The sequence below is a fragment of the Oncorhynchus kisutch genome, linkage group LG27, assembly GCF_002021735.2.
Source record: "Oncorhynchus kisutch isolate 150728-3 linkage group LG27, Okis_V2, whole genome shotgun sequence".
NCBI classification, from domain to species: domain Eukaryota; kingdom Metazoa; phylum Chordata; class Actinopteri; order Salmoniformes; family Salmonidae; genus Oncorhynchus; species Oncorhynchus kisutch.
This window is the reverse complement of record NC_034200.2, coordinates 24,504,717-24,648,591: the sequence shown is the minus strand read 5'-3', so window position 1 is coordinate 24,648,591 and position 143,875 is coordinate 24,504,717. Positions and strand designations below refer to the sequence as shown.

The window sequence follows — 143,875 nt, the reverse complement described above, 5'->3', positions numbered from 1 at the left end:
TGTCAGCAACAGGTGGGCTGCAGGCCTAAACTAGTTCGCCACAGGGTGTGTTCAATGGTATTGATCTGGTTCCATGATCAATGCATTATAACATTTGGCTCCTTATGTAGTGCACTACCTTTGACCAGAGCCCAATAGGCCTATATAAGGAATATGGTGCCATTTCTGACACAGACATTGTCAAGCCCACACAGGCTGTAATGTAAGGTCAGCCTGTTATTTCCATGTTGCCTTCCATCAGCCCATTGAGCATAATCTAAAATCTAAACCAATTTTGTGTGCTCAGTCAGTGTACAGAAATATTTCTTAGAGGATCATTTGGACTAAATCTAAGTAAATTACATTGACTCTTCGCTTCATTCAAATAGCAATTTGGGATGTATTAATGCGACAGAAGTGGGTCATTGACGATGAGCACACTTGGACTACACACTTGCACACACAGTCAGTCGTTTGGTGCACATTCCAGCACACAAGTGTCACAAGCCATCAGTAAATTAGGAAAATGCAATAAAAGACTGTTAGAAATGCCTATCCTGCTTTACCAATGGTAGCAGCCAGGGCTGAGCAGATAACATCTGGATGGTCCTATGCTTTCTGTCTATTAGGAGTGACTCATTTCTTCTAGATACATCCAGTCTTCTGGATATTCTATGATATCACCATTAATTCACAAGAGAAGTGTTTGCTAATTCCGCTATGGGTTGTGAGTCATAGGATGTGTCCCAAATGTCACCCTATTCCCCTTTTTTAATTCCCTATATAGTGCGTATGATCCCTGGTCAAAAGTAGTACACTACAACAGGAATAGGGTACTGTTTGGGACGTACCATAGCTGTCCACTGAAGACTGAGCAGGGACGCCAGCATCTTGGACCAGGGTTGATAGCCATTAAAGTGCCTTTTTTTTAGGTCTGACTTTTGTCTTGGCTGGCATTGCTAAGTGTGTACCCTTACTATAGGGGAGAGGGGCTAGGGGACATAGGCAGGGGAGTGTATCTCAAATGGCACCCTTTCACCTAAACATGTGCTCTACTTTTGACAAGGGACCATACAGCTCTGGTCAAAAGTAGTGCACCGAATAGGGTGCCATTTGGGATATCCCCAGGTAGTGGGAGTGGGCCAGGGGACGTCGGCAGGCCAGGGCTGAGCCCTGATTCAATTTGACCTGAGGGATCAGCCTGATAATGGCTGGCTCCAGCTCTCATCCGACATCTCGTTGAATTGATTATTTTAGTCTGCTACCTCCCTGGTCGCACCAGTATCAGATCAATGTGCAGGGCTACAAGGTATTTGTTTATTTATTTTTATTTCACCTTTATTTTACCAGGTAGGCTAGTTGAGAACCAGTTCTCATTCACAACTGTGACCTGGCCAAGATAAAGCAAATCAGTGCGACACAGACAACAACACAGAGTTACACATGGAATACACAAACGTATAGTCAATAACACAATAGAAAAAAATATGTACATAAAGGCAGGGTAAAGTGGCTAGGCATCAGGATGGATAATAATAGTAAGAATAAAGAACAGAGCAGGGGCGAGTTGACTTTGTTGTTCCTTTTTGTAATTTACAGTTTAGGAATTGACTTGCGTGACAATGGAAAAACCACAGTATTTAATTTGGTTTTGTTTATTAGGATATTTTAGCCCACCAAGGGCTAGTTTTCAAGAGTAATTGAAAAAGTAAGAACATTTTCATTGTTTTAGCCTACCCAATGTGGTGGTGTTGGGCTGTGTGTGTTAGTCTATTTTGGTCCATATGTCTTTTGTCTCCCAGACAGCGAAGAGGTTACAGGATAAACAACAGCTGCAAACATACGTAGCTACAGAAAAATGAAGGCTCCTAATCTACATGTACACTAAAGATTTAATACCTAGTGTATATGTCTGATGGGAGGGCTTCAGCCCTGTTACCGTGAGGTTTTATACAGGCTTAGACCTGTCTCTGTACAGGCTTAGACATCCTCCAACAGTCGAACTGACTAAGAGGGTCCACGTCATGTCAGTCTGCATGCGTGGTATCTCTACATCCTCAATAAGGCTATTCTGAACTCTGTACGCAGGAAAGCAATCAGGCCTATGTGATCAGAAATATTTTGATTTTATATTATTCCTATATTTGGTAGTGCTGGCCAGCCTTGATACTCTTGTCAAAGCACTTGACTCTCCAGGGAGGATGATGGTGATGAAGAGAGCAGTTACATCTGATTATGACATCATGGCGTTGATCTGATGTGGCCCCATTCTCAGCTCCCAGGAGGGTGGTGACCTCACAAAAAGCATGCTGGGACAGATTGTTCCATCACCGCTCGAGGCAGGCACACTCTTGATGAATTAACAGTGATGAAGCCTACCACAAAATGCTAACACCCCAGCATCTTCTCCTTCCAATCCAATGCTAATGAAATTAGAGCCAAGTGCCTCAAAGTAAAACCATTTAAAAACAATTTCAGCAGAGAGAAGAAAACAGTTCAGAGATCAACTGAGCCATTTAAAGAATGAACCGTTGGATTGATCACTGCTTCCTAGCGGGATTATCCTCCTGATCAAAACACAAACCACTGTTCTGCTTTTGGGAGAATCAATTGTCATGTAGTGTGTTATTTTCAACCATAAAATAATTACAATTGTTTTAATCGTGTTGTGCACCTTTTTGTAGGCCGTGCAGCATGCCTAAAACATTGATACTATTAAAAAAAAAAATTAAGGACATTTTTATACTTAGGAGGAGCGAGAGTCTTACGCCTACTTTCCCTCACGTGTTATGGACCTGTGGAAATTGGAAGACTAATGTGCTGGCCACACCGGTTGCGTTACGTGCGCGAGCGTTGCAAAAGAAATGTACACGTGTTATTCAATCATTGCATCCACACTGCTCGAGTGTGTCAACGAGCATCTGCATAGCTAGGCGCTTCTGTTTGGACGCTTGATGCGCTGCAAGTCCCGCCTCTCCCTTCTCCTGATTTAGTTTTTTAGGAGTGTATACCCATGTGGGTTATTGAAAGATGAACTGAGGTCCAGTTGCACCTTAAAGATGGTTGCCAACTGCAATATAAATTCCAAAGAAGAAGCTTGAAGAAGAGATTACAAGACACAAACTCAGTTTACCCTTTTATCTGTGGATTAATTGTCGGAATAGAGAACATTGTGCATTTTAGGTAAAAATAACAACCCAATGTTTATATCCCTGGTCAAATTAGCTAGCAACAGCAAGCTAGCTAGCTAAATTGCCATACATGTTTTTAATGCTTTCGACCTGTCCCCAAATGAATATAGTTCAGAGTTTGTTTTGATATTTCAACCTGTGTGTCCTGATCGTGTCTGGTGTGAGTGAATCGAATCGATATGCATGAGATCCGCTCGCCCGGTGTAGTCAGCATGTAAGGCATCATAAAGATCCATTTCCTCCATTGCATTTCGAGGAGTAAGAAGATGTCACTAAATCTCTGCAAATGTGTTAACATTTGCCAATAAAAGCTGCATCGTCTACAACCCACGATCGGATTCTGGCCTATGGTTACTCCTACGTTATCAGACCATTTTTAAAGGGCTTTTGCCATTTTTCTTATGTGAAAAGTATTATAAGTTGGAAGACCTTGCTCCAAATCACTATAGTCAAAGGCCATAGTGTGCTATTTTACTCAATGGTGGAAATGGCTGAATGGCCAACATTCTGAAATGATTTGTAACTTCTGAATGCATTGAGCTGCTACCTTGTAATGGAATGAGGATGTAGGCTCTGTCCATGCATTTAGAGCAAGCAGCCAGTCAAATAGCAGGCTGTTTTACAATGGCCTGCGTCCCAAACGGCACTCTATTCCCTGTGTGGAGCACTACTTTTGACCAGGACCTATAGGGCTCTGTTTATTGAGAGTCATGTGTGACCATGCCTCTGTTGTATTGTACTACCATTACCTTTAGGAGGGCATCTCTTGTTGTCTCTTCATCAGGATCAGAGGCTGTTTCACAGGGTAGGCTATATAGCGTTCTATTACATAATATTATATTCTCCCAAACACCTGCTCTGACTTTAAACTCAAAGCTACTTTTCAAGCTACTTTTCTCAGCACCACGGAAAGTGCTACAGTCTAAATGGGACAGTGGCTGATGTCTTCAATATTCTCACTGTTATCTAATGCCTACAGTACAGCTTTACATTTATACCCAATCAGTTGAAGCTTTACAGTGAGCATGTCTTGTAATTAATTACCCATCAATGTGAGCAAGGAAACATGTTTCCCTGCATGGTTTAACATGAACATGTTGATTGCCATAATCACTGCGTCTCAAGATGATTGTATGATCTGTTTCGTTTCATGAGAGCTTTGATAAGCTCTCTCTCTCATATATTTAACTGATCAAGTGATTAGCCCTAATGATTCCTTCCTGTATAAATTTGCTAAGCATGCATACATGAAAGAAGTAGATTGAGACTCCTCCTGCTCCCACGCCTCCTCTTTCCTTCCTCCTCTTTCCTTCCTCCTCTCTCTGCTCCTCCTACTCCCTCCTCCCTCTCATCCTTCTGATCGAATGGGGCCATTGTACTCTCAGTAAGGATCTGTGGGCTGATTATTCATTTAGATGAGCAGGGAGATTTGCTCCAGCCGGCCCTCTACTCCTCTCATCTGCTCAGTGGCAGGTCCCGGCTGTGTGTTATGTAATGGTCAGGTGATGTGCTGTCCTGTTAGTAATTTAGTCTGCTCCACCAGCAGATCAGCTCAACGCTAGGCTAGCTGACACCACCACTGCCCTAAAGACCAGCTAGGTGGCCACACTGTCGCATATGTAATGAAACCTCACTGTACATAATATGCTTTTGCTGTTTTCATTTGGGATATATTTATTCAGGAATTGGGGTATTTATTATGATTAATTTATTTCAATTGTCCCCCGGGTAGATACAGATCACCGTAGAAGTGTATTTTCACATTTAGTCAGAAATCTGTGATGCGTTTGGCTTATAACCATCATTCTGGCTAAAGCAGTTCCATTTTGAATGAGGCCACGGGAATCTGTCTATTCAGATCAGTTGTTGTGATTATCCTCTGTTTTTAAGTTATTTGCGTGACTGTTCTTGTCTCTATGTAGCACTGTTGTTTCATGTATTTGTGTGGACTCCAAGAAGAATAGCTACTGCTTCAGCAATAGCAAATGGAGATCTGAACAAACCAATAGTTCACAGCCCCTTGTTGTTGACAGATCTCTTATTGTTACTTTTCAAGTATCAGCCAATGCAGGACCTGAATGTCAGCCTAGTTGCCATCCACACATACTGGGTACAATGAAAGAGTTCTGTTTGCTGTTTGTTAGCTAGCAATTTACCTTTGCTTCTACTGCATTCGCGTAACAGGCAGGCTCCTTGTGGAGTGCAATGGTTAGAGCGTTGGACTAGTTAACTGTACGGTTGCAAGATTGGATCCACTGAGCTGACAAGGTGAAAATCTGTCGTTCTGCCCCTGAACAAGGCCGTTAACCCACTGTTCCTAGGCCGTCATAGAAAATAAGAATGTGTTCTTAACTGACTTGCCTAGTTAAATAAAGGTATAAAAATCGGCACCCAAAAATACAGATTTACGATTTATGAAAACATGAAATCGGCCCTATTTAATCAGCCATCCAGATTAATCGGTCAACCTCTAATTGGTAGATACCCGTATACTGATTAATGCTCCAGAGGTTTATTGCAACGTTTCAACCTGAAGGTCTTCGTCAGGCTTGAGCCTTAATGGTGTCTTCTGCTCTCTCTTTCTGTAGTTGGTGATATTTGCTGAAGATGAGTAGTGCGGGGGACAACACCCCCGACCCTGCTGCCAGGGGAGAGTCTCTGAAGCGGAAAGAATGTGGCCCGGATCTCCTGGGGCCCAGGTAAGATCAGCTGTCAAACACACACAACCATAGTATGCGTCGCAAATGGCATCCTATTCCCCCTATATAGTGCACTACTTTTAATTAGGGCTCTTACAGATACCTCTCCAATATGTGTGCGCACACCTACGCCTCAACACAAACTTAGTTACGGATCCATTTCCGTTGGAAAGTTCTAGAAGGTCATTCAGCAGTCAGGTTATACACAGGTCATACGGAGATGGATACCCTATTCCCTATTTAGTGCACTAGTTTTGATCACAACGTGATCAAAATAATTGCACTTTGTAGAGAATGTATTTATTTTATTTCACCTTTATTTAACCAGGTAGGCAAGTTGAGAACAAGTTCTCATTTACAATTGCGACCTGGCCAAGATAAAGCAAAGCAGTTCGACACATACAACGACACAGAGTTACACATGGAGTAAAACAAACATACAGTCAATAATACAGTATAAACAAGTCTATATACGATGAGAGCAAATGAGGTGAGAAGGGAGGTAAAGGCAAAAAAGGCCATGGTGGCAAAGTAAATACAATATAGCAAGTAAAACACTGGAATGGTAGTTTTGCAATGGAAGAATGTGCAAAGTAGAAATAAAAAATAATGGGGTGCAAAGGAGCAAAATAAATAAATAAATAAAAATTAAATACAGTTGGGAAAGAGGTAGTTGTTTGGGCTAAATTATAGGTGGGCTATGTACAGGTGCAGTAATCTGTGAGCTGCTCTGACAGTTGGTGCTTAAAGCTAGTGAGGGAGATAAGTGTTTCCAGTTTCAGAGTTGTTTGTAGTTCGTTCCAGTCATTGGCAGCAGAGAACTGGAAGGAGAGGCGGCCAAAGAAATAATTGGTTTTGGGGGTGACTAGAGAGATATACCTGCTGCAGCGTGTGCTTCAGGTGGGAGATGCTATGGTGACCAGGAATAGGGTGCCATCGTGCAATGACAGAATACAGAATTACATGTTTTTTTCTTTCTTGCCATCTATTAATCTTAAGTACATGTATAGGCTATCTAAATTGCTTGCTTAAGTTTTGATAAAAAGACATATTGCTGTGAAAGTATTTTTCCTAATCAGTGTTGTTCACTTGCCCTGGGTTGTCGGTTGTCTTACCTCTCTGTCTCCACAGCCCCAAGAGGAGCATGGAAAAACCAAACCGGGAGCATGAAAACAAATACATTGAAGAACTGGCGGAGTTGATCTTTGCAAACATCAATGACATTGACAACTTCAATGTCAAGCCGGACAAATGTGCAATCTTGAAAGAAACTGTGAAGCAGATTCGTCAAATAAAAGAGCAGGGTAAGGCTTTATTTGACTTTATTGACCCTTTTCTAATATTGAGTTAATTCCCCTCCATTGTAAGCACACAATCACTTGCTTTCTTCAAAATACCACACTTAATGTACATTTCATGTGTGTGTGTGTGTGTGAGCGAGCAGGACTGCACGTGTATTTCAGTCAGCTGCGTTGTGTGTCTGTGTCTGCTTGAAGGGCAGACAACAGCCGAGCAGATGCGCACGCACACACAGTGGAAGATCAGATGAGACACTCTTCTTGATGATAATGAAAAGCAGGCTGTTATTCACTGACTGGATTATATAATGATGAGCAATGTGATGTAAGACTCAGAGGAAACTAGGAGAGAGGGAGAGAGACGGCCTATTGTATTAATTATGCAGTTGAAGTCGGAAGTTTACATACACTTAGGTTGGAGTCAATAACTCGTTTTGCAACAACTCCACAATTTTCTTGTTAACAAACTATAGTTTTGGGAAGTCGGTTAGGACATCTACTTTGTGCATGACACAAGTAATTTTTCCAACAATTATTTACAGACAGATTATTGCACTTGTAATTCACTGTACTTATAAATCACAATTCCAGTGGGTCAGAAGTTTACATACACTAAGTTGACTGTGCCTTTAAACAGCTTGGACAATTCCAGAAAATGATGTCATGGCTTTAGAAGCTTCTGTTAGGCTAATTGATATAATTTGAGTCAATTGGAGGTGTATATGTGGATTTATTTCAAGGCCTACCTTCAAACTCAGTGCCTCTTTGCTTGACACAAAATAAATCAGCCAAGACCACAGAATATTTTTTCCCAAATGTCTGAAGGTACTACGTTCATCTGTACAAACAATAGTACGCAAGTATAAACACCATAGGACCACGCAGCCGTCATACCACTCAGGAAGGAGACGCGTTCTGTCTCCTAGAGATGAACGTACTTTGGTGCAAAAAGTGCAAATCAATCCCAGAACAACAGCAAAGGACCTGGTGACGATGCTGGAGAAAACGGGTACAAAAGTATCTATATCCACAGTAAAACGAGTCCTATATCGACATAACCTGAACGGCCGCTCAGCAAGGAAGAAGCAACTGCTCCAAAACTGTCATAAAAAATGGTTTGCAGCTGCACATGGGGACAAAGATATTACTTTTTGGAGAAATGTCCTCTGGTCTGATGAAACAAAAATGGAACTGTTTGGCCATAATGACCATTTATGTTTGGAGGAAAAGGGGGAGGCTTCTAGCCTAGTGGTTAGAGCGTTGGACTAGTAACCGAAAGGTTGCATGATCATGTCCCCGAGTTGACAAGGTAAAACAAATCTGTCGTTCTGAACAAGGCACTGTTCCGTGGCCGTCATTGTCTGGTGCACTTCACTAAAGAGGAGGAAAATTCTGTGGATATATTGAAGCAACATTTCAGTTCTGCCCACACATTTTCTATGGGATTGAGGTCCTGGCTTTGTGATGGCCACTCCAATACCTTGACTTTGTTGTCCTTAAGCCATTTTGCCACAACTTTGGAAGACCCATTTCCTGACTGATGTCATGAGATGTTTCTTTAATACATCCGCATAATTTTCCTCCTCATGATGGAGGAAGTGCACCAGTCTCTCCTGCAGCAAACTTTGCTTCAAGTTTTGGATGTTTTTTTGTGTTCTTTTTTTACCTCCTAACCTATCCTTAACCTCCTATTTAACTAAGCAAGTCCGGTTAAGAACAAATAATTATTTACGAAGACGGCCTAGGAACAGTGCCTTGTTCAGGGGCAGAACGACAGATTTTTACCTTGTCAGCTCGTGGATTTGATTTTGCAACCTTTCGGTTACTGGCCCAACGCTCTAACCACTAGGCTACCTGCCGCCCCAGCAGAGTTGGTTAGGCTGCCTCTACATGTTATCTAGAGCGATAGTGACTAACTGTGCTGCTGGCAACACTGGCAAAGACTTTTTTTTTGCCAACGTTTACTGACACCGGTCATATTCAGCAGGTTTTGCGCATTCCTATATTACTCAGTTATTTTGCGTTCTGGCACACTCAGGCCTTGAAATAAACCCAGTGCTCTGAAATTGGAGTAGATATCCACAGTGAATTTACGAATGCAAGAGATGCTAACTGAAGAACAGTCGATCAAGTTTAGAATGGCTATCTAGAAAAGCGATTCACATTTCTTCCTTGCTAACCAAGTGACACCTGCATGTCTAGCTGTAGCCACGGAAAATAATATGGGGGGGGGGGGGGAGTCGGTCACTCTTTTGATGACATGACATCCTCCCAGGAGCTAGCTAATGTTAGGCTCCGGGTTTTTAGCTTGCTAGATAAATGGATATGCTAGCTTATTAGCCATGGTATAACTGACTTGTGATTATTGCCCTTGCTAGTTTGTCAATAAAATCAATCTCTGCCTTAGTTACATTCGTCCATTTTTGTCATTGAAACCAACCGTGCTTACTGACTGGGTGGAGGCAGCAAACGATGTACAAGGCCAGCTGTGATTTACAACCTGATAGTAATATTTTTTGGGCTACCAAGAAATGTGTTTTAAAATTGTATTAACCGTGCATCCGTCTATTCTGCCATCATGGAATCTTGAGTCAAGTAGAACCTCTTTTTTTTTTTTTGTGCATTTTACCCCTTTTTCTCCAGAATTTCGTGGTATCCAATTGTTTAGTAGCTACTATCTTGTCTCATCGCTACAACTCCCGTACGGGCTTGAGAGACGAAGGTCAAAAGTCATGCGTCCTCCGATACACAACCCAACCAAGCCGCACTGCTTCTTAACACAGCGCCATCCAACCCGGAAGCCAACCGCACCAATGTGTCGGAGGAAACACCGTGCACCTGGCAACCTTGGTTAGCATGCACTGCGCCCGGCCCGCCACAGGAGTCGCTAGTACGCGATGAGACAAGGATTTCCCTACCGGCCAAACCCTCCCTAACCTGGACAACGCTAGGCCAATTGTGTGCCGCCCCATGGGCCTCCCGCGACAGAGCCTGGGCTCGAACCCAGAGTCTCTAGTGGCACAGCTAGCACTGCGCCACCCGGGAGCGGGACTGCACCGGATTTGCCAGTTCATGCTGTGAGATGTTACCCCCTCTTCCACCTGCAAGTTCTCGGACATTTCTGGGGGGAATGGCCCTAGCCTTCACCCTCCAATCCAACAGGTCCCAGACGTGCTCAATGGGATTGAGATCTGGGCTCTTCGCTGGCCATGGCAGAACATTGACATTCTTGTCTTGCAGGAAATAACGCACAGATTGGACTTGTGTGGCTGGTGGCATTGTCATGCTGGAGGGTCATGTCAGGATGAGCCTGCAGGAAGGGTACCACATCAGGGAGGAGGATGTCTTCCCTGTAATGTGCAGCGTTGGGTGCCTGCAACGACAACAAGCTCAGTCCGATGATGCTGTGACACACCGCCTCAGACCATGACGGACCCTCCACCTCCAAATCGATCCTGCTCCAGAGTACAGGCCTCGTAACGCTCATTCCTTTGACGATAAACGCAAATCTGACTATCACCCCTGGTGAGACAAAACCGTGACTCGTCATTGAAGAGGACTTTTTGCCAGACCTGTCTGGTCCAGCGACAGTGGGTTTGTGCCCATAGGCGACGTTGTTGCCGGTTATGTCTGGTGAGGACCTGCCTTAGAACAAGCCTACAAGCCCTCAGTCCAGCCTCTCTCAGCCTATTGCGGAGAGTCTGAGCACTAATGGAGAGAGTGTGCGTTCCTGGTGTAACTCGGGTAGTTGTTGTTGCCATCCTGTACCTGTCCTGCATGTGTGATGTTCGGGGGTGTACCAATCCTGTGCAGGTTTTACATGTGGTCTGCCACTGCGAGGACGATCAGCTGTCCATCCTGTCTCCCTGTAGTGCTCTTTTGGGCGTCTCACAGTACAGACATTGCAATGTATTGCCCTGGCCACATCTGCAGTCCTCAGGCATGCTGCAAGGAGGCATAAGGCACATTCACACAGATGAGCAGGGACCCTGGGCATCTTTCTTTTGGTGTTTTTCAGAGTCAGTAGAAAGGCCTCTTTAGTGTCCTAAGTTTTCATAACTGTGACCTTAATTGCCTACCGTCTGTAAGCTGTTAGTGTCTTAACGACCGTTCCACAGGTGCATGTTCATTAATTGTTTATGGTTCAATGAACAAGCATGGGAAACAGTGTTTAAACCCTTTACAAAGAAGATCTTTTAAGTTTTGGATAATTTTTACAAATTATCTTTGAAAGACAGGGTCCTGAAAAAGGGACGTTTTTCTTTTTTTTTGCTGAGGTTACTAGCTACCATAATGTCAATGCGGTAGTAGCGCGCTCTACAGCTTATAGTTCCTTCAGCTGTGTAAAGATGTTGGTCAGGTTTAGCTTTTAACTAGTTAGCAACAGGATGAGCTAGCTAACATTAGCATTATGCTACAGATTGAATGCAACTGGCTAGTAGCAACACTTTGTTAGCTACATAGTTTACATAACAAACGCCATCCATGGCGATAACATATATTTAGAACTTTACTTTTAGTACCATTTACATGTTTCCTCAAGTTTGACAGAGTTTTTGTAGGCAGCCACCTCCACCATCTTTGGTAAGCAGAGCTTAGATTCCATAAATACACCTTGTTCTCTGTTTGAAGCTGAAGTGTTCTTTGAGATTTGGCCAGGGATTTCCTTCCTCATGGTCTTCAGAAGACCCGGCCACTGGCTTGGTCTCTGTGTGTCGTCTCCTGAACCTGCTCAATCTCGTTAGGCTCCATTTATTTTTCAAGTTGATTAGGAAACCTTTTTTTTTTCATGGCACATGGCTACTTTTTTTTTTTTTTTACTGCTAGAAAATCCTGCTATCGATCTTCATTTGGTTTGCATACACAGCTGTGATTGGGCCGTTTTGGCGCAATGCATGAAATGGAATTGTATTGGTCCATCTGGTCATGTTACTTGTCACTGACGAACAAATGAACAGTTCTAGCTGCTACAAAAGGTGCAAACTTTATGCTTGCCATGATGTGTATCCTTTTTTTTTTTTTGATTGTACTCTGTAATGGATGGTTTTGAAAGTACACAGAAAAGCTATTCAATTACAGGAACGTGAGTAGTTGTAATTTGTTACTTCCACCCCTGAGTTTAGAATACCAATTTGTAGTTCAAAAAGATCTTAGCTGAGAATTAATCAAGGATTCTAAAATTTTTGCTACAGTTAATGTAGTGGTAGTTGGTGGACAGGAATGTCAGCTATGTACCCTATTGAGACAGACAGAGGACAGCTTGACTCTAGTGGCACCAACCAATGACACCACAGTACGAGGGAGAGAAAGGGAGAAATATGGGAGGGGGGAAGAGGAGCTCCGGAGGGGAGGATGACTGGATGGGACGGACGGGCCTATTGAGGCATTAATACAATATCCAAACACTCAATGATGCACACTGGTATTTAAGTCAACACACACATTCCCAAGTACATCAACAGTATGGTGGTTTACTGTTTGCACTTGGCTAGGTATAGACTGTGGGAGACTTTTAAAAATACTTTTTTTTAATGGGAAATTATGTTGTTGTTTCTTTCAACACAACACTCCCTTTCCAATGGCTGTGCTGGGGCTGACGCGATTACATGTTAACTAGTGAAACATGTCTAACAACCTCCCTCTCCCCCCTCACTCTCTCCCTCCCCTCTCTCCAACCCTGCAGAGAAAACAACTACTACCAATGCAGAGGAGGTACAGAAAGCACACGTCTCGTCAACAGGCCAAAGTGTTATTGACAAAGACGCTCTTGGACCAATGATGCTCGAGGTGGGTGTGAGCAATGCACACTATTCACAACACCGACTCACTTTGGATCATGTGATCCTTTACCTTGAACACACACAAGTCACATGATTAGCAGGACTTGTGAAATCGACACATTTAAAATATGTAAGGTTGTATAACTCCCCCTGCATAGGGTTGTAGCTAACGCCCCTGCAAGTTTGGTAATGCACGATAGAAGAAAAAGTCAATCCTCACACTGGTATAATGCTCCCAAAAAGTGTAATAAGACAACATTTAGACTCAAAACTGGGTCTTCGTCAGGACAAGTTGTTCACCAATGCACTAGCCTGGTCCTCATTTGACGACAGACAGAGGGGTCCCTCTATCTATAAGCAGGGAAAGTGGTAATCAGCGAGTGGCTGCCAGTGTTATTCTCCAGTTCTGTCTAATCTGTTGTCAGTGGGTATTTATTCTCCCTCTGGCTCATACGTTTCTGCATTCAGACAGTGTCTGCGTCCCAAATGGCACCCTATTCCCCACATAGTGAATAGGGTGCCATTTGAAATGGCCTACGTCATGGCATTGACACAGTAGACTCTAAATATAACTGCTGCGTCCGGTTGTCCGCGCTGTTTGAAGTGGTGCAGGTTGGGAGCAGGGACAATTCACAGCCGGGCTGCTGACGTGGTGGAGGAGAGGATTACTCATCAGTCCTGGCGGTAACCAACCATGGGCCATAAAGCAAACTCTGAGAAACCTCTCTGTAGCTGCCAAGAGGACAGGCGATTTACCCGAAATCATAGCTTTTAAAACCCGTTTCTGTCTATGTGGAGTTCCAACTGTGTTTTCTATTGCACACAGAATAGCTGCTGTAGCACCATGGCTAAAGCACGTTGAGAGAGGAAGAGTATTCCTATTTTAATCATGTTAGTGTTTCAAGCATAGTTTTACCCTAGTTTGGCCCATTTGTCATTGCAGTTTAGTTACATTGTGTACAACCCAAACCCACTAATATGACAGTGAATTGTTGCTAGGCCAGAATAAGCGATTACAGGCTTAGGCTCAGGGAATGCATTTAATGGCCTAGCTGTCTTGTATACACTCTCCCGTCCTAAGAGAGACACACACACACACACACACTGTCTCTGGCTGAGACTTCTTTTTCTCTAAGCTATTTAGTTCACTGAGGATGATGAGCCTGTTGATACACAATGCTCTCAGTTGAGTCGGTGCGCTATGCAGTAATGCATGGTTATACTGTATGGTTATATTCCGACTTGACTGTCCGACTTGCGTGCCGTCTTAATGATGAAGCCCACGATGCATCCCAAATGACATCCTATTCCATATATATCATGCACTACTTTGGACCAGAAGCCTATGGGCCCTGGTAAAAAGTAGTGCACTATAAAGGAAATAAGGTGCCATTTGGAACTAAGACTCACTTTTCACATGCTGTTAGCTAGCCCATTTTACGTCCGATCATTACCTGCTAATGTTTTGATCTCGAAGCATGTCTTTAGTATGGTAGCTTTGTGCTGCTCAGCCGTAATTGACTATAATGTTGTGTGGAACTTAACTTCTTATGCCCTTTTCTCTTTGTAATGGATACATACGGATGTTTAAAAAATTATTATTATTATAATATTCCGTAGATGATGGCTCTCTATTTTGTATCCTCACTGTAATGGCTCTAAGAACACTTTGGCTAATGGCTCAGTAATATCACATAAATCTCCTCTTAACCCATTGGAACCCAGACCCTGGATCAACACCATGCTTGCATCCCAAATGGTACCCTATTCCCTATGCACTACTGTCCAGGCCTCATAGGACTCTGGTCCATAGATGTGCACTATATAGGGAATAGAACATCATTTGGGACACAATAGATAACAACCCTGAATATACCAAAGGTAGCTGATGTTTCTCCCATTTTCGATAATCTGTTTATAGTTTCTGTCAATTCACTAATAACCTTCTTCCTCTACTCCCTAGCCGACCTAATGGGTGTTTTTGTGTATATCAAAATACACATTTCTGTCTTGTATGTATCAGTTAAGTCTTTTTCTTCTAATAAACCTCATCTTCTCCCAATGTCTTCCTCCACAGGCGCTGGACGGGTTCTTCTTTGTGGTGAACATGGAGGGGAACATTGTGTTTGTGTCGGAGAACGTGACCCAGTACCTGCAGTATAACCAGGAGGAGCTGATGAACACCAGCGTCTACAGCGTCCTGCACGTAGGAGACCACGCAGAGTTCATCAAGAACCTTCTGCCCAAGTCCCTCGGTGAGTTATACTACACCTTTCTCTCACTCCTTTATCAATCTATCACTGCTGCCCAAGTCCCTGGGTGAGTTGAGATGTACCCACTCACACGCACTGTGACCCATCAAATATATACACTTTTGCGATTAATGTCTAAATCATCTATAAGTAATTTAATTGAGTTGAACATGAAGTGTGAAAATGCTAATATAGGTACCATTGCCTTGCATTGGATTTGTGTCACAAATGCTAAAAAAAATAGCATTTGAAACAGTGGCCAGGTAAACAAATCCAAAGCATGGGTTGCTGTCATACCTTCTTTAAGAAGGTTTTAGATCGCCAGTGAATGAGTCAGTCATGAATGAGACAGGAAATTATGATTTGATATTCGGTGCCAATGGGGACAGTAAGTTGATCGTTTTGACCTTTTGCCCACTGTGTGTGCCCCCTAGTGAACTGCAGAGCACCGCGGTCCAGTGAGAATCCCAACAGGAATAGCCACACGTTTAACTGCCGCATGCTGGTCAACCCCCACGGGCCCTGGGAGGGAGGTGAGCAGGAGCCCCAGGACCAGGAGGTGCAGCAGAAGTATGAGACCATGCAGTGTTTCGCTGTGTCCGAGCCAAAGTCCATCAAAGAGGAGGGAGAAGGTACATAAATCTTTGTTTACCATCAAATCAAACTTGAGTTGAAAACTAAAGAAAATTCAATGATTGACATAAAAGAGGTGAATAAAAGAAAAAGGATGTTTACTGTCATCATGAAGTACCTTTATGATCAGTTATCCACTCCCCTGTCTTCCCATGAGGGGTTAATGCTGAACTCTTGGAATGATGTCTTCTATCTGAGTTCCAACATGGAACATTAATATGTTTGTGTCACATGTTACATGTGCTCTTCAAGAGCACTACACTCTACATTCCTAAAATGATTTGTTTTAGAGTTTTTCAAATTTTAGATGCTATTATTAGTATGCTTATCACAAGAATACACTTTGTGGTCAGCCATATTGGAGTGTGGAAGCTTTGGTTTGGACAGAAATCGTAGACTCGCGTTCATTAGTGCAAAACATTTTACAATGGAAAAACCAGCTTTCCTTATTGGACATGTGCAGGTAGTCCCTCTTTTCGGGCTGTTTGTTTCTGTTCGTTCCTAGTGAATACAGCTCTGTGGGGTTGGGTGTCTTTCCTCTCCGTTCATCTCCGTCTCTCCAGTGTCCTGTCCTCCTTTAGATTCCTGTCATCCGTCAGACGCATCCTCAGAGAGGACCATGGGACGTCTAATTAGTGTCTGCCACTTCCTCCTCTCCCTTGGAGCTCCCAGGGAAATATGTTGTCTAATTTTAGTACCGCCGTCCATCCACCACTGCTTCCAAGATATTCTGCAACCAAAAAATGTATTTTGACATTGAAACCGCATCATAGCTTCAAATTCAATGGAGACGTGTTGATATTGAGTAAGGACAGTAGCCAGGAGAGTTGAGGCAGGGTGTGAACTGAACATCGCCAAGTTGTATCACCTACCGCCTCCAACCAAGAGGATAAGTTGGAGGTCATGTTCATGAACTTGGGCTACTTCTAGGTAAAGGTTTTAATATGTTTGTTTTTGGTTCTCTTTGTAAAGATTTCCAGTCTTGCCTGATCTGTGTAGCACGAAGGGTTCCTGTCAAAGAGAGGCCCATGCTCCCAACATACGAGAGCTTTACCACCAGGCAGGATCTCCAAGGTAGGGGACAACTACCACTAAGTCTCATCACCTCTGTGGGTTGGGTCTCAGAGTTTCATCATTCGCATTCAATGTTTGCTTGAAATCTACATTAGATCACAATTCTGACACCAGTTGAATAGCCTATGCGCAATGAAGCCATTGTCTCATGTCAGAAGGCCGTTTGTCTGATAACTTGCAAGTATGGGATAGCTAAAAAGAAGTCTGTCTACAATATGCTGTCCTAACTTTTGAAAATGTTACCAAGGTGATATCGTCCACTGAACCCCCTTTCATCCTCAAGAGTCAGAGTGAATCTTACCAAAAACTATGAACCTGTAACTTTTTTCATGAGCACTTCTTCACTATCTAAATCCAAGTCTAGGTGAGGTGTTTTGTGGTGGTAGAATCAGTATTTATGAAATTCAAAATGTGCACAAAAATTGGCCAACGTGTCTGCTTGCTGGCTGAACCGGTTTCAAATCAATGGTAACGATGCCAATTCACATACTCAATGTTGAATACGCCCACTAAGCATTGTGAAATTCTAGCTAATGCACAGAGTCTTCATGATACCTGTTGTGATTAGTGCACCGAGTTCTACAGCAGAGCTGACTGCTCTCTGCTATGTTATCGCATTGGCCAAATGATACAAAGTAGCGAGGCACAGTTCCAGCTATCAGATGCTGATTTTTGAGAACAGTCCCATAACTTTGGTGCCTTACAACTTAATCAACAAGCTGGCAAATTAGCTACTGTATGGCCATTCAAACAAGCTTGCACTAGGCTGCTAGTTGCAGCATGGTTTGTCGTAATCGCTAGTGCGTCATAACTTCCGAGAGTGGAGTGATTTTCAGAATTAAGAACTAGTGTTGGGCAGATGAGCATAATCTAGATTTAGAGCTGAGTTCCACGTCCTACAAGAAAGATGGGTTGAGGGACGAGCGTCGCGTAGGAGTGATGCGATCTGACGTAAGACAATGCAATGAAGCATTGTGCTTCTTTTTGCTTGCTGTTTGGGTTTTTGGCAGGGTAATTGTAAAGCACTTTGTGACAACATGCTAATGTATTAATAAAATGAAGTTTCATTGATTGAAGCTGGGGAAACTAACTTAGCATTGCAATCTTAGGTAAGATCACGTCGCTGGACACCAGTCTGCTGAGAGCCTCCATGAAGCCAGGCTGGGAGGACCTGGTCAGGAGATGTATCCAAATGTTCCACCTGCAGAACGACGGGGAGATGTCATTTGCCAAAAAGCATCAGCAAGAAGGTACATCTCACGGGTTCTCTAGGCCTTTGATCCTCAGTTGATGAATGCCCAAATTTGAAAGCATGTCATTACATCGCTCTCCCCCATATCTCACTCTCTCCATCCCTCTCCCTCCAGTCCTGAGACAGGGCCATGCGTTCAGCCCTCTGTATCGCTTCTCCCTGTCCGACGGTACCATTGTGTCGGCTCACACCAAGAGCAAGCTGGTGCGCTCCCCTGCCACCAACGAACCTCAGCTCTACATGTCCCTCCACATCCTCCAGAGGTACGTCTCCCCTGAACACCACCTCTCTCTAGTTCAGGGTTATTCAACCAGGGGTCACGGAGGTACTGCAGGGGGAGCTGCGAAAATATAAAAAATGTGAATGTTTTTATTTCATTGTCTTTAGTTCTATTGCTTGCAACAACATAAACAATATTTTTGTTAGTTATCTACAGTAGAAAATAAGAATATATTATTTCTAATGATGTCAGCTTCATTTCACAACTCCTAATATACAGTTGAAGTCTGAGGTTTACTTTCACTTAGGTTGGAGTCATTAACTTGTTTTTCAACCACTCCACCAATTTCTTGTTAACAAACTATAATTTTGGCAAGTCGGTTAGGACATCTATTTCGTGCATAACATAAGTCATTTTTCCAACAATTGTTTACAGACAGATTATTTCATTTTATAATTCACTGTATCACAATTCCAATGGGTCAGAAGTTTACATACACTAAGTTGACTGCCTTTAAATAGTTCAGAAAATTCCAGAAAATGATGTCATGGCTTTAGAAGCTTCTGATTGGCTAATTGACATAATTTGAGTCAATTGGAGGTGTACCTGTGGATGTATTTCAAGGCCTACCTTTAAACTCAGTGCCTCTTTGCTTGACATCATGGAAAAATCTAAAGAAGTCAGCTAAAATTGTAGACCTCCAAGTCTGGTTCATCTTTGGGAGCAATTTCCAAATGCCCGAAGGTACCATGTGCATCTGTACAAACAATAGTACGCAAGTAGACCAATAGACCAATAGACCATGCAGCCGTCATACCAGTCAGGAAGGAGACGCGTTCTGTCTCCTAGAGATGAACGAACTTTGGTGCAAAAAGTGTAAATCAATCTCAGAAGAACAGCAAAGGACATTGTGAAGATGCTGGAGGAAACGGGTACAAAAGTATCTATATCCACAGTAAAACTAGTCCTATATCAACAGAACCTGAAAGGCCGGTCCGCAAGGAAGGAGCCACTGCTCCAAAACCGACATTAAAAAAGCCAGACTACGGTTTGCAACTGCACATGGGGACAAAGATCGTACTTTTTGGAGAAATGTCCTCTGGTCTGATGAAACAAAAATAGAACTGTTTGGCCATAATGACCATCATTATGTTTGGAGGAAAAAGGGGGAGGCTTGCAAGCCGAAGAACACCATCCCAACCGTGAAGCACGGGGGTGGCAGCATCATGTTGTGGGGGTGCTTTGCTGCAGGAGGGACTGGTGCACTTCACAAAATAGATGGCATCATGAGGTAAGAAGATTATGTGGATGTCTTGAGATGTTGCTTCAATATATCAGTCAGGAAGTTAAAGCTTGATGTCAAATGGATCTTCCAAATGGACAATGACCCCAAGCATACTTCCTAAGTTGCGGCAAAATGGCTTAAGGACAACAAAGTCAAGGTATTGGAGTGGTCATCACAAAGCCCTGACCACAATCTTATAGAAGATTTGTGGACAGAACTGAAAAAGCGTGTGTGAGCAAGGAGGCCTACAAACCTGACTCAGTTACACCAGCTCTGTCAGGAGGAATGGGCCAAAATTCACCCAATTTATTGTGGGAAGCTTGTGGAAGGCTACCCAAAATGTTTCACCCAACAATTTAAAGGCAATGCTACCAAATACTAATTGAGTGTATGTGAACTTCTGACCCACTGGGAATGTGATGAAAGAAATAAAAGCGGAATTAAATCATTCTGTCTACTATTATTCTGACATTTCACATTCTTAAAGTAAAGTGGTGATCCTACCTGACCTAAGACAGGGAATTTTTACTAGGCTTAAATGTCAGGTATTGTCAAACTGAGTTTAAATATATTAGTCTACGGTGTATGTAAACGCCTGACTTCAACTGTAGTTCAAATAACACTAACTGGAGTCAATTACACTCACTGGAGTATATGATATGCACTACTGTAAAAAAAAAAAGACTCCTGAAGTCCAACTGGCAGATCCATTAAATAGAACCCGCAAAACACCCGCAAAACACCCGTCTCGATGTCAACAGTGAAGAGGTGACTCCGGGATGCTGGCCTTATAGGCAGAGTTCCTCTGTCCAGTGTCTCTGTTATTTTGCCAATCTTAAACTTTTCTTTTTATTGGCATGTCTGAAGTATGGATTTTTCTTTGCAACGCTGCCTAAAAAGACAGCATCCCAGAGTCGCATCTTCACTTGACGTTGAGACTGGTGTTTTGCGGGTACTATTTAATTAAGCTGCCAGTTGAGGACTTGTGAGACGTCTGTTTCTCAAACTCGACACACAAATGTACTTGTCCTCTTGCTCAGTTGGACACCGGGGCCTCCGACTCCTCTTTCTATTCTGGTTAGCGCCAGTTTGCGCTGTTCTGTGTACACATCGTTGCACGAGATCTTCAGTTTCTTGGCAATTTCTTTCATGGAATAGCCTTAATTTCTCAGAACAAGAATAGACTGATGAGTTTCAGAAGAAAGTTCTTTATTTCTAGCCATTTTGAGCCTGTAATCGAACCCACAAATGCTGATGCACCAGATACTCAACTAGTCTAAAGGCCAGTTTTATTGCTTCTTATTCAGAACAACTGTTTTCAGCTGTGCTAACAGGAGGGTTTTCTAATAATCAATTAGCCTTTTTAAAATGATAAACTTGGATTAGCTAACACAACGTGCCATTGGAACACAAGAGGGATGGTTGGTGGTAATGGGCCTCTACACCTATGTAGATATTCCATTCAAAATCAGCTGTTTCCAGCTACAATAGTCATTAACAATGTATACACTTTATTTCTGATAATTTTGTTATTTTAATGGACAAAAATGTGCTTTTCTTTCAAAAACAAGGACATTTCTAAGTGATCCCAAACTTTTGAATGGTAGTGTATGTAAGCTTTCTTGAATTGGACAAATGACTAACATTTGTTTAAACAGCTGCTCTTAGCGAAAATGTGTTTGGAGTTACTTTTCCAGCTAATCGGCAATATTACTGTTTACAATTATTATAGTGTCATTATTTTTCCCTCCCTACATTATCTTCCAAATCTATTCCTTTTTAAAATGTTGATTACCTTGCAATTATCATTAACCTGATAAGTCATGACATAAAAAATGCTAACGTATGTTTGGGGTCACTGGTTTGCCTGGGAGGGGGTCCCTGGGCAAGAGAAGGTTGACGACCCCTGCTCTAGTTCAACCCCCAATGTTTGGGCCTCAGCAGCCATTGACATGGACCCTGGGCCGTTCTACTGATTCTGTTTCTATGGGTGCATCCACACAACGGTGGCTCAGTTCATCCCTTGCCACAGCTAATAAATGGCACCCTATTCCCTGTATAGTGCACTGCTTTTGACGAGAGCTCTGTGAGGTGCACTCTGAAGTAGTGGCACTCAAGGAAATAGGGTGCCATTTCGGAAGCAACCCCAGTGTTTCACCCGTTTATCTGGCGGCCTTGGGGCAGAGCTCGACAGGAACAGGAAACAATAACAGGACTGTTGTTGAGAATGAGTGGATCAACTGCAAACTTGGCGCTTTCTTGTCTAATTCTGAAACTCATAATGTTGCTTCAGTGCCGTGCACAATGACGCCTTTGTGTTTTTAACTGTGCCTGAAGCTGCTAAAGCCCGCTCGGTGCGTACTGCGTTATAGCTGTGGACTGGAGACTGCACTGGCATTTGAGTTTGCGCTGTCTCATAGGAGGGAACTTTAGTTATTCGCCTACATTATCTTTTATCAGTGTCCGTCATGGAAGTAGTACTGTGTGAAAGGAGAACGTTGACAGTGAATGCCATTTTATGCTTTTCTATAGTTTAGCCAGAATGACTGAAAACGGCTTCCTTAAGTATGTTTGCATTCCAAATGGCACCTTATTTCCTTTATAGTGCACTACTTCTGACTAGGGCCCATAGGGCTGTGATCACTTCACTATATAGGTAATAGGGTGCCATTTGGGATTGAGCCTATGCTTATGTCCATCTCCATCCCTAAAGCGGTGTGTCTATTTGTTTTGCCCTCTTCCAGGGAGCAGACGATGTGTGGGATGAACCCAGACATGTCTGCCCAGGGACAGGGGATGGGGAAGCAGCCAATGAACACTGTGTCTTCACTGACTCCTCCCAGTGTGGGTGGGCTGTCCCCAGGGTTGGGGGGACATGACACAATGGTTGGCAGCAATACCAACATGGCCACCATGGGTGGACGTTACAGATGCCAGGGGGCTATGAACCGTTCTCCCACTCCTCGGGGTAGCAGCAACTATGCACTCAAGATGGGGATGAACAGCCCGTCGCAGGGCAGCCCCAGTGTGACCTCTCAGGGGGGTCAAAGTGGCAGTGGTACCATGGTGTCCCCACGCCACCGCCAGAGCCCCAGTGTGGCGGGTTGCCCCCACGTTCTTCCCACAGGACCCTTCTCCCCAACGGGCAGCCTGCACTCTCCACTAGGGGTGTGTAACAGCACAGGGGTGGGGAACAACCACAGTGTCTACACTGGTAACAGCTCCCTCAACGCCCTTCAGGCCCTCAGCGAATGCCACGGGGTCTCCCAGCAGGGGCAGTCCATAGGGTCACCTGACAGGAAGCCAGGCAGCATGCTGCAGATGCAGAGTCCCCCTGGTAGTGGTGGAGCTAGCAGCACTAGTAACCCCAACCTCAACTCCAGCCAGCTGGCCAACCGCAGCAGCTGCACGTCTGAGAGAGAGATAGAGATGTTTGGAGCGTACGGGGAGCAGTCCCAGCCAGATGTGGAGGAGAGGGAGAACGTGGAGCAGAGGAAGTCGAAAGATGACACCCTCAAGCCTTTTGGAGGATCAGGAGGAGAGCTAACCGAGGCCCAGAACAGGCTCCTCAACAGTAAGGGCCACACCAAGCTCCTGCAGCTACTCACCAACAAGTCAGAGCACATGGAGCCCTGCTCGCCCCACGGAGCCCCTGGGGGAGGGGAGCCCAACTGTAAGGATCCCGGGATGGGACCAGGTGGCCAGAACAACCACTCCACCTCGCTGAAGGAGAAACACAAGATCCTCCATAGACTCCTCCAGAACAGCACGTCCCCGGTGGAGCTGGCCAAGCTGACAGCTGAGGCCACGGGGAAGGAGCTGGGTCAGGGCCAGCAGGACCAGGGAGGACCAGACAGTATGGCTGCCACCATGGCTGAGATGGCCACCAAGCAGGAGTCCATCAGCCCCAAGAAGAAGGACAACGCGCTGCTGCGCTACCTGCTGGACAAGGATGACAACACCATGCAGGAGAAAGGCATCAAGATGGAGCCCGGGACAGAGATGAAGCTGGCCAATGTGAAGACTGAGAAGCACGACCCGGGATACAACATGGCAGACCAGGTCAGTAGAGCAACAATGTGTATGGTCATGATACACTGCCTGCGTCCCAAATGATACCCTATTCCCCCTATGGGTCCTGGTCAAAGGTGGTGCGCTATAGGGAATAGGGACACAACCACTGATCGAGAATCTGAAGTAGGAGGTAGAGATTGTAGTAAATCTGTGTTCAAGGGATAAGAGATGGGTGGATGGATGGGGAGGTAAAAACTACAGCCTTTAGTTGTAAGTTAGGCTACATGTTTCCTCTTGGGAAGCTACAGAGATTAATCTCAGATGAGAATATTGAGCATAAGATAACATATTGTTTTATGCCATATATATTTTTTGAAAATCTCCCGAAATACACTACATTCACAGATCTCTTTTAGGATAGCCACAATATGTGAGTTTTCCCAAAGGGTGCACTTGTACACACCATCTTCAGTCAATGTTTACTCCAATCCAATATTTTTAGATCTTGACTGGAAGTGTGTAAGTGCACACTTTGGGAGATTGTTAGAGAATCGGGACACTGCCCGAGAGGAGGCAGGAGGTGGAACAGGAACTAACCAACAGCAGGTCACCCTGGCATGCAGACGTGCAGTGCACAGGGAGGAGGGCAGAGTAGAGCTGGGAGCCGTGCGGATCGGAGGGCAGAGCAGCCTTACATCATACATGACCTCATTAGTTCAGCTTGCTATTTATATCCTCCCCTCTATTCATTGGCCTGCCTGTATGAAATGGCCTGAGCAGGAAGATTCCATTCCTGTCTGTAGGCCTCTTTCTCTCTCACTCTTTTTCTCTGCTATCATATTTAAATGAAAAATGTAGCTCATTCTCAGTGATGGGTACAGTAATTAGCCTAGGCTAGCTATGCACTGGTTTTGTTGATTGGAAGGCAATCAACATTTTTTTTTTACATTTGAATGTGGAGTATTGTGTTTTCCTGCACTAGAAAATATGTTCCATAATATCTATATTTATGTACATAGTAGTTAGATGTTCTAAATGCTCATGGACACTGTCTCCCACATTCTACTATCGTACTCATGTCTGGTCCTGAAGTCTACTCTAATGCATATAAGACTTGTCTGCGTCTTTCTGTGTGTGTGCATGCAGTCTAGTGCGCTGGAAGACATCTTGGATGATCTGCAGTGTCGCCAGCAGCAGCAGCTCTTCTCAGGCCAGCACCACCAGCAGCAGTCCAGACCCGTGTCTCTGCCCACCAACGTAGACAAGCAGTCCATCATCAACGACATCCTGCAGATGACAGAGAACAACAGCAGTCCCACGGGCACCAACACACAGCAGAAGGCCTTCCCAGGCATAGGCCCAGGACGTGAGTTGACCACACCCCTGCTCTTATCTGTTCTAGGGTGCATCCCAAATGGCACCCTCTTCCCTATGGGCCCTGGTCAAAGTAGTACACTGTATAGAGAATAGGGTGCCATTTGGGAAGCAACCCAAGTAGCATGAGATGGTAGTAGCCCTTAACCACAGATCTGAGATCAGCTTACCCTCCCCAAATCTTAATAACCTTCATCATAAAGAATATCTGACCCGGTGTCAGCAGTTAGTTAGGGGCAACTTCTACATACTTTATTCCACTTTTGGGGAAAAGATTGTTTAGTCAAGCCAGTATCGTTTAGTAAGATTGTGTAACTTTTTTTCTGTCTTGTGCTCCCAGACTTCAATGGTCCCAGGATGGGTCAGCTAGGCCAACGGCCCCCTGTCCGCAGTATGTCCCTGGATCAGTCCAACATGTCTGCCCATGGTTCTCCCCGACCCTTCCCTCCTCCCAGGAACAGCAGCCCCTACTCTGTCATGCAGCAGCAAGCCATGATGGGAAACCACGGAATGTTGCAGAACCAGGCTAACATGGGCAACCCAGGTGAGTCGTCTAAAAATTCATTAAGCATTACCATCAAAATGTCTAGTGCAAATTTAAGAGATGTGCTCTGTGTTATTAGATATAGGATCAGTCCCAAATGGCACCCTATTCCCTATATAGTGCACAAATTTTAACCAGGGACCGTAGGGATCCAGTTTCAGTGTTTGTAAGCTGAGCCAGGATCACTTCTTTCCCCCTGTCCCAGGCTTGCCCCAGGCTAGCATGCAGCAGGGTTGGGGTCCTCAGGGGCCAATGGGCCAGGCTCTGCAGCAGAGAATGGGGCCTGATGGTCGCATGGTGCCCAACATCTCAGCTGGAGTCCCCATGAGGCCCAGCAACCAGCAGCCTGGACCCAGACCGATGGTCCCAATGCAGATGATGGGAAACGGTAGGTGCTGGTGCTGCCCACCTTTCGCCACACACACACTGCCCATTTTTCCACGCACACCGTGCCCTTGTTTTTCCACGCACACATTCACAACTTGCCGCCATTTCTCCAAACACACAAACGTCTCTATTGTCTCTGTATCCATCTAGAGCCATATGAAGCCCATAATTGAAGTTATTCTGAGTCTTTTCATAATGTCTGTTGAACAGTGCAATCCGATATGGAGATGGCTGGTCCTCCCTACCCAGGACAGCAGGCACTGCCCAATCAGACAGCCCCGTGGCCTGACCGCATGATGTCAGTGGATCACAGGCCTTATGGGAACCAGAACCGGTAACTAGCTACACACCGTACAGACCCCTTCTCTCAGTGACCGTACAATACACCTCTCTGCTGTCTGACACACTCTTTTGAAAAGTAGTGCACTATATCGGGTACCATTTGGGACGAAACCAACTCAGTCTGAACCTACTCTGGGCCCAGGTTACTAAAAGCATCTTAAGGCTAAGTTCATCGTTAGAATCTTAGTAGGAGCATCGTTAAATCTCCGAGCTGTTTCCCAAAACCATTGTTATTAATGTTGCACTCAAAAGCTTGTAATCTAATGCCTGCCTCAGACCACTCGTAGAAGTGCATCAATGGGTGCTTTTTTTGACCTCCCACATCACTTTATACACAGATCTCTGCTAAACATAAAATCACATGCTTTATCCATCTCTGTGACCACCGATAACTTTAGAACAAAGTTGACTACAAATACAAAGATGCCAATGTCTTTGCAATTGATACAAACAAACAAACAACATACTGTATAAATATATGCTTTAAATTAAAACTGAGATGACTGCATTAAAATATAAACAGTAAGAGGCCTATTTTCAGTCGTATTGAAATACATTTCATGTTCAATCAGTTGCATTATATTTTGCTACTTGTGGGCTACTGTCTGTAATGTGTCTCAACATATTTCAAGATGTGTAGCCTAACGTGTGCAATGATGTGCCAAATCTGTGATTTTATGCATTTTAATTGGGTAAACATTAGGAAAAAAACACCTCAATAGGTGATATATCTCTAAGCGCTGATCTGTCGTCCGTATTGTGAAATAATTGTAATGTTAAGGAAATATTTTAATGTATAAAGCTGATCCGAGAGCAGCACTCCCCTTTCCTTCAATCCTATCAGTATCGACACATGCTCCAACAACTTCAGTCAGGCTGTTGAGTGAGTGAAAATGACAGTGGTATGGTATGCACATGATGGTGTGTGTATGATGAGAAGCAGGTGATTCACCGTGGTGATCTCCTTGGCCAAACGGCCCTTTCCAGTCTGATGTTTGACCTCACCTCAGACCTTGTGTTGTGTTCTTGCATTTAAAACCCACACTTTTTCTCCCACCGATTCTACTGATAGGGGCTACCTCGTGAGGGTCTACTTGCAATAACTGTGATATGTGATTGTATTTTCCTACTGAACCTTGTCTGGATCAGAGCGTCTGCTAAAAGACCTTAATGTAATGAAACGTTGTGTTCCCCACAGACAGGCTTACGGTAACTCCCAGGATGAGGTGCTGTGTTCTCCCTTGCGGCCTGGGGAGGGGCCTTCGGACGGGGATGCCCTGCTCAGCCAGCTCTATTCAGTGTTGAAAGACTTTGACGGCCTGGAGGAGATTGACCGCGCCCTGGGAATCCCCACTCTGATTAGTCAGGTAATCTCTATTAGCCACAATAATATGCGCAGTCCACAGATATGTACTTGAGCAGGGTTTCCCAAACTTGGTCCTGAAGCCCCTCTGGGGGCACGTTTATTTTTTCCCCCTAGCACTACACAGGTGATTCAAGTTTTGATTATTTGAATCGGCTGTGTAGTGCTAGGGCATAAACCAAAATGTTTACTGGTGCGGGCTCAGGACTGAGTTTGGGGAAACCCTGTACTAGAAAGCTTATCTCCTATCTTTGCAATGGCAACTTCAAAATGGTGTACGCCCTCAATGGCGCTGTCCATGCTAACACAGGCTTTGGTCCAAGTGTGCCCTCTATCCAACTCTATGGCCCAGGCCAACAAGCCTTTTGCAGGCAGCTGGACTCTGCTCATTTTCCCTTGAGGCCTTACTCTAGTACTGTAATTCACTGACTGCTGTACTGTAGTTAGCTGTCCCCTAAGGTCTACAGGGAATTTGTATGTTGCTGTGGGTTCTATCATTTTAATGGATTGAGATATTAAGGAAGTTGGTGTAGAAACTACAAAATCTCAAATTAAATTAACTGACTAGTTAGCAAGCCGTTGCTTATTAACGGAAGGAAGACAGCCAAATGAACACTGACCTACAGTAGCTTTTTTTTTAATGTCCTGCAATTTCTTACTTGGTTTGATCTCTGTAGGGCCAGCCAGTGGCGCAGGAGCAGTATGCCAATCAGGAGTCACCCATGAGGAAGCCACCCATGTATAGCCAGTACCCCCATGCTGGTAGCATGGCACAGGGTAACTACATGAGCCAGCAGGACCCTGGCTTCCATGGTATGCCCGGTCAGATGGGCCAGCGGATGGGGTACCCCATGCTCCGACTCCCTGCCCGACCAGGAGGCCCGGTGCCTGCCCAGCCCAACAACCTGAGGCTGCAGCTGCAGCATCGACTACAGGGACAGCTGGTAGGGCAACACACCATCCCTGGAGCCCTCACTGTTAATAATATAGGCCCTATCCTAATGAATTTCTTCATCTGCAAAGAAACGTTTAAAAAGCTTGAAATTATGTTTGAAATGATAAATGCTTTACAAAGTTTACATATTAGACCTAAGGCACAATATACAAACTTGCCTCTTTCAAAATCAGACACACCACCCCTAGAGCCCTCAATGTAAATCATAGGGCATATAGAAGTCCTGACCTGAAAATGACAATTGATAAGCTAAAGCTTGAAATGGTATTTGGAATGAGTAGTTTGCAATATTGACATCGATAATTGAACAACCTTGCCCCTCTCCCTTGTCAAAATCATAAAGGGACTGGACATTTAAGAACATTGCAAACTGAACTGGACATCTGAAATTAACTGTTAATTGTCTACTCAGTTTCTGCAGTAAACTCTGAGGATTCTACTGCCACCTGCTGGAGAGTTTGAGAAATGGCTAAACTATTTTATAGCAATGACTCAAATCAAATGTTATTTTTATTTTATTTATTTCACCTCTATTTAACCAGGTAGGCCAGTTGAGAACAAGTTCTCCTTTACAACTGTGACCTGGCCAAGATGAAGCAAAGCAGTGCGACACAAACAACAGAGTTACACATGGAATAAATTAAACATACATTCAATAACACAATAGAAAAGTCTATATACAGTGTGTGCAAATGAGGTAAGATAAGGGTGGTAAGGCAATAAATAGGCCATAGTGGCAAAATAATTACAACTTAGCAATTAAACACTGGGGTGATAGATGTGCAGAAGATGAATTTGCAAGTAGAGATATTGGGGTGCAAAGGAGCGAAGAATAAATAACAGTATGGGGTTGAGGTATTTGGATGGGCTATTTACAGATGGGCTATGTACAGGTGCAGTGATCTGTGAGCTGCTCTGACAGCTGGAACTTATAGAGGGAGATATGAGTCTCCAGCTTCATTGATTTTTGCAATTCGTTCCAGTCATTGGCAGCATAGAACTGGAAGGAAAGGCAGCCAAAGGAGGAATTGGCTTTGGGGGTGACCAGTGAAATATACCTGCTGGAGAGCGTGCTTCGGGTGGGTGCTGCTATGGTGACCAGTGAGCTGAGATAAGGCGGGGCTTTACCTAGCAAAGGTTTTTATAGATGACCTGGAGCCAGTAGGTTTGGCGACAAATATGAAGCGAGGGCCAGCCGACGAGAGCATACAGGTCGCAGTGGTGGGTAGTATATGGGGCTTTGGCGACAAAACGGATGGCACTGTGATAGACTGCATCCAATTTGCTAAGTAGTGTTGGAGGCTATTTTGTAAATGACATCACCGAAGTCGACGATCGGTAGGTTAGTCAGTTTTATGAGGGTATGTTTGGCAGCATGAGTGAAGGATGCTTTGTTGTGAAATAGGAAGCTGATTCTAGATTTAATTTTGGATTGGGGATGCTTAATGTGAGAGGAAAGAGTTCATAATCTAACCAGACACCTAGGTATTTGTAGTTGGCCACATATTCTAAGTCAGAACCGTCCAGAGTACTGATGCTGGACAGGCGGAAAGGTGTGGGCAGCGATCAGTTGAAGAGCATGCGTTTAGTTTTACTTGCATTTAAGAGCAGTTGGAGGCCACAGAAGGAGAGTTGTATGGCATTGAAGCTCGTCTGGAGGTTTGTTAACAGTGTCCAAAGAAGGGCCAGAAGTATACAGAATGGTGTCATCTCCATAGAGGTGGATCAGAGAATCACCAGCAGCAAGAGTGACATCATTGATGTATACAGAGAAAAGAGTTGTCCTGAGAATTTAACCCTGTGGCACCCCCATAGAGACTGCCAGAGGTCCGGACAACAGGCCCTCTGATTTGACACACTGAACTCTGTCTGAGAAGTAGTTGGTGAACCAGGCGAGGCAGTCATTTGAGGAGCCAAGGCTGTTGCGTCTGCGGATAAGAATGTGGTGATTGACAGAGTTGAAAGCCTTGGCCAGGTCGATGAATACAACTGCACATTGTCTCTTATCGATGCCGGTTATGATATTGTTTAGGACCTTGAGCGTGGCTGAGGTGCACCCATGACCAGCTCTGAAACCAGATTGCATAGCGGAGAAGGTACGATGAGATTCGTAATGGTCAGTGATCTGTTGGCATTGAAAGGCCTTAGAAAGACAGGGTAGGATATGGATATATATATATATATATATATATGTATGTGTGTGTGTGTGTCTAACATTTTGGGTCAAGGCGGATAATTTTAGAAAGAGAGGGTCCAGATTGTCTAGCCCGGCTGATTTGTAGGGATCCAGATTTTGCCGCTCTTTCAGAACATCAGCTATCTGGATTTGGGTGAATGAGAAATGGGGAAGGCTTGGGAAAGTTGCTGAGGGGGGCGCAGGGCTGTTGGCCGGGGAAGGGGTAGCCAGGTGGAAAGCATAGCCAGCTGTAGATAAAAGCTTATTGAAATTCTCAATTATCGTGGATTTATCGGTGGTGAGTGTTTCCTAGCCTCAGTGCAGTGGGCAGCTGGGAGGAGGTGCTCTTATTCTCCATGGACTTTACAGTGTCCCAGACCAGAACTTTATGGAGTTTGTGGTACAGGGTGCAAATTTCTGTTTGAAAAAGCTTGCCTTAGCTTTCCTAACTGGGTATACTGGTTCCTGACTTCCATGAAAAGTTGCATATCGCGGGGGCTATTCGATGCTAATGCAGTACGCCACAGGATGTTTTTGTGCTGATCAAGGGCAGTCAGGTCTGGAGTGAACCAAGGGCTATATCTGTTCCTGGTTCAATTTTTTTTGAACGGGGCATGCTTATTTAAGATGGTGAGGAAAGCACTTTTAAAGAATAACCAGGCATCATCTACTGATGGAATACCCGGGCTAGGTTGATTAGAAAGGCCTGCTTGCTGAAGTGTTTTAGGAAGCGTTTGACAGTGATGAGGGGTGGTCGTTTAACCGCAGACCCATTACGGATGCAGGCAATGAGGCAGTGATCGCTGAGATCCTCGTTGAAGACCATAGAGGTGTATTTGGAGGGCAGGTTGGCTAGGATGATATCTATGAGGGTGCCCGTGTTTACGGATTTGGGATTGTACCTGGTAGGTTCATTTGATAATTTGATAGATTTGTCACATGCTTTGTAAACAACAGGTGTAGATTAACAGTGAAATGCTTACTTAGGGGCCCTTCCCAACAATGTAGAGAAATAACTTATAGAAAGATAATAACACAAGGAATAAATACGCAATGAGGAACAAAAACTTGACTATATACACAGTGTATTGAGTCAATGTGTGGCGGTATGAGGTAATTGAGGTAGATACTAAATGTTAATATGGGTAGGGGTAAATTAACTAGGCAACGGCATGGATAAAAAGGAGTTGCAGCAGTATATGTGATGAGTCAAAAGAGTTTGTGCAAAGGGGGGTCAATACAGATAGTACAGGTAGCTATTTGGTTAACTATTTAGCAGTCTTATGGCTTGGGGGTTAAAGCTGTTCAGAGTTCTGTTGGTTCCAGACTTGGCGCATCGGTACCGCTTGCTTTGCAGTAGCAGAGAGTCTTTGACCATTTTTAGGGCCCTCTGACACTGCCTGGTGTAGAGGTCCTGGGCAACAGGGAGCTTGGACCCAGTGATTTATTAGGCCGTACCCACTTCCCTTCTGTAGCTCTTTGCGGTTGGATGTCAAGCAGTTGCCATACCAAGCTGTGACACAGCCAGTCAAGATGATCTCAGATTTTTTAAGCTCTGAGCGCCCATGCCAAATCTTCAGCCTCCTGAGGGGGATGAGGCTTTGTTGGTGTGTGGGCCATTTAAGTTAATTCCTTAATTACTGTAATGATGGTGTGGATGTGAGCCATGACCATCCAAGCATTTCATAGCTACAGATGTGAATGCTACAGGGGCGATAGTCATTTAGACAGGTTACCTTGGCATTCTTGGGCACAGGGACTGTGGTGGTCTGCTTGAAACATGTAGGTATTACAGATGGGGTCAGGGAGCGGTTGAACATGTCAGTGAATGCCAGCTGGTCAGTGAATGCTATGAGTATTCCTCCTGGTTATCCATCTGGCCCGAGGCCTTGTGAATGTTAAAGGAAAGGTTCACCCAATTTGAATGGTATATCGTTTTTGTGCATCTCTGAGTAATGTATGATTGATTCCCTGGATAATTGCATGTTTTCTTGTGTATCTGAGTTATTGGCCTTCAAGCAGGGAGAAATCCGTCCGGTATGACGTAGCACCGTGATAGTCGCTCTCACCATACTGGCAGTTAATAGGAATACCACTTTTAGATCTCGAAAACGTCCATCATAGATTTCAATACTGACTGATGTCATAACTCAGGAGGTTGTCTTCTCTCGAATGAGCCATTGATCATATTTTAACGATATTCCTACCTCGAGAAATGTGTAATTTAACGGAGGGTCTAGCACATTATTCCCATTTGTCTGCTACTTTAGTCCAGGGTGCATTGCATGGTGCCATTGCCAGAGATATTATAGAAAGTAGATAGAGGAGTCCAATGAATGAATGAAGGAACGTATACCGTCCCACCCAGCAGACTGTCGACCAATCGTGTTCACTTTGTAATGCTGCTTCACGCAGTTGTTAAGCTAATCATCATGCAACCCCTTCTCAAAGTCAGTGTGTATGTCGAGAAATGTGCTTATTTTCCTCTAAAGTACATGATTTCACGATTCCAAAGCTCCTTGTCCCAGAATCGCCCAGAATACACCGTGTGGCCCATTGACGTAGCATGGGCAACATTTCCCATCCCCTTAAGTATATATGTCGTTTCGAATGTTAGATTGAGCGTTAGGTTGAACATGGCGAGACTGTAGACTCCTAAATTGATAGTGCATTTTGTTTAGGTGATTTTACAGATACCTAGCTATGTTACATGCTGATATTGTCTTTGGTATTACTGTGTGTAGCTATGTTTGCTTTCTACCTGCCTAGTTAGCCCATAGATAGAGAGCATTGCATTGTGTATTTTGTAGTTGACTTGAGCTGCAACACATTTCCACAACGATTTTCCAGGTTCCCACCAACCTTAACGCCAAAATGAAACATTTGTTCGCAAAAAATATTCTCATATATTAGTTTTATTTAACACTGTGAATGAAAGGAATTAGTGTTTTAGGGTGGATTTTTCCTTTAACCTGTTTAAAGGGCTCACTCACATTTGACTTAGAGTTTGTGTATGCATTGATATGTAGGCTACGTGTGCCTTTTTGTTAAATGTATGTAGTTCTGTCCTTGAGCTGTTCTTGTCTAATGATGTTCTATATTATGTTTTGTGTGGACCCCAGGAAGAGTAGCTGCTGCTTTTGTAACAGCTAATGGGGATCCTAATAAAATAGAAAATACCAATACATTGGCTACAGAGAACGAGATCACACAGTCGTCCGGAACAGCTATTGCTCTCATGCATGGTTCAGTGTTGCTTGCCTCAAAGCGAGCATAAAGGCATTTAACTCATCTGGTAGGCTCGTGTCACTGGGCACCTCGTGGCTGGGTTTCCCTTTGTAATTCGTGATAGTTTGCAATCCCTGCCACATCTGAAGCGCATCAGAGCTGGCATAGTAGGATCCATCTTAGTCCTGTATTGACACTGCCTATTTGATTGCTCGTCAGAGGTCGTAGCGGGATTTTATTACATTATCAATAAAGTGCAGTATCATAAATGTCTTTGGACTTCACCAAGTAATGGGTCTAATAGAATGTCAAGGGCTATGTAATTAACACGTTTAAGTCGGTTAAATTCAACAACAACATTTTTATTTATTTTTTTCCTCAGCAGAATCGTCAGCCAATGATGAATCAGATGGGTGTGTCCAACATGAACCTACCTCTCAGACCCAGTGTACCCAACCAGGTTAGTCAGAATACTGTAGAAGATCATTATTATTACAGCTCCATGCGTGTGTGAGTTTGCATCCTTAATGGCACCCTATTCCCTATTCCCTATAAATAAAATTCAAATATAGTGTACTTATTATGGCAGCACCCTATTCCCTATATAGTGTACTACTTTTGACCAGGACCTAATAGGGCTCTGTTCAAAAGTAATGCACTTTATAGGGAATAGGGTTCAATTTCGGCTGCACCCTAATGCCTAAAGTCTAAATGTGTCTTGTCTGTCCTCCTAGGGAACCCTGAATGCTCAGATGTTGGCCCAGAGACAGAGGGAGTACCTGAGTAACATCCTGCGCCAGCGCCAGCAGCATGTCCACCAGAGAGCCATGCTGATGCGGGCCCAGGGCCTCATCGCCCCCCCCAACATGGCTTCAGCGGCTGGGGCAGTGGAGCCCTCACAGTCCCCTGGCATGCCCCCCGGTTCCATGGGCACCAACCCTCGGATCCCCCAGGCAAACCCCCAGCAGTTCCCCTACCCGGCCAGCTACGGTACTGGTCTTACGTCTCCGCCACCCTCCACCAGCCCCTTCCCCCCGCTGTCCCCTGGTCTCCCTGGGGCTCAGCAGCTCCTCTCCCCTCTCCACTCCTCCCCAATCTCACATGGCTCCTCCCAGATGAGTCTAGCTACCCAGCAAGGGATGATGGGAAACGTAGGTGGCCAGTTTGGAGCCGTAGTGAATCCACAAATGCAGCAACACCGTGCCTTCCAGTTTCCCAGCTCAGGTATACTGTAATATAATGCTGCCCGGTCACCTCGCTGTGTGGCTTCCTGTCACATCTTTGGTTTAATTTCAATTGATAATAATTGTAATCATACGTGGGTTTAATTTGGTGGTTGCATGACTGTAGTGGTATTTGTTTCTCATACATACTCCATGGTGGTTTAGCTGAACAGCTGCCAAATGAAATAGTACACTACTGGTCAAACCTTTTAGAACACCTACTCATTCAGGCGTTTTTCTTTAATTTTTACAATTTTCTACATTGTAGAATAATAATGAAGACATTACAACTATGAAATGACACACATGGAATCATGGAGGAACAAAAAAAGTTTTATATTTTAGATTCTTCAAATAGCCACCCTTTGCCTTGATGACAGTTTTGCACACTCTTGGCATTCTCTCAACCAGCTTCATGAGGTAGCCACCTGGAATACATTTAAATTGTACCTTAAAAGTTAATTTGTGGAATTTCTTTCCTTCTTAATGCATTTGAGCCAATCAGTTGTGTTGTGACAAGTTAGGGGGCATATGCATAGACCTATTTGGTAAAAGTCCATATAAAAGTCCATATTATGGCAAGAACAGCTCAAATAAGCAGAGAGAAATGACAGTCCATCATTACTTTAAGACATGAAGGTCAGTCAATTCGGAAAATGTCAGGAACTTTGAAAGTTTCTTCAAGTGCCGTCGCAAAAACCATCAAGCGCTATGATGAAACTGGCTCTCATGAGGACCACCACAGGAATGGAAAACCCAGAGTCACCTCTGCTGCAGAGGATAAGTTCATTACAGTTACCAGCCTCAGGAATTGCTTAATGGATGAATTGCTGAAAAGACACCACTACTAAAGGACACCAATATGAAGAAGAGACTTGCTTGGGCCAAGAAACACAAGCAATGGACATTAGACCGGTGGAAAGGTGTCCTTTGGTCTGATGAGTCCAAACTGGAGATTTTTGGCACCAACCACCATGTCTTTGTGAGACGTGGTGTGGGTGAACGGATGATCTCTCCGCATGTGTATTTCCCACTGTGAAGTATGGAGGAGGAGGTGTGATGGTGCTTTGCTGGTGACATTGTCTGTGATTGATTTAGAATTCAAGGCACACTTAACCAGCATGGCTACCACAGCATTCTGCAGCGATACGCCATCCCATCTGGTTTGCGCTTAGTGGGACAATCATTTGTTTTTCAACAGGACAATGACCCAACACACCTCCAGGCTGTGTAAGGGCTATTTGACCAATAAGGAGAGAGATGGAGTGCTGCATCAGATGACCTGGCCTCCACAATCCCCCAACCTCAACCAAATTGAGATGGTTTCGGATGAGTTGGACCGCAGAGTGAAGGAAAAGCAGCCAACAAGTGCTCAGCATATGTGAGAACTCCTTCAAGACTGTTGGAAAAGCATTCCAGGTGAAGCTGGTTGAGAGAATGCCAAGAGTGTGCAAATCTGTCATCAAGGCAACGGGTGGCTATTTGAAGAATCTCAAATATAAATATATTTTGATTGGTTTAACACTGTTTTTTGCTTACTACATGATTCCATATGTGTTATTTCATAGTTTTGATGTCTTCACTATTATTCTGCAATGCCGAAAAGTCAAAATAATGAAAACCCTCGACTGAGTAGGTATTCTAAAACTTTTGACTGGTAGTGTATGCCTCATGTCATCTAACAGGTATATCTACCTAAAGATATCAGAGTACTTGTGATCTATAGTATTAACTCATTGCTTCTGTCATGTTAGTCAAAACAATCCATTACATATGATACAGGGATAAGAATTACCGATAGCATTATCAGATTGCTTCATGTTGGTGTTCACATAGATGTTGGTGGTGGCTGAGCTGTAGAATTTATATTTTACATCTTCTCTTACCCATTCATGTGAGTGTATAGATTTGATTGTGCCATATTTTTGACCAACTGCATATACTTTACTTTGGCTCTTCATGTATTTCTGTATCTTCATTAACATATCTGCAGTAGTCAACTACAACACAAAGCTTATTTTAAGCCTGGTCCCTATTTGTGCTTTTGGCAATTCCATTTCTGTCATTGTCAAGCCAAACATTGCATGACGATGAATGACAAGGAGTTGGAATGTTGGAAAAAACAGACTGGCATTCAAGCAATCTTATCTTGACAATAAAATTAATGTTTAGGTAACGTCTACTGTACTCTCCACCCCTCAGTACTGATAACAAATGTCTCCTCCCTGGTCCTGTCAGGTATAAACCAGCAGCAGCAGGACACAGGCTTCACAGGAGCCACCACCCCCCAGAGCCCCCTCATGTCCCCCCGCATGAATCACGCCCAGAGCCCCATGATGCAGCAGCAGGCCCAGGCCAACTCCTCCTACCAGCCCTCCTCTGAGATGAATGGCTGGCCTCAGGGCAACATGTCAGGAAACAGGTGAGACTGACTGGCAACTCTACCTGGATCAAAATCTAATTTTATCACGTGTCAAATTTTTATTTCACCTTTATTTAACTAGGCAAGTCATTTAAGAACAAATTCTTATTTACAATGACTGCCTACCCCGGCCAAACCCAAACGATGCTGGGCCAAATGTGCACTGCCCTATAGGACACCCAATCCCGGCCGGATGTGATACAGCCTGGATTCGATCCAGGGTGTCTGTAGTGACGCCTCAAGCACTGAGATGCAGTGAGTTAGAACGCTGCGCCACTCGGGAGCTAAAGCGTTAAAATAACTATGCAGAGATAATGACCAGAGAGTAGCAGCAGTGTAAAGGGGGGGGGGGACAATGCAAATAGTCTGGGTAGTCATTTGATTAGCTGTTCAGGAGTCTTATGGCTTGGGGGTAGAAGCTGTTAAGAAGCCTTTTGGTTGCAAAATTCAAGTAACTTTGGAAAAGGGTTTCCAGGAAGTCCTGGTTGGAGGATTCTCTGAATCAGGAGGAAATTAACAGAAATCTGTAATTCTTCATCCAGGTTTTCTGGAAAACCAGAATTTTGCAACCCTACTGCTAACCTTTGTATTTAGTTGTTATGATCATAAACTTATGTTTTGATTCTGCATGAATCTACACTGTCTGTAGGATGTATCCAGTATGCTCTCATGATACACATTTTCATCAACCTGTGGTCAAATCTGTGATTGAACATGTACCTTTTGATTTCCATGCTCTGTTTCAGCATGTTCACACAACAGTCTCAAGCTCAGCAGTACATGCCCCAACAGTCTAATGGTGGAATGTACAACGGCACAAACGCAAACCTGAACATGAACATACAGGGAGTCCCCATGGCCTCCAACGGCAGCATGAACAACATGAACCAAGGCTCAGCAGGCCAGATGACCATGCCTACAGGAAGCCTGTCTTCCATGGACCCTGAGCAGGTGTGTGTGTGTCCAGTTCAAGTTCCACCCACTCCTTTGTGTACTTTAGTTTATCTTTATCATTTAGAGGTACTAAAGTTAAATCTGATTTAGAAATGAAAATGAAAGTAAAAAAGAACACCCTCTTAGAAAAAGCCAATAAAAAATCTTTACAAGCTAAAGAAGGAAAATACAATTTCATAACTATGATCTTTTACTTTTGAAGAGAGCCAACAACTACAGGTTAAACTCCACTACAGAATACTACTTAATGGCAAATAAAGCAGTAAAATATCTCTCACCTCTCACAAAACAAATACATGCTAAACCAGTTAGAATTTTAAAAGATACAAACTCTATTTAGAAACAACGATTTTGACAATTTAAAAATCTTCAATGAAAATGTATATGAATCCAAATTAAACATTTGGATGGATCCTATAGCCTTCTTAGACTCAACATTTGGATGGATCCTATAGCCTTCTTAGACTCAACATTTGGCTGGATCCTATAGCCTTCTTAGACTCAACATTTGGATGGATCCTATAGCCTTCTTAGACTCAACAGCTCTGAAGCAGTTATCAACAGAAAAAGTATCATCACTAAAAACAGAGATTACTCAAGAAGAAATATTAGATGCTGTTATAACATTTGCACAGAGAAAAGCACCAGAAATGGCTTTCCCATAGAAATCTATTCAACATTTTGAGACAAAGTAGCACCCCCTATTTACACAAATGACAACACACGGCACTCAACTCAGTGCTTCCTAGTTCCATGTATCAAAAAGTTATTTCAATGATATTAAAACCAGGAAAATCTATAGTCCCCTGCTGATTATAGACCCATAAATTTAATAAATTGTGACAAAATGATAACAAAGCTTATAAGACTTGATACACATCAATCAAACAGGAATGATTAAAAATAGACACAAACAATAACGTCAGTTTAATGCAATAAACAACAACAACAAAAAGAGATACAGATTTATCAATAATGGCTGTTGATGCCAAAAGGCTTTCGACTATCTTGAATGGCCTTTTTTATTCAAAACTTTGGAAGCTTTCAACTTTCCATCTGAAATAATATATTTAATAAAAACATTGTATAATTGTCCCTAAGCAAAAATATACACATACAGTTGAAGTCGGAAGTTTACATACATACACTTAGGTTTGAGTCATTAAAACTCGTTATCAACCACTCCACAAATTTCTTGTTAATGAACTATAGTTTTGGGAAGTTGGTTAGGACATCTACTTTGCATGACAGAAGTCATTTTTCCAACAATTGTTTAAAGACAGATTATTTCACTTATAATTCACTGTATCACAATTCCAGTGGGTCAGAAGTTTACATGCACAAGCTGGGCCTCCTGGGTGGTGCAGTGGTCTAAGGCACTGCATCGCAGTGCTAGCTGTGCCACCAGAGATTCTGCGTGTTGCAGCCGGCCTTGACCGGGAGGTCCATGGGGCGACGCACAATTGGCCTAGCTTCGTCCGGGTTAGGCCGGCAGGGATATCCTTGTCTCATCGCGCACTAGCGACTCCTGTGGTGGGCCGGGCGCAGTGCACGCTAACCAGGCGCCAGGTGCACGGTGTTTCCTCCGACACATTGGTGCAGCTGGCTTCCGGGTTGGATATGCGCTGTGTTAAGAAGCAGTGCGGCTTGGTTGGGTTGTGTTTCGGAGGACACATGGCTTTTGACCTTTGTCTCTCCCGAGCCCGTAGGGGAGTTGTAGTGATGAGACAAGATAGTAATTACTAACAATTGGATACTACGAAATTGGAAAAACTAAAGATGTATAAACCGTAAATGACTTGGTAACAGGAAATACACTGAACAAAAATATAAATGCAACATTTACTCAGTTACAGTTCCTGTGAGGAAGTCAGTCAGTCAATAGAAATAATTAATTAGGCCCTTATCTATGGATTTCACACGACTGGGCAGGGTTGGCCTGGGAGGTCATAGTCCAACCCACTTGGGAGCCAGGGCCCAGCCAATCAGAATTCGTTTTTCTGCACATGGGGTATTGCTGAGGAAATTGTTTTATTTAATCCATTTTAGAATAAAGCTGTAACGAAACAAAATGTGGAAAAAGTCAAGCGGTCTGAGTTTCTTTCCAAAGGCACTGTATAAAGAATAGGGTGCTGTTTGGGAGGCAGCCGTAGTGTGGTGATGTAGTGGAACATCAAACAAGTATTTGGGTGTTCCTACTACCACAGGTGAATCATGATAATGCCTTGAGACGAAGGGATAGCATCATTCTAGACCAGTTGTCTGGAATTGACATGTTAACACAAGGTGACGCAACTCCAGTGAGTAACGTTTCATCTTCTGTTGTTGTCTGCCCAACATTAGGGATTAGTGTATTTAAAAACATTTACACATCAAAACAGACAGCACCGATTTGTCATTGAGGGCCTTCTTCCCATGTCCTTATAATCCCCTGTGTCTCTTTAGAATGTTGTCAGTCGTATTTCACTCAATTCTGCCCTTTTGTCCCCCACAATGAAATCGGATGAGAGACTGGAACTGTCTCCGTCCGGTCCTATATTAGTTAATGTGATATCTGACACCACTGGCCCAATTTTGAGTAAACTTGGGTGAATGATGTGTCTTGCCATAGAGATCTGGCATTTACAATATTACACTGATTGGCCTAAGGGGGCAGTATAGTAATCAACTGAAATGTTGCCTTGTTTAAATCAAAGAAACATTTTCTTTTTCAGAACTATTGCTGACCCCGGTCTATTGTTGGACAACACGGTTTACAAAAGGTCAACACCCAATGAAAACACTGGCATCCAACCAATCAAGGAGCTCCTGCAGTTCTCCCTGAACCAACCAACCGCATTCACCTTAGTGTGACTTAGGTCCTTCCCAAATAGGCTACACACACACACACACACACACACACACGTATATATGTGTATATATATAATGGACTCATACTCACACAATATAGAAGCAAAACTGATCCTGTCAGCAGGCATCTGGTCAGATAAATGTATTCATTTCAGGGGATAGAACGGCAGACTATGGCTCAACTCTGAAAATGCTCTCTTTACTCTTTTAGGTATTTTCTTAATAACAATATTTTCTTTGTCTGATCGTTTCTTTGTATGCACAGGTGTGAGACAATTATATCACACGATTTCAACAATTAAATAAGTGATATTATAAATGGTTTGAAGAGCATAAACTATACAATGATTTTGAATGGTTACATTGTAAAGCCTGACTAAAGTAGTCACTTGAAAGGTTTAAAATAAATGTTTTACAGGTATTTATAGTTTTTAAACTTGAGAAACTTTCTTTGTATGAAACTATAAAAAGGGGGCAAGTGTTAAGTTTCTTAACAAGTATCCCTTAATGGTACCTTATTGTGTCTATTTCAATTACATATTTTAGGTCCTGTAATTTCAGATGAAATTGTCAAATGAATCACCCTGCTGCAATATGTATGAAGGTGAATGTTCATAGTTTTGTATATATTACAGTATAGATTAATTAATTAATTAAGATGTATTTTTTTTCTCTCTAGCCTGGTGTTACGACCACTGAAATATGACTTCACAGTCATACCGTTTGTGTTGGATTAACTAACAAAGGACTGTTTATCAGGGTTTCAACCAATTTGCGTAAGGATTTTCCCTTGCACTTCACCTCGACCTCATCACAATGAAAGGATTGGACAGGCCTACCAACAGGCATAACTGAATACTTTAGGGTGCTCTGACTGTGCTGACTTTGTGTGCTGCCCTATTTTTAAAAAAAAAGCTGGAAGTGTAAAATGAACAGGTAATATGTATTTTTCAAGCCATATTCCTGTACTATTCCCATTTTTGTTTATCGTCTGTAAACACATAGCAAATATGAACTCATAGAATTTCAATTTTTTTTTGTAGAATGTGAAAATTCCAAATTGTCTGCAAACACTGAAATGACGTTGGGCTCACATAATCATCCGTTTAAAAATGTGTGGCCAGAAAATGATCTATTTTGTAGATTTGCACTGGTTATTATGATGTCACTCTGACGTTGCAAAGGATATTTCTAATTGTTTGATGGCCAATTTCTCCCAATTAAATAAACATTTTCCTAAACAAGGCATTATTAAAGAGTTGGGCAAAGTTTAAGATTAGGATGCTCTGATATATATATATATATATTCAAAAATAACAACTTATAGAATGATGCACTGCTCTCATTGCAAATCCAAAGATGTTATTACTACCTTTTAAAATAAACTTAAGCCATGAAGTGTTACTGTGTTAACAGCCTTTTTTAAGGCATGCATTTTGGCAATCATAAGTTAAGGAAAGAGATTGCATACAAATATAACAAAGTTTGGTTGAATTTAATTGCTTTTTTTCTTCAGTTCTGACTGATCAAGACTTTTCTTTGTTGTAAAATGTGTTATTAATTTATAGTTTGTTATTTTATCAATTGGTAAATATTACATTCAAGTACCTTAACATGCTAAAGACCTAGCATAATGCCTTAGATCTGTTTTTCTGTCATGTGTATTGCTGTGAAGTTGAAAGTTGTATCATATATGTATAGTGAAGTGACAATACTGAAGAGTGCATTGTTACTCAGTGGCCGTATCTGAAGTGGCACCATATTAACTATATATAGTGCACTACTTTTGAGCAGGGCCTCTAGGGCACTATATAGGGAATAGGGTGCCATTTCAGACGCAGACTTGTGCTATGGTTAGACTACTACACCCCTGTTTTTTTTTTCTTCCGTTTTTCAGATTTTTCTTTCCCCCACATTTGATTTGTGATCAGTGGGTTTTATTATTATTTGTACAATTGTTTCATATTTTGACTAAGATGAGTATGTAAACAATGGTAAATCAAAGCAATATTGTAAAACTTGAGTTTTTGTGTAGAAAGCTCAGTGTTGCAGTTCAGAGATGTTTTTCGAGGTGTGATGTTCATATTAAATATCACTGTTCACCTGCATCAATGTTTATCCAGAGTGGGAGCATTTATGTAAAAAGTTTTATTTACACCTTATGCAAGCTGTTGACTAATATTGCTTTTGCCAATGCCGCTTGCTAATTTATGATTTATGCATTGTAAATAAATTATTTTTTATTGTTGATGTGTAATTACTGATTGACTTGGTCTACAATTCATGTCACTGTCCCATAAAAGACACATGGTTGACAGTTTTGGTAAGACATTTAATGCAGGTTTCCAGAATGAAATTATTCAGTTGCACACGAAACCACATAAAACTGAATTGTAATAAGACTGAACAAATGATCAAATCAGTTAGTTGTACGTTTGGCTAACTGTAAGATACTGTGCATGTGTTACATGGTATCGTTGCAACTTAATGTAAAGTTTGACAAGTTTAATATTTCCCAAACAATGGTTGAAATACTACCCCAATTTAAGGTAGATCATAGATCTTGAATGAATACATTTATTTGTGTTTGACATACAGTACAAGTCAAGTTTGGACACCTCAATGTTTTTTCTTTGAACTTTTCTACATTGTAGAAAATAGTTTGTCTTCACTATGAAACCAAAAAAGTGTTAAAGAAATCAAAATATTTTTCAAAGTAGCCACACTGAACACTCCTGGCATTCTCTTAACCAGCTTCATGAGGTAGTCACCTGGAATGCTTCAACAGTCTTGACCGAGATCCCACATGCTGAGCACTTGTTGGCTGCTTTTCCTTCACTCTGTGCTCCAACTCATCCCAATTGGGTTAAAGTCGGGTGATTGTGGAGGCCAGGTCATCTGATGCATCACTCTCCTTATTGGTCAAATAGCCCTTACACAGCCTGGAGGTGTGTTTTGGGTCATTGTCCTGTTGAAAACAAATGATAGTCCCACTAAGCGCAAACTAGATGGGATGGCGTATCGCTGCAGAATGCTGTGGTACAGTGCCTTGCGAAAGTATTCGGCCCCCTTGAACTTTGCGAACCTTTGCCACATTTCAGGCTTCAAACATAAAGATATAAAACTGTATTTTTTTGTGAAGAATCAACAAGTGGGACACAATCATGAAGTGGAACGACATTTATTGGATATTTCAAACTTTTTTAACAAATCAAAAACTGAAAAATTGGGCGTGCAAAATTATTCAGCCCCCTTAAGTTAATACTTTGTAGCGCCACCTTTTGCTGCGATTACAGCTGTAAGTCGCTTGGGGTATGTCTCTATCAGTTTTGCACATCGAGAGACTGAACATTTTTCCCATTCCTCCTTGCAAAACAGCTCGAGCTCAGTGAGGTTGGATGGAGAGCATTTGTGAACAGCAGTTTTCAGTTCTTTCCACAGATTCTCGATTGGATTCAGGTCTGGACTTTGACTTGGCCATTCTAACACCTGGATATGTTTATTTTTGAACCATTCCATTGTAGATTTTGCTTTATGTTTTGGATCATTGTCTTGTTGGAAGACAAATCTCTGTCCCAGTCTCAGGTCTTTTGCAGACTCCATCAGGTTTTCTTCCAGAATGGTCCTGTATTTGGCTCCATCCTTCTTCCCATCAATTTTAACCATCTTCCCTGTCCCTGCTGAAGAAAAGCAGGCCCAAACCATGATGCTGCCACCACCATGTTTGACAGTGGGGATGGTGTTCAGGGTGATGAGCTGTGTTTCTTTTACGCCAAACATAACGTTTTGCATTGTTGCCAAAAAGTTCAATTTTGGTTTCATCTGACCAGAGTGCCTTCTTCCACATGTTTGGTGTGTCTCCCAGGTGTCTTGTGGCAAACTTTAAACAACACTTTTTATGGATATCTTTAAGAAATGGCTTTCTTCTTGCCACTCTTCCATAAAGGCCAGATTTGTGCAATACACGACTGATTGTTGTCCTATGGACAGAGTCTCCCACCTCAGCTGTAGATCTCTGCAGTTCATCCAGAGTGATCATGGGCCTCTTGGCTGCATCTCTGATCAGTCTTCTCCTTGTATGAGCTGAAAGTTTAGAGGGACGGCCAGGTCTTGGTAGATTTGCAGTGGTCTGATACTCCTTCCATTTCGATATTATCGCTTGCACAGTGCTCCTTGGGATGTTTAAAGCTTGGGAAATCTTTTTGTATCCAAATCCGGCTTTAAACTTCTTCACAACAGTATCTCGGACCTGCCTGGTGTGTTCCTTGTTCTTCATGATGCTCTCTGCGCTTTTAACGGACCTCTGAGACTATCACAGTGCAGGTGCATTTATACGGAGACATGATTACACACAGGTGGATTGTATTTATCATCATTAGTCATTTAGGTCAACATTGGATCATTCAGAGATCCTCACTGAACTTCTGGAGAGAGTTTGCTGCACTGAAAGTAAAGGGGCTGAATAATTTTGCACGCCCAATTTTTCAGTTTTTGATTTGTTAAAAAAGTTTGAAATATCCAATAAATGTCGTTCCACTTCATGATTTTGTCCCACTTGTTGTTGATTCTTCACAAAAAAATACAGTTTTATATCTTTATGTTTGAAGCCTGAAATGTGGCAAAAGTTCGCAAAGTTCAAGGGGGCCGAATACTTTCGCAAGGCACTGTATGCATGGTGGTTAAGTGTGCCTTGAATTCTAAATAAATCGCTGACAGTGTCACCAGCAAAGTACCATCACACCACCTCCACGCTTCACGGTGGGAACCACACATGCGGAGCTCATCCATTCACCTACTCTGCGTCTCACAAAGACACGACGGTTGGAACCAAAAATTTGGACTCATCAGACCAAAGGACAGATTTCCACCGGTCTAATGTCCATTGCTCGTGTTTCTTGGCCCAAGCAAGTTTCTTCTTATTGTTGTGGTTTCTTTGCAGCAATTTGACCATATATTTATTTGGGCTGCATCTGAGGTGCAGTTAATTGCCGATTTCTGAGGCTGGTAACTACTGCAGAGGGTAAATTCATTAGAGGTAACTCTGGGTCTTCCTTTCCTGTGGCCGTCCTCATGAGAGCCAGTTTCATCATAGCGCTTGACGGTTTTTGCGACTGCAGTTTAAGAAACTTTCAAAGTTGTTGAATTTTTCTGTATTGACTGACCTTCATGTCTTAAAGTAATGATGGACTGTCATTTCTCTTTGCTGATTTGAGCTGTTCTTAACATAATATGTACTTGGTCTTTTACCAAATAGGGCTGTCTTCTGTATACCAACCCTACCTTGTCACAAATGATTGGCTCAAACGCAGTAAGAAGGAATGAAATTCCACAAATGAACTTTTAACAAGGCACACCTGTTAATTGAGATGCATTCCAGGTGACTACCTCATGAAGCTGGTTGAGAGAATGCCAAGAGTGTGCAAAGCTGTCATCAAGGCAAAGGGTGGCGACTTTGAAGAATCTCATCTAAAATATATTTAGATTTTTTAAAACACTTTTTTGGTTACTACATGATTCCATGTGTTATTTCATAGTTTTGATGTCTTCACTATATTCTACAACGTAGAAAATAGTAAAAATAAATCTAAACTCTTGAATGAGTAGCCGTCTCCAAACTTTTGACTGGTACTGTACATCACCACATGGTTGGGCCATCCAAGCACATATACCAAACAAAACTAAGTATTACTTTCAAGTATTTTTAACTTACACCACTGGAAATGACCTGCCATCCAGTAAAGCTGGTAAATGCTACTATATCAGTATTTTAAAAAAATTGTAGGAAGTGAACATGTTTCCGAATGCAACAAAGTCAGGCATGAACTGAGAGGATGTTATCACTGGCAGGTGCCAGATGCAGGAGCAAACCGACAAGTGATCATAAATCTGCAGTGACCATTAACAGCTGTATGGTCAAGTACTGGGCTTTGTACAATAAGCTGATTCTATATCGGTTTTTAGGGGCAACTCCCCCCTCTCCCTCCCGACGACACTTCCGCCCCAGTAAAATCGAACCAATAAGGTGGCTCACTCAGTCGGACGCTGCAGAAGCCTATAACCTGGGTTGTGGTAAACATCGCAGATGCTCTTCAGTGAGAGGGTTATAATGTACAGCTTTCTACGGTATAGGATGACGATGGTTTTATCTGGTGCAATTTGATAACGGCCGTCAAATGGGAATTTCGTAGGAATTAAGGACCTTGATATTGCTTAAAATCGTCAGGTTGGTAAGTAAAATGTGTAAGCCAACGTTAAACGTTTTCATTCATTACTACAACGCGAGCTACAAGCCTGCCACCAGCAGATCGTCAGCAGTTCACCAGAGCTAGCCGCGGTTTTTGGTTAGTTCGCGTAATGGTAGGCTATGCCTACTCTGGGGATTGTGATTGAAAACAGGTTCACGTCGGTAAATGTTAACTAGCCAGTCACCGTTTTTTAGTAACATGTCCGTTTTTATGTCAAGACTGGTTTAATTTGTTAGTTTTCATGTCTAGGTACTGGTAGTTACAGTACCTAGCTACTCGTTAACGTTGCCTCTGGAGAAGCCAAGGGTTTACAGCTTCCCCTGCTTTGGGTTCTCAGCTGGACGCATCGACCACAGCTGGTTATAGCTACAGATTGCTACACCAGATAATGTGATTTTAATAAATATTTTTGCTATCCATTACCGGGAGTTACAGGTGTACCTACTGTTTGGTGGTGTAACATCATTTTCGACCTACCTTAACTTGGCGATGCTAGTTATCTTCGTTCTCGATTTGGACAAACATGTAACGTTATCTTAAACGTCCGTGTCCAGTTGCAGGTGGTGTTTGAATTTAGAAAATTCTCCATTATTCAAGTAAAAATAATTGTTTTGTTCAATAAATAAACCCTACAATGTGTATGCTGCTATCTTGTCTTTCAAATATTTTCTCGTTCTATTTAGACAGGTACGTGTCATAATGACATGCCGCACTTTGGGGTCGACTCACCTGTCCCTACGAATGAGAGATGTAGTCTATCTGGCCCGGGTTACCCCGTGGGGAGTAGTTTGGTCCGGGGAAAGTGATTTGCATTAGTTTTGGAACTGAGCAGACTCTCGGCGTGAGCCAGAGCGGGGCACCTGGCTCACGCCGAGAGTCTGCCCAGTTCCAAAACTAATGCAAAGCACTTTTCACCCGAACCAAACTCCTCCCCACGGAGGACTCAACAAAAAAAGCGATGTAAGCATGATTCTGCCTTTTCACACCCAGAAATGATTGCTTTTGATATAAAACGCTTTATCTCCCTTCCCAATGAAAATGTATGTTTCTGGATGATGCACCATGCTGCCTTGTTGACAACATGTCCGATTGGTGCAGATTTTACTGTTTGATTTGAGAAGGGCGCGCCTCTCTTTCGCCCAATGATGTTTACAGGCCATTGCCCGGTTCAACCGGGGCCAGCGTAATAGAACTCACTCAATATTTAAAATTGACAAGATGGCGGCGTACACATTGTTGTATTACTTCATGGAGCAAAACAATAATTTTCTAAATTCAAACGCACCACTTGTAACATTTTAGAATATGCATGTTTGGCCTAATCGAGAACAACGATGGTATCGCCAAGTTAAGGTTGGTATAAAAAAAATTAAAAAAGATCTGCTACACCAAACAGTACCTAACCTGTAACTCTCAGTAATCGATACAAAAAAATATTTGGTTAAATCACATTATCTGGTGTAGCTAATCTGGCTACATGTGAACTACAATCCCGAAACTCTGTTTGAACGTTTATAAACTTCAATGATCCTCACTTGCGATATGGTTTTGGAAACATACTTTCACATCAAAATAATTTCACAAATGCAAAATATACATTTGCTATATACGGTTTCATTTACAACACTATTCTGGCATTCTCCTTTCGTTACTCATCGATGTTCAGAGACGCTTTGATGGCTAATTAGAACAGGTGGTTGATTGTCCTGTGTAAACAAGTGCTGTAAAACATGAAAAAAAATGGCAGTGTGGGAACCCTAACCCTATATAGTTTATGACAATGATGACATATAACTAGAGTGTATGGAGGGAGGTGAAAACATTCAATATGTGTGAAATGTACCATTTTCTTTTCTTAATTGAAGGTGATTCCAAGGGAACCATGTCAACACCACTGTGTCATCTGCCCATGTCTGCCATTTTCTTTCTGCTTGACTCAAAACACCAACATCCTCCACCACCTGCCAAGTAGTGATGGTGAGATCCTGCAGCAAATCTTGCTAGCTGAAGGCGTGAGAGTCAATGAAACTAGCGGCCTCGAGCTCAGAATCACATGCTGGCAGAGCACAAGTGTTTGCGAGATAAACAGAGGCAGCAACACTGATAAGCCAATGCAGAAACCATATGGCCATATTTTCTCAATTTTATTGGGCCTGACTTGCAGCCTGAATCTTTTTTTTTTTTTACTGGATGAAATGTCTATTATAGTGTCAGAAATGCAGTGATTGGACTTTTAAACCTACACTTGTAAATTCAGCCAGCTCAACAACCACAAAACACAATGGCTTCCGGTGACCACAAAGAGACAGGGAATGAACTGTCAGAACACCTTCAAATGGATCATGAGTTATTGAGTCAAAATCAGTACCCTGCTGGGAGTAACTTCAAGTCCAAAAGTTTGCCCACTCTAAATGACTCAGGCCAGCATAGCAAGGCCTTGTTGACCAAGTCTTTGCAGCAACAGGTGTCAATAACGGAGGAGAAGAGTACTGAATTCATCCAACTCCCACAGAGGATCAACCTGAACCAACCTTTACCTGAATCGCCCACCAGGACTAATGTTAACTATTCCCCTTTCAGGTCTAGTGTGGTGGGGATGAGTCTTTCATTTAACACAGAGACGCAGGTCAGCAAACCCAGGCGTAAAAATGCCTCAAGACTACCCCTGATGCGTTTACCCACTAGGAAATACATGAGTGTGATTCTCGAAGACTCTCGCTGTTTTTTATGCTGCATGTGCTACCTGACATTTATCCAGTCACTGATGGTGTCTGGCTACCTTAGCAGTGTCATCACCACCATAGAGAAGAGGTACAGCCTCCGGAGCTCTGAGTCTGGTCTGCTCGTCAGCTGCTTTGACATAGGCAGTCTGCTGGTGGTGGTCTTCATCAGTTACTTCGGAGGCCGAGGGCAAAGGCCCAGATGGTTGGCCGTGGGTGCAGTGTTTATAGCCGTCGGAGCAGCACTCTTCTCCTTGCCTCACTTCATCTCCCCTCCGTACCAAATCCTGGAGGTGAACTCATCACGGGGCAATGAAGGTCTGTGTATGAACCACAACGGCAGTGGCAAGGACTTCCTGGATTTGTCCTCCTGCCCCAGAGACCAAGATGGTAATGAACACAACCTGTACGTGGCCCTATTCATCATAGCACAGATCCTGGTGGGTATGGGGTCGACACCCATCTACACCCTTGGACCCACCTACCTGGACGACAATGTCAAGAAAGAGAACGCCTCACTTTATCTTGGTAAGTAACTGTGTGTCTGTCATGGTGTTTGAAAGATGTGAAGATTACAACCGAAGTTAATATACTACTATGACGTAAGGAGGGTAGCTCAGCTAGCAAATATATGTATTGATCAGGCCCAGGGCACGAGACCAACATTTTCCCCTGGTGGCACTGGTACCACTAAGTTTTTTTTCAGTTGGTTGCAGCATCCCATGATTTGGTTGCACCATTATTATTTTCCGGTATCACGCAATAGAAAAGTAGGTTGGTTGACGGAAGGAACCACTTCACAAAATAACATTGATTATTATCACTAGACGATGGATGGTTGCTGGTCTCTGATACAATGAATTATATCTCCTGCCCTTGTGGCCTTGAGCAAGGCACTTAACTGCACTGATGGGCTACTGTATAAAACACATGTGATCTGTCAACCCTCCATCTGGAGAGCTACTGGGTGTGCAGGCTTTTGATCCAACCGTGCTCATCAAACACAAGTCTGCTTATCAAGGTCCTGTTGAGTAGCTGATTTATTTTATTTTTTTACACTGTTTGAGCAGAGCTGAAGCAAAAGCCTGCACACCCAGTAGCTCTCCTGGAGAATGGTTTTCCATCCGGCAGCATTACAATCACAACCAAATACTTGTTATGTCTTTATGATATAATTCACTCATTCAGTGAACCAGGGATCAAATGGCTGAGGTGTGCGGTGTAGCTACTGACTTAACATGTTTGTCTATTTGTAGGGCTAAAATGTTCAGGGTAGATCTTGACAGCATAGTTAGTTGTACATTAGGCTTTTCCAGGAATATTTTTTTTACTTTGTCAGAATTACGTGGCCAATATTGAATGGAGGAGAATCCTAGCTTAGCAACAGTGTCAGTATTATTTAACACCCAATTTTGAGCTCTTGAGACTGTTCTACAACTGGAGTATGCAGCATTGGTTTCATCAACTGTGCACCTGTATCAACTGGCCATTTGCGGTTATTCTCGAGGACCGGTAGAAAGGTATTTTAGGACATGACAATGACATTAATGCATGCTAAATGGTTAACAAGCAAGATTACCAGCCAAACTACACAATGTTTTGAATTGGCTATCTAGGTAGTCTGTTGTGCAGTATATCATTATTTTACCTGCTGTGCAATGTCTCCTTTCTCAACGGCCCACTGGCACATACACAGGTGATGCACACACCATGACTTTTCCAGGATTTTCATTGCCGACTAAAAATGTGCTTTAACTGAGCAAATAATTCACTAACTAGCAATGCATATCAACAAATGTGCGCACACACTAGGCTCGCTTTGAACTCAAACGCGTCTCACGACTGCATGGTTGAAAGACTACTCATGCCTGCCAATGCAGAACTATAATTATGCTCCGATGGCCTCTGCAGTGATTGGAAGGACAGTGGCCAACACATCGCATCTGGAGGACGCGTTGATCCAATTCTGATCGGAATACCCTGATTCTTTGATATTGTGATTATTGCATGAACTTGTTTATTTACTTGTCCATTTTGACAACTTAAATCTACTTGTCCAACAATTGTTTTATTTTCTTCTTGCAGGCCTACAAGCGTTAATGTTGAGGCCAGAGATTACTGAGAGGGTGTTGAAGAAATAAGTTGTTTAATCATCTTTTCATGTTGTGATGCAAAATATGAATGTGCAACCTAATCCAGTGATTGTCATGCATTTTGGGTAGACAATTATGCTATTGTTATATTTTAATGTTAAAATAGGGCTCCAGAATTAGTCTAGGCAGCCGCTAGTGGGCACTAGATCTCCAGTATCGTCTAGGCTTAATGTGCTCAGCTGGTAATACACTTGTCTCCGATGACTGGTTCGTACATAACATCCAACACGAAGGCTACAAAGGTATGGGTTTCCTCCTTAACTAGCTTTCGTGGCGTGCTGCCGGAAGAAAACAGAAAAAATATGCGTACCGTCTTTAATATAACCACATTTTCCGGCTGTTGCACACTGCGTTCAGCCAATCAGGTTGCAGCAGCCTGTTTACCTCTGCTGAATGCTGGGCGCAACATCACAAAGTAGCATTAGCCATTCTAGCTGGCTTTCCACCTGAATCTGCCTATACACAAGGCCTTACAATACACATGTCTATTACGAAATTCGAACCAGGATCTCTAGTGGCACAGCTAGCAACTTCGCTGCAGTGCCTTAGACCACTGCGCCACTCGGGAGTCCTGGCTACTTTGACTTCGGTTATTCAATCAATCCTTGTCCCTTTCAACTGTCGTCCTAGATCTTCTCCTTCCAGTGCTCTGAAACAATGGGAACTCATTAAGACCTTAACACTGAAAGAAAAGACTAGTTGTGAAACAGGCTTGTATTCTGTGGTGGCCTGGTGCCTGCCTCCATTACACTCAGAAAAAAACCTACACAAAGGGATTAGCTCCTAGGATGTGTCCCAAATGGCACCCTATTTTTGTTTTGTTTATATATATATACACACACACACACAGTGGGGCAAAAAGTATTTAGTCAGCCACCAATTGTGCAAGTTCTCCCACTTAAAGATGAGAGAGGCCTGTAATTTTCATCATAGGTACACTTCAACTACGGCAGACAAAATGAGAGAAAAAAAATCCTGAAAATGACATTTGTAGGATTTTTAATGAATTTATTTGCAAATTATGGTGGAAAATAAGTATTTGGTCAATAACAAAAGTTTCTCAATACTTTTATATACCCTTTGTTGGCAATGACAGAGGTCAAATGTTTTCTGTAAGTTTTCACACACTGTTGCTGGTATTTTGGCCCATTCCTCCATGCAGATCTCCTCTAGAGCAGTGATGTTTTGGGGCTGTTGCTGGGCAACACGGACTTTCAACTCCCTCCAAAGATTTTCTATGGGGTTGAGATCTGGAGACTGGCTAGGCCACTCCAGGACCTTGAAATGCTTCTTACGAAGCCACTCCTTCGTTGTCCGGGCGGTGTGTTTGGGATCATTGTCATGCTAAAAGACCCAGCCACATTTCATCTTCAATGCCCTTGCTGATGGTAGGCTTTGTTACTTTGGTCCCAGCTCTCTGCAGGTCATTCACTAGGTCCCCCCATGTGGTTCTGCGATTTTTGCTCACCGTTCTTGTGATCATTTTGATCCCACGGTGTGAGATCTTGCGTGGAGCCCCAGATCGAGGGAGATTATCAGTGTTCTTGTATGTCTTCCATTTCCTAATAATTGCTCCCACAGTTGATTTCTTCAAACCAAGCTGCTTACCTATTGCAGATTCAGTCTTCCCAGCCTGGTGCAGGTCTACAATTTTGTTTCTGGTGTCCTTTGACAGCTCTTTGGTCTTGGCCATAGTGGAGTTTGGAGTGTGGCTGTTTGAGGTTCTGGACAGGTGTCTTTTATACTGATAACAAGTTCAAACAGGTGCCATTAATACAGGTAACGAGTGGAGGACAGAGGAGCCTCTTAAAGAAGAAGTTACAGGTCTGTGAGAGCCAGAAATCTTGCTTGTTTGTAGGTGACCAAATACTTATTTTCCACCATAATTTGCAAATAAATTCATAAAAAATCCTACAATGTGATTTTCTGGATTTTTTCTTATTTTGTCTGTCATAGTTGAAGTGTACCTATGATGAAAATGTATTTATTTTATTTATTTTACCTTTATTTAACCAGGTAGGCAAGTTGAGAACAAGTTCTCATTTACAATTGCGACCTGGCCAAGATAAAGCAAAGCAGTTCGACAGATAAAACGACACAGAGTTACACATGGAGTAAAAACAAACATACAGTCAATAATGCAGTATAAACAAGTCTATATACAATGTGAGCAAATGAGGTGAGAAGGGAGGTAAAGGCAAAAAAGGCCATGATGGCAAAGTAAATACAATATAGCAAGTAAAATACTGGAATGGTAGTTTTGCAATGGACGAATGTGCAAGGTAGAAATAAAAAGATAATGGGGTGCAAAGGAGCAAAATAAATAAATTAATTAAAATTAAATACAGTTGGGAAAGAGGTAGTTGTTTGGGCTAAATTATAGGTGGGCTATGTACAGGTGCAGTAATCTGTGAGCTGCTCTGACAGTTGGTGCTTAAAGCTAGTGAGGGAGATAAGTGTTTCCAGTTTCAGAGATTTTTGTAGTTCGTTCCAGTCATTGGCAGCAGAGAACTGGAAGGAGAGGCGGCCAAAGAAAGAATTGGTTTTGGGGGTGACTAGAGAGAGATACCTGCTGGAGCGTGTGCTACAGGTGGGAGATGCTATGGTGACCAGCGAGCTGAGATAAGGGGGGACTTTACCTAGCAGGGTCTTGTAGATGACATGGAGCCAGTGGGTTTGGCGACGAGTATGAAGCGAGGGCCAGCCAACGAGAGCGTACAGGTCGCAATGGTGGGTAGTATATGGGGCTTTGGTGATAAAACGGATTGCACTGTGATAGACTGCATCCAATTTGTTGGGTAGGGTATTGGAGGCTATTTTGTAAATGACATCGCCAAAGTCGAGGATTGGTAGGATGGTCAGTTTTACAAGGGTATGTTTGGCAGCATGAGTGAAGGATGCTTTGTTGCGAAATAGGAAGCCAATTCTAGATTTAACTTTGGATTGGAGATGTTTGATATGGGTCTGGAAGGAGAGTTTACAGTCTAACCAGACACCTAAGTATTTGTAGTTGTCCACGTATTCTAAGTCAGAGCCGTCCAGAGTAGTGATGTTGGACAGGCGGGTAGGTGCAGGTAGCGATCGGTTGAAGAGCATGCATTTAGTTTTACTTGTATTTAAGAGCAATTGGAGGCCACGGAAGGAGAGTTGTATGGCATTGAAGCTTGCCTGGAGGGTTGTTAACACAGTGTCCAAAGAAGGGCCGGAAGTATACAGAATGGTGTCGTCTGCGTAGAGGTGGATCAGGGACTCACCAGCAGCAAGAGCGACCTCATTGATGTATACAGAGAAGAGAGTCGGTCCAAGAATTGAACCCTGTGGCACCCCCATAGAGACTGCCAGAGGTCCGGACAGCAGACCCTCCGATTTGACACACTGAACTCTATCAGAGAAGTAGTTGGTGAACCAGGCGAGGCAATCATTTGAGAAACCAAGGCTGTCGAGTCTGCCGATGAGGATATGGTGATTGACAGAGTCGAAAGCCTTGGCCAGATCAATGAATACGGCTGCACAGTAATGTTTCTTATCGATGGCGGTTAAGATATCGTTTAGGACCTTGAGCGTGGCTGAGGTGCAGCCATGACCAGCTCTGAAACCAGATTGCATAGCAGAGAAGGTATGGTGAGATTCGAAATGGTCGGTAATCTGTTTGTTGACTTGGCTTTCGAAGACCTTAGAAAGGCACGGTAGGATAGATATAGGTCTGTAGCAGTTTGGGTCAAGAGTGTCCCCCCCTTTGAAGAGGGGGATGACCGCAGCTGCTTTCCAATCTTTGGGAATCTCAGACGACACGAAAGAGAGGTTGAACAGGCTAGTAATAGGGGTGGCAACAATTTCGGCAGATAATTTTAGAAAGAAAGGGTCCAGATTGTCTAGCCCGGCTGATTTGTAGGGGTCCAGATTTTGCAGCTCTTTCAGAACATCAGCTGAATGGATTTGGGAGAAGGAGAAATGGGGAAGGCTTGGGCGAGTTGCTGTTGGGGGTGCAGTGCTGTTGTCCGGGGTAGGAGTAGCCAGGTGGAAAGCATGGCCAGCCGTAGAAAAATGCTTATTGAAATTCTCAATTATGGTGGATTTATCAGTGGTGACAGTGTTTCCTATCTTCAATGCAGTGGGCAGCTGGGAGGAGGTGTTCTTATTCTCCATGGACTTTACAGTGTCCCAGAACTTTTTTGAGTTGGTGTTGCAGGAAGCAAATTTCTGCTTGAAAAAGCTAGCCTTGGCTTTTCTAACTGCCTGTGTATAATGATTTCTAGCTTCCCTGAACAGCTGCATATCACGGGGGCTGTTCGATGCTAGTGCAGAACGCCATAGGATGTTTTTGTGTTGGTTAAGGGCAGTCAGGTCTGGGGAGAACCAAGGGCTATATCTGTTCCTGGTTCTAAATTTCTTGAATGGGGCATGTTTATTTAAGATGGTTAGGAAGGCATTTTTAAAAAATATCCAGGCATCCTCTACTGACGGGATGAGATCAATATCCTTCCAGGATACCCCGGCCAGGTCGATTAGAAAGGCCTGCTCGCAGAAGTGTTTCAGGGAGCGTTTTACAGTGATGAGTGGAGGTCGTTTGACCGCTGACCCATTACGGATGCAGGCAATGAGGCAGTGATCGCTGAGATCTTGGTTGAAGACAGCAGAGGTGTATTTAGAGGGGAAGTTGGTTAGGATGATATCTATGAGGGTGCCCGTGTTTAAGGTTTTGGGGAGGTACCTGGTAGGTTCATTGATTATTTGTGTGAGATTGAGGGCATCAAGTTTAGATTGTAGGATGGCTGGGGTGTTAAGCATGTTCCAGTTTAGGTCGCCTAGCAGCACGAACTCTGAAGATAGATGGGGGGCAATCAGTTCACATATGGTGTCCAGAGCACAGCTGAGGGCAGAGGGTGGTCTATAGCAGGCGGCAACGGTGAGAGACTTGTTTTTAGAGAGGTGGATTTTTAAAAGTAGAAGTTCAAATTGTTTGGGTACAGACCTGGATAGTAGGACAGAACTCTGCAGGCTATCTTTGCAGTAAATTGCAACACCGCCCCCTTTGGCAGTTCTATCTTGTCTGAAAATGTTGTAGTTTGGAATTAAAACTTCAGAATTTTTGGTGGTCTTCCTAAGCCAGGATTCAGACACAGCTAGAACATCCGGGTTGGCAGAGTGTGCTAAAGCAGTGAATAGAACAAACTTAGGGAGGAGGCTTCTAATGTTAACATGCATGAAACCAAGGCTATTACGGTTACAGAAGTCGTCAAAAGAGAGCGCCTGGGGAATAGGAGTGGAGCTAGGCACTGCAGGGCCTGGATTCACCTCTACATCGCCAGAGGAACATAGGAGGAGTAGAATAAGGGTACGGCTAAAAGCTATGAGAATTGGTCGTCTAGAACGTCTGGAACATAGAGTAAAAGGAGGTTTCTGGGGGCGATAAAATAGCATCAAGGTATAATGTACAGACAAATGTATGGTAGGATGTGAATACAGTGGAGGTAAACCTAGGTATTGAGTGATGAAGAGAGAGATATTGTCTCTAGAAACATCGTTGAAACCAGGAGATGTCATTGCATGTGTGGGTGGTGGAACTAATAGGTTGGATAAGGTATAGTGAGCAGGACTAGAGGCTCTACAGTGAAATAAGCCAATAAACACTAACCAGAACAGAAATGGACAAGACATATTGACATTAAGGATAGGCATGCTTAGTCGAGTGATCAAAAGGGTCCGGTGAGTGGAGAGGTTGGTTGGTGATTTAGACAGCTAGCCAGGGCATCGGTAGCAAGCTAGCATAGGATGGAGGTCTGTTAGCCACCCCTTACGTTCCGTCAGTAGATTAGTGGGGTTCCGTGTGGTAGAGGGGATTAATCCAAATCACACAACAACAACAAAAATAAAAACAATAGATATAGTTATAGAGGCCCAAGAAGAAAAGATAATAATAATAATAATTAAAAAAAAAATTAATAATAATAAAAAATTGTCCGATTGTCTATTCAGATAGCAGCCGGTAAGACAGCTAACGGTTAGCAGGCCGCAGATGGGCGTTCAGGTAACGTCGCGACGGAGGAGCCGGCCGAATAACTCCTTTGGGTAGATAACGTCGGCAGTCCAGTTGTGAAGGCCCGGTGGGGCTCCGCGAAGGCAGTAAAACGGGTCCGGATAGGTGACTGCAGCCCAGGTGTGATTGATGGAACTCAGGAGTGATTGACGGAGCTTGCTAGCTCCGGAATAATTGATGTTTGCTCCGGAATCGACGAAGGCCGATGGTCACATGGATAGCAGCTAGCTAGCTGTGAGATCCGGGTATGAATGTCCAGGGACATGGAGAGAAAAATTGGTCCGGTATGTTCCGTTCCGAGCCGCGTTGCGCCGTACAGAACTGGCGATAGATTTTCGAGCTAAAGGATAGCTGATGACCACAAACCGTGGTTAGCTGAATATTAACGATTTGCCAGTAAAGGAGCTAACTAGCTTCTGAACTAGCTTCTGGATTAGCTTCTGGCTAGTTTCAGGCTAGCTTCTTGGAGTTTCTGGCTAGCTTCTTGGAGGATTACAGATCTGAGGTAAATAATACTTTTTTATAAATATACATTGGTGAGGCGGGTTGCAGGAGAGTGTTTTGAAGATGAGTTGATGGAAAATAAAAATAAAATGTATGTGAAAAAGTTGTAAATATATATATATACAGGACACGACAAGACGAGGACAAAAGACGTCTGAACTGCTATGCCACCCTAGAGACTGAAAATGACAGGCCTCATCTTTTTAAGTGGGAGAACTTGCACAATTGGTGGCTGACTAAATAGTTTTTTGCCCCACTGTATATTACTGCACTATTTTGACCAGAGCCTTATAGGGTGCCAATTGGGACACAGCCCGTAGTCGCCTTTCTTCTCCTCAACCCTGTCTCTAATGATGTTCTTGTGGACGGCCAGTTCACAAAGGACTTGGTGCTTTGATCATGCGGTCTGTCCTTTGGTGCCAACCAGCAGTATGGTGGCTGGTTATGCATTGGCCAGGATGTGAGGGGGTGGCCCATCAGGACCCACCCGCCTGGCTGGAACACACTATCAAATGACACCCATCAGGGCTCTGGTCTAAAGTAGTGAACTACATAGGGAATAAGGTGTCATTTGAGACAGCCTAGAGTGGACAACACTAATGGTCCTTGACAGAACTCTGGTCAGTATAGCCACAGACAGTTACTCTGTTAGCCACAGACAGTTACTCTGTTAGCCACAGACAGTTACTCTGTTAGCCACAGACAGTTACTCTGTTAGCCACAGACAGTTACTCTGTTAGCCACAGACAGTTACTCTGTTAGCCACAGACAGTTACTCTGTTAGCCACAGACAGTTACTCTGTTAGCCACAGACAGTTACTCTGTTAGCCACAGACAGTTACTCTGTTAGCCACAGACAGTTACTCTGTTAGCCACAGACAGTTACTCTGTTAGCCACAGACAGTTACTCTGTTAGCCACAGACAGTTACTCTGTTAGCCACAGACAGTTACTCTGTTAGCCACAGACAGTTACTCTGTTAGCCACAGACAGTTACTCTGTTAGCCACAGACAGTTACTCTGTTAGCCACAGACAGTTACTCTGTTAGGACAGGATGTGACTGTTGGGTAATATAGCAACGGTTTAGAAATTATATGTTCATGGACTTCCAGGAAGAGCCATTTATGAACTTTGGAAATGAGAGAATGGACCTATAGTTAGTCCAAAAAAGGCTAGATGACCAACGTTCTTTACCAGATTAAGAGGGTGCCTGCAGTATCCTATAATCTGAGATTGTATACACAGTGTGTGTGTGTGTATGTATGTGTGTGTGTATATAATCTGTTATGTATCTCAGTGTAGGAGATTTTGTTGCTACTAGAGTTAGTACATAGGTAAGGTTATTATGAGGAGTGTGGACATGTCTGACCAACAAAATGCAACATTTTCTGCGATTGCACTTCTAATAATATAAGAACAAGAACGGGTGGTCTGACATCCTGAAACAAAATATTATTTTATTCTGAGTGTTATGTTATTTAACGATTTGCCAGTAAAGGAGCTAACTAGCTTCTGAACTAGCTTCTGGATTAGCTTCTGGCTAGTTTCAGGCTAGCTTCTTGGAGTTTCTGGCTAGCTTCTTGGAGGATTACAGATCTGAGGTAAATAATACTTTTTTATAAATATACATTGGTGAGGCGGGTTGCAGGAGAGTGTTTTGAAGATGAGTTGATGGAAAATAAAAATAAAATGTATGTGAAAAAGTTGTAAATATATATATATACAGGACACGACAAGACGAGGACAAAAGACGTCTGAACTGCTATGCCACCCTAGAGACTGAAAATGACAGGCCTCATCTTTTTAAGTGGGAGAACTTGCACAATTGGTGGCTGACTAAATAGTTTTTTGCCCCACTGTATATTACTGCACTATTTTGACCAGAGCCTTATAGGGTGCCAATTGGGACACAGCCCGTAGTCGCCTTTCTTCTCCTCAACCCTGTCTCTAATGATGTTCTTGTGGACGGCCAGTTCACAAAGGACTTGGTGCTTTGATCATGCGGTCTGTCCTTTGGTGCCAACCAGCAGTATGGTGGCTGGTTATGCATTGGCCAGGATGTGAGGGGGTGGCCCATCAGGACCCACCCGCCTGGCTGGAACACACTATCAAATGACACCCATCAGGGCTCTGGTCTAAAGTAGTGAACTACATAGGGAATAAGGTGTCATTTGAGACAGCCTAGAGTGGACAACACTAATGGTCCTTGACAGAACTCTGGTCAGTATAGCCACAGACAGTTACTCTGTTAGCCACAGACAGTTACTCTGTTAGCCACAGACAGTTACTCTGTTAGCCACAGACAGTTACTCTGTTAGCCACAGACAGTTACTCTGTTAGCCACAGACAGTTACTCTGTTAGCCACAGACAGTTACTCTGTTAGCCACAGACAGTTACTCTGTTAGCCACAGACAGTTACTCTGTTAGCCACAGACAGTTACTCTGTTAGCCACAGACAGTTACTCTGTTAGCCACAGACAGTTACTCTGTTAGCCACAGACAGTTACTCTGTTAGCCACAGACAGTTACTCTGTTAGCCACAGACAGTTACTCTGTTAGCCACAGACAGTTACTCTGTTAGCCACAGACAGTTACTCTGTTAGCCACAGACAGTTACTCTGTTAGCCACAGACAGTTACTCTGTTAGCCACAGACAGTTACTCTGTTAGCCACAGACAGTTACTCTGTTAGCCACAGACAGTTACTCTGTTAGCCACAGACAGTTACTCTGTTAGCCACAGACAGTTACTCTGTTAGCCACAGACAGTTACTCTGTTAGCCACAGACAGTTACTCTGTTAGCCACACACAGTTACTCTGTTAGCCACAGACAGTTACTCTGTTAGCCACAGACAGTTACTCTGTTAGGACAGGATGTGACTGTTGGGTAATATAGCAACGGTTTAGAAATTATATGTTCATGGACTTCCAGGAAGAGCCATTTATGAACTTTGGAAATGAGAGAATGGACCTATAGTTAGTCCAAAAAAGGCTAGATGACCAACGTTCTTTACCAGATTAAGAGGGTGCCTGCAGTATCTTATAATCTGAGATTGTATACACAGTGTGTGTGTGTGTATGTATGTGTGTGTGTATATAATCTGTTATGTATCTCAGTGTAGGAGATTTTGTTGCTACTAGAGTTAGTACATAGGTAAGGTTATTATGAGGAGTGTGGACATGTCTGACCAACAAAATGCAACATTTTCTGCGATTGCACTTCTAATAATATAAGAACAAGAACGGGTGGTCTGACATCCTGAAACAAAATATTATTTTATTCTGAGTGTTATGTTATTTAAAGAGGCACATGTTGAAACAGACCCAAAAAGAGGGGGTGTTCCATGAGAGATGAATACTGAAAAAAATAAAAATAAGGTCTGTGTTATCATTAGACCGAATAAAAGATATTGCCTCTCAGCAACCGGCAATAGATGCATGGCAATTCAAGTAGACCTAATACAGTAAGAGAACATATTTCACATACAGTGACTAGTGAAAGTCTATGCACAGTTTTTAAAAACATTTTACTGCCTTAAAATTAATGCTATTATAAAAAGGGATTAAGTTGGATTTTTTCCCCCTACCAATCTAAACAACCTGCTCCACAAATTCACAGTGAAAGAGAAATTATATGCACTGAGTTTACAAAACATTAGGAACACCTTCCTAATATTGAGTTGCACTCACATTTTCCCTCAGAACAGCCTCAATTCATCGGGGCATAGACTACAAGGTGTCGAAGCATTCCACAGGGATGCTGGTCCATGTTGGCTCCAAGCTTCCCACATTTGTGTCAAATTGACTAGATGTCCTTTGGGTGGTGGACCATTCTTGATACACACGGGAAACTGTTGAGTGTGAAACCCAGCAGCATTGCAGTTCTTGACGCACTCAAACCGGTGGGCCTGGCACCTACGACCCTGTTCAAAGGCACTTAAATATTTTGTTTTGCCCATTCACCCTCAATGGTACACAAACAATCCATGTCTAAATTGTCTCAACTAAGGCTTAAAGATCTTGTAACCTGTCTCCTCCCCTCCTCCCCTTTATCTACACTGATTGACGGTGATATCAATAACAGGCTGACTGCACCGATCGCGTTGCACTAGCGTTGCAGAATAAATTTAGAAATCTATATTATTCAATTATTGTGTCTGCGTTGCCAAGGACTAAAATAGAAGTTCTATTTGTGATGCAGATCGCTCTGCAAGTCCTGCCTCTCCTATCCTCATTGGTTTATAGAAGCAGGTACCCTCACCTCATTGGTTATACCCACGTGCGTGACTGAAACAAGAACGAGGTCAGTGGCAGTAATGCATCTAATTTATGAAAGTTGCCAATTGCAATAAAGACGAGAAGAAAAGGCCTGGAAGGAGGAGAGATGACTAGAAATGATTTGGTTGACCGTTTTGTGTGTGGATTGTCAGAGTAGAGGACCTAAATAACAACTCAATGTTTATCCCAGAACAAATTAGCTAGCAACAGCAAGCTAGCTAAATAGGACAAATTAGCTAGCAACTGCAAGCTAACTAGCTAAATTGCCATAAATGTTAAATGCTCTTCAACCTGTCCCCAAATTAATGTAATTTGTTCAGTTTGTTTTGATATTTTAACTTCTTGGTGACTGGGGGGCAGTATTGAGTAGCTTGGATGAATAGGGTGCCCAGAGTAAACTGCCTGCTACTCAGCCATATGAGCTAGAATATGCATATAATTAGTAAATTCGGATAGAAAACACTCTGAAGTTTCTAAAACTGTTTGAATGATGTCTGAGTATAACAGAACTCATATGGCAGGCGAAACCTGAGAGAAATCTAACCAGGAAGTGGGAAATCTGAGGTTTGTAGGCTATGAGTTGAAAACTTATCGAAGATACAGTGGGATATTGGTCATGTTGCACTTCCTAAGGCTTCCACTAGATGTCTAGTCTTTAGAACCTTGTTTGATGTTTACCGTGAGGTGGAGCCGAATGAGCCAGGTGTCTGGCAGATTGCCACGAGCTCGTGACACGTGGTCATGTGAAAGTTAGCTTGCGTTCCATTGCTATTCTACAGACAAAGGAATTCTCCGGTTGGAATATTATTGAAGATTTATGATAAAAATATCCTAAAGATTGATTCTATACTTCGTTTGACATGTTTCTACGATCTGTAATAACTTTTTGGACTTTTCGGCTGACCTTTCGGCTGGACTTGCACGCGTGTTTGGATTTGTTTACCAAACGCCCTAACAAAAGGAGGTATTTGGACATGAATTATTAACTTTATCGAACAAATCAAACATTTATTGTGGAACTGGGATTCCTGGGAGTGCATTCTGATGAAGATCATCAAATGTAAGTGTATTTGTTATTTCTGACTTCTGTTGACTGCACAATATGGCGGGTATCTTTTTTGGCTTGTTTGGTCTCTGAGCGCCGTACTCAGATTATTGCATGGTATGCTTTTTCCGTAAAGATTTTTTGAAATCTGACACAGCGGTTGCATTAAGGAGAAGTTATCTAAAGTTCCATGCATAATAGTTGTATCTTTTATCAATGTTTATTATGAGTATTTGATGTGTCTCTGTAAAATCACCTCATGTTTTGGAACTACTGAACATAACACGCCAATGTAAAATGAGATCTTTGGATAGAAATATGCACTTTATCAAACAAAACATACACGTATTGTGTAACATGAAGTCCTATGAGTGTCATCTGATGAAGATCATCAAAGATTAGTGACTCGTTTTCTCTATTTCTGCTTTTTGTGACACCTCTCTTTGGCTGGAAAAATGGCTCTTTTCTGTGACTTGGTGCTGACCTAACATAATCGTTTGTGGTGCTTTTGCTGTAAAGCCTTTTTGAAATCAGACACTGTGGCTGGATTAATGATAATTTTTATCTTTAAAATGGAGTAAAATACTTATATGCTTGAGGAATTTTTATTATGATATTTTTGTTGTTTTTGAATTTGGTGCCCTGCACTTTCATTGGCGGTCCCGAATATCCCAAAGGTTTTAACTTAAGTGTCGTGATCACGTTTAGTGTGGGGGGACAGAATAAATGTATGCACGATGGCGCATGCCGGTTTGGGTTTCGTGTAGGGGATCAAGGTGACATCCAATAAGTAATCAAAGCTTCCACATGGATTCACCTGTTCAGTCTGACATGGAAAGAGCATGTGTTCCTAATGTTTTATACATGTAATCCCTTTCTTAAAATTGTTCTAAGTTTGGCAAAATTGCTCAAGCTCAGTACATGTGGTTGGGAATGATTTTCAAGCAAATTCAACACAGGACTGAGACTGACCACTCCGGAACACTCAACACCTATTGGAAAACCATTCTGGTGTACCTTTGGCATTAAATGTTGTATATTTGTGCCGCTGAAAATAAAAACTCTATTCCAGGGTTAGGTATTCAGATGACTGAGGCAGGTCGTCTTATAACTTCTAACCTTTCATATTTTTGTTGTTGTCCCGACAAACTCGCCAGCTGCCGGTGACAAGCATACCCATAACATAATGCTGCCACCACAATATTTAAATGCAGCACTCTCTTAGTCTGTGAAAGAACATTGGTTATCTAGCTAAAGACACACCAGAATGGTTTTCCAAGATGTGTTGAGTATTCCTGAGTGGTCCAACCTCAGTTCTGACTTCAATCTGCTTAAATCAGAGATGAGGTTTGATTTGAATATGGCTGTCCAGCAATGATTGGCAACCAAATTTACTGAGCTTGAGAAATTGACAAAACAATGGATAAACAGTATGTTGCCATAAGAGTTGTGCAGAGTTGGTAGAATCTTATTCAAAATGATTTGGCTGTAACGGCTGCCAAAGGCACTTACACCAAGTATTATCTCTGGGGTGTGAAGACATACACAACAAATATTTATTGGTTTATTTTTTTTACATTAACTAATTCATTTTAGGGCAGCAAAATGTGACAACTGCAAGGGATGTATAGACCTCACTAGGCACTGTACATAAAGCTATTTTGATTTTCAATTGCACTTTGTAGGCCTAGGCTGACATTTGTTCATGGTACGTGACTATGTATGAAGCATGCATGTCTAACAGTAGACCTATACCAGGGATCATCAACTAGATACAAGCTCGAGCCAATTTCTTTCTTGAGTGGATGGTCAGGGGGCGAGAAAATAAGTTCAGGAGTAAAAATGTGCTTAACAAGTTACGTAATATGTTGCATGAACTCACTCTCTGTGCAAAAAGTGTTTTTAACATGATTTCTGAATAACTCCGTCATCTCTGTAACCCACACATACAATTATCTGTAAGGTCTCTCAGTCGGGCAGTGAATTTCAAACACAGATTCAACCACAAAGACCAGCGAGGTTTTCCAAGACCTTGCAAAGGGAACCTATTGATAAAGTAATTTAAAAAACAGACATTGAATATCCCTTTGAGCATGCTGAAGTTAATTATACTTTGGATGGTGTATCAATACACCCAGTCGCTACAAAGATACAGGCGTCCTTCCTAACTCTGTTGCCGGAGATGAAGGAAACCGCTCAGAGATTTCACCACGAAGCCAATCAATGGTGACTTTAAAACAGTTTTAATGGCTGTGATAGGAGAAACTGAGGATGGATAAACATTGTAGTTACTCCACAATACTGACCTAAATGACAGTGAAAAGGACACCTGTACAGAATTTTAAAAATATTCCAAAACGTGCATCCTGTTTGCAATAAGGCACTAAAACTGCAAAAACTGTGGAAAATAAATTAACTTTGTCCTGGATACAAAGCTTTATGGTTGGGGCACTTCCAATAGAACACATCACTGAGTACCACTCTTCATATTTTCAAGCATGGTGGTGGCTGCATCATGTTACGGGTATGCTTGTCATCGGCAAGGACTATGGAGTTAAGGATGAAACAGAATAGAGCTAAGCACAGGCAAAATCCTAGAGAACAACCTGGTTGTCTGCTTTCCAACAGATACTGGGAGACAAATTCACCTTTCAGCAGGACAATAACCTAAAACACAAGCTCAAATCTACACTGGAGTTGCTTACCAAGATGACATTGAATGTGAGTGGCTAAGTTATAGTTTTGACTTAAAGCGGCTTAAAAATCTATGGCAAGACATAAATGGCTCTGGCAATGATCAACAAACAACTTGACAGACTTTGAATAATTATTTAAAGAATAATGTGCAATCCAGGTGTGCAAAGCTCATAAGAGACTTACCCAGAAAGACTCTCTGCTGAAATCTCTGCCAAGGGGGATTTTAACATGTATTGACTCAAGGGTCTGAATATTTATGTAGTCAAGATCTATTAGCTCTAGCTGTCAAGTTGGTGTTTGATCATTGCTAGATATCCATTTTCAAGTCTTGCTATAGATTTTTAAACCTTCAAAAAAAGGTTTTTTTTTAAATTTACAACTATAACCTCTAACAGTTTTGTGTAGATCGTTGACAAAAAAATTACAATTAAATCAAGGGTTGTGAATACTTTCTGAAGGCACTGTAGGCCTATGCTTTGACTTTTGAGGTTTGTTCAAGAGTCCTCCTGGCAGGCTGTGATGTAAAACCTTACGTGGGTCATACAGGCAGTTCTGTATCAGTTGGTGTGATGGGCTGGCCTTGTCTGTGGGAAAGATAGCAGGTTGTTTGGAAAATTGTAAGAAGACGGTGCTATGTCAGCAGGTTGCCTTGACGATGAAGTTAACCGACATTTAGTTGTGCATGTATTGAAAGCAGTAACTTCCCCCAATGTAATCTGAACAGTTAATGACTCTAGGACCAAGAAAATGTATTCAAAATAGCTTCTGAATTGTCATAATTGTATTTTGGTTAATAGGAAAATATGGCAGTGTTTTCTGTTTTGGATATGTAATTAGGCAATTCCATAAATATGAAATGCACAAAGCCCATAAATGGTAATTATGGATTGAATGACAAGCTAGTTCACCAGTCTGTTCCCCATTGAAAGTAAATTAGACACAATCAGTACAGTACAACCAGTTCAAAACCCGTACATGTCTCTGAATCTCCCCTGGTCTCGGTGACGGACAGAAGAGCAGTTGGTGAACGGGGTCGCTTACCATCGCCTTGCGCTCTGTTGAACTGTATTGCTCCACGCACACACAAGCCCAGCTGCAGACTGCCTGGTGGGTGCTGTGAATCAGCCAGTGATGTGTGATCTCCATTGTCCCTAGTCTAGCAGGTCAATGGAAATGGGCGGATAGTGTGGTTGCAGCAGAGGGAGCCTAGCGTTCTGTTCATTCTCCCTTCGGTATGTGCCGGCCGTCCGATCCACATGCTGAGTAGTCAGCAGCATGTCCCTCTCTCAGAAAGACGGTCATACCTTTTCATAATGTTGATCTTTTATTCAAAAACATTTTTGGTGAGTTTGTGGATTGATACGAAAACTGAATTTGATTTTAAATTGTTGATAGGTTCTAGCTGATAGCTCTGTAACACATTGTTTTGGTTGGAAACAGTAGGAAATCTTTTTTTAGATGTTTTCATTTTGACCTCAACAAAGCAGCTCACTGAAACCGGACGCGACTAAGATGGCCAATGCACTGGAAGAACTACAGTACCTATTGAAAGTCTGCACACCCTTTGCACAGTCTTCAAATTATTTTTTTTTTCTACCAATGTACATAATTTACTCCACATTTACAAAGTGAAATAAATGATCAAAGTGGCTTGGGTGGTGGGAGTGGCAATTTGCACGGTCGGCTCAGCAACATTTTAGAGAACATTTTAGAGGCCCCCATCTTGACGGTGTAGAGATGTTTCCGTTTTTAAGCTTATATCCTGCAATTCTACACAGTTTGCTATTCAGCTGAGAAATAATGTTGCACTTTTAAAGCGGATTTTCCTTGGTTTCTACATATTCTGTGTTTTTCAATCCCAACTTTATTTTTTATTTCACTGTTTGGATTTAGGCATCCTGAAAAACCACTTAGGCAACCTGCCCAAGGATTTAAATGGAAGAAAAATCCATCCACTCCAAATTACCCGCCTGTAGGACAAAGTGAAAAGAACTTAAGCCTGTGTTAAAAAAATAAATATGTAAAAGCCATTCCAAATCCACTGCAACAACGCTGTTAAGTAATACTGCAAGACATGGCAAAGAAATTAACTTTTTGGCCTAAATGTAAAAACCTACAAGCTTGGGCTACATCCAATACCACACAACACAATGAAACGCAGGAAAACCCCCTCAGTCTTTTGAAAAGTTAACCCTGAGAGATGTATTTTTAGCGGGACAATTACATTATTTTCAATGCTATCAGCAGAATGGATTTTCCAAAAGGTGTTGAGTGTTCTTGTGTGGGTTTGAATATTGCTGTCCATCAATGATTGGAAACTCAGTAAAACAAATTCACTGAGCTTCAGCAATTTTGGCAAAAACAATGGATAAATATTGCCCTAAGAGTTGTGCAAAGTTAGTAGAATATCATTTAAAATTATTCATAGCCGTAATGGATACAAATGGTGCTTCATCAAGTATTGGGCTAAGTCTGGGGTGTGAAGACATGCAATATTTTTTCAGGGATTGCAGGATTTCTTTTAACCCTAATTAAAAATATATATTTTTATGCTTATTTGCAACATTTTGGTAGGCTATTTCTCTAATTAGATACATGCAGCTTCTGTCATTACTGCCCTAGAAGATTAAATAAACTAATGCTCATCAGAATAATGTAATAAATCTAGTTGACATTGGTAAAATGCTCTTTCATCTCTGCTTCTCTCTTGCAGCAGGCATTTGGGGACTGGGGAGAAAATGCAATAACCCCCCAAAAATGGGAAAGCTCTAACGTGCAAAATTTCCAAATGACATCGGATTGACCGGTTATAAGGACATTTTAAAAGCAGTGAAAACGACCCAACATGTTCATGATAAGATTTCAGTTTGGCTTGGATTGCATGGTTGACATTGCATGGTTGACATACTATCACCTTTTGACGCTGATAAAGATAGCATCTTTACAGACGGTCCCTAACCGTACATTCATTCTCTCAATCATATTTCTCATCTCCTTTTCCTAAGTAAAAATGTCCATTTGGTGTATAATTTTACTGCAAGACATGCTTAATCCTGCAGAAGTTCATATTATATTAGGCTGTGTAAGAGGATATAGACCTAGCCTAACTGAACACTGACTATTACATTTAACCCATCTGAACAGTAGACTGCAGTTGCCTTGACGTGCCACATTTGAAGTCACCTTGTGACTCTTGAATAGTGACTAACCATCATCACATAACATAACCGACCGGCACTGCTATCATTTGCTTTTACCACTTCACCAAATATTTCCCAAACATGACTTTTCTAGCCCTCCCTTTCTCTTTATTTTCAACTCTCAATTTTGCAGCCAATCTCTTATTGAATTACACTGTGGATCGAAGTTCTGCCCGTTCTCAAAAGCATGAACTGCTGGATGCAGTAAGAGAATGCCTGGGTTATGTCCCAAATGGCACCCTATTCCCTACATAGTGGACTACTTTTGACCAGAGGGTCAAAAGTAGTGCACTACATAGAGAATATGGGTTCCCCAGGTTTGCTTGTCATTATTCCTGCAGCACACACTAGACTACTGCAACACAATTTCCCCTGCCATGACCCCTCAAAAGAGCGAAGATGTGGTGGTTCACGGGAATAAAAAATATGTGCTGTATTTGGATATGGATTAGCGATTGTCAAGGATGCACAGAAATTCCAAAATGTGTGTTTTTAGTTCAGATTATTTGTTTGAAATATGTGATCTATAGGCTGTGCTTCATAAGCTGTTTATTGATGAAATATTTAGTGAGAATCACAACAGATTTTGTACCCTATTGTAGCTCTTAAAGGTGCTGTAGCCTACCTAGGGTGTACAATGTTCAATTACAGCATTATTTATTCTGCAGTTATTCTATTGCTATTCTGTTACCAGTCAAATGTACATGTTAATAGTACAGTCGTGGCCAAAAGTTGAATGACAAATATACATTTTCACAAAGTTTGCTGCTTCAGTGTCTTTAGATATTTTTGTCAGATTTTACTATGGAATACTGAAGTATAATTACAAGCATTTCATAAGTGTTAAAGGCTTTTATTGACAATTACATGAAGTTGATGCAAAGAGTCAATATTTGCAGTGTTGACCCTTTTTCAAGACCTCTGCAATCCGCCCTGGCATGCTGTCAATTAACTTCACATCCTGACTGATGGCAGCCCATTCTTGCATAATCAACGCTTGGAGTTTGTCAGAATTTGTGGGTCTTTGTTTGTCCACCCACCTCTTGAGGATTGACCACAAGTTCTCAATGGAATTAAGGTCTGAGGAGTTTCCTGGCCATGGACCCAAAATATTGATGTTTTGTTCCCCGAGCCACTTAGTTATCACTTTTGCCTTATGGCAAGGTGCTCCATCATGCTGGTAAAGGCATTGTTCGTCACTAAATTGTTCTTGGATGGTTGGGAGAAGTTGCTCTCGGAGGACATGTTGGTAACATTCTTTAATCATGGCCGTGTTCTTAGGCAAAATTATGAGTGAGCCAAACTCCCTTGGCTGAGAAGCAACCCCACACATGAATAGTCTCAGGATGCTTTACTGTTGGCATGACACAGGACTGATGGTAGCGCTCACCTTGTCTTCTCCTGACAAGCTTTTTTCCGGTTGCCCCAAACAATCAGAAAGGGGATTCATCAGAGAGAATGACTTTACCCCAGTCCTCAGCAGCCCAATCCCTGTACCTTTTGCAGAATATCAGTCTGTCCCTGATGTTTTTCCTGAGAGAAGTGGCTTCTTTGCTGCCCTTCTTGACACCAGGCCATTTTCCAAAAGTCTTCACCTCACTGTGCGTGCAGATGCACTCACCTGCCTGCTGCCATTCCTGAGCAAGCTCTGTACTGGTGGTGCCCCGATCCCACAGCTGAATCAACTTTAGGAGACGGTCCTGGCGTTTGCTGGACTTTCTTGGGCGCCCTGAAAAGCCTTCTTCACAACAATTGAACCGCTCTCCTTGAAGTTCTTGATGATCCGATAAATGGTTGATTTTAGGTGAAATCTTACTGGCAGCAATATCCTTGCCTGTGAAGCCCTTTTTGTACAAAGCAATGATGACGGCACGTGTTTCCTTGCAGGTAACCATGATTGACAGAGAGAACAATGATTCCAAGCATCACCCTCCTTTTGTCTGTTTTTTTAACTCAATCAGCATGACAGAGTGATCTCCAGCCTTGTCCTCGTCAACACTCACCTGTGTTAATGACAGAATCACTGACATGTCAGCTGGTCCTTTTGTGGCAGGGCTGAAATGCAGTGGAAATGTTTTTGGGGGATTCAGTTCCTTTGCATGGCAAAGAGGGACTTTGCAATTAATTGCAATTCATCTGATCACTCTTCATAACATTCTGGAGTATATGCAAATTGCCATCATACAAACTGAGGCAGCAGACTTTGTGAAAAACCTTTGGCCACAACTGTATATTCTGATTACAATTAATCATGTCTCATTTTATTGGCTTCCAAAATGTAAGTAGATATATCTAGCTGTCCAATAACACATTCTGATTGAATGGCTTGTCCTGCACTTTGTAAAAACCTGCATGTTGGAAAAAGATCTTGGTTCCTTGCTATGTTTAGAGATGTTTAATACAAAGAGGACTCTGTCCACAAAAATAAGAGTTGAGTCTTCAAAGGCAACGGCAGTTTTGAATACAAAGATAACTGAGTTATTTAGCTGCTTTTTTTTTTTGTCCTCCCCCAAGAGTTCACCGAGATCAGTTATTTAAAGAGGACTATATGTGAAAATACCCCTAGATGCTTCACATGACTGAGTCAGGGGTAGAACATAGGCTTCTGCCCCAAATTGCACCCTATTCCTTATAGTTCACTACCTTTGATCATAGGGCTCTGGTCAAGAGGAGTGAACTATATCGGGACTATGGTGCCATTGGACGCACCCATGCTCTTGATGATCCATTCTCTTAGCACCCATGCTCTTGATTCTCCGTTCTGTTGATCCATTCTCTTAGCACCCATGCTCTTCTAACCCATTCATTTACATGTCCATTTGTCCTGATGCCTCACGCCTGTTTCCCTCTGCAGCTGTCATGTATGTGATGGGAGCCCTGGGTCCGGCTGCTGGGTACCTGCTAGGAGGAGTTCTCATTGGCTTCTACGTAGACCCCAAGACTGTGGTCAACATAGATCAGAGCGACCCTCGCTTTATTGGCAACTGGTAATGTTCCAGACTTTTCACTGAATATGTTAAATTATGAGATTAAATAAAGATATTAGCCATTTCCATGTTTGGTTGCCATAATATATACGATTGGATATATTAGAAATGTACATGTTAGCTTGTCAAATGGTGTCTGACTTTGAAATGCATATTACTATTGTAGTGTTCCATGGTGTGTTTAATATGGGGTTTGTATGTTGTGGGAATGTGCTATTGAACTCAGTGCAGATAATAGGATAGATTATCTTAGACACACAGTAGTTGTATACATAATAAATACTGTACATTACACTGAAAATACATTTAATTTTGTAACTAATATAGGGCCTAAGCTAAACCCTCCCTGCTCTCTCAGGTGGAGCGGATTCCTGCTCTGTTCTGTTGCTATGCTGCTGGTCATCTTCCCCATGTTCACCTTCCCCAAAAAGCTGCCTCCCAGAAACAAGAAGAAGAAGAAGAGGAAAAAGATTAGCCTGGACAACGTGTCCAGTGATGATGAGATCACCAAGGAGAAGACCAACAGCAAGAGCCAGACGGTTACATCGTCCATGGGCTTTGGGAAAGACATCAAAGGTATGCTATACAGAAAGCAGATGCGTTCCAAATGGCACCCAATTCTCTGCGTCAGGGCTGTTCATCCTGGTCTGAAACACTGTTTTCATCCTCTCCTTCTAATCAGGGACTAATTCAGACGTGGGACACCAGGTGAGTGCAATTAACTACCAGGTAGAAACAAAGTGTTTAAGCCATCCAGGACCAGAATTGAACAGCCCTATGTGCCCTTGTCAAATAAAGTGCACTATATATAGCTAGGCTAGGGTGCAATTTGGGGCGCTCACTGAGGCTATTATTAGAAGCAGGGTTATCTTAATGACTCTTGCCTCTCATACTATTACTGATGATAGTCTATCAGCGCTCGGCATGGTTTGTTGCTGCCACAGACTGCTATATACAGCTATATAATATATATAGCTAGAGCTGAACTGCTGTCACACACATTTTTATTACACAATAATCAAAGCTCATTGCCACTTTTTTTTTAATGTTCTAATAAAGTCCACTTCATTAAGCTACTACTGTATGGTGTTTCATACTAATCTGGGCAGGTGAAATGTACTTCCTTTTAAGGTGATGCGTAATCTGAATAGGAAGTGAATTACATTCTACATAATCCTTTGTCTTCCTGGTGAGCAGATGTGCCCTAGGATAACTCCATAATATAATTGGACCTTCAGCCTTTGAGTCTGTCTGTGATGCTCATTTAGCTAACGTGCTGTGTTTTCTCTTTATTTCTCTCTCTTTCAAACTTTCTCACTCCCCCTCTTTCTCTCCCTTCCTGTCATTGTGTAGAGCTGCCTAAGGCTGCAGTGAGGATCCTGAGTAATGTCACCTTCCTGTTTGTGAGCCTGTCCTACACTGCAGAGAGCGCCATCGTCACCGCCTTCATCACCTTCATACCAAAGTTCATAGAGTCGCAATTCGGCATCCCAGCGTCCAGCGCTAGTATCTACACAGGTAAAGGCGCCCCTAGTATCTACACGGGTAAAGGCGCCCCTAGTATCTACACGGGTAAAGGCGCCCCTAGCATCTACACGGGTAAAGGCGCCCCTAGCATCTACACGGGTAAAGGCGCCCCTAGCATCTACACGGGTAAAGGCGCCCCTAGCATCTACACGGGTAAAGGCGCCCCTAGCATCTACACGGGTAAAGGCGCCCCTAGCATCTACACGGGTAAAGGCGCCCCTAGCATCTACACGGGTAAAGGCGCCCCTAGCATCTACACGGGTCAAGGCGCCCCTAGCATCTACACGGGTCAAGGCGCCCCTAGCATCTACACGGGTCAAGGCGCCCCTAGCATCTACACGGGTAAAGGCGCCCCTAGCATCTACACGGGTAAAGGCGCCCCTCTAACATCCCTCTAACTGTATTCAATTGAACTGTTCACCTGTACTAGATTTGCACCCTGAAGCGCATATCTTGGAATACAGGTCTGTTGGATCTAAATGACCTCTAGCTTCACCACATAGATCAATTAGAAGTCCGAGCCTTCCCATTCCTCACAAGCACCTCAGTCTGGGACTCGCACTCACTACTCACTACTTGACCATGTCCCAGATGCCCCCTTTATTTGAGGGGGTGTCTTAAAGCTCCCTCACCACTCCCCTAGAAAGGAGTATCTACTCTGTCATGTGTACTTTGGATGGTGTGTTTGGAAGTGAACAGAAGGCCGAAGTAAATTCTGTTGTAGAATTGTATACGTGTAAATGTGAAACAGATTGCCGTGATCTAATCTTTCCGTTCTAGAGAACACCATTGACCATCTTTCTTGTGCTGGCCCAGGTGTGATCATCGTGCCCAGTGCTGGGGTGGGGATAGTCCTGGGGGGCTACATCATTAAGAAGCTGAAGTTGGGAGCCAGAGAGTCAGCCAAGCTGGCCATGATCTGTAGTGGGGTCTCTCTGCTCTGCTTCTCTACTCTGTTCATAGTGGGATGTGAGAGCATCAACCTGGGAGGCATCAACATTCCATACACCACTGGGTAAGATGCAGACCGCCCTCCTTTCTTTCCTTCACTCAATATCCCTCTCTGAATCTTTTGATTCTTTCTCTGCAAACATTCCACCCTCAAAAACAATATCAAAGAATTTAAGCAATGTTTGTTTGTACACTCAGCAGTGTGCGTGCATTTGTGGTGAAGGTCATGATAAAGGCAGAAGGCCCCTGTGGCTGTCACCAGACTGAACAACTTTGATGCATGAAAATGTTATCTAGAATTTGAGGCTGATCGATATGCGATTTTTGGGTCCGGTACTGATTTTAGGAAGGCAAAAGTCACTGATTACCGATATCTGCCGATTTATATCGTTTTTTAGAGGTGGAATAAAAGACAGACAAATTGACACATTGTGCTCAAAAGGATTAACAAGATACTCTAAATTATGATGATTTATTTAAGAACATTTTATTTGTGGTTTAACATGAAGAAACTATATATCCTCTATAAATACAACCCTTGTTTAGTTTACCTTCTTGGGGACCATGTAAAAATGTGTATATCGATGGAAGTGGATAAGAAGTATGCAAAAGTGTTTGTGCTAAACTACCACAAGCGGTATCTGACTGACGAATTAAACTTTGTCTCAAGGTAAATCTGAAACTACACCGTTCACAAATAAGCTTTGAAATGCAGTAGCATGCCATTCAAAAAGGTACCACTAGGTGTCAGCATTTGTCTTGAGTAGATTTACTACAGCGTTTACAACAGTCGAAGGTCATGTAAACAAACACTTGATGACACCTCCGTGGTTATGACAAGCACAAGCTTGTCTTACAGAAAGCACATATACATTACACTGTTATTCAATATAAAATATATTGGCTAGATTTCAACTTCAAATTGCATGTGCCGATGACAGAAAACGTTTATGCAGCCAAATGCTTGTCGCACTGGTTTTAGTCACACATTCTAATTTAGCTAGCTAACATTAGCTTCTTAGATCTGCGCCAACTGTCTTGCTGTTTGCAGATTGTATATTTCTGGAAAAACTAAATAAATAAGCCCACTAGATAACATAATGGGGCCCAGAAAGTAACAGCTTAGATATGTATTACTAACCCAAGATGCTGTACTTCATCTGTATTGTTTAGTGGGAGAAAATTAGGCATAGAGGGCAGAACAAGCAAGGATGTGGGAAAAGTCAAGCATGAGCTAACGAGACCCGATTGACGTGTTGTAGAGTGTCTTTGCATTTTTCCGTTAGGGAATGCCATTTTTTATTTTTTTTATTTTGGTAAAGCGTTATGTTCGTAACAGATTCTAGTTTTGGGAACTGAGAAATGTATTGATTTGTTTCACTGATTGCGAAAATGAGCATAATGTCGGCCCAGTTTCATGTAGTTCCATCCTCTCCTGCTACTGGACTTCCACTACAGTGTTCTTTTTGTATCAAGGACGAGTGTTCACTTTGGCACCAGTTCAGTGTTAGCTTAGCTTGCTAGCTTGCAACATGTGCCAACTACCTTTCTGGCTAGCTTACATGAACTAAGTGAGAATGTGCTGAGGACAGGCCTGCTTGCTTGGTGACGTATACATTTAGATTATTTACTTATTCAAATCCGCTGGCTGTGGCAAGCTGCTCATCGTCAAGCCACCATGCCTAGTCTCTCTCACATTGTGACCTAGAGCTGAATGATGTTCAATGAGCAGCTGGTAGAGCGCCCTCTTCAGGCAAACAGTTAACATTTTAAAAAATTACCGCAGATTAGTTTATTATATGCATATAATACCGGCGCTTTATCTGTTGAATAAAGATCGACACAAATATCTCAATGAAAGGCTAGTATCAGACGATTTTAATATCGGTGAACCGATTTATCGGTGGGGCTCGATCTAGAAGGGAACTCTTTTCTGCAGTCCTGGGGACTTGTCTCCTCATGTCCAACCACGGGTGTATCCCAAATGCCACCCTATTCCCATTTAGTGCACTACTTTTGACTAGGACCCATTTGTTCCTGATCCAATTGATTTGTTCATCCCTCCCTGATACAACAATTGCAGATACAGTGGGGCAAAAAAGTATTTAGACAGCCACCAATTGTGCAAGTTCTCCCACTTAAAAAGATGAGAGGCCTGTAATTTTCATCATAAGTACACTTCAATTATGACAGACAAAGTGAGAGAAAAAAATCCAGAAAATCACATTGTAGGATTTTTTATGAATTTATTTGCAAATTATGGTGGAAAATAAGTATTTGGTCAATAACAAAAGTTTATCTCAATACTTTGTTATATACCCTTTGTTGGCAATGACAGTGTTCAAACGTTTTCTGTAAGTCTTCAAGGTTTTCACACACTGTTGCTGGTATTTTGGCCCATTCCTCCATGCAGATCTCCTCTAGAGCAGTGATGTTTTGGGGCTGTTGCTGGGCAACATGGACTTTCAACTCCCTCCAAAGATTTTCTATGGGGTTGAGATCTGGAGACTGGCTAGGCCACTCCAGGACCTTGAAATGCTTCTTACGAAGCCACTCCTTCGTTGCCCGGGCGGTGTGTTTGGGATCATTGTCATGCTGAAAGACCCAGCCACGTTTCATCTTCAATGCCCTTGCTGATGGAAGGAGGTTTTCACTCAAAATCTCACGATACATGGCCCCATTCATTCTTTCCTTTACATGGATCAGTCGTCCTGGTCCCTTTGCAGAAAAACAAATCAAAGCCCCAAATCATGATGTTTCCACCCCTATGCTTCACAGTAGGTATGGTGTTCTTTGGATGCAACTCAGCATTCTTTGTCCTCCAAACACGACGAGTTGAGTTTACCAAAAAGTTATATTTTGGTTTCATCTGACCATATGATATTCTCCCAATCTTCTTCTGGATCATCCAAATGCTCTCTAGCAAACTTCAGACGGGCCTGGACATGTACTGGCTTAAGCAGGGGGACACGTCTGGCACTGCAGGATTTGAGTCCCTGGCGGCGTAGTGTGTTACTGATGGTAGGCTTTGTTACTTTGTTCCCAGCTCTCTGCAGGTCATTCACTAGGTCTCCCCCGTGTGGTTCTGGGATTTTTGCTCACCGTTCTTGTGATCATTTTCACCCCACGGGGTGAGATCTTGCGTGGAGCCCCAGATCGAGGGAGATTATCAGTGGTCTTTTATGTCTTCCATTTCCTAATAATTGCTCCCACAGTTGATTTCTTCAAACCAAGCTGCTTACCTATTGCAGATTCAGTCTTCCCAGCCTGGTGCAGGTCTACAATTTTGTTTCTGGTGTCCTTTGACAGCTCTTTGGTCTTGGCCATAGTGGAGTTTGGAGTGTGACTGTTTGAGGTTGTGGACAGGTGTCTTTTATACTGATAACAAGTTCAAACATGTGCCATTAATACAGGTAACGAGTGGAGGACAGAGGAGCCTCTTAAAGAAGAAGTTACAGGTCTGTGAGAGCCAGAAATCTTGCTTGTTTGTAGGTGACCAAATACTTATTTTCCACCATAATTTGCAAATAAATTCATTAAAAATCCTACAATGTGATTTTCTGGATTTTTTTTCTCATTTTGTCTGTCATTGTTGAAGTGTACCTATGATGAAAATTACAGGCCTCTCTCATCTTTTTAAGTGGGAGAACTTGCACAATTGGTGGCTGACTAAATACTTTTTTGCCCCATTGTATAAGTGCCCTTGTTCTGGGAAATGTCAGTGTAAATGTGCCGATTTGAATAGCAGCACGGTAAGATATTCTGACTTAATATTATGTTTAATCAGTCTTCGGATAAAGCTGTGATGGACATTTTCCTCTAAGGGTATTTTGGTCTCTTCATCCCTCTCCCTTTCTCTCTCACCACCTCTTGCTTTATCTCCCTCTTCCTATACTCTCCCCCTTCATCTCCCTCTCCTTCCCTATACTCTGTCTCTATAAATAATATATCTCTCTCCCTCTCCTCAGTCCTACTCTGACCATGACCCATCGTAACCTGACTGGAGGGTGTAACGTGAACTGTGGCTGTAAGATCCATGAGTATGCGCCGGTCTGTGGTTCTGATGGCATCACATACTTTAACCCCTGCCTGGCAGGCTGTAGCAGTGTGGGCAACGACATCAAAGGAGTGAGTCACAACAGTAGGATTGCAAAATGTTAACTTAATGGTAACAGGTTTTCCTGGATTTCCTACTTATTCCAGAAATTTTCCAAATAGAATTTCTGAGAATTTGGGGAAAGTTACACAACTTTGCAACCTAAAGATAACCCTAAGGGCTCAGACACATCAATAGTGTTTGCTGGCCAGGAGTACTTAGCACCTCTGAACGTAGTTTGCAAACCAAGTGCTCACCGATTTTACGTGTGGAATCGTGTGAAAAATGTCGGCAGTGAGATGTCCACAACGGGTGGTCCCTAAAACACAGTGAGCTCGGCGGTCGGTCGGCAGATCAACATTCAGAGTTATATGTGTGTGTGTGTGTGTGAGAGCATTAAAGCTAAGGCCAGGAGTTATTCTTGGCCACCGTGACTTAACCAGTAAAAACTACACTGTTAGGCCCTAGTTATAGCTAACTGTCACGAACCGGCTCGAAGTTCGTAACAAAAGGGAGACAACGTGGAGACGAGGAATAACAAAATATATTTATTAATAAAGTAAACTAAATATAATATTTTTGCATGCATAAATGTGATAATGTGGGGTGTTGAAAGGTGCCAAAACAAACAGGTGTCCCATGTCGCTGACGACCCTCCCGGCTCCGCCCACCAGCATCCTAATAAGGAAAACAAGAGTGAAGAGAAATACAGCAGACAGAGTGGGAGGGTCGTCACACTAACTGTTCATAGAACAAACATTCGTGAAGCATCTATTTACAGTGTACAGCCCACATTGGTAGTACTTGAATAACACTCTCCTAGTGGTACGCACAGTTGCTCCCTAGACATTCACATCTAAAGTACAATAAGATGAGCTGAGTGTGATGCTTTGTGTCCCTCCCTTTCTCAGATCCGGAACTACGCAGACTGTGCGTGTGTCCAGAGCAGACAGGTCATCACCCCCTCCTCCAACGGCCAGGGCAACCAGCTGCAGCTGGTCATCGTCAAGACCTACCTGAATGAGAATGGCTACGCCTTGTCTGGGAAATGTGACCGCACCTGCAGCACACTCATCCCCTTCCTCATCTTCCTCTTCATCGTCACACTCATCACCGCCTGCGCTCAGCCCTCCGCCATTATCGTCACTCTCAGGTATAGACCAAAAGAAAGCACACTTGCAGTGCATTCGGATAGTATTCAGACCCATTCACTTTTTCCACATTTTGTTACGTTACAGCCTTATTCTAAAATTGATTTAAATACATTTTGTTCCTCATCAATCTACACACAATACCCCATAATGACAAAGCAAAAATATAGCAAAAACAGAACTTATTTACATAAGTATTCAGACCCTCTGAAATTGAGCTCAGGTGCATCCTGTTTCCATTGATCATCCTTGATGTTTCTACAACTTGATTGAAGTCCACCTGTGGTAAATTCAATTGATTGGACATGATTTGGAAAGGCACACCTGTCTATATAAATTCCCACAGTTGACGGTGCATGTCAGAGCAAAAACCAAGCCATGAGGTCAAAGGAATTGTCCATAGCGCTCTGAGACAGGATTATGTCGAGGTGCAGATCTGGGGAAGGTTAACAAAAAATGTCTGCAGCATTGAAGGTCCCCAAGAACAGAGTAGCCTCCATCATTCTTAAATGGAAGAAGTTTGGAACCACCAAGACTATTCCTAGACCTGGCCGCCCGGCCATACTGAGCAATCGAGGAAGAAGGGCCTTGTTCATGGAGGTGATCAACAACCCGATGGTCACTCTGTCAGAGTTCCTCTTTTGGAGATTGGAGAACCTCCCAGAAGGACAACTATCTCTGAAGCCCTCCACCAATCAGACAGAAGCCACTCCTCAGTAAAAGGCACGACAGCCCGCTTGGAGTTTGCCAAAAGGCACCTAAAGGACTTTCATACCATGAGAAACAAGATTCTCTGGGGACTATTTCATCCATTTTAGAAGGCTGTAACTTAACAAAATGTGGAAAAGGTCAAGGGGTCTAATTACTGTCCGGATGCACTGTATAGACACACCTATTTTGTAAGGGTTGATGTATGGACCCATCCCGGTACAAAACAAAATACACAAACAAGAAGTTGTGTGAAGTAGTAGTTGTATTGTGAGCACTCTTCACGGTTTCATCCCTTTTTTCTCTCTAGGTCAGTAGAAGAGCAGGAGAGACCCTTTGCACTTGGGATGCAGTTTGTTCTCCTCAGGACCCTTGGTGAGGAATGCAGCTTGTCTAACCAGGGAAATACACTGAATACAGTCATGTGCCATTCTGAGAGGTTGTTTTTTTTAGTTAAGTGTGATCTGACTCTGTCCATGAGGAGTAGTTAAAGGGGAATGTCATTTGGGAAGACTCATTTCCTGTCAGAATATTACTAAGAGGAAAAGGAATTTAAAAATATTCTCTGCATTTTCACACCTTTCACTTTGGAATGGTGGGCCACTGCTGTTAAATGAATGTAGGGTAAACACTGGAGTGGTGTCTCTTGTGATGCTTAAACCATCCACTCTGCACTCCGCTTTCAGCAACAAAGTAGAAGGAAAACTTAGTTTTACCATAAACACTTTCCCAGGTGTTTAAGATAACTGCAAAAACATAATTTGCACAGACGTAGCTAGCCTGTTATGTTAACATTAGTTATGCTAACCAAACAAGAATGTTTACAATGCCATGGCTTAATGCCTCTACATTCAACACAATTATTTTAATCAGAAAATAACTTCCATTCCATATAGCTACAGTTTTTGTTGTAGATCTCATTTCAAAAGATGAAAACAAATTATCCCAACTCTATTCTAGTAGCAGCTTGTGACGAGTTCATGTTGGACATGGATAAGAACTAGCCAAGGCTAGATCTAATATTTGTTTATTTTTTTTAACCTTTTATTTATTTAACTAGAAAAGTTAGTTAAGAAAATAACACATTATTATTTACAATGATGGCCCACCCTGGCCAAACCCTCCCCTAACCCAGACAACACTGGGCCAATTGTGCACCACAATATGGGACTTCCAATCACGGCCGGTTATGATACAGCCCAGGATCGAACCAGGGTCTGTAGTGACGCCTCTAGCACTGTGATGCAGTGCCTTAGATCGCTGCGCTACTCTGGAGCCCGAGCTGTATGATATTTTACCTTAATTTATATCGGACCAAGCTGAGTTTTTATTTTGTTTCCTAACCCTATAATCTAAATATATTACACCTACAGCTCAATGGAATGAGTTCTAAATTGAACCACTTTTAAATAGGGTCAAATTTGAACTATTTCTAAAATAAATGAATACAGAAACCTCTGCGATCATCTAGCTACATTTTAAAAAATCTTAACAGCCCTAATTGCTGATATTAAATATCTCAAGATCAAGTTGAAAACTTACTGTAATTAGACTGAAGATATTAGGTTTTTGAAATGGGAATATGTGTTTGGCTTCTTGCTCTGAAAGATGTTCTTCCTTCCCCTCAGCCTACATCCCTACATCCCTATACCAAACTTACTTCTGCTGTGTTCTAACTGTTCCTCTCCTCTCTCCCCAGCCTATATCCCTACTCCCATCTACTTTGGGGCGGTGATCGACACCACCTGTATGCTGTGGCAGCAGGACTGTGGTGTCCACGGCTCCTGCTGGGAGTACGACGTCACTTCCTTCCGCTTCGTCTACTTCGGCCTGGCTGCCAGCCTCAAGTTCATTGGCTTCATCTTCATCTTCCTCACCTGGTACTCCATCAAGTACAAGGAAGAGCGTCTGGAGCGCTGGCTGAAACACCTCTCGCCCATGGACACGGTCAGCGACCTCATCTGCCACGCCGGGGGTCACAAGGGGCACTCCCGTACCCGCTCCTGTCCCGTAAATATACCACGCAACGAACCTCCCATCATCCCCATCCTCAACAGGGGCCTCAGCAGCCAGAGCTGCCCGGGAAACAGCCTGAAGAGCCTGAAAGCAATAACCCCGCCGGCCCCTCGCCCTCCCACTCGCTCTCTAGAACAGGTGTCTGCCCGTATCTGAGTGCTGGGTGTTGTTTCCAACCATCTACAGCCCTCCCTGCTAGCCACAGTCTGCAATGTGTACCTTTTCTCATTCTGGTTCTCACTTGTATAGTATTATAGTGTGTAAACACACACTCACACACACAGGCACTGGATGTCACTCAAACAGTCAGCGGTTGGTCAACACATATACAGGAAGACACTGGGATGGGTACCTCGATTTAGCTTATCCCCTCTTCCTTCTGCCTAGTATGATAGTTTGCTTTTTTGTTTTCATCATGGAAGTGAATGTGTATTATCCCTGCATATCATTTCTTTAGAAAATTGCAAGTGTGATCTTAATGATGGTATTATGTGATGGTGCTATGTGAAAATGACATGAATAATATCCTACATTGCTCAGTTTTATTGTTAATTCTGAGACCTCAGCAGGATGAGGTAAGAAGCTTGGCCGGCTAGCACAACTAAATCCTGTACTATGCAAGGTCTTTTTGCCCTATTTTACAATGGCTAGCAGTACTAAAGGCACACAGTGAGTGTTGCCTTCCCTTCCCATACAATGTGCAAACGTCATTCAGCATTGGCCCATACCTGCGTGTAATGATGACTGGTTGACTTGGAAAGGATATTATTGAAACATTTGGAATTGGTACTTCTGTGGCAAGCTCATAGACAGGCCCACAAATACTTCCCTTGCCGTAGTTGTAGTTCAGACAGTTGGCTTGCATCCTAAATGGTTCCCTAATACCTATATAGTGCAATACATTTGACAAGTTCTCATATGCCTTTGGTCAAAAGTAGTGCACTACATGGGGAATAGGGTGCCATTTGGCATGCATACAATGACCCCCTGCTGGCTCTGGTGGAGAAGTCCAGACCATTGCTGCTGGTGCCAAGAGACTGCTGTGCTTCCCATGATCAGCTAAACCACACACCACTCTTTCACATAAGTTATTGTCAGTATTTTAGTGGCCTGTCAGACTTCACCCCACTTTTGAGCGAAGCCTAGGAGTCTGAGGCTATCAGTTTAGTTCAGTCTCTGTACCACACCAAGCATGAGTAAAAGGTATGGATGTATACATTTAATGCATATACCAGTAGCGCAACTTCTCCCATATACTGTGTAACCGAGCCACATTATCATTTTTAAACAATACTCTTTAGGGATTTAGTATAAAGTCCAACTACTCAGTATGTCTACCATACAGCATGTGCTACTGAACCACTGTCGGTGATATCAATCATGGCTTCTGAGGTTGTTTTGCCTTTTGGTGTAACCCTTTCTTACTAACTCAAACGAAGTTAGACTAATTGTTTAAACAGTGCTAAGTCGGGGGGGGCTGATTCTAGATCACAACTTCTACTTTAAGACTTGATACAGAAGGCCCATGAGCTGGAGGGCAACAAGATTGTTGAAACATTCAGGTGGCTTGTGGGTGTAACATGCAATATTCAAGTACGTATTGCTGTTAGTTTTGCAGGGTGTTTGAGGACACCTGCTGGTCAGATGTAGTAAGCAATATTGTAGAAAGACAAATTAAACTAGTGTTTTCCAAAGTAGGCAATTATTTGGTGGGATAATCAACATTTTCAGTTCAATCTAACACTTTAATGTTGGAAGTTAAATTGTGTTTTTCTATGTACCAATGTTGAGTTTGGGCAGTTGGGACAGCACTTACATGATATGATGTGGCAGTTGGGTTAGAGTTAATAGTATTAAAAGCTCTGATTTGAGTGGCCTTTGGGATATTATACTGAACTAAAATATAAACGCAACAAATGTAAATCAGATTTAGTCACATACTTACTTACGAGCCCTTAACCAACAATACAATTCAAGAAATAGAGTTAAGAAAATATTGACTAAATAAACTCAAGTAAAAAATAAAAACATGCAACAATTAACGATTTTACTGAGTTACAGTTCATATTAGGAAATTGGTCAACTTAAATAAATTCATTATGCCCTAATCTATGGATTTAACATGACTGGGCAGGGGCACAGCCATGGGTTCGCCTGGGAGGGAATAGGCCCACCCACTGGGGAGCCAGGCCCAGCCAGTCAGAATGAGTTTTTCCCTGCAAAAGGACTTTTATTACAGACCCATACTCTGTTTCATCAGCTGCCCGGATGGCTGGTTTCACACGATTCCGCAGGTGTAGAAATTGTGGACGTCCTGGGCTGGCGTGGTTACATGTGGTCTGTGGTTGTGAGGCTGGTCGGAGGTACTGCCAAATTCTCTAAAATGACATTGGAGGCATCTTATGGTAGAGAAATTAACATCCAATTCTCTGGCAACAGCTGTGGTGGACATTCCTGCAGTCAGCATGTCAATTGCACGCTCCTTTAACTTGTTAGGCCGGTTGTCCCCAGCACAGGGTGCACCTGTGGATTGATCATGCTGTTTGATCAGCTTCTTGATATGCCACATCTGTAAGGTGGATGGATTATTTTGTTAAAGGAGAAATGCTCACTATCAGGGATGTAAACAAATATGTGCACAACATTTGAGAGAGAAGCTTTTTGTGCATATGGAACATTTCTGTGATCTTATTTCAGCCCATGAAACATGGGACCGACACATTTACATGTTGCGTTTTGTATTTTTGTTCAGTATATAAGATGTTGCCGATTTAATATGGAAAGTGACCATAGCTCTTTATAACTGAATGATTAAGTGATTTTTTTTTTTTATGATTAAACTGACATTGCAATGTTATTCTAGATGACCATGTATCTGCCAATAGTAGTGACAGACAGGCTAATTGATGTAATAATTTTCAGTACTCATTGGAAAAATAGACTAAAGGATAGAAATCACAATTCTTAGTCAAACATTATGTATTCTTTCACATGAAATGCAGTGTATGTAGTGCGCATTTAGGGGCAAATATATTATATTTCTAGCTACATTTTGAATCAAGGATGCTAACTTTAGTGTTATTGAATCCAATGTTAGTGAAAGGCTACATTATGTTATCTTTCAGTGCCTCCTTTTCCTACTCATTGATTACAGTTGAGATGGATTAATACGTCCGTGTTTATTTAACCTTTTATGCCATTTTTTTATTTGGAAATTCTGAAATGCTCTTGACTTCAAGTAATGACACTAAATGATATGACTGACTGAAGAATTTAACTCTAGGGCTTTTTGTTTACTTGCTGCCATCAATAGACATTTTCAACCTGTACCTACAGTACCAGGATGTTTGCTGCAGAATTCCAGTAATCTTGTGATACTCACCCTCAAACCTACTGTTCCTCTGGAGCGAGAAGCGCTCTGTTACCTCCTTGTGTAGTGCTGTCATTGTATGTGGCATAAAACGAGGACTTGACCTGGATGCTACGATAGACTATTTCAGGTAGATTGTACTTGTATCTTCTTTGTCAGTATTGTATTTATTTCAGTTCAAGTTAGTGTTTAATGACAAGTTAATGTCTCAATTATATGGTCAACATCATCATAGGAAGAAAATTGTCAATTGTTTGCGGACACACTGTTTACAAATGCCTTGGATACTTGACCTCTGTCAATAAAAATGTGAAAAATAAAACCAATCCTGTGTATTGAAATGTGATTTTTGACTGATGCAACAAAAAGCCTGGGATGTTGTTAATGAAGAGCTTGTTGGAGCAGGTAATAAAGATAACATTTTGTCATGATTGAAGCTGGTCATGAGTCCCAAATGGTAACCTAATCCCTACACAATGCACTACGAGTCCCAAATGGTAACCTAATCCCTACACAATGCACTACTTTTTGACCCGTGGACCCTCAAAAGTAGTGCAGTATATAGGTAGGATATACTGTTTAAGCTAGAAGCATCATTCACACTTAAAGTGCAGACCGGTCAGGATTGAGATGTTGTATACAACCTTTTGATAACGTATACTTTTTAAACTATTACTTTTTGTGTCTTTGTCCATCTCTATTCACTTTAATGGGATTTATTCAACATTCTAAAGCTTCAACTTCTAACATTCTATTCACTGTAAAAGTAACTTATTTTTACCCTCCTTTTTCTCCCTAATTTCGATCTTGTCTCATCGCTGCAACTCTCCGATGGGCTCGGAAGGCGAAGGTCGAGTCATGCGTCCTCCGAAACATGACCCGCCAAACCCCGCTTCTTAACACTCACCCGCTTAACCCGGACGCCAGCCGCACCAATGTGTCGGAGGAAACACCGTTAAACTGACGACCAAGATTAGCCTGCAGGCACCCGGCCCGCCACAAGGAGTCACTAGAGCGCAAGGAGCAAATTTAAGCCCCTCGGGCCAAACCCTCCACTAACCCGGACAACGCTGGGCCAATTGTACACCTCCCTATGGGACTCCCGATCATGCCGGTTGCGATACAACACGGGATCGAACCCAGGTCTGTAGGGACGCATTTAGCACTGCGATGCAGACCACTGTGCCACTCGGGAGGCCAACAATGTAACTTATGACACAAATCAGTTCATTTTGACAACTTCTCCAAGAAATTATACAGAAACGTAGGGCATCCAGAAGTCTTAGTCTACTTTTATGCTATTCAAAATTGAAATCAGAACAGATATCTTCTATAAATCAAATGATACAGCCTATTTTAGTAACTACAACTTATTTTCTCTCAACTTTTACAAACAACTGAAATGTTGACCAAAAAATCTGAACATAAATATATTCTACCAATCAAACTATATGTTGCCTGAAGAGTTAAGCAAAGTTGGTAGAATCCTAGTCAAACTGATCCACAGCTCTAATTGCTGCCAAAAGAAGGGAACGCATTTTGTAATTTGGGCAGTGCTTGACTTGGGCAGGAGCTCACCGGCACCTCAAATTTTCCACTGCTTGAGTTCGTTCCCCTTGTAGAATATTAGATCATAAGTATTGTGGAGCTCCTGCACCTAAATATAAACAGTACCGGCACCTGAAACTAGTACAAGCACCTATTTCAGTCCAAGTCAAGCACTGCATTTGGGTGAATTATTCCTTTAAGCTCCTATTTAATGGGAGTTATATTTTATTTGATAGGAGATGATTTAAACTGTATGGGTTTTCAAGGCAGTTTTCTTTGGACAGTGTGTAAATGTGTAATATATGTTGTTTTTCTGGATATAATACAGTGAAGCTTAATGTTGGAACATTGATCAAACTGGACATTGGGGATCCACAGTGGTGCAAACGTTTTTGATGTCCCTAGCTCTTGAGAACCCAAGGGGTACCAAGGGGCTTACAGCCAGTCCCCCTCTTGGGTTCTCAACTGAAGGTATGGACCACTGCTGGCTCCATTTGAATTACAATCCAGAAGCTCTGTTTTAATGTTTATAAATGTATTGCTCATATGAAAGTTAAGTTCCAAATGTTTCCAAAACCGTATATCCAGCGTCGGGGGATTTGCCTCAGTCAGCAGCATATAGACAAAGATGTTTTATAACTAACCCTCTGTGATATAACTATGTGGAATGACCCAATGTAAAGCAATGGCATAGGAGTAACTCCCCCCCCCCCCCCCCCCCCCCCCCCCAACCAACCGGCAGAAACAAGATTTCATTGCTGACGTAAGTGACGGAATGACGTTACTTCCTTTCAACATGGCGCTGACAGGTTGCTGACAGAAATCGGTGGGATTTCCTTTCTGGAATAAAGGATATTTTTATGTTTCTTCTTAGTGCTCCAATGTTACCCTCTCTAAAAAAATAAGACTATAACAACACTATTCTGTCCACGGGGCAGCAGCTTTGAATACAGTTCCATCACATCATGTATGAGAGTAAAACGAGAAACATGTTTTTAAACCGAGCACTGGAGAAGATTTTAGCCGATAAGGAGGTGAAAAAAGCTCACCATTCCCAGTTGCGCAAAGCCTGTGAGGTGGCACTAGGTGAGTTATATTGTGGCAATGTGTAAGTTTGGGGTGTCATCATAATTTGTCATAGGCTACACACATCGTGCTACTGCACCAATGACTCTCGGTTCGATACATGAAGTGCTTGGATACATCGTTGCAATTCGTTCATTGTAGTAACGTTCTCAATATGGGCTGCGTTCAAAACAAGTAATGCTTTTAAATCGCTGCAGAATCGGGATTCGATTCAAATACTGGGCCGAAAACAAAATCAAGCGTGATCAATACCAGTTATCTAGTTTGTTAGGATATGTATGCTTGTTGTCGTCTGGGGTGTAGCCTGGGAGAGGGCGCAGGTGTGAGAGGGGTGGTCCACTCCATTGTGACCACACCAGTATCCCGTAATTACCCTGTGCCTTCCAAAGACTGCGTGTTTAGTTACGAATCCATACTAAATAATTAGATTTACATTTTGATCAGCGCAAGCCTATTTGTATGCTGCCATCATTGCTTTAATAATGTTGACAGTGATTACATTGGCAGATTCACACAGAAGATTTGTATAGATTTTGTTGTAATTTTTTAGGGAGAGGAAACATGGTAAAAATATATTATATTACATTATCTTAATTCAGGATTAACATTAGCAATTGATGCAATTATTTACTGAGAGTTTGGTCCCACCCTGTGGAGACAGACAACAACATTACAGTGAATGATGTGGCTCAAGAAGGGTACTGTGGGCCAGACTGTGGCAATGGGACAAGAGTTTGCATAACAACACTAGCTAGATAAGTTATGTATCCCAAATGGCACCACATTCCCTATAAAGTACACTACTTTTACCCAGAACCCTATGGGCCCTGGTCAAAAGTATTGCACTATACTTGTGTGTGTTTTTGGTCTCTAGTCATAATAGTCTAAATAGGCTATGATCCCAAAAATGTCCCAAGTAGTGAACTGTCCACAGAAAGTTCTGATCCATAATTCCTTGAAGTCTATGGTAGTGCTGAAAAACAACCCGTGCCAGGAGGTTTATGCTTGCCAGCCGTTGACAACAATAAATAAAATGCAATTGCATATACACTGAACAAAAATATAAAGGCATCATGCAACAATTTCAAAGATTTTACTGAGTTACAGTTCATACAAGGAAATCGGTTAATTTAAATAAATTCATTTGGCCCTAATCTATGGATTTCACAAGACTGGGAATACAGATATGCATCCGTTTGTCACAAATACCTTCAAAAAAGACATACAGACTGTCTGTCATCTGCCCGGTACATTTGAACCTATGCATTTGCCCATTAAAATCGGTTACCACACTGAACTGCAAATCAGGTCAAGACCCTGTTGAGGACAACGATCATGCAGATGAGCTTCCCTGAGACGGTTTCAGACAGTTTGTGCATAAATTATTCAGTTGTGCAAACCAACAGTTTCATCAGCTGTCTGGGTGGCTGGTCTCAGGTGAGAAGCCGAATGTGCAGATCCTGGGCTGGCATGGTTACACGTGGACTGCGGTAGTGTGACTGGTTGGACATACTGCCAAATTCTCTAAAATGACTTTGGAGGCAGTTTATGGTGTATAAATGAATATTAAATTCTCTGGCAACAGCTCTGGTGAACATTCCTGCAGTCAGCATGCCAATTGCATGGTCCCTCAACTTGAGACATCTATGGCATTGTGTTGTGTGACAAAACTGCACATTTAAGAGTGGCTTTTTATTTTCCCCAGCACAAGATGCACCTGTGTAATGACCATGCTGTTTAATCAGCTTCTTGATATGCCACACCTGTCAGGTGGATGGATTATCTTAAATCAAGGTTCAATAAATTACATTAAAATCTTGTCAAAGGAGAAATGCTCACTAACAGGGATGTAAACAAATTTGCGCACAACTTTTTAGAGAAGTAAGCTTTTTGTGCTTATGTAAAATGTTGGGGATATTTTATTTCAGCTCATGAAATATGGGACCAACACTTTACATGTTGCGTCTTTATATTTGGTCTTAGAAACATAATTACTAGAGCGGCCGTATCTATTAAATTCCATGGGTCTGCAATGGGTGGGGCCGGTTCTAATAATTAAATGTCTACGGTTGCACCTGCTTCTAAGCATGGTAAACATCTGGAACACACTTATACAACACTAGATGTACCAGATGGTTTCTTGTGTTTTGTTTAAGGAAGAAATATAAAGGGGAATGGAGAGAATGTGTAGGTTGTTTGTTAGACAGTATCTTACCAAATGAGTTAATCTTATAATATGGACTTCTATACACAGGGTAAACTTTCAGCTGTGCTATGAAAGTCATTCCAAAACAGAAAAGCCAGTTTGTCAAAACCAAAGACTATTTTCTCACTAATGAATCAGTATGACAAGTACATAGACTTGCATATCTTATGCACACAACTTCACTGTCAGCTATGTAAGCAGCCAGCCTAACATGTGCCATTGCTTAGAAGAATACTGCCATCCAAGATGAAACCAGGTGGATGATGACCATGACCCTTAACCTCTCCTTCACTGGCTCCTGCTCCACCGATACCCGAATGTTTAATTAGCTGCATTAAACGTCTGGATGATCTGCTGCCTCTTAACTTGGAGTGAATGGTTTTTAGGGTAAAATGTGGTGTATATTTTGGTGGAAAAAAGATTGATTAAAAAAATACTTTCTTAAATTGTTTACTGATTGCCTTTCGGTTTGACAAGTCATGGGGTGCATTTGTTTCTTCTGAATTCCACCAAACACTAGGTTTGTTATTTAGTTAATATTCATTCTGTATTGATTGTGTCTGGTACACTGTTGAGTGGTCAGTGCCTCCCGTTCCATTGTAGTAATGATGATGATGATGGAGGGGAGGTTATCTCTGTATCTGGTCCCACAGTGTTGCTCTTATTATTTATCTGGCCCTGAGTGATCTCCAGAGTGATCTCCATCCTACAGGTCTCGATAGTATTCGCTAGACACCAAACACAAGAAAACCAACCAGAACAGGGATGGACCTACCTGAATTTGTCCAACAAGATACTTGTTTTCTTTTTAAATTTTTGCAAAATGTTTCACTACTGTGTGCACTAATGAATACAACCCTGGTTGGTAGAGGCCAGGGGTGGTGATGTCACGGATAATGAGGCCATTGGTGATGATCTCATCATGACTCATGAAGTAATCATAAAATGGACAGTAGCTCCTATGAAGAGAAATTATATTACAGTATTGGAAGTTTTCTGTCCTGTTCACAGAGCATCTCAACTGTAATTGTATTGCCAGCGGACATCAATATCTGTATGGAGTATTCAATTTGGCAGGAACTTCTATGAAGGTCAAGGGCAGGAATGTATAGTCGTGGAGGACATCGGCTAATTTGACAAAGTGCCCATGCCTTCATGTAATGAAACCCTCTACTGCTGCCATATAACATTGGCTGTTGATGTACAGCATTATACAGGCCATGCAGGGCCAATATCAAAGGTATTTGGTTAATTGTTTCTCTCTTCCTGTTTTCAGAGGAAATTAAAGAAGAAACAGAGAAGCTGAGGTGGGTTTACTATGAGATGTAGTGTGTGTGTGTTTGAAATGTCTGTAGTAAATAATGGGTTGTTTTGATGTGTCTCCTTCTCTTGGCTCCTGAGAACAACAATCTTCCTTTCTGAATATGTTGTTGGTTGGTAAGCCAGACAGGCCCAAAGTTCAGTGCAGCTCAGTGACCCGCAATCTCCTGTTGGCTTCTGTGTGGAGGTTTCATCCCCGTCACACCTGAGCTCTCACATGTCCAAGTCACCAGGCCCCAGGCTGGAACACTGACCAGACACAATGTGATTCCCAAATGAAACTCTATCCCCTATATAGTACACAACTTTTGACCAGGGCCCATAGGGAAAATGGTGCCATTTGGGACACTCCCACACACTCTGTAGCACAGCAGTCTATAAAGCTTTCATCACTTCTCACTCAATGTTAAAAACAATACACTTTTTTTTACATTTATTGACAAAAACAAATATGCTTTGGGGAGATGAACGCCTCTCGAGTCTGCAATAATATGCAATTAAAGTTTTGGCTGATCTGCTTCGTTGCCAGCCGAATTAATGTTTGAGGAAATGAGAGGGAGGGTGTATGGAGCTGAAACGAGAAGTGTGATATAAATATTGACTCCGTAGACTGGCTCCCCCAGCTACTGTAACTGACATTGGCTACATCCTGATTCTCTACCTTTCTCCCAAAACGTGTTCACTCGTACATCTCCCCTCATGCATTTAAAAGCATTGGATTGATGTAAGCATTGGCAGTAGGGAGTGTTCAAGTGCACACTTCTGGAGAAGGGTAAAGAATGGGAATGCAGCTTTTGTGTTTGTGTCATTGTCCACCTAGCAGACACTGGTACCCCTCCCCTGTTTTCCTCCCTACCCCTGTAACCAGTTTGCCATTGCTCACTGAGGCACAAATGTCCAATGTTAGGTGGTTGAGTTCCTCAGACATGTTGTTTGGCCTAATGTTTTAACCATTTAGTTGCCACTGTGTGCCCCCCCCCCAGTCCCCCTCCTGGAGACAGCAATGCTGATTCCAGTACCCTACCACCGGTCAAGTCCAAGGATACCATCATTGAAGCAGACAAGTACTTCCTGCCATTTGAGTTAGCCTGCCAGTCCAAATGTCCTCGCATTGTCATCACATCTTTAGATTGTTTACAGGTCAGTGGTAGGTTACACTACACGCATGGACGTGCACACATGCATACCCACCCAAATACAAATACACACCCAAACACAAACAGCTTCATGTATGTCTTATCTTGGCAAATGGCACTGATCAAAATATGTCTACAGAATGTGTCTGTATTATTGTCCAATACATGCACCATTGAGGGTTAACCTGACCTTTCTTTCTCCAGAAACTCATTGCTTATGGCCACCTCACTGGAAACGCACCAGACAACACCACGCCTGGTAAGAGGTTGATCGATAGAATCATCGAGACGATATGTGGCTGCTTTCAAGGCCCTCAGACAGACCAAGGTGTTCAGCTACAAATTATAAAGGTATGAGCTCTTCTCTTCCTCTCCTCCACACTGTGTGTGACAGACACACCAACCCCAGCCTGCCTCTCCTCCCCTCCCCTCAGTGTTAATCCTGTGTCAGGCCTGACTGGCCTGTGTCTGCCTGTCTTTCTGTCGTCTCGCCACTGAGCAGATAACACACATCAATGGTGTGTTCAGGCCCTTCTTCTCAAGGTTGTGCCAAACTGGTCAATCTAACATTTGGCAGATACATAGCGGACATAATGCTCAGTTATTGGTTTTTACTGTTCAATATTACTGCCCACTAAGCAATAGCATCAAAATCATGATTTTAGAGACAGGAGGCAACCATAATTGATTTGTTAATGATAGGAATGATTGAAAATGGACATTCATGTTGTTATGTTTTGTGTTTGGTCATAAAAAGCATATCTTGTTAACTGTGAGCGGTAGTGATTGTTAGTTCGGTGCCATAGAAGTAGAATGGGTGTCCCCATTTGAGTCAAGGATGCCGTAATGGGTATACTAGCAGTAATGTAGGGTGTACCCATAGGAGTAAAGCATTCTATTTCAATGGGTGCTGTCACTCTGCAGGCTCTGCTGACATCGGTGACCTCTCAACACATCGAAATCCACGAGGGCACAGTGCTGCAGGCTGTCAGGACTTGCTACAACATCTACCTGGCCAGCAAGAACCTCATCAACCAGACCACGGCCAAGGCCACCCTCACACAGATGCTCAATGTTATCTTTGCACGTATGGAGAACCAAGCAGTAAGCGCTCTCTCTCGCTCTGTCATAATTGGGCCATTGAAATAGAATGACTAGAACAGGTATCCCCATTCAAGTCAATGTGCCATGACGGGTGGACCAGTGGCCATATTGAGTACCCATAAGTGTAGTCTGAGGGCCTTTTCCCATTCCAGTAATTATATTTCTATGATTCCGGCATCAATGGAAAAGAAGCTGGAACATAATTATAGAATTTTTCAAGTTTATTTAAACTCTCCAATGATATCTAGCGTTCAAATCACAGGATAAATTGTTCTGGGTCGTCCAGAAAGCAGGTGTGTCAGGTACAGCTTGCAGCAGGGAAGTGCGTTGCGTTCCGCTGCTTGGTGTTGAAGTGGCTGATGATATATGAACTCTCTTCTGGGTGTGTGTGCATCTTGGCATGACTCGTCTCTCTGCTATCTTTGCCAAGTGGGATTTTCTTTCCAGTACAGACGCGCAGGCCTGCCTATCAGCTGGCTGCTGACCCAACCAGGGAACCAACCCTGGCTAAGCCCCCTGCATTAAAGAGATACAGTATAGCATTCCCTAAAGTATGTTGCCTTGGTCAGTGTTTGCATTGTTGCACTGAATGCTTTGACCTTTTATGAGCTGTGATGTCACCACTTGGCAGACAGTTGAGTTCATTTAAACCTAATCACACTGTGCCAGTCAGAAATCAAGAATGTAACATTGTTTATCATTTATGACTTGAAGACACTGGATTCAGAAAACAATGTATGTGCTTAGTACCAACATTGTGATTGGTTTCCTTATATTGACCTGTATACCAGACACCTTGAAAAAAAATCAAATGATACCCAGTGATGTTTTAGTGCTTGGCTTGACAGTGCATGGTCTAAAATGGTTTGGCCTATGGTTATGTTTTGTGCCGTCTAAGGCTATGCATTAAGTGAAAACGTGTGTGTGTTCCCTTGTCTCACCAGCTCCAGGAGGCCAGACAGATGGAGAAGGAGCGTCTGAGACAGCAGCATCTGCAGCCGTCACCAGTCAGCCAACCGGGGCAGGAGCCTCCTGCCTCCCCTCATCTGGAGCCCCCTGCCTCCCCTAAACAGGAGCAGCACACCGCCTCACCCCCACCTCAGGAGGAGGCCACCCAGATGCCTGAGCAGAACACTCGTGAGGACCTGGAGCCTGAAAACGGCTCTGTGTCCTGCAGTGCTGAGAATGAGCAGACGGAGGCGGACCAAGCTACCGCAGCTGCTGCACAGGGTAAGTCTCTCTCTCTATGGAAATCACTCTACTGTCTCTATGGAAATCACTCTACTGTCTCTATGGAAATCACTCTACTGTCTCTATGGAAATCACTCTACTGTCTCTATGGAAATCACTCTACTGTCTCTATGGAAATCACTCTACTGTCTCTATGGAAATCTCTCTACTGTCTCTATGGAAATCACTCTACTGTCTCTATGGAAATCACTCTACTGTCTCTATGGAAATCACTCTACTGTCTCTATGGAAATCACTCTACTGTCTCTATGGAAATCACTCTACTGTCTCTATGGAAATCACTCTACTGTCTCTATGGAAATCACTGTTCCATATTTCAGTGTGTGTCACCTTCATCACTGCATTCGATTAGGAGACGTGAAATCCATGCACGTGAATTAGTATTCCTCTCTGAGAGAGAGGTTTGCCATGGTAGCCCCTTTACACAGTTTGAAAATGGCAGATTTTTCACAGATAAGGGCCTAAGTTGGAACGCAGTGTCTGTACAATAACATGCTATACATTATGTCAGAGCTCAGGCTCTGCGCTTCACAGCTCTGAATGGGTTTTGAATGACCGACGTTCTGAACTTCAGCACCACACGTGACAAGAGGTTGCCCACATCCCTCCCAGCAATTGGGCAAAATATTTTGTTGTCTGATAGAGAGTAATGCTGTAAATGAAGATGACTCAATGTATTTTGAAACATGAGACGTTGAGGATTATAATGAATACCACTTTGATGCCATACAAGCAAGCCATACACCCATGTGCACATCACATTTCCATATCATAAAACTCATGTCATATACAGTGTCAACGTTTTTGTTCACTGTTTGATGTACAGTTACAAGATGACATGACATGTTCCAAAGCGAATGAGCCGATGTTTGTCTATTAGGAAGGAAATTCTCTGCAGAACACACACCTGAATGCACCCCTTTCTATGCACACCAAAAGTATGATCTGTTTCTCTGAATTGCCTTGTGATTTGATGCTCACTTGACTCAGATTGTGATTTATAATGGGCTGTTTTTTGGATTGCGTAAACAACAACAGTAAACGTGTGTTTTCTCCTCAATGGCACAGCTAGGAGAGCTAAAATAAAATATCTTATAGCTCAAGGCTCTTCTTTGATTCATAAGTGCATTGAAAGGACTTCGGAAGTGTACACACTTTGGAGAGGTGTGTGGCCACTTGGAGACACCAGTTATTCCTCTTATGTTGCACCTTGTCATTTTGTTGTATTATGTTGCACCCACCCTACATTTTCCAGGAATATTCGTATTATGTTACTGAATGTATCCAGAGTATTTTCAGATTTCGATATCAACAAATGTGGTGAAAAGCAGTGCCTGAAAAAGTACCCAATTGTTATACTTGAGTAAAAGTAAAGATGCCTTAATAGAAAATGACTCAAGTAAAAGTCAATGTCATCTAGTAAAATACTGCTTGGTTTGGTTATTTGGTTTCAAATAGTACTTAAGTATCAAAAGTAAAAGTATAAATCATTTCAAATTCCTTATATTAAGCAAACCAGACGGCACAAGTTTTAAAGTTTACGGAGCACAATCCAACACTGACATACAGTAATTTACAAATGAAAGCATTTGTGTTTAGAGAGTCCACCAGATCAGTGGCCATGGGGATGTCCAGAGAGGTTCCCTTGATAAGTGCATGAAATGCGCCATTTTCCTGTCCTGCTAAGCATTCAAAATGTGATGAACTTTTGGGTGTTAGGGAAAATGTATGAAGTAAATAGTACATTATTTTCTTTAGGAATGTAGTGAAGTGAAAGCTGTCAAGAATATAAATGGTAAAGTACAGATACACAAAACAACTACTTAAGTAGTACTTTAAAGTATTTTTTACAACACTGGCGAAAAGTACAGTACATGAAATTAACAGTGTAATGTTTGAATTCAGCCTTGTCAGGTGAACTGTTGTGTTCTCAACTAATAATTTCCCCATAATCTCCAAACTGTCCCTTTCAATTTCTACCATGCTTATGCATATTATTTTCATATTTCTTCTGTAAGGAACATTTCAATTTAGCCCTATCTATACAGCCCAATTACCACGAAGGTAAAGGGCTACAGAGCTCTTAGATGGCGGGAAGGAAGCTTCCATCAGAATTCAAGGGCTATGTTCTAAATGACACCCTATTCGTTTTTTAGTGCACTACTTTTGAAGTGGTGCACTTAGAAGTAGTGCACTTAATAGAAAATAGGCGATGTTTAAATATCATGTACATTCTAGACTCCTTGGCCTGATCAGAGGCAGTTAAACTCTACAAGGTATTACAAGGCAGAGGTCCTTTATTGGGATTCATAATGAAATGGTCTTCAGAAACTTCTGCGGTTGAATATGTTTTGTACACATGTAGCTGTGGTAGCAGTAGTGGAGTGATGGTCAAATAACTCTCTCAAAGACTTATGTGCATCTTTTTGTTGTAGGTATAAATATTTTACTGTCACACACACCAGAAATATTCAGTGAAATGTGTTGTTTTACAGGGTCAGCCATAGTAGTACGGCGTTCCTGGAGCAAATTAGAGTTAAGTCCCTTGCTCAAGGCACCGTCGACAGATTTTTCACCTTGTCGGCTAGGGTATTCGAACCAGCGACCTTTCGGTTACCGGCACACTGCTCTTACAACTAGGCTACATGCCGCCCTGAAATCCTACAGGATATTGTCCTCTACTGAAACTTGAAAATAATTACATTGCAGCTCAATCTGATTTAAGTAAGTATGGTGAAGTGTGTTTACATCGCTCTAGGTTTTTCTCCGCAAGATGCTGAAGGGGTTGTTGAGCAAGAACCATTCAACTATAAGGAGGAGCAGGCTCAAGAGATGGTCCAGACCATGCTGCAGGAAGCTGTCAATACAGTTGTTGGAGGTAACACGGCATTTTCTTAACTTTATACTCTTATATATTCTGTCTTGTCTGTAGAAAATTGGACTCACTTTAGTTCCTTGAGAAAGTTGTTGACCATGCACAAGGTGGATGGATTTTGAAATGGAAATTATCTTTCTTTATCATACAATTTTAGCCCCACAGTTATGTTTTCTGAGATGATCCTAAGTTCTATTTTAGCTGCCAAGGCAGCAGCTACTCTTCCTGGTGTCCGGCAAAATTAAGGCAGATATACAATTTTAAAAACATTACAATACATTGACAACAGATTTCACAACACATTAAGCATGTACACTCAGGCCACTACTCTACTACCACATATCTACAACACATAATCCATGTGTACGTGTGTGTATAGTGCGTATGTTATCGTGTGTGTGTCTGCATGTGTCTGTGCCTTTGTTTGAGTTGCTTCACAGTCCCGCTGTTCCAGAAGAGGTATTTGTATATTTTTTAAATCTAATTCTACTACTTGCATCAGTTACTTGATGTGGAATAGAGTTCCATGTAGTAATGGCTCTATGTAGTACTGTGCGCCTCATACAGTAGTCTGTTCTGGACTTGGAGATTGTGAAGAGACAGGTGGCATGTCTTGTGGGGTATGCATGGGTGTCTGAGCTGTGTGCCAGTAGTTCAAACGGACAGCTCGGCGCATTCAACATGTCAATACCTCTCACAAATACAAGTAATGATGAAGTCAATCTCTCCTCCACTTTGAGCCAGGAGAGGTTGACATGCATATGTTTGTTTGCCTGCGTGTGTGTGTAGAATGCAGGGAGAGTGTGTGCAGCGCTACAGAGTGTGTAGACGATATGCCAGTCCCGGTGGAGGAGGAGGGCGGGCTGGGCAGCGACACAGAGAACGTCCATGCCAACGGTATCCCTGGCACACCTATATCTGCCAGCTTCACCCCCTCACTGACAGATGACAGGATCTCTGTCTCCTCCAACGACACTCAGGTGCCCACCTACACTGCTCCCCAATATAGAATAGCGTTGTATGCATTTTAAATGGCACCCTATTCTCTTTATAGTGCACTACTTTAGACCATAGCCCTATGGGCCCTGGTCAGAATTAGTGCACTATATAGAGAATAGGGTGCCATTTGGGATTCATACATTGTCTATGGAGTTTTAACATCTGTTTGGTGCATTCATGTACATTTGTGCATATGAAAATGTATAATTTTTTCGTTAATCTCAGATGAATCTGTGCGTTTCGTTTTCTAGGAATCTGGAGCTACGAGTGGTTCGTCTCCTGTTGCTAAGTTCTCCCATATCCTCCAGAAGGATGCCTTTCTAGTTTTCCGCTCTCTCTGCAAACTCTCTATGAAGCCACTGTCTGATGGACCTCCTGATCCTAAGTTAGCTCTCCTTCATACCCTGTCACACCTAGTTACTGTATGAATAGACCGGTAGGATATGGCCACAGGAAATGACTATGATTGAACCTCTTGTTAAAACTTTACTTAAAGCCTACAGGTATAATAACTTAGCTTTATAACTTGTTTTATAATGTCTTGTAATAAGGCTAATAGTATGTTACACCCCTCCAGGGTTGTCCAATTCCGGTCCTGGATGGCTGAAACACTTTGTTTCTACCTGGTAGTTAATTGCACTCACCTGGTGTCCCAGGTCTGAATTAGTCCCTGATTAGAAGGAGAGGATAAAAACCAGAAGTGTTTCAGCCCTCCAGGACCAGGATTGAATAGCCCTGCTCTATGCATGACCACTGTATATTAGTCTGCATCATTATGATATGATAGTATGACATTATCTACGTGCTCATGGCAAGTCTTAACATGCATTATATGTGGATGCTTCAAGTAAACATTGTTTTCTGCTTGTCTCTGTAGATCTCACGAGCTGCGCTCCAAGGTGCTGTCCCTCCAGCTGCTGTTGTCCATCCTGCAGAACGCGGGGCCCGTCTTCAAGACCAACGAGATGTTCATCAACGCCATCAAGCAGTACCTGTGTGTGGCGCTGTCTAAGAACGGCGTCTCCTCTGTCCCCGAGGTCTTCGAGCTCTCGCTCTCCATCTTCCTCACCCTCCTCTCCCACTTCAAGACTCACCTTAAGATGCAAATCGAGGTACTGGAACTGTCTCGATTCATTATGGGTCTGTCCCAAATGGCACCTTATTCCCATTGAATCATTACAAAATGATTTAGACCGGGTTTTGTTAACAGATATGGTAGAGTTTCATCACTGAGTATTTTTCCCTCAGGTGTTTTTCAAGGAGATCTTCCTCTACATCCTGGAGACGTCCACCAGCTCCTATGATCATAAATGGATGGTGATCCAGAGCCTCACCAGGATCTGTGCAGGTCGGTGTCTGGTTTGTCTACTATACTTCACACTACCAGGGCTTTGTCTATCTGTAAAACCCTGATGAAGGGTTGAAACACATTGGTTTTACCAATAAAGAAAAGCTGCTGGATTCCCTCTTCACTTCAGTTTGCTCCTCTGTTCATGAACTTTGAAGGGAGAGCGAGGTAGTAGTAGTACTCCTTTCTCTTTGGTTGTCTGTCTCCCCGTCCCCCAGGTATGATACAACCTCCCACTACTGAGGCTTTGACAGACAGACACTTACTTCTGTCTCTTGCCTCTCCTCACAGACGCCCAGAGTGTGGTGGATATCTATGTCAACTACGACTGTGACCTGAACGCTGCTAATATATTTGAGAGGCTGGTCAATTACCTATCGAAGATAGCACAGGGCAGAGTGGGGCATGAGCTTGGCACCACACCTGCTCAGGTAAGAGATGCTTCCAATGGACACTCACTATCCATAGATCTCCTTTCCTGTTGTGTGACCATTTTAATGTGTGTTTTTTGTTGTTGTTGTAGGAACTGAGCTTGAGAAAAAAGGGTCTGGAGTGTCTGGTGTCCATTCTCAAGTGTATGGTGGAGTGGAGCAATGATCAGTATGTGAACCCTAACTCTCAGACCAGTCTAGGTAAGATACCACTTACTTACTACTGTTGAATAAGAGCTTCTGTGTTTCTCCTGAGACCAAACTGTCCTCATTCATAACCAGAGCTACTGCAATAGCCCCTTCTTACTGACACGCAAACCCGCTGAGGCTTTAACTACACATCTGAGATCTCTCTCCAGCTCACACTGAACTACGTTTTTGTTTATCGTTATGTGTTCCATCACTGATCTGGATATGTTTTCCTCTCTATCTTTGATCTTGTAAGGAAGAGCAGGTAAATCCTGAAATGTATTCATAGCCTTAGACACCCATTGTTCCAGTTAGAGCCTGAGGTTGATCTTGATAATCAGTTTTAGCAAAAATCCCCTCTTCCTTATTGTTAGGTAGTAGCTACCTTTCAGTTTGTTGTGTGGCCTTGTGTTTGCTAACCTGCTGTGAACACAGGTGGTGTTCAGGCTTATAGCTGCAGACCTGGTACAGTAGTGAGCCCCTGAGATGATCCAGGGTGAGACCGCTAACAGTGTTTATAAAGGAAAGGGTTATTCTTAATATTATGGGATGTCCCTACGTGCCGCCCCTCTTCTGTAGGTCAGGAGAAGCCCGTGGATCAGGAGCCCAGTGAGAGCACCAAGCCACCAGATAGTATCAACCGCTACGGCAGCCTCAACTCCCTGGACTCCAGCGCCTCCTCAGGCATCGGCTCCTACAGCACCCTCATGTCAGGAACGGACAACGCAGAGCAGTTCGAGGTCCTCAAGCAGCAGAAAGAGATCATCGAGCAAGGCATCGACCTGTAAGTGTGTTGGAGACTGGAAGTGTAGTCAGAGCAGCTATCGGTGGCCTAGAGTGCTCAGTGTGGCTGTGTTTGAGAGTCGGACTGAGCACACTGGCTAATCTACAAATCACCTTGCATCCTAAATAACTAATCATTATGATTTGTAGATCAGTCAATCTGCTCAGTCACTTATCACAGACTTATCCCCCTCTCTATCTTCCTGTGCAGGTTCAACAAGAAGCCAAAGAGGGGCATCCAGTACCTGCAGGAGCAAGGGATGCTGGGTACCACACCAGAGGACCTAGCCCAGTTCCTGCACCAGGAGGAGAGGCTAGACTCTGTAAGCACCTGCTGAAATTACATGCAATGAATGAGACTAACTTCCTCTTAGCCTGTAAAAAGAGATATCTAACTTGTGTTCTTCTTACTGATGTCCACAAACATATTGGATATACACTGTATTTCCGTTGTGTTTGTGTATATTGAAATGCCTCTGTATGGACTTCCTTCTTTGCTTATCAGACTCAGGTGGGTGAGTTCATCGGGGATAACGAGCGCATTAATAAAGAGGTGATGTATGCCTATGTTGACCAGATGGATTTCCAAGGCAAGGACTTTGTCTCGGCTCTGCGTCTATTCCTGGAGGGCTTCCGTCTGCCCGGAGAGGCCCAGAAGATTGATCGTCTCATGGAAAAATTTGCGGCCAGATATTTAGAATGTAACCAAGGGTGAGTCTCTATCAGTAGACAGACTGCATGGCCTCCGTCCCAAGTGGCACCCTTTCCCCTTTATAGTGCACTACTTTTGACAATGGAATAGGGTGCCATTTGGGATGCAGTCCATGGTGTGGCTTTAATAGATGTAGGTTGTTCTAATGTTAGGCCGAGGCTGCGGATCCGAAGGTAACCGGCATGATCCGCCCCCCTGGAAGCCTCTTCCCCAGAGCTGAAGATCCGGATCACGTTCTGTTCATGTACCTCTACTTTCCTCACAAATGTTTGTGGTCACCCTGCCTTCACATTTCTCACTGTTAATCGTGTATGATAATTCTTCAAGTTTTACCCACATGTCTGCATGCCAACCATTTGATCTCAATCAGCTTAATGAGAATGTGCCTTTAGATCTTGAGATGTACAGTGTTGTTACAAAGGTCCTGTAAGCCCAGTGGCGCATTCCGTTTAGTTTTGGCTGCACCTTTTCCATTCATCTCTGAAATTCACCAGAGTAGCCTGTTCCCTGGGCAGCCGAACGAGTAGAGCAGAGACTGTGTGTAAAGCTTCTGACTTTTAGGTGTCGGGAAGTGGGTTCCAGAGAATTCCTATCCGCAGCCACCCTGATAATATTACACAGTACATGTTATGACTTTGGGGGTTTTCTCTGTTCCTTCAGGCAAACTGAGTTCGCTAGTGCAGATACGGCCTATGTCCTGGCTTATTCAATCATTATGCTGACAACAGACCTTCACAGTCCCCAAGTAAGTATCTCAAGCAAACGGTTTCTTGATTAAGAGAGGTCATTTTCTCATATGTTAAAACATGAGCTGTGACCAAACATTTTTATTTTATTTTTTATTTAAAAAAAAAAATGTAGGTGAAGAATAAAATGACAAAAGAGCAATACATCAAGATGAACCGAGGAATCAACGACAGCAAAGATTTACCTGAGGAGTACCTGTCAGCTATTTACCATGAAATCGCAGGGAAGAAAATAGCCATGAATGAAACCAAAAAATTAACCCTCAAATCCAGCAAACAAAGTAAGTTGCTGGATGACAAAATGACACGGGTCAAGAAGAAACAAGCACACTAAATGGATTCAAAGCTTCTCTGTCCTCAGAGGCACAGTGATTGCATCAACATAGGGTCTTGTGTGGCTAGTTGTTGACAGTGTGTGTACAGTAGGTGTGTTTTGTATGTGAGAGCATGCCCACCAAGTCTCTGTTTCCTCCAGGTGTAGCCAGTGAGAAGCAGAGGCGTCTGCTGTATAATGTAGAGATGGAGCAGATGGCTAAGACAGCCAAGGCCCTGATGGAGGCAGTCAGCCACGTCCAGGCTCCCTTCACCAGCGCCACCCACCTAGACCACGTCAGACCCATGTTCAAGGTAACCCACCTAGGCCATGTCAGACCCATGTTCAAGGTAACCCACCTAGGCCACGTCAGACCCATAGAATTTAAATAAACTTCTTTTTTTAAAGAATGGGAGAAAAAAAAAATACACTCGTTCTATTTCTATGGTTAGACCTATGTTCAGGGTAACTCACAGAGACCACGTCAGACCCATGTTCAAGGTAACTCACAGAGACCACGTTAGACCTATGTTCAAGGTAACTCACAGAGACCACGTCAGACCCATGTTCAGGGTAACTCACAGAGACCACGTCAGACCCATGTTCAGGGTAACTCACAGAGACCACGTTAGACCTATGTTCAAGGTAACTCACAGAGACCACGTCAGACCTATGTTCAAGGTAACTCACAGAGACCACGTCAGACCCATGTTCAGGGTAACTCACAGAGACCACGTCAGACCATTGGAATGAATTACCAGTAGGACAAACATTAGAATGAAACTCATTCTATTTATATATTCAGACCAATGTTCAAGGTACAACATCCCACTGCTGCTACCATATGTCACCATTACTCACAGTACTAATGCATTCCTTTCAGTATAAAATGGGAATATAGCTGATGCTGTAACCGAATGCAGAATACCATTTTAAGATCATATGAACCCTCATGAAATCCTTCTTTGTGTATTGATGTTGTGTTTTTTTCCCCCCCAGTTGGCATGGACCCCGTTCTTAGCCGCGTTCAGCGTGGGTCTTCAGGACTGTGATGACACTGAGGTAGCCTCTCTGTGTCTGGAGGGGATCCGCTGTGCCATCAGGATAGCCTGCATCTTCACCATCCAGCTAGAGCGTGATGCGTACGTCCAGGCCCTGGCGCGGTTCACCCTGCTCACAGCCAGCTCTGGTATCTCTGAGATGAAGCAGAAGAATATTGACACCATCAAGACTCTCATCACCGTCGCCCACACTGATGGCAACTACCTGGGCAACTCCTGGCACGAGGTTAGTCTCACTCTGTCTTCTATGCTGGTCCTGGGGACCCAAAGGGGTGCACGTTTTGGTTTTTGCCCTAGCAGTAAACAGCTGATTCAAATGATCAACTGATCATTCAGCTTTGATGATTTGAATCAGGTGTGTAGTGCTGGGGCAAAACATTCAATGTCCACCCCTTTCATTCCCCAGGACCAGGATTAAGAAACTCTGTTCTATAGTATATTGTCACTGCATTTCGGTTTCTTCCCCCACCTTTATTTAACCAGGTAGGCTCGTTGAGAACAAGTTCTCCTTTACAACTGCGACCTGACCAAGATAAAGCAAAGCAGTGCGACACAAACAACACAGAGTTACAAATGAAATAAATAAGCGTACAGTCAATAACACAATAGAAAATCTATATACAGTGTGTGTTAACGGCGTAAGGAGGTAGGGCAATAAATAGGCCATAGTAGCAAAGTAATTACAATTCAGCGAATTAACACTGGAGTGATAGATGTGCAGATGATGATGTGCAAGTAGAGATACTGGTTCGCAAAAAAGTAAATAAAAACAATATGGGGATGAGGTAGGTTGATTGGGTGGGTTATTTACAGATGGGCTGTGTACAGCTGCAGAGATCGGTAAGCTGCTCAGATAGCTGATGCTTAAAGTTAGTGAGGGAAATATAAGTCTCCAGCTTCAGCGATTTTTTTGCAATTTATTCCAGTCATTGGCAGCAGAGAACTGGAAGGAAAGGTGGCCAAAAGAGGTGTTGGCTTTGGGGATGACCTGTGAGATATACCTGCTGGAGCGCGTGCTACGAGTGGGTGTTGTTATGGTGTTGTTACAGTCTAGCCAGACATCTAGGTATTTGTAGTTGTCCACATATTCTAAGTCAATGGTTCACCTCTTGATCAACCAGGATACGTTTTCAATGGCTTCTCTCTCCCAGTATATTGTCACTGTTTTTTAATTGTTGACCGACTTCGTCGATGTCAGAAAATTAATTTGTTCTCAATCACTTGCCAGGCTAAATAAAGGTATTAGTAACTCTCACTTCTCTCCTGCTAGTTATCTTAAATGATAATGGTTTTTAAATGACTTACCAGGCTAAATAAAGGTTGAATAGTAACAAAGTATTAACCCCAACTCTTCTGTCCTGTCTTTCACAGATCCTGAAGTGTATCAGTCAGTTGGAGCTGGCCCAGCTTATCGGGACAGGGGTGAAGGCTCGCTACATCTCAGGGACAGTCCCGGCCAAAGGGGGCCTCCTGGCCAGTCTGAGAGAGCAGGCCTCAGACAGCTCAGAGTACCTGGGACTGGGTCAGTCCTCTTGCCTTCCATGACAGAGGCTGCATCCCAAATGGCACCCTATTCCCTTTTCCACCCTAGCCCCATAGGGCTCTGCTAAAAGTAGTACACTATATGGGATATACTAAGGTGCCATTTGGAATACACAAGGCTTTTAGATGAGTCTCTGGGCTATTGTCACAATGCCTGGTTTGGTTTTTATATTCTATTCATAATGTGTAATATAATCTTATGTATCATTGTCTGACTATTGGTGTTTTCTTAAAACATGTACCGTAGCTATTTCTCATTACACAATGTTTGTCTTGCAGTTGGAGGTAATGTGGACCGTAAACAAATAGCCAGTATTCAGGAGTCCATTGGAGAGACAAGCTCCCAGAGTGTTGTTGTTGCTGTTGACAGGTAGGCTGATAGAATGGGCCCTATGATGGAATTTATTTGCTGTTTCCTCTCCAGTTTTATTACTCAATAAACCTCTAAAAGCAAAATTCATCTTATGTTTGTTTTTTCTCAGGATATTTACTGGTTCTACCAGACTCGATGGCAATGCAATAGGTTGGTATTGATTGATATTTCTCTACAAAAAAATGCTGTGTAGATTTAACCTCATTTGTGCTGAAGGTAATAATGGTTGAACAAAAATAATGGTTGAAACAAACCAAATAAATCATTTTGAATCGAGGTAGGTAGTTTGTTATACAGGGTAAATGTACGATACATTTGATCATTATTGTTTGAGTATACATTAATATTAACAGCTTGGTATGCATTTGTTGTCATTTTGCAGTTGATTTTGTCCGGTGGTTGTGTGCGGTATCCATGGACGAGCTTGCCTCACCGACACATCCGCGTATGTTCAGCCTTCAGAAGATTGTGGAGATTTCCTACTACAACATGGGCCGCATCAGGCTTCAATGGTCTAGAATTTGGGAAGTCATCGGGGACCATTTTAACAAGGTTTTTGTGTTTTTTAACTAGGTAGCAATTTCTGTTGAAAAAATGCATTATCTGCATGTATTTATATGGAGCTGTTCTCTTGCTGGTTTTCGGGGGAGACGACAGTGGTTCAGATGCATTTGTATCTGTACAGGTTGGATGTAACTCCAATGAGGATGTGGCTATATTTGCTGTTGACTCCCTGAGGCAGCTGTCTATGAAATTCTTAGAAAAAGGAGAGCTCGCCAACTTCCGTTTCCAGAAGGATTTCTTGAGGCCTTTCGAACATATCATGAAGAAGAACAGGTCTGCTTTGTTTTATTTTGTAACCTGCACTAATTAGTGCATGGAATGAAATTCCAATGCTTGTCAAAATTGCTGCAATTGTATCCTTTGTGGCCTTCTAAAACAAATAAATGATTCAAACCTTGAAAACTATTCTAACTTTGAAACAATTCACTTATTCAAATCTTGAAATGATTCAACGATTTAAACCTTGAAATTATTCAACAATTCAAACCTGGAAAATGATTAAAACCTTGATTTGAAGCAATGATTCCATAATGATTCAATCTGTAACGCCAACAGGTCTCCCACCATTCGAGACATGGTGGTGAGGTGTATAGCTCAGATGGTGAACTCCCAGGCTGGGAACATCCGGTCAGGGTGGAAGAACATCTTCTCAGTGTTCCACCTGGCTGCCTCGGACCAGGACGGGAGCATCGTAGAGCTGGCCTTCCAGACCACCGGCTACATCGTCAGTAAGTGTTGGGTTCTCTGAGTCTGACCAACACTAGCTACTCCTTGGGCAATGACATGTAATAGAGGATGGTAGTGCAAAGAGAAACTCAAAGAGAAACCTGTCTATTACCCGTTCCTGTATCTAGTCATTTCTCTGTTTTTTTTATGTTTTTGTTCTCAGCGAATGTATTTGAGAAGCACTTCCCGGCCACCATTGACTCTTTCCAGGATGCTGTAAAGTGTCTGTCTGAGTTTGCCTGCAACGCCTCCTTCCCTGACACCAGCATGGAGGCCATCCGCCTCATACGCCACTGTGCCAAATATGTGTCTGAGAGGCCACAGGTGAGCAGTGAGCACTATATTGAGAAGGACTTGAAATACTCCAATAATTAACAGGTTGATGGTGTATATCAGAGATAAAACTCAGATGTTTAGTAGTTGGGCAGAAGTTATAAAGTATGAAATAGTCAAACAAACCAAAAACTATTGTAGGGTTATATAAGTGATAATGGAGATCACCTAGACGAAAAGGGAATGTATGGATTCAGGTATAATTTATTCCGGACAATCCAACTCTCTGAATGGCCATGAGATTCCTCTCTTACCCATGGATGTAAACCTCTCCTCCTTCTCTTGCCAGGCCTTCAAAGACTACACCAGCGATGACATGAATGTAGCCCCGGAGGACCGGGTGTGGGTGCGAGGATGGTTCCCCATCCTGTTTGAGCTCTCCTGCATCATCAACCGGTGTAAACTGGACGTCAGGACCAGGTAAGGCCCTTCTCATCCTACCTGGAACAAACATCTAGGAAGTTTTCCCAGGCCACTGTGCTTCTGCATTGCTTGCTCTTTGGGGTTTAGGCCAGGTACCTGTAAAACACTTTGTGACAACTGCTGATGTAAAAAGACCTTTATAAAATACATTTATTTGATTGAATACCTGTGTCCCTAGTCCTTGTCTCATCTCCTGACTGGAGGATAATGAGTCAAATCAATGTATGCACAATGAACTACCAGCAGTAGTCTTTATTGTGTCAACCTGGCATGAATGAATGAGTTTCACAAGTGATATGATCATCCCTGCTTTTGTTGCCTTAATGAGTCAAATAGCAGAATAAACTTTTCTGAGTGTGGACCCTCTACTAATAAATCATCCCTGTTTCCTTGCCATTGCTCTAGGGGCTTGACTGTGATGTTTGAGGTGATGAAGACCTATGGTCACACCTACAAGAAACACTGGTGGCAGGATCTGTTCAGGATCATCTTTAGGATCTTTGACAACATGAAACTTCCAGAGCAGCAGACTGAGGTTCGACTAAGCTAACCTAATTTTCCGGAACTTTGAGTCACTGCCATAAAATACATAGTGTGTGTCCCAAATGGTTTGGCACTATGAGTACTGGTCAAAAGTGGTGCACTACATAGGGAATAAGGTGCCAGCTGCTGCATTTGTATGAACTTTTTTTCCTCTTCAAACCCAGAAAGCTGAATGGATGACCACCACCTGTAACCATGCACTTTACGCCATCTGTGATGTCTTCACTCAGTACTTTGAGCCTCTCAGTGATATTCTCCTGGATGATATCCTGTCCCAACTGTACTGGTGTGTACAACAAGGTGAGAGGAGAGGGCTGGTTGGTTCCTTGTCTCATCTAAAACACCTCAGAGTTTAGGACCCTCTCTTTCTTCACTCTATCGTTGATCTGCTCTCTCTCTCGCGCTCTCTCTCACTCGCTCTCTCTCTTCTCGCTCTCTCCCTTCTCGCTCTCCCCCTTCTCGCTCTCCCCCTTCTCGCTCTCCCCCTTCTCGCTCTCCCCCTTCTCGCTCTCTCCCTTCTCGCTCTCTCCCTTCTCGCTCTCTCCCTTCTCGCTCTCTCCCTCTCTCTCTCTCTCCCTCCCCTCTCTCCCTCTCTCTCCCTCCCCTCTCTCTCCCTCCCCTCTCTCTCCCTCCCCTCTCTCCCTCTCTCTCCCTCCCCTCTCTCCCTCTCTCTCCCTCCCCTCTCTCCCTCTCTCTCCCTCCCCTCTCTCCCTCTCTCTCCCTCCCCTCTCTCCCTCTCTCTCCCTCCCCTCTCTCCCTCTCTCTCCCTCCCCTCTCTCTCTCTCTCCCTCCCCTCTCTCTCTCTCTCTCTCCCTCCCCTCTCTCTCTCTCTCCCTCCCCTCTCTCTCTCTCTCCCTCCCCTCTCTCTCTCCCTCTCTCTCCCTCCCCTCTCTCTGTCTCTGTCTCTGTCTCTGTCTCACCTCAGACAACGAGCAGCTGGCGCGCTCAGGGACCAACTGTCTGGAAAATGTAGTCATTCTGAACGGGGAGAAGTTCAGCCCAGAGATATGGGACAAAACCTGTAACTGTATGCTGGACATCTTCAAAACAACCATCCCTCATGCGTAAGACCCTTTTTAATTACAGGAAGTTATTACTGCAGTTGAACCACTAAGTGTGCAGAATTCATAGCAAGAGTAAATTGACTCTGTTCTGTGTTGGGTCTGCTGTCCTTAGATTGCTGACGTGGAGACCAGCTGGAGGAGAGGGGGAGCTGATGCCACAGTACGACCTCTCAAACCTGGTAGGTTTAATGCTCGTGTGTTCACCATTCCAGTTTGACCATTTATTTGGGTTATGTTTGAGACTTCACACTGATTTCCCAATACAGTACTTCTTAACGCTCAAATGAATCGAAACAGCATGCGGAGTTGTGATCGATGTTCCCTCTGATATTTTTCGGCACTGAGCAAATTTCAGGCCAGCTGAGCGCAAACTTGAACGTTGTGTTTACTGTGAACACTGAGGCTGTACCCGCGTTAATTTACTGTTTTAACGCCACTGACTGATCATAATGACCTAACTGATCATAATGTAGGCCTACCAGAGGGGCCTAGCATAAAAAACAATGAAGAAAATGCATCACATAACATTTTAACATGGAAATAGCGGTTCTATCATTCAGCATACAGTATCAACCAATGTGTGGAGTTCAATGTAGGTCTACATGCAGGGCTTGACACTAACCTATTTATCCACTTGTCCTTCGGACGAGGAGGTGACTGACATTTTGTTGTTTGATGCAAGAAACCACTTTACAAAATAAAATGGATTATTATTCCCATACCATTATTACAGAGAATAAGACAAATTATCCTACTCTCTGCCTATTGTCTCGACACTGCCCCTTTAAGACACAACAAAAAGCTCTTTACCTGACTCGCATTTCAAAGATGGCTAGAAGTGTACATGTATTGTGCTCTTGTAAGAAGCAATCACTCCCCTGCTGCTGACTACAAATGATCTATAACTGGGCTAATAACTCACTAACTAATAAATAATATGAACAAATGTGCACAATTGGCCACATGCAGCTCTCACTTTGATCTCAAAACAAGCTTATCTACATAGGACTGCTCATGCTGTAAACACAGTCCAGTTCAAAGTGAATGACACAAATCCATATATAGCAATGATTTATTTGCGTATAGGCCTACTACAGCTCTGATTGGTTATGGCACACCGGTCTGTGTTGAGTAGGGGCCAGATTTGTGCGTGTCAATGTAAAAGAATCCTACAATTAAATCTCTTGCATAGTTAGTTTTGCCTACTAAGTCTTGCATAGTTTTTGTTTCGGTATGTTGCATTGAAAGTGGCTAATAGGAATCATTGGTTGTGATTATGTATGATGTGTTTCAAATCTAGGCTACATACCGGTCCCTCTCTTGTGTTCTCAGGACTCCATATCCCAGAAGTCAGTGGACATTCAGACTCGTACGGAGGACCAGCAGTCAGTGTGCAGTGTGGACAGGATCTCCCTGGAGAACCAGAGGCAGAGGACATACAGCGGCTCCTCGGGCACACATGAGGACGGCCCCAGGGCTAGGAACCCAGCCAGTGAGTTTGTGTGGAGGTGTATGGGCAAGTCCTAGGCAGCCCTCCCCTTGTTGTCTCTCCCTTGCCAATGACCCATGACTCTCCCTTTCTCTCCCCCTGTCCCTGTCTCTCACCTTCTCCCCCCCTGTCACCATCCCTATCCCTCCAAATCTCTCCCCGTGGCCATGTTTCTCTCCTGCCTCCTATTCCTCTCTTCCTGCCCCTCAAACTGGCTGTGCTGTGTCTGTCAATGTGTTGCAGAGATGCAGGAGCAGAGGTTATTCTCAGCGCTGCTCATTAAGTGTGTTGTGCAGCTGGAGCTGATCCAGACCATAGACAACATGGTCTTCTTTCCCGCCAGCAGCAGGAAGGAGGATGCAGAGAACCTGGCTGCTGCACAGGTAACCAAAGAGTTTGTGTTGAAGTCGCTCTGTTTCAATAACTGAAGCAAAGCCATTAAGGGCAATATTTATTTTATGGCAAATAATATTTTGAGAGGGGCTGTCAATGTTATTACAACTAACAACTAAAAAAAGTTTGAATCAGTAAGGCTTACTAACATTTGGTTATAACTGAGCATTGTGTTGCCAACCTCTCCAGAGAGACGCAGTAGATGCATATGTCCAGTTGGAGGCCCAGGACCAGGGAATGTACCACTATCTGACCTCGGATCAGCTCTTCAAACTGCTGGACTGTCTGCTGGAGTCCCACCGCTTCGCCAAGGCCTTTAACTCCAACAACGAGCAGAGGACTGTCCTGTGGAAGGCTGGTATGTGACTCAGGACCCTCGATACCAGGGGTGTCAAGCGGCCCGAATCCTGCACGTGAGGGGGTCCAATCCGGCCCGAGGGTGGTTTGAGTTTTTTTTTTAAATAAGTAAACAAAAAACTAATTTAAGATACTTTAAAATGACTATACGGGCCTATATTCATACCGTTTCTTGACTGTCCAGCTTGCTAATAATCACTGTGCACAGTCAATGGACCTACATTAATAGAGTTTCTTGACTGTCCAGTTCGCTAATAATCACGAGACAGTCAGGGATCATTGAAAAATTGAAAAACTACAGATAGAGTAATTTTTTGATGCCAAGGAAATCAAACAAATTTTCAGTGTGGCCTTCCAGACCTCGTTGAAGACGGAATGCATTCCCCGGGGGGTTCGCCGATGGGTTCGACACCCCTGCTCAATACCTTCACACTGTCACAGCAAACTCTAATCTGGAGGTGTATGTGTCAGGCGTCTCAGAGTAGGAAAGCTGAGTTTGGATCATTTTTGCCTTTTAGATCACAATGAATAAAATGACATGGGCGGAGGGGATCTTATCCCAGATCAGCACTCCTACTCTGAGACACTTGATACATATGGCCCCAGACTAACATACAGTAGCAGTTGTCTCACAGCATGTTGGTGTTTCTAAGGTTTCAAGGGGAAGTCCAAACCCAACCTTTTGAAGCAGGAGACCAACAGTCTGGCCTGTGGCCTCCGCATCCTGTTCCGCATGTACACAGATGACAGCCGCAAGGCAGCCTGGGAGGAGGTGCAGAGACGACTGCTCAAGTAAGAACATAAAGATGTTTTTTTTCTGTTCTTTAACAAGAACTTCGCTAGAGGAAATGGTGCTATTGACTTGTGTTAAGAGTTTGTCTGTTCAGCACCTTTTAGTCCCTCATTGTGGACAAGAGTGAATAGCAGACTTTGAGACAGGAACCTATATTTTGCTAGTCTGGTCAGTCAGATTGACTGCTGCGCTCACATTTTGTTTAAAGTTAAACAGAATGTGAGTTATCCCGAGATCAGGCTGGGTTCCACCAGGCTAATATTCTGCTGCTCGGATCTGGAAATACGTTCCACATTCACTCACTTCCGTAACGTCTCTCTGTCTATTGCAGTGTGTGTGGGGAGGCCCTGGCCTACTTCCTCACTCTGACGTCAGAGAGCCACCGGGAAGCCTGGACCAATCTCCTCCTCCTCTTCCTTACCAAGGTTGTGAAGATCAGCGATGACAGGGTGAGTCAATCAGAAAGTAGAGCCACATACACCTCTGACATGAAGTTTCCCCTAGGTACAGATCTAGCATCAGTTTCCCCTCCCCCAGTCTTTAACCATAGTGGGGGAAATGTAAGACTCACCCAAGATCAGCATCTAGGGGCAATTTCACCCTAAACCCCATATACAACACTGTAGCAAAAAATAAGTTGTAATTTTCCCTCCCCATGTCTTTGATGGAGAATGAGCTAATTGGGTCCCTTCCTGTATCCCTGTACTATCCAGTTCAAGGCCCATGCATCCAGGTACTTCCCGCTTCTCTGTGAGATCATGCAGTTTGACCTGATTCCAGAACTCCGGGCTGTGCTGCGTAAGTTCTTTCTCCGCATCGGCAACGCCTTCGACATCTCACTGCTGCCTAGTCACCGAGAGGAGCTAGGTCCTGCTGGGAGCCAGTGACATCATCACTAGTGGACCAGGACCAGCACAGTACACAGGCTGCTCAGAGTCTCTCTCTGGGGTGGGAGAGGGGAAGGGTGCATCCCAAATGGCACTACATTATGGTACTAGAAGCTCCTCCATGCTGCACAGTGATGTTAACTATTGACGGTAGTGTGGTGAGTGGGGCCCAGAAAAGCACTGAATGAATGGCTGCAGTATGGCTTCCTTGTACAGCATAGAAATACCCTACAATATCATACAGATGATGGTTATAACAGTGCAATTATTCTGGTCATTTCTCCCCCTCTGACCAGAGGACTAACTAACATTGTGGAGGCTGTGATGTGTGCTTTTTGGTATCTCTTGGCATTATTTTATGGAACTGAGGAGGTATGAAATTGTTAGTGAAAAGGATGAGTAACGTTAGCAGTGATTTTTCTTTTGCACAGCAGCCCTCCAATACAACTAGACAATTCAAAAGTAGCTTTGTAATATACTACGGCCATGTTTACAGACTAGACAGACCAGTTCTGATCTTTTTTTAAATTCCACTAATTACATCAGATCTGATTTGTGAAAAAAAGATCAGAATCGGGCTGCCGGTGTAAACGCAACTTAAAACCTGTCATGCATTTTTCTTTTGAAATCTAACAGCACTTGTCATTTCAAGTTAACCTTATCATGACACTATTGTATGAAGATGAGTAAATGTTATTCCATTCTATGTATATACTGTAGGACTTTGTTTAAATTTAAACACATTTGAATTTGCTAAATCTTGTCAGCAGTCACCACGTTTGATGTATTGTCATTTAAAAAAAGAAAACAATTCTACGTTAAATAGATGTCTGCTGAGTTATGAAAATCAAGACACACATGGTGTTTGAAGCTGTACTGTGAGGATAGTGTTTCTTGGCGAGTCAGCTATATTGGGAAACAAGAGGTGTACATGACACACTGTTAATTACCACCAGGAACATTCTCATTAGTCAATAAAGGTTTGTCTTTGCATTGATATGTAACTGACAGACGATTCAGTTGCCTCAAAATGCTTATTTTGCTACTTGTCGTGCATGGCTTAGAAGCCTGTCGCAAATTAAACAGCTATCAGGTGAACTGAAACACAATGTACAAAACTTCCTTATTTAAAATATAGTTTATTCTATTAAGTTGAAAATGAGGTCATCTTGGCCAAACATTTTACACACGGTACATAAAAAATATGCCATTAGAACAATTTACATTAAATGTAGTGCTATTATTATAGAAAGATGTCCTGAACTGTTTCAAAGACTAAGAGCTCTATTCAATCCGTATTGCAGAAGTTCAGCGTGACTGAAATTTAAACACAATGTTCGGAGACTGGATTTACAGTAACCGATGCATGTCCTAAGGCAACCCTAGCACACTGTTCTTTTAGAGGATGGCAGCTGAGGCTGCAGGCTTTTGTTCCAGCCCACCTCTTACACACCTGATTTAACTAATCAACTTTAATAGTGCTTGACTGGAGAAAATGCCTGCACACAGTGTCCTTATAGAAATGGAGTTTCTCCCTTGTACTTACTAACCATTCCGAGACAATCTGCATATTTTTCATTACAGGTCCATGAAAGTACAATCTATGCATTTTTCATAAGAAGCTCATAATTCTGCATTGCAAGAGGTATTTTGAGGTAGACCATGATACACAAGTCAAGCACTGCAAAAGTAAAAGGGTTAAGTTAGTAGACACATCGATCAAGAAGCTAAAGCAGATGATCCTTCTCTGCTGTGGAGATCCTGTCAGCATGACCACTGATGTGGATGCATCAAGCCAAGTGAGGGCAGTGTACAAACGTAGGTCCCCTACACACTCAGGTTGTACAACGCAAAATAGTTTCTATACAGAAATGTTTACACCACCATTGTGTGGCTATTTTTGCACAGAAAATCAGGTCTAACACGTGATAAGCGTTGGGACCAAAGTGCATTGAGTGACCGTGTTAGAGCGGAGATGGTTAGATTAGCCATGGTAGGTAGAGGGGCCTTCCCAGTCCTGCACGGTAGACTCTCTGCTGGCCAGCCTCTCCCTGCAGGGGGTCTGACCAGTCATTAAGCGCTTCAGCGTCTCTGAGGAGCCTGGCCTCATCCACGGCTCCGTGGCAACCGTATCCACGGAGCCCTGAGTGTGTGGGGTGCGAGGAGAAACCTGCGGAGACATATCTTCATCACCAGACAGGTCTGCTGGAAGAGAGAGACCGTAAACGGATATCATCAACCTAACAATGATTCATAGACAGATCTCCCAGGTAAGATGGCTGACAAATTGTTCCATTCCGGCACATTGGGGCACTGACAGCCTCAGTTTAATCTTCATACAACACCCACCTCTTCTGAGGCCATGGCGGCTCATAGCCAGCAGCCTCTTGGTCCTATGGTGGTTACGCTCTCTACCATGGTGCTGTGTGTTGAGACTGGCCTCTGACTGGCGGGAGTAGTTCTCTGGATGGCCAACAGGCTCTCTGGAGCTCCCCCGCTCCTAATCAAGCCAGAGCACAAGGTTTAATGATGGTAGAGGAATATAGCATTTTCAATGGAGAGCTGCCACTGGCCTCTATTTAAGAAGTGAGGATATATTCATGATGTATGGGTCAGGCGTTGTATGTATCAAGTGTCTCAGTGCCGATTTAGAAACCATTTAGCCTTTTAGATCATGATGAAAAAGATTACAAGACAAAGGGGACCTGATCCTAGATCAGCCCTCTGATGCTTGGAGAATACTGTCCCAGATATTAGAGACTGAACTTTGAGTTATAGAGGGTTCTTACATTGTGCAGGTCTGCCCTCTTGGCCAGCCTCCTCCTCTCCCTGGCTGAGAGCTGGGGCTTCTGTACAGGTGGGGGGGACACTGGGAAGGCTTCACCCATGGGATCTTGGGGCATACCACATGTAAATAGTTAGTGGTGTGCTTCTCAAGTCACTCCTTCCCTTACAACAACTGGTGTACATCCCAAATGGCTCCCTATTGTGTACTACTTTTGACCAGGTCCCATCGGCCTCTCCCATAGGGCTCTGGTCAAAAGTAGCACATTATTTAGGGAATACGGTGCCATTTGGGACGCAGCTTTAGTTGTGTGATTCTTAAGGCGCTCAATCCCATACTACACATGATAGTAGTGAACCACCAGAGGCTTTACCAATGAAGGCACTGTCAGACTCCAACAGGGAACCTCTCATAGGATCCCCCACTGCATTCCTCTGGGGAGAAGAGTGTACAGGCATTGCGTCACACACAGACAAGCATGTACTGTACAGCAAAGAGACCACTCTGTGGTTCAGGGCGATAGCTAAACAAACTGGCAAGTAGAAACTCACCAAATAATGGTTTTGTTGCTGGGGTGGTGACAAGTGAAAATAATCTGCAAAATAGAAAGACAAATTATTTCCAAGCCCTTAAAGTGCAAGTACTCCACCTGTAAATATCCTCATGTTAGTAAGTCCACTAGTTAGTGATAAAGCAGTGAACAGAGGTGAGCAATGAGTATTTAAGCCGTTAGGTTGATATTGAGTCTGTAGTCAGCGAGTGGAGTTTGATATTGAGAGTGTGTGTTACTGACCGGCGGCAGGTTTCCTCCTCAGGCTGTTGTTGATCCTGCGTAGCTCCTCCCTGTAGTCTGCCTGTCTCTGGATGTCCACACTCTGTCCATCCCTGTCGCTAGGGTGCTCACAGTAACCATGGCCTTCCACCTCTCTGGAGTCAACATCTGCAGTACAAACAAGGCTTCTCCACTCAATACACGCATGACAATACTGATCACCCGGGTCAAAAGTAGTGCACTAAAAAGGGAACAGGAAAACGAGTGCAGACACAGTCTTAGTTGCTGCATTTGTTTTTTGAGCATAGTGTGCTGTTAAAGGGCAAATCCACCACTTTTCAACCTCATTTTCATTATCTCCAGCACAATACCAGTGTAAACATGTGAAAACAGCACATTTCTACATTTTGTAGAAATAAAATTCAGATCAAAATATCCAATGACATCAAAAGTTACATTTTAAAAACAGTGATGTTCAAACACTAAGATTTGCAGTGCTGTGGGGAGCAATAAAAGATCCTCCTGGGATTAGAAACTCAGGTTTTGAAGTTTTGAAAATCACTTTTAATCCTACCCTGTGATGTGACAATACTTTTAAAAAAAATTGTAATTATGTTTCTTAACCACAGATCATAGAAATGCGCTGTTTTTACACATGTAGACTGGTTTCGTGCTGGAAATTATGAATAGAAGGTTGAAGTGTCAGAATTGCCCTTTTAAGACTTAACAATCAATGACCTGGATTACGTTCCACATGGCACTCCATTCCATACAGTGCGTTACTTTTAACCTGACCCCAAGAGTAGACCACTACATAGGGCATGGGTTCTCAAATGTTTTGGGCCGGGGACCCCTTTAGTGATAGCAAATTCAACAGGGACCCCTCATAACTCGAGTGATTTTAATAGCAAACAAATCATTTGACCCCGACTTTGGCAATGCATGGCCAGACGAACCAAGTCTCGGGCCCTGGGAAGGAACATTTTAAAGGCCCAACTCTTGTCATAGGAAAGAAAATGTTGCAATTTTCAAGCTAACTTCCTGCAATTCTACATGACTCTGTTTTGGTAAAAAAAAAGCTGAGGGATGGGCCTGGAGAAATGTAACCATTCTCAAATTCATAGACAGAGCTATGGATGCAAGGACAATCCATGATAACAAATGTATATTTTTATTGTTTTGAGGCTATACGGTGTTTGTTTACATTTACATTCTTTACAAACAGGGGATGTAAAACAAGCTCATATTTTGGATTCGATGGGATACAACAATTAAACCAAGCTCCTGAGGCATTTATAAAAGATATATTCTTCAAGAATCAATGGATATATATATATATATATATATATATATATATATATATATATATATATATATATATATATATATATACACACACACACAGTTGAAGTCGGAAGTTTACATACACCTTAGCCAAATACATTTAAACACAGTTTCACAATTCCTGACATTTAATCCTAGTAAAAATTCCCTGTCTTAGGTCAGTTAGGATCACCACTTTATTTTAAGAATGTGAAATAATAGTAGAGAGAATGATTTATTTCAGCTTTTATTTCTTTCATCACATTGCCAGTGGGTCAGAAGTTTACATACACTCAATTAGTATTTGGTAGCATTGCCTTTAAATTGTTAACTTGGGTCAAATGTTTCAGGTAGCCTTCCACAAGCTTCCCACAATAAGTTGGGTGAATTTTGGCCCATTCCGCCTGACAGAGCTGGTGTAACTGAGTCAGGTTTGTAGGCCTCCTTGCTCGCACACACTTCAGTTCTGCCCACAAATGTTCTATAGGATTGAGGTCAGGGCTTTGTGATGGCCACTCCAATACTTTGACTTTGTTGTCCTTAAGCCATTTTCCACAACTTTGGAAGTATGCTTGGGGTCATTTTTATGCTTGGGGTCCATTTGCAAGACCCATTTGCGACCAAGCTTTAACTTCCTGACTGATGTCTTGAGATGTTGCTTCAATATATCCACATAATTTTCTTTCCTCATGATGCCATCTATTTTGTGAAGTACACCAGTTCCTCCTGCAGCAAAGCACCCCCACAACATGATGCTGCCACCCCTGTGCTTCACGGTTGGGATGGTGTTCTTCGGCTTGCAAGCCTCACTCTTTTTTCTCCAAACAACGATGGTCATTATGGCCAAACGGTTCTATTATTGTTTCATCAAACCAGAGGACATTTATCCAAAAAGTACGACCTCTGTCCCCATGTGCAGTTGCAAACCGTAGTCTGGCTTTTTATTGCGGTTTTGGAGCAGTGGCTTCTTCCTTGCTGAGCGGCCTTTCAGGTTATGCCAATATAGGACTCGTTTTACTGTGGATATAGATACTTTTGTACCTGTTTCCTCCAGCATCTTCACAAGGTCCTTTGCTGTTGTTCTGGGATTGATTTGCAATTTTCGTACCAAAGTACATTCATCTTGAGGAGACAGAACGCGTCTCCTTCCTGACCGGTATGACGGCTGCATGGTCCCATGGGGTTTATACTTGCGTACTATAGTTTGTACAGATTGTCACGAACCGGCTCAAAGTGCGTAACAAACAAGGAGACAACGTGGAGATAAGGAATAACAAAATATATTTATTTAACTAAAGTAAAACTAAATATAATTAACAATGGTGTGTGTAGTCAGTAGTGTAAGTGAGTGGTTGCGTGCATAAATGTGATAATGAGGTGTGTTGAAAATTGCCGCCACATCCAAAATCTGTGTCTGCATTGAGAAAGTCTCCTCAATGAATGGGGAAGAGGTGCATTTATCCTGGGACACAGATTAGAGAAACAGTTTGGCAGACAGAGTTGGAGGGTCGTCACAAGATGAACGTGGTACCTTCAGGCGTTTGGAAATTGCTCTCAGGGATGAACCAGACTTCCCATGACGTCAAGCAAAGAGGCACTGAGTTTGAAGCTAGGCCTTGAAATACATCCACAGGTAAACCTCCAATTGATTCAAATGATGTCAATTAGCCTATGAGAAGCTTCTAAAGCCATGACATAATTTTCTGGAATTTTCCAAGCTGTTTAAAAGGCACAGTCAACTTAGTGTATGTAAACCTCTGACCCCCTGGAATTGTGATACAGTGAATTATAAGTAGTGAATTATAAATGAAATAATCTGTCTAACAATTGTTGGAAAAATTACTTGTCATGCACAAAGTAGACGTCCTAACTGACTTACCAAAACTATAGTTTGTTAACAAGAAATTTGTGGAGTGGTTGAAAAACAAGTTTTAATGACTCCAACCTAAGTGTATGTGAACTTCTGACTTCAACTGTATATAATATTATTTTCATACCGAAAATGGATGTAGCAACTAAGGATTCTAGCTTTTAATTACAACACAAAACATTTTGTGGAATACAAATAGTGTTCAAATGTATAATTGGTAGAGCACTGAGGATATATATATATATTTTTTTTTTAAATATATATTTTGAGATCTGGCCACAGACCCCACTTTGACAACCCCTGACATAAGGAATAGGGTGCCATTTGGGACAGGCCCATTATTAAAACAGTCACTGTATATCTTTACCTCTGTATCTGAACTGCAGCGAGTCGTGGATCCTGTGCAGGTTGTTGGGCTCTGTGTTCCTGGAGGAGGGTCTCCTGACGGGGGCCTGCAGCCGCAGTCTGGCCATGTCAAACACATCCACCTGGGGCTGCTCCCTGTCCCTGTGTCTGGACACCAGCACACAGTCACATCGTTCAGCGTGTACACACTGCACTGGGGCTAACATATAGCCTAGACCAGGGGTCGACAAAAGGTAGTTTTGTTTTTTTTGGCCCACAAACATTTTTGAGTTAATAAAAAATGGCGGTCATACCACAGACTCTCAATAGGATTGAGGTCTGGGCTTTGACTTGACCATTCCAAGACATTTAAATGTTTCCCCTTAAACCACTTGAGTGTTGCTTTAGCCATATGCTTAGGGTCATTGTCCTGCTGGAAGGTGAACTTCCGTCCCAGTCTCAAATCTCTGGAAGACTGAAACAGGTTTCCCTCAAGAATATCCCTGTATTTAGCACCATCTATCATTCCTTCAATTCTGACCAGTTTCCCAGTCCCTGCCTGCCATGCTGTCCCACAGCATGATGCTGCCACCCCCATGCTTCACTGTGGGGATGGTGTTCTAAGGCGATGAGAGATGTTGGATTTGCGCCAGACATAGCGTTTTCCTTGATGGCCAAAAAGCTCAATTTTAGTCACATCTGACCAGAGTCTCCCACATGCCTTTTGGCGAACACCAAATGTGTTTGCAAACTTTTTCTTTAAGCAATGGCTTTTTCCTGACTACTCTTCCGTAAAGCCCAGCTCTGTGGAGTGTAAGGCTTAAAGTGGTCCTATGGACAGATGCTGTGGAGCTTTGCAGCTCCTTCAGGGTTATCTTTGGTCTCTTTGTTGCCTCTGATTAATGCCCTCCTTGCCTGGTCCGTGAGATGTGGTGGGCGGCCCTCTCTTGGCAGGTTTGTTGTGGTGCCATATTATTTCTATTTTTTTAATAATGGATTTAATGGTGCTCTGTGGAATGTTCAATGTTGCAGATATTTTCTTACAACCCAACCTTGATCTGTACTTCACAACTTTGTCCCTGACCTGTTTGGAGAGCTCCTTGGTCTTCATGGTGCCACTTGATTGATGGTGCCCCTTGCTTCAGAACAGGTGTATAGATCATATGACACTTAGCTTGCACACAGGTGGACTTTATTTAACTAATTATGTGAATTCTGAATGTAATTGGTTGCACCAGATCTTATTTAGGGTCTTCATAGCAATGGTGGTGAATACATATGCACGCACCACATTTCTGTTTTTCATTAATAATTTTTTGAAACAAGTAATTTTTTCATTTCACTTCACCAATTTGCACTATTTTGTGTATGTCAATTACATGAAATCCAACCAAAAATCCATTTAAAATTACAGGTTGTAATGCAACAAAATAGGAAAAATGCCAAGGGGGATGAATACTTTTGCAAGGCACTGTATCTGTGACCAACAGTATGTATTCCCAGTCATGTGAAATCCATAGATTAGGGCCCAATTCATTTATTTAAATTGACAAATTTCCATATGTAACTCAGTAAAAAAAGTTATTATTTCGCGGATGACAGACGTTTAGGGAACGGGGAGAAAGTGCACTAACTCAACAAAAAAATTGAATGATTTTCTGTGCAAAATTTCCATATGACATCAGTTTGACTGGTTAAGTAAATAGAAATCTGGGGAAACGACCCAACATGTTTCTGATAAAATGTCAGTTCGGCTTGCACTATTCACTTTTATGATGCTGATAAAGACATCATGTCTACAGACAGTATCTAACAGAGCATTCTTATTCTCTCAAGATGCTGAAAGATTCATCATTTCTCCACTGCTGTTCCAGAGTCAAAATGTTGCCTTAATTTGGTGTAGAACTTTACTGCAAGAAATGCTTAATTCTACATGCACTAATATTAAGGCTATGTGAGAGGTTATAGACCTACAGTCAGTGTCCAGATTTCAGTTTCCATTTAACCCATCTGAACAGTAGGCTACAGTCCCAGTCTTGTGACTGTTTCTCAAACATTACTTTTCTGACCCTCCCTTCTTATTTATTTTCAACTCTGCATTTCGCAGCTTTTCTCTTATTGAATTAAACTCCGACATTGTTATTTTTGCCTCCAGGATTGATGTTAACTTTTTCTGCGCGTTCCCAAAAGCTTTTGGCGATTGGTGTGTAGGCTATTTGGCACGTGTACAGTTAGGCCCTAAAGCTCTCCGGATATAAATTGCACAAGAACTATACATTTATTGATTTATGGTATTGTTTTCTGTTTTCAACCCACCCACCCTTCATCTACATAATATTTAATTAGTCTACACCTGTCAGTCCCATGGATATAACTGTGGGGACAGTGGGTTATGAGTCAAACCATGCATCACTAACTCACAGCACTACACACGACCAACAGTGGAGGGCATCACCTCACCAGTCTTACCTGTCACTCATAGGAGAGTCCAGCTCCTCCCACTCTGACTGCAGTAGCTGGCCCTCCAGTCGTTTCTGCTCGCTACGCAGCTGTCTACGCAGCTCGGACAGCTCGCTGATCACACCCCGCTGGTCCTCTGGCACAGACACACACGTCAGCATCACAGACGTTGAGATAAAATTTAGTTTCTACCTGCTGTGTACTGTATTATAGTGTGAGGCAGTGTTACCGGCGGCTCTCAGCTGGTTCCTGCGAGCTGGGACTGGGGGGGACTGGAGGCCTGACAGAGAGCGCTCCTACAGGGGGAAGAGAGGGAGGAAGACAATATCCAGTCGTTGTGCTCCACTGATACTTCCTCAGTCAAACTATTTCTCTCCATGGTGGTGTGGAAGAGGACATGCTGTGTGCTCTGGAAGTCACTCACAGACAGGGGGACAGTAGTAATGCGATGGCTGTCCATGGACGGAGGTCTGGGGCTGTACTGGGGAGCCTGATGCCTCTTTTGGAGGGTGGGAATGGGGGGAGACGGCTCCCTTGGTACCTTCAGACAGACAACCACATGAATGTCCTCACTTATCTCATATGAATCTCTCAGGGCCTGCTTCCTAACTAAAAAGCACTTTCAATAGAAATTGTTCATTGAGCATCCTTTTTAATCCAGGACTAGGCTTAATGTCTGAACAGTAAACCTCCCCTCAATGCTCAGAGGGTCAAACAGAGAGCCTTCCATCGAGCTCACCTCCTGTAGGCGTGCCCATCTCTCCTTCTCATACTGCTTCCTCAGGGCAGAGTTCTCCTTCTCCTCTGCCTCTTTCTTTGTCCTCTCCACCTCTTTCTTTCGCTCCTCAGCCAGACGGATCAGCTCATCATTCTTGGCTTTTTGCTGGAGGAAAAAACTTTGCTAAGTCCCCTGAGTGAGTGAGTTACAATAAAGATTTGCTGAACTGAATGACTCATGTCAAACGATAGCATTCAGGTGATAGACATGTTACTTGTAGTAGTAGATGAGTATTGCAGTGTAATCTAATGCTACAGCTCCCTTAGTGAACCCAAGCCCTGGTCCAGTTAATACTGACCTCCATCTCCTTGCGTTTCTTCCTGTCCTGTTCTTCTTCATACTCTCTCTGGATGTGCTCCCTCTGCTCAGCCAGCCTCTTCTCCTCCTTCTCCTCCTCCAGCCTCTGGCACTCTCGCTCCTCTGCTTCCTTCCTCCGCTTCTCCTCAATCTTAGGCAGCAGGACAGACAACCAGGGTCATCAGTGAGACAGTCTGTATGCGTGTATCCAATCAGATATCAAAGCTGTGTATATGGTTAACCAAATCATCAATGCGCATCAGTACAAGATTGAGTTTAAGCTCAGGAATAAGCTTTTTTTTATTTTTAAATGTGACTTCTGATCAAGTTTAGGAGAAGGTTTATGTCTGGGGATAATATGAAAATGCTACTCTAGCCATCACAGTACTGATGTGTAACATCCAGTACCTGTTGTTTGAGGTAAGCCTTGTACTTTTCCTGTTCATGGAGCTGCTGTGGTGTGGGCAGGTTCCCAAAAATACTGCCTCTGGCAAACGAAGGGGCCTGAGCAAAACCTGTGTAGAGAAACCCACCAGACAAAACAACATAGTAGCTGAACATGACAGTGACTTGGACAGGATGGTGAAGCTGTAATCGCTCATGGACGGACTACGTAAACATAAATGATACCGTAGGTCTGTCTTGATACAAATGGGATGCGAGACATGATGAGCAGCATTAGTTCCGGTGCTTAGGTTTTTCGTCACTGGTTATTTGGACAAATCACGATTTCACAGGTGTTAGCATCTGTTGACTTTCCGAAGCAGAGGGCTAATAGACTTTCTCGTAACTTGCAGAGAGGGTGGAGCTCTTCATTCCGGTTCCGATTCTCACTCTTAACATGCATCGAGCATCTGACCAATTACACAAGACTTTAGTTCTGGATTAACCAAGATTACTGAGGGTGCCACTACCACTTTGGGTTGTTTCCCAAATGGCAGCCTAGACTCAGGCCCATAGGGCTTTAGTGTACTACTTTTGACCATGAAGGGAATAGGGTACCTTGTGGGATGCAGATTTCCTCTCGGTCCTTAGAATCACATCAATGTGAAAACCACTATCTACCTGAGACTCTGTGGGTGGAGGGAGGTCTAGTGTCCTCTCGGGGCACTGCATTGGTGGCTCTTGCACTCTTCTGCCATGTCTCAGGGTTGATGTAGGCCTCCTCATTATGCTTGTGCATCTGGTGCAGATCGGCTGGTAACACAATTCACACGATTATGATTAGCAATATCCTTTACAAAGATTAAAAAACATTACACAATGGCCTTTCTCTGCTATCAGTCTCCAAAACATATGAACTGAAACAAAGTTTAGAGAATGTGGACCATAGTGTGGAGGAAGGGAAATAACAGGGATATGGTGGAAATTACAATATTGTTATAATGTTGTTATTGCATCAAATGGTCATTTTATGCAACAAAATAAGGGGTTGTTAGAATGCTCATCTGTGTGTGTTCTACCGAGGATGGACCTCTGGGTGATACCGCATTCCAGAGCATGAGTAAATGTTTCTGTTCTATAACATACCCGGGGGAGATGGCTCCAGTATGGAGTTGGGGGGCCAGACCCTGGTCTCTACACGAAGAGGACAGTCTTTCCAGCAGATACTGTCTGCTGTGAATTATAAGTATCTTTCATACAAATCTTAACCTTGTGACCCACTCCATATATCTGTTGTGTGTCATGTAGACTGAAGGAGGTTGGACTTTGCTATAAAATGCTGTGGCTCAAACCAGCAGGTTGAGTTCTCAGTGATCACCTCCAGGGGTGATTACCGACCAGCTCCATTACTGCACTAATTAAATAATACAGTTTGATTGTTTTGAAAAAATCAAAGTCTCTCCTTTTGATTACAATAATTCCACCACAGGAACATACTGATGAGGTTGCCCCTGCTGTCTCTGAGAGGGGCTCCTCCTCCTCCTCTCCCCCAGGGGTCGTGGTTCTTCATGTCTGCCTCCAGCTTGGCCTCGTAGCGATCTGTCTCCTCCCTGTCCAGCCTCCGCCGCTCTCGTCTCTCCTGGATCTGTAGTCAGGTTAGGACGGAACACTGATCAGAATACCAAATAAGATATTTGTCTATTCATAACGCATAACGAATCATCACCAGTCACAGAGGGCAATGGAAGAGGCTGGAGTGCAATGGTATATTGCTGTTGGAATGTCTAAACATATTCAGTTAAATACTTTTTATAACACTTGTAATATTCTATATCAAGCTACAACTCATCTGTTACCTGGCAAAAAATCTGACTCCTCCCTTTCCTGGGGTCTCCCTGCCAAAATAGCACACTCTGTGACAAAACGCATGGAGACGAAAGATTCTGCTGACTTCCACAATCACATTCTCAATGTACCTGTTGTCTTAGTGCCTCCTTGTAACGTAACACACTCTCTTTAGATGGCTTGACCTGCTCTGCAGGGAATACTCCAATCCCTGAACCCATGGTAGCAGCATCACTGGTAGGTCTGCTGAACAAGAGACAATGTTAATTCACTCATGTATTCCTTCTGTTCATTACTATAAAAAGCAGATCAATTTGAAATGTTCAATACTATGCAAAAAGGTATGGGAAACAGGAGACACAATTGATGTGGTTTGTCACTTTTCATGCCTTACGTAATGAATGTCAATGTATCACTGTGAAAAATATCTTCATACAGCCACTAGGAGGCAAGAGAGCGAGACAGCTCAGAGCTGTCCAGACAAGTGCAGACTGCAGCAGTGACTCAGCAGGGAGGGAACAACTCTGACCAGACCCGTGCAGACTGCAGCAGTGACTCAGCAGGGAGTCAACACTCCTGTCTGTCCAGATGGCCAGTGGGCATGACCGTCTCATAACAGAACACTAGCCATCGATAGGGGGAATAGCTCTGTTTGTTCCTTTTGAGGTGCCCCCAACTGGTGAATAGGGGATACACTCATTGTAGGTGTTGAAGAGAGAGTCCCGATTCTCTAACCTTCACCAGAAGTGGGCACTTGTTCACTTCCCCATATTCCTCACAGCAGTCCATTCCTTTTCAATCAATGAGGGAGAGTGTACAAGTGCACACTTCAGGAGAACGGTAGATAATCAGAATGTAGCCTAGGTGTTGAAGGGAAGAGAAAGGATGAGATTGGTACAACACATACTGTGGAGGGGGCTCTGGATTGCTGCTCCCATTGTAATGGCTGTGTTGACCCATCTGGCTGGGGTGAGGCCCTGCAGGAGGAAGGCTGATGTAGGACATGGGCTGCACCCCTCCTGTCAGCGGGATCTGACCATCTAACATAGAAACACAGAACACTCATTATGCTGGATCAGAGAACACATGTATTATATGCCAAAATGTGCACACTACTTAGTGTGAAGTGATGCATTGGTTATGCATACTAAATAGTATGCTAGTATGGACATTGGGACATAGTAAATTGTTTTCACTCCAGCAAACATCCATTCATTTTTTTGTAAGTGTATTGTAACATGGAACACTTTTCATGTGTTAATATAGACTAAAAGCTAAGGACCCTGGAACTAAACACCTCCCTCTGCAACTGGATTCTGGACTTCCTGACGGGTCACCCCCAGGTGGAAAGGGAAGGTAACAACGCATCCGCCACGCTGATCCTCAACACGGGGGCTCCTCGGGTGTGTGCTCAGTCCCCTCCTGTACTCCCTGTTCACTCATGACTGCATGCCAAGGCACGACTCCAACACCCTCGTTAAGTTTTCCGATGACAACAGTGGTAGGACTGATCACCAACAGCGACGAGACAGCCTATAGTGAGGTCAGCGACCTGGCTGTGTGGTGCCAGGACAACAACCTCTCCCTCAACATGATCAAGACAAAGGAGATGATTGTGGACTACAGGAAAAGGAGGACCGAGCACGCCCCCATTCTCATCGACGGGGCTGCAGTGGAGCAGGTTGAAAGCTTCAAGTTCCTTGGTGTCCACATCACCAACAAACTAACATGGTCCAAGCACACCAAGACAGTCGTGAAAAGGGCACGACAAAACATATTCCCCCTCAGTAGACTGAAAAGATTTGCCATGGGTCCTCAGATCCTCAAAAGGTTCTACAGCTGCACCATCGAGCGCAATACTGGTTGTATTATTGCCTGGTATCACAACTGCTCGGCCTCAAACCGCAAGGCACTAGTGCGTACGGCCCAGTACATCACTGGAGCAAAGCTTCCTGCCATCCAGGACCTGTATACCAGGCAGTGTCAGAGGAAGGCCCTAAAAATTGTCAAAGACTCAAGCCACCCGAGTCATAGACTGTTCTCTCTGCTACCACACGGCAAGCAATACCGGAGTGCCAAGTCTAGGTTCAAGAGGCTTCTAAACAGTTTCTACCCCCAAGCCATAAGACTTCTGAACATCTAATCAAATGACTAACAACACTATTTGCATTAACCCCCCCCCTCTTTTACACTGCTGCTATTCTGTTTATTATCTATCCATCGTCACTAACTCTACCTACATGTACAGCTCAATTACCTCGACACCGGTGCCCCCGCACATTGACTCTGTACTGGTACCCCCTGTATATAGCCTCGCTTTTGTTATTTTACTGCTGCTCTTTAATTATTTGTTACTTTTATATATATTTTTTTTTGTATTTTTCTTACAAGCCCATAACCAACAATGCAGTTAAGTACTTCACTGTTGTATTCGGCATGTGACAAATAAAATTTGATATATAATAGACTGGTAGGTAGGTGGTGCTTACAGTAGGCCAGGTTAGGGTCCAGTGGGTTCCTTGCACCATAGTAGAGATGGGCCTCATCATAGGGACTTCTATATGCATCTGCCAATGTGGATGGTGGATGAGGAAGGAAACCTGCCATCCTGAAACTCAAAATCATACGGCAATGTTAAATTGTCAGACAAAAATAATGTAGTGAATTTATCAGATTGAAAACACACCTGGTCTATTCAAAATGGCACCCTTTTTCCTATATAGTGCACCACTTTTGACTGGAGCCCGCCCGGGTGCCATTTGGGACGCAGACCAGGATTACTGTCATAGCAACCTAGGTGGCAGGTAGCCTAGTGGTTTGAGCGTTGGGACAGTAAGTGAAAGGTTGCTGGTTCGAATACCTGACAAGGTGAAACATTTGTCGATCTGCCTTTGAGCAAGGCACTTAACCCTAATTTGCTACAGAGGTGCCATACTACTATGGCTGACCCTGTAAAACAACATTTCACTGAACCTTTCCATTGTAACGTTATGTGACAATCTTTTTTTTGTTTTACCTGGGAGTGTCCTTGCTCCTGTGAATGGCCTGGCTATAAGGGGAGGTGCCTCCACTGTTGAGGCCCAGGGTGTGGCTGTAGTCCAGCAGGGGGGACTGGAAGGCCACGCAGGGCTGCTCAGGGGGAAGCCTCTCTCTGTTTTCCTCACTGGGTCTCCCATTCAACTCATCCCCTGGTAGGTCCACAGCTTGGCCTGGTGGGTACCAGCTGTCTTTTCTCTTTCTGGCATGGTCATCACTATTCACTGCTCCAAACTGTTTGATCCGATCTGCTTTTTCCTCCATGTCAGTTGTCCCTGTCACAGCAACTCTGAGCTCTAAATCCTTCTCCCTAATACGACAAAGGACATAACACACAGCTCATATGAGTTATCCATATCTGTGTTTGAAAACCTTATTGTCTATCTTAGTGCGATGGGCTACATGATGTACATAGACGCATTTTAGCAGCATTGTGGTCGGAGGTAGATTTGTTTAAGCTGCATTTACACAGGCAGCCCAATTCTGATCATTTTGAATCTTATTTATTTTACTCCATATATGAACAACAACTTACAGATGCACACAAACAACTTATTTTACCTTTAACTAGGCAAGTCAGTTAAGAACATTTCATCTTGCAACTTTTCGGTTACTAGTCCAACGCTCTAACCACTAGGCTACCCTGCCGCCCAATGACTTCATCTCATCTGCCCAGACAGGCATGCTCACAACCCCGTCCCTAGTGCCTGCATTATTTTCCATTTGGCCTTAAAATGTTTTTCTTGTCGCCCATACTATTTCAATAATTATTGGCAAAAGATCTGATTTGTCAAAATATCAGAATTGGGTTGCCTGTGTAAAGGCAGCCTTATAATGAAATCTACCTCAGACTACAAAGCTGCTCAAATGTAGCCCATCTCACAAAGATGGAAAATGTAAGGGTTTGTTCTTCATTGGACAGCAGGATCAAACGCAGATATTGACACCCACCTCTTCTTATTCCTTTGCTGTTCAGCTATCTGCTCCTGCAGCTCATGCCTGTACCTCTCCTTCCTTCCCTGCAAGGCAGCAGCTGCATCTGCAGCCCCTGTCAGACATGCCATGTCACCACATTTGAGGAATATAATCAAATGTTCAATTCGTCCCAAAAAAACCACAGCAGTTAATCTTAGTAATGAACTTCAGAACAGAGTGGGTCTTACCAATCATAAGCCCGGTAACGAATTCAACCTCGTCCTTCTTGGTAGAGGATCTGGATCTTCCACTGCGTCTCATCCCTGCTGGTACCTGCAGCCTGGCATATAGGAAGTCAATCAGCACTCACAGTACACTCATCATACCTCACAGACGATTATCTCTCGGTATTCTTCAATGTTTGTTTAGTGAGCGAGTGGTGGAATTGTGTGAGTGAAGTTTTGAGTGCAGAGGGTAACTAAATGCTTAAGGTCCACTATTGGTTTGTCTGATTTCAGGCCAGCTTGGGATTTAATTTGATCTTATTGTACGAGCGGAATCTAAATCAACAAGCCATGATCCAGCTACAGTGTGACATCAGACCTTTCATCTGTCCTTTTCCATCCAATGTCCTTAAAATTGAAACCAAAAAATGTGTTTTATCCAGATTAAAGTTGATATTTTGTCTACTGTTTACATAGAGAAAATGCACTGCATTATAAAATCCATAACAAAAAGAGAGACATGGCAATCCAACCATGTTCACTTGTCCAAATTGGTTTTAGCACAATCCTTTGGAAGTTAAAGTTATCAAAATTATAGTTATAGTGATTTAGTACAACTTGACGTACTTGGGTTTGGGGGTTGGAGAGGATGTCCCCCGGCTTGCCTCCAAATAATCCTCATCAGGAACAACAGACCCGTTAGTCTCCTTCCTGTCTGCATATTGACTACTCTCTGTGTAGTCAGGCAGTTCAGCACCTCTGTCCCTAAGCCTTGATATGTCCCTGGGCAAAAAAGAGGAAGACAATGAACAATACTTTTTCAAAACATAGACATAAAAATATACTGCAAATACCATGTCAGTAGGAATAGTTAACCAATTACATAGCTAAAAACTGAAACCATTAAAGGTAAGTGTAACATCATTAACAAGTTGGGCCAACAGGGAATGGGTGGAGGGAGGGGATAGAATGTAATTTGTTTTAATATTTTCATATAGTATATTTTTGTGCCTTTTTTCTTTGTTTGCTGTTCAGGTAAGAAAAAGCGGTATTTTTGTAATTACACATGACAAGAATTGCACGACAATGGCACCGTGACTAGGAACATGGACGTGTACAAACAGACTGCCTATGACCTCCATAAATCAAGAGGCAAATCGACAGTACAGGGACAAAGTGGATTCGCAATTCAACGGCTCAGACACAAGATATACGTGGAAGGGGCTCCAGACAATCACGAATTATAAAATGGAAAGCTAACCACATGGAAGACACTGACGCCTCACTCCCAGACAAGCTAAACACCTTCTTCGCCCGCTTGGAGGAAAACATTGAGCCGCTGACACGGGCCCCCGCTGCTCACGAGAACTGTCTGCTCTCCTTCGCCGTGGTCATTTAAGCGTGTTAACCCTCGCATGGCTGCCGGCCCAGACAGCATCCAAAACACTGCCTTATCCCACCTGGACAAGAGAAATACCTATCTAAGAATGCTTTTCATTGACTACAGCTCAGCCTTCAACACCATAGTGCGCTCCAAGCTCATCACTAAGCTCAGGACCCTGGGTCTGAACCCCGACCCTATGCAACTGGGACCGGGATTTCCTGACGGGCCGACCCCAAGTGGGGTCAGAGGGGCCCCACAAGGGGAGCGTGCTCAGCCCTCTCCTGTACTCCCTGTTAACTCATGACTGAGTGGCCACGCACGTCTCCAAATCAATCATCAAGTTTGTTGACAACACAATAGTGGTAAACCTGATTAACAACAACAACGAGACAGCCTTCAGGGAGGAGATGAGAGCCCTGGCTGAGTGGTGCCAGGAAAATAACCTCTCCCTCAATGTCAACAAACAGGAGCTGAACGTGGACTACAGGAGACAGCAGAGAGCACATCCCCATCGGCAGGCTGCAGTGGAGTTCCTCGGTGTGCACATCACTGACAACCTGAAATGGTCCCTTGACACAGTGTGTAGAAGGTGCCACATCACCTCTTCAACCTCAGGAGGCTGAAGAGGTTCGGCTTGGCCCCCAAGACCCTCAAACTTCTACAGACGCACCATTGAGAGCATCCTGTCGTGCTGTATCACTGCCTGGTACGGCAATTGCAACATCCGCAACCACAGGGCCCTCCAGAGGGTGGTGGTGCGGTCAGCCCAATGAATCATCGGGGGCACACTTCCTGCCCTCCAGGACATCTACAGCACCCGGTGTCATAGGAAGGCCAAGAAGATCATCAAGGACCCCAGCCCCATTCACCCCGCTACCATCTAGGAGGTGGAGACGGTACAAGTGCATCAAAGCTGGGACAGAGCGACTGATGAACAGCTACTATCTCAAGGCCATCAGACTGTTAAACAGTCACCACTAGCTGGCCTCCGCCCAGTACCCTGCCCTGAACCTTAGAGACTGCTGCTGTATGTACATAGTCATTGAACACTGGTCACTTTAATGTTTACATACGGTTTTATCCACTTTATCTATATATTGTATTCTAGTCATGTCTCATCCTATACAACTACTGCTGTAATCCCCACATACAGGTAATTGTAAGGTCCCTCAGTCAAACAGTGCATCTCAAGCACAGATTCAACCACAACAACCAGGGAGGTTTTCCAATGCCTTGCAAAGATGGGCACCTACTCACATTGAAAATCCCTTTGACCATAGTGAATTTCTTAATTACACTTTGGATGATGTATCCATACAACCAAGTCACTACAACGATAAGTGTGTTTTTCCTAACTCAGTTGACGGAGAGGAAGGAAACCACTCAGGGATTTCACCATGAGGCCAATGGTGATTTTAAACCAGTTACAGAGTTAAATGGCTGTGATAGGAGATAACTGACGATGCATCAACAATATTGTGGTTACGCAATACTGACCTAAATAACAGAGTGAAAAGAAGGAAGCCTATACAGAATACAAATATTCCAAAACATGCATCTTGTTTGCAATAAGGCACAAAAACTGCAAAAAATGTGGCAAAGAAATGTACTTTATGTCCTGAATACAAAGCATTATGTTTGGGGCACTTCCAATAGAACACATCACTGAGTGCAACCCTTCATATTTTAAAACATGGTGGTGGCTGCATCATGTTATGGGTATGCTCTTCATCGGCAAGGGAGTTTTTGGGGGGACAAAAAGAAAAGGAAAAGAGCTAAGCACAGGCGAAGTCCTAGTGGAAAACCTGGTTCAGTCTGCTTTCCAACAGACACTAGGAGACAAATCCACTTTCATCAGGACAATAACCTAAAACACAAGGCCAATTATACACTGGAGTTACTTACCAAGACAACATTGAATGTTCCTTAGTGGCCTAGTTACAGTTTTGATTTAAATCACTTGAAGATCTATGGCTGTCTAGCAATAATCAACAACCAACTTGACAGAGCTTGAAGAATTTTAAAAAGGGGAAAATATTGTGCAATGCAGGTTTGCAAAGCACTTAAGAGACTTGCCCAGAAAGACTCTCAGCTGTAATCAATGCCAATGGTGATTCTAAGATGTATGGACTCTGGGTTGAATAATTATCTAATAACATATGTTTTATTTCTATTAATAAATAAAAAGTAAATTTTTCTTCCACTTTGACATTGAAGTATTTTGTGTTGATTTTTGACACTTTTTTTTTTACAATTAAATCTATTTTAATCCAACTTTGTAACCACACAATTAAGAAAGTCAAGTGTGTGAATACTTTGAAGGTACTGTATATATATTCTGGTCTCTGACATTGCTTGCTCTGATATGAATTAATTAATTTAAACTTTTTGGATTAGTTGTGTATTGTTTTGTATTGCTAGGTATTACTGCTCTGTTGGAGCTAGAAAGCATAAGCATTTCGCTACACAGGTGATAAAATCTGCAAATCTGGGTACGCGACCAATAAATATTGATTTGTTTTGACCTTATGTCCAAAAATATTTTATTTGAATCACATAGGAAGTGTTTTTTTAAAAATACCTTAAGTCTGTTTTGTAGTGTCTTCTTTGCCACGTCCTCTCTTCTCTCTCTAGCCTAGTCTGCCTTGGTCTCCTTCTCATCATCAGATCCAGCTCTTCCTCTGTGAGGTCTGTCTCAGAGTCAAAGTCCACTCTCACCAACCTGGCCCTCTCTGGGAAGCAGCAGCTCATCCTCAGGCCACAGGCCCTCCATCCTCCTGCCCTCCACTAGGCAGCGTCCTCCCCTGTGCAGTCCCCTCCTTCCTTCTGTCAGCGTGGCTGCGTCTCTCATGGAGGGGGCCTGCTTGTGGTGCACCGGGGGTTGGGGGCTGCAGTGGACAACAGGTATTTCTGGAGGAGCTCTGAGAGAAGCAAGCTGCTCCTGTGTGTATGAGGGGGAAAGGACAGCTTAAAAATGATCGACTTTTCGTTCCAAGCACACTTTCTACTTGCAGAAGATAGAGTTCAGCACGTTCTCTTAAGACATGTTTAAGATGACCTGACATCTAAAGTTCGTTCTCTCTCTCTCTCAATGAACTCTAAGCGGCTTCAGTTGACTGAGCATGGTATAAAATAGGCTATATGCAGAACTGTCTAGGTTACCTTAGCAGCTCTCCTCTCACCAATGGGAAGGGATGGGTCTGGTTCTGCAGCATTGAGATGTTTTTTCTATAATTAAGGAACAAAATTGGCCAAATCAGCCCATATCAGAGATTGTAAAAAATATATATATTTAGTATAAAAAGTATTTGGAAGATAACTGCACTGACTCCTTGCATCCACAACATTCCAGTAAATCTTGTGGCCCATGCATGGATACAGGTTACAAAGTAGTAAAAACTATATAACTTTTGTCATTGGTAATATTATTACCTGAGCCATGTAGCGTCTGTAGTCCAGACGGAGCTCTTGCTGTAACTTCTGTTTCTTCCTCTCATAGTCTTCACCCAAAGGTAAACTTAGACAACAATTCTCCTCTGAAAAACAGGATGGCATACATGAAATAAGACCTCCCAACAGCCAGGATTTAAATCTACCACAACGTGCTTACAAATTGGGTTTATAACTTCAAATCTATACTGTACCCTTCCCTTGTTCTGTGGCTGACTTAAATGTTCGGATATTTGTGAATGTGGGGTCATGGGCCTTGTAGTCTTTTTTCTGTTGATCAGTAAATACGTCACAGGTCAGAAAATTGCAATAATTTGTTCAGCTGTCACCAAACACATAAAGTAGCATGCATTGCACTCATGTCCAAGTCCAACATTTTCAGTATTCTAGCACCACAGTAAAAGGAGCATTGAAACACACCCTTATTTCAAGGTAAGGTGGATCCTGTTCCAAGCTGGCTTTATCCTCTGCCACTCTGTCCTTCTGTTGCTGGATGAATTTCTCAAGTTCATCATCCATCTCCATTTATAATACAGGCTCACTGAAAACGACAGTGACAAAATGTCAAATGTATAAATACAGCTCAACTGTACTACGTACACACAGTATAAGGTTATCTAGCTAGTAAACAGACACTTTAATGTTTCTGTGAAATGGTTCAAATAGAGATGATGTTGACGTTTGCAAGAAAGGTCTTGAATTGTAAACATTTGGGCGCTACTGGTAGCTAACTGGCTACGTTATCGTACAGTAGTAGTAGCAGCTAGGTAACGTTAGCTAGGTAGCTAGCATGACTGTAACTAAACCATCTACGTATGCTGTTGTAATTTCCTCTAATCATCTCATTGACAAAATGTAGCAATGACCCACTGTCTCTTTAATTTCCGTTGTCAAGCAACCACTGAACACAAAATCATGTTTTAGCGAGAGACATGTGGTCGTACTTCGTAACTCTTGCGTTAATAGAAAATAGAAAGTCCAGTCAGCGGTGCCGTTGATTGGTGTTTATTCTGACTATAGACAGAAGGAAGCGCATAAAAAAAACACACATTAGGGCCAGGCACTGGTTTTAGCTAACTAGCATTTAAACCCTAGCTAGCTAGCTAACAAGCAAACTGACGTTAACGTTACACGCAAACATGAATACTTTTACACGAGAAAGCGAATATGCCAGATTCTTATTATAAACTCAATTAGCTAGCTAACGGAAGTTAGTTGGCCAGCTAACCTGTTTGCTAGCTCACGCTACAACGACAAATGAATGCAAGTCAGGCGTTGACTGGAAAACTGTTGCTGAGTTGGTTTCCTAACACGCCAAGTGAAATATTAAAATGGCATAAACAATACTCACCATTTGAGCAACCAAGTTAGCTAGCGAACTTGCTAACATTTGCTACTCAGGTAGCTAAAGCTACAAGGCAACAGCTGCCAAATGGCAACAGCAAAGATTATGGATATACTGACAAGATACACGTTTCTCCGCCCTAACAATAGAGCCCCACAGTACGAGTCATAATCAAATGTTCCCTCTAACATGAGCAAATGTCAGGTCTTGAACCTTGTGAAATTGCTGTGCAATTTCCGGCGAGCGTTTACTGTACCCGTTTTAATATACTGTTCTAACAGTGGCCAATCAGGCTACTGTGGCTAACTGATCATAATGTAGGCCTACCAGAGGGGCCTAGCATAAAAAAACAATGAAGAAAATGCATCACATAACATTTTAAAATGGAAATAGCAGTTATATCATTCAGTATACAGTATCAACCAGTGTGTGGTGTTCAATGTAGGCCTAAATTCGACGTGGCTTTCCGTCCAACATCTCAGACCCTATCAAATCATCACAAAATAATAATGCATGTTCAACCGTTTCCTCTACCACTCATCCATTACACATTCCAGTACCATGTTAACCTATTAATTTCAAATATTAATTAAATCCCATATGCCCTAATCACATCCTACACAACATCCTCCCTTCTGTTCCCATGACATGACACTATCTCCCGTACAGATTTATGTGTACTATATAACACATTTCTGCCCTTACTACTTTCATCCCATTGTCTCTGCCAGCAACCTAACCCATTTTTACAAATCAATGTTTTAATTTCCCCTCTATCCAACTACACCTTTTGTCTTGTTTTGCCCACTGTACAAAATAATAAAATGCAGTACTACAGGATATTTCCTAACGTAGCTCTTTATTAGCTAGCTATAACTGGCATGTTCGGTATCGCCAACCAGGATCAAACTGCCTATGACTTTACCTTTTGGGTGATCTTAACCGATCATAGCACAATATGATATGGCGGTAAAATTTATCCAATTACAATTCAGTGTGTTTACACATATGAATATTACACCTTTATATCCACAAAATTATTTTTCACTGCTCTTTTTGCTATTATATCTACTATATAATTTCCATAAACACCTGTATGAGCCAGAATCCAACAGTACTGCATTTCAATAGCATTTCAATGTAACCCCAACAACATCATCATCATTATTATTATTTCTAACCATAAATCCTCATGTTCTGACTTTCACACAAGCAGTTGAGGGAACATTGGTCATATAAGTCAAACAAGGAAATGGTTCCAATCGTTTTTTCCACCATTAATTTTTCCCATGGGGGATTTTAGAAACACTTAAAATATGGGCTGTGTTTCTTGTAAGCTTACCCTGGTGTGACGTTTTGATAACTGTAGATCTCTCTCTAGGACAAGGTTACTTGTATCAATAGAGTCACCTGTATTTACCTAATAGCTAATGTGGCTATCATAAAGAACTACAAATGCCATGATGACCTGGACGAGACTGACAAATTGAGGCAAAGGTAAGACTCTGGATAACTAAAGGTCCTCAATGATGTCCCCATTGCCCTTGATTCCAAGCAATGTTGTGATGCTATTTTTATTGACTTGGACAAAGCTTTTGATACTTTAGACCATTCCATTCTTTTGGGCCGGCTAAGGAGTATTGGTGTCTCTGAGGGGTCTTTGGCCTGGTTTGCTAACTTTCTCTCTCAAAGAGTGCTGTCTCAGCCACTGCCTGTCACCAAGGGAGTACCCCAAGACTCAATCCTAGGCCCCACACTCTTCTCAATTTACATCAACAACATAGCTCAGGCAGTAAGAAGCTCTCTCATCCATTTATATGCAAATGATACAGTGTCATACTCAGCTGGCCCCTCCCCAGATGTTGTGTTAAATGCTCTACAACAAGCTTTATCTAACCTTAACCTTGTTGTGAACACCTCCAAAACAAAGGTAATGTGGTTTGGTAAGAAGAATGCTCCTCTCCCCACAGGTGTGATTACTACCTCTGAGGGTTTAGAGCCTGAGGTAATCATCTCATACAAGTACTTGGGAGTATGGCTAGACAGTGCACTGTCCTTCTCTCAGCACATATTCAAGCTGCAGGCTAAATTAAATCTAGACTTGGTTTCCTCTATTGTACTCGCTCCTCTTTCACCCCAGCTGCCAAACTAACCCTGATTCAGATGACCATCCTACCCATGCTAGATTACGGAGATATAATTTATAGATCGGCAGGTAAGGGTGCTCTCGAGTGGCTAGATGTTCTTTACCATTCGGCCATCAGATTTGGCACCAATGCTCCTTATAGGACACACCACTGCACTCTATACTACTCTGTAAACTGGTCATCTCTGTATACCCGTAGCAATATATAGCAGTATACCCCTTAGGCCTCACTCCCCCCTATCTGAGATACAGTTGAAGTCAGAAGTTTACATACACCTTAGCCAAATACATTTAAACTCAGTTTTTCACAATTCCTGACATTTAATCCTAGTAAAAATTCCCTGTCTTAGGTCAGTTAGGATCACCACTTTATTTTAAGAATGTGAAATGTCAGAATAATAGTAGCGAGAATGATTTATTTCAGCTTATATTTCTTTCATCACATTCCCAGTGGGTCAGAAGTTTACATACACTCAATTAGTATTTAGTAGCATTGCCTTTAAATTGTTGGGTGAAACGTTTCGGGTAGCCTTCCACAAGCTTCCCACAATAAGTTTAGTGAATTTTGGCCCATTCCTCCTGACAGAGCTGGAGTAACTGAGTCAGGTTTGTTGGCCTCCTTGCTCGCACACGCTTGTTCAGTTCTGCCCACACATTGTCTATGGGATTGAGGTCAGGGCTTTGTGATGGCCACTCCAATACCTTGGCTTTGTTGTCCTTAAGCCACTTTGCCACAACTTTGGAAGTATGTTTGTGGTCATTGTCCATTTGGAAGGCCCATTTTTCTGACCAAGCTTTATCTTCCTGACTGATGTCTTGAGATGTTGATTCAATATATCCACATAATTTTCCTTCCTCTTGATGCCATCTATTTTGTGAAGTGCACCAGTCCCTCCTGCAGCAAAACACATGATGCTGCCACCCATGGCTTCACGGTTGAGATGGTGTTCTTCGGCTTGCAAGCCTCCCCCTTTTCCTTCAACATAACAATTGTCATTACGGCCAAGCAGTTCTAATTTTGTTTCATCAGACTAGAGGACATTTCTCCAAAAAGTACAATCTTTGTCCCAATGTGCAGTTGCAAACCGTAGTCTGGCTTTTTTATGGCGGTTTTGGAGCAGTGGCTTTTTCTTGCTGAGCCGACTTTCAGTTTATGTCAATATAGGACTCATTTTACTGTGGATATAGTTACTTTGTACCTGTTTCCTCCAGCATATTCACAAGGTTCTTTGCTGTTGTTCTGGGATTGATTTGCACTTTTTGCACCAAAGTACGTCCATCTCTAGGAGACAGAATGTGTCTCCTTCCTGAGTGGTATGACAACTGCATGGTCCCATGGTGTTTATACTTGCGTTCTATTGTTTGTACAGATGAATGTGGTACCTTCAGATGTTTGGAAATTGCTCCCAAGGATGAACCACACTTGTGGAGGTCTACAATTTATTTCTGAGGTCTTAGCTGATTTCTTTTGATTTTCCCATGATGTCAAGCGAAGAGGCACTGAGTTTGAAGGTAGGCAAATAATCTGTCTGTATACAATTGTTAGAAAAATTACTTGTGTCATGCACACAGTAGATGTCCTAACCGACTTGCTAAAACAATAGTTTGTTCATTAACAATACATTTGTGGAGTTGTTGAAAAACAAGTTTTAATGAGTCCAACCTAAGTGTATGTAAACTTCTGATTAAACTGTATCCACTGCAGCCCTCATCCTCCACATACAACACCCGTTCTTCCAGTTACATTCTGGTAAAGGTCCTCAAAGCACATACATCCCTGCATCGCTCCTCTTTTCAGTTCGCTGCAGCTAGCGACTGGAACGAGCTGCAACAACCACTCACATTTGATAGTTTTATATCAATCTCTTCATTCAAAAACTCTATCATTGACACTCTTACTGACAGTTGTGGCTGCTTTGTGTGATGTATTGTTGTCTACCTTCTTGCCCTTTGTGCTGTTGTCTGTGCCCAATAATGTTTGTACCATGTTTTGTGCTGCTACCATGTTGTGTTGCTGCCATGCTATGTTGTTGTCTTAGGTCTCTCTTTATGTAGTGTTGTGTTGACTCTCTTGTTGTGGTATGTGTTTTGTCCTATTCATTTATTTATTATTTTACCTTTATAAAAAAATATATATATACACTGCTCAAAAAAATAAAGGGAACACTTAAACAACACGATGTAACTCCAAGTCAATCACACTTCTGTGAAATCAAACTGTCCACTTAGGAAGAAACACTGATTGACAATACATTTCACATTCTGTTGTGCAAATGGAATAGACAACAGGTGGAAATGATAGGCAATTAGCAAGACACTCCCAATAAAGGAGTGGTTCTGCAGGTGATAACCACAGACCACTTCTCAGTTCCTATGCTTCCTGGCTAATGTTTTGGTGACTTTTGAATGCTGGCGGTGCTTTCACTCTAGTGGTAGCATGAGACGGAGTCTACAACCCACACAAGTGGCTCAGGTAGTGCAGCTCATCCAGGATGGCACATCAATGCGAGCTGTGGCAAGAAGGTTTGCTGTGTCTGTCAGCGTAGTGTCCAGAACATGGAGGCGCTACCAGGAGACAGGCCAATACATCAGGAGACGTGGAGGGCAACAACCCAGCAGCAGGACCGCTACCTCCGCCTTTATGCAAGGAGGAGCACTGCCAGAGCCCTGAAAAATGACCTCCAGCAGGCCACAAATGTGCATGTGTCTGCTCAAACGGTCAGAAACAGACTCCATGAGGG

At 42.9% G+C, this 143,875-nt stretch overlaps 4 protein-coding genes across 25 annotated transcripts in view; 3 read left to right on the top strand and 1 right to left on the bottom strand.

Moving 5' to 3' along the window:
• LOC109871702 (nuclear receptor coactivator 2-like) overlaps nucleotides 1–43,743 on the top strand; it is a 52,387-nt gene extending 8,644 nt beyond the window's left edge. For 2 of the 8 annotated variants that reach the window (XM_031806726.1, XM_031806727.1), the window contains exons 2-21: nucleotides 5,759–5,869; nucleotides 7,001–7,173; nucleotides 12,851–12,954; nucleotides 15,025–15,202; nucleotides 15,634–15,831; nucleotides 16,805–16,906; nucleotides 18,016–18,156; nucleotides 18,274–18,421; nucleotides 22,408–23,725; nucleotides 24,824–25,043; nucleotides 25,392–25,595; nucleotides 25,801–25,983; nucleotides 26,193–26,316; nucleotides 27,523–27,691; nucleotides 28,365–28,631; nucleotides 34,429–34,506; nucleotides 34,781–35,270; nucleotides 37,508–37,691; nucleotides 38,438–38,642; nucleotides 41,360–43,743. In XM_031806726.1, coding sequence (XP_031662586.1) covers nucleotides 5,778–5,869; nucleotides 7,001–7,173; nucleotides 12,851–12,954; nucleotides 15,025–15,202; nucleotides 15,634–15,831; nucleotides 16,805–16,906; nucleotides 18,016–18,156; nucleotides 18,274–18,421; nucleotides 22,408–23,725; nucleotides 24,824–25,043; nucleotides 25,392–25,595; nucleotides 25,801–25,983; nucleotides 26,193–26,316; nucleotides 27,523–27,691; nucleotides 28,365–28,631; nucleotides 34,429–34,506; nucleotides 34,781–35,270; nucleotides 37,508–37,691; nucleotides 38,438–38,642; nucleotides 41,360–41,371 — 4,590 coding nt within the window. In that variant the 5' untranslated portion in view covers nucleotides 5,759–5,777 and the 3' untranslated portion in view covers nucleotides 41,372–43,743. The remainder of the gene's footprint in view (nucleotides 1–5,758; nucleotides 5,870–7,000; nucleotides 7,174–12,850; nucleotides 12,955–15,024; nucleotides 15,203–15,633; nucleotides 15,832–16,804; nucleotides 16,907–18,015; nucleotides 18,157–18,273; nucleotides 18,422–22,407; nucleotides 23,726–24,823; nucleotides 25,044–25,391; nucleotides 25,596–25,800; nucleotides 25,984–26,192; nucleotides 26,317–27,522; nucleotides 27,692–28,364; nucleotides 28,632–34,428; nucleotides 34,507–34,780; nucleotides 35,271–37,507; nucleotides 37,692–38,437; nucleotides 38,643–41,359) is intronic. The other 6 variants (XR_004205752.1, XR_004205751.1, XM_031806728.1 and 3 more) reach the window with 6 other exon arrangements.
• A 3,779-nt stretch (nucleotides 43,744–47,522) lies between these two features.
• Nucleotides 47,523–87,515, top strand: LOC109872147 (solute carrier organic anion transporter family member 5A1-like). 5 transcript variants are annotated; one of them, XM_020463261.2, is made up of 10 exons: nucleotides 47,523–47,718; nucleotides 49,606–50,988; nucleotides 73,229–73,361; nucleotides 73,720–73,937; nucleotides 74,715–74,879; nucleotides 75,705–75,903; nucleotides 79,808–79,967; nucleotides 80,847–81,088; nucleotides 82,105–82,169; nucleotides 83,494–87,515. In XM_020463261.2, the coding sequence occupies exons 2-10, from the start codon at nucleotides 50,022–50,024 to the stop codon at nucleotides 83,964–83,966; spliced, it is 2,622 nt and encodes an 873-aa protein (XP_020318850.1). In that variant the 5' UTR covers nucleotides 47,523–47,718; nucleotides 49,606–50,021; the 3' UTR covers nucleotides 83,967–87,515. The 5 variants fall into 5 exon arrangements, with proteins under 5 accessions (XP_020318850.1, XP_020318848.1, XP_031662846.1 ...); XM_020463259.2 differs by having other exon boundaries at nucleotides 47,523–47,722; XM_031806986.1 differs by having other exon boundaries at nucleotides 47,717–47,722; nucleotides 49,606–49,717.
• Nucleotides 87,516–89,523: 2,008 nt separating this feature from the next.
• LOC109872069 (brefeldin A-inhibited guanine nucleotide-exchange protein 1) lies at nucleotides 89,524–116,806 on the top strand. Its single transcript, XM_020463170.2, has 38 exons — nucleotides 89,524–89,814; nucleotides 93,297–93,327; nucleotides 94,324–94,480; nucleotides 94,681–94,827; nucleotides 95,401–95,580; nucleotides 96,525–96,810; nucleotides 99,590–99,709; nucleotides 100,496–100,686; nucleotides 100,957–101,090; nucleotides 101,583–101,817; nucleotides 101,954–102,053; nucleotides 102,345–102,484; nucleotides 102,577–102,685; nucleotides 103,253–103,457; nucleotides 103,668–103,779; nucleotides 103,962–104,167; nucleotides 104,829–104,913; nucleotides 105,030–105,195; nucleotides 105,390–105,541; nucleotides 106,227–106,514; nucleotides 107,660–107,810; nucleotides 108,110–108,200; nucleotides 108,313–108,353; nucleotides 108,586–108,755; nucleotides 108,889–109,040; nucleotides 109,323–109,495; nucleotides 109,657–109,817; nucleotides 110,116–110,246; nucleotides 110,655–110,784; nucleotides 110,957–111,092; nucleotides 111,718–111,856; nucleotides 111,969–112,035; nucleotides 113,189–113,348; nucleotides 113,589–113,728; nucleotides 113,928–114,096; nucleotides 114,749–114,887; nucleotides 115,220–115,337; nucleotides 115,602–116,806. The coding sequence occupies exons 1-38, from the start codon at nucleotides 89,694–89,696 to the stop codon at nucleotides 115,773–115,775; spliced, it is 5,607 nt and encodes a 1,868-aa protein (XP_020318759.1). The 5' UTR covers nucleotides 89,524–89,693; the 3' UTR covers nucleotides 115,776–116,806.
• A 91-nt stretch (nucleotides 116,807–116,897) lies between these two features.
• LOC109871552 (centrosome and spindle pole-associated protein 1) lies at nucleotides 116,898–139,307 on the bottom strand. Of its 11 annotated transcripts, none has more exons than XM_031806524.1 (29): nucleotides 138,995–139,295; nucleotides 138,064–138,184; nucleotides 137,838–137,913; nucleotides 137,626–137,729; nucleotides 137,356–137,421; nucleotides 136,775–137,134; nucleotides 133,437–133,592; nucleotides 132,834–132,925; nucleotides 132,622–132,718; nucleotides 131,651–131,980; nucleotides 131,124–131,248; nucleotides 129,542–129,674; nucleotides 128,766–128,880; nucleotides 128,646–128,684; nucleotides 128,287–128,434; nucleotides 127,471–127,602; nucleotides 126,814–126,920; nucleotides 126,407–126,556; nucleotides 126,070–126,213; nucleotides 125,755–125,871; nucleotides 125,560–125,626; nucleotides 125,340–125,466; nucleotides 122,893–123,038; nucleotides 119,354–119,500; nucleotides 119,112–119,155; nucleotides 118,934–118,994; nucleotides 118,565–118,668; nucleotides 118,125–118,275; nucleotides 116,898–117,980 (listed from the first exon to the last, which is right to left on the bottom strand). In XM_031806524.1, exons 6-29 carry the CDS (start codon nucleotides 136,942–136,944, stop codon nucleotides 117,760–117,762), a joined length of 3,123 nt encoding a protein of 1,040 aa, XP_031662384.1. In that variant the 5' UTR covers nucleotides 136,945–137,134; nucleotides 137,356–137,421; nucleotides 137,626–137,729; nucleotides 137,838–137,913; nucleotides 138,064–138,184; nucleotides 138,995–139,295; the 3' UTR covers nucleotides 116,898–117,759. The 11 variants fall into 11 exon arrangements, with proteins under 11 accessions (XP_031662384.1, XP_031662385.1, XP_031662381.1 ...); XM_031806525.1 differs by having other exon boundaries at nucleotides 116,898–117,977; XM_031806521.1 differs by having other exon boundaries at nucleotides 116,898–117,977; nucleotides 118,934–119,155; nucleotides 131,124–131,242; nucleotides 138,995–139,307.
• Nucleotides 139,308–143,875: the final 4,568 nt, after the last annotated feature.

What these genes read in the sequence shown, in the direction of transcription:
- LOC109871552 (XM_031806519.1), bottom strand. Translation starts at nt 136,944, where the DNA reads ATGAGCTGCTGCTTCCCAGAGAGGGCCAGGTTGGTGAGAGTGGACTTT. An exon ending in CAGCAGGGGCAACCTCATCA is followed by an intron (nt 127,603 to 128,286) that starts GTATGTTCCTGT and finishes TTGTGTTACCAG; the next exon opens with CCGATCTGCACCAGATGCAC. An exon ending in GAGGAGGAAACCTGCCGCCG is followed by an intron (nt 119,156 to 119,353) that starts GTCAGTAACACA and finishes TCTATTTTGCAG; the next exon opens with ATTATTTTCACTTGTCACCA.
- LOC109872147 (XM_020463261.2), top strand. Translation starts at nt 50,022, where the DNA reads ATGGCTTCCGGTGACCACAAAGAGACAGGGAATGAACTGTCAGAACAC. An exon ending in CTTTGGGAAAGACATCAAAG is followed by an intron (nt 73,938 to 74,714) that starts GTATGCTATACA and finishes GTCATTGTGTAG; the next exon opens with AGCTGCCTAAGGCTGCAGTG. An exon ending in TGGGCAACGACATCAAAGGA is followed by an intron (nt 79,968 to 80,846) that starts GTGAGTCACAAC and finishes TCCCTTTCTCAG; the next exon opens with ATCCGGAACTACGCAGACTG.
- LOC109872069 (XM_020463170.2), top strand. Translation starts at nt 89,694, where the DNA reads ATGTATGAGAGTAAAACGAGAAACATGTTTTTAAACCGAGCACTGGAG. An exon ending in TTGGCACCACACCTGCTCAG is followed by an intron (nt 102,485 to 102,576) that starts GTAAGAGATGCT and finishes TTGTTGTTGTAG; the next exon opens with GAACTGAGCTTGAGAAAAAA. An exon ending in AGAACCTGGCTGCTGCACAG is followed by an intron (nt 113,729 to 113,927) that starts GTAACCAAAGAG and finishes CAACCTCTCCAG; the next exon opens with AGAGACGCAGTAGATGCATA.